Source organism: Triplophysa dalaica, chromosome 23 (genome assembly GCF_015846415.1).
Source record: "Triplophysa dalaica isolate WHDGS20190420 chromosome 23, ASM1584641v1, whole genome shotgun sequence".
Taxonomy (NCBI): Eukaryota; Metazoa; Chordata; class Actinopteri; order Cypriniformes; family Nemacheilidae; genus Triplophysa; species Triplophysa dalaica.
This window is the reverse complement of record NC_079564.1, coordinates 16420607-16528660: the sequence shown is the minus strand read 5'-3', so window position 1 is coordinate 16528660 and position 108054 is coordinate 16420607. Positions and strand designations below refer to the sequence as shown.

Here is a 108054-nt window from a genome sequence, read left to right as displayed (position 1 = left end):
CAACAAAACTAAATCACAGCTTCATTTCACACCCACGTGACTGCTTCACACATTGATTCAAAGGTTTAAAAATGGGTTGCTTTTGCTAAAATGTCAATATCAACAATACAAAATGTAATTTTTTATCCATTGTATTATATATGTATTGTATTGTTATTACAAGAGGTATGCAACGAAACAGAGTGTTGCCATGTATTTAATATACTGTTTTATTAATTAAATGATCTACCCATTTATTCATTATTGATTCTGAAATGAATTTTGCGACATAGTGCTTCCCCTCACTTTCACCAGCAGAGGCCATAGTCGAGCTCTGATTCGAAAAGCTTGGAGTAATGATCCTTTTTAAGATTCAAATTTGTTAACCAAAAGTTGTTCAGAAAGATTCACTTCGCCATATAGTCACAGTGACTGCGAAACAACCACAAATATATTTTTTGCATTTTCATTTACTCAACAATAGTGTTTTCACTAGTTTTCAAATTTACCGTGACTGCCATAGACACTGTATAAGAAACGCTGTATAAGAAACACCCTTGCATTACAGCGTTAAAGTCCCCGTGAACCGGAAGTTGCGATCGTTTATGCTTCCGTATTTTGACAAATTTGCAAATGAAATGGAATTTCTAATGAGGAAAAGAGTGGGGGTTGCTTTACTCTTTCGCTGCGATTTGATTGGATGATTAAAAACAGCGGTTGCATTTTAACATGGAACTGGCAGCAGACGGACGGTTGAAGGGGAGGAGAAAATTTGTCAGTTAAGATGGATAGTCATACTGGAAGGAAGTGCAATTTAACAAGTACTTACAAAACTGTTTACATTAAACGTGTGGTGAGGAAGGCGCATTCCGGTCCTGCATATCTCACGGAGGAAATCAGTAGTATAAGAGGAAGATCGACGGGACTGCTGACAAGAGAGGCCCGGCCCCGGACAAATGTGTTACATTTATATTTCTGTTCTTGTGGCCGGCAGTCGACTGTTAGGGGGCTGCCGGCATTTTACTTCCGTGTAATTGTTTGTTTATTTTGATTAATGTTTGTTAAATGTTCGCCGGTTCCCGCCTCCTTCCTTCCTTTTATTGAACCTTGTTACAAAATGCTACAATATTTATTGAAAAAATAGGCAATGTATTATTTTATTTCACTGGGACGTCAAGAGTTGTTTTTGTAATTTGATGCAAAATGAAAAAAAAACTCTTTGGAGGATTTACAAAGATGATGACCATTGAAAATCATCACAGTCTTGTGAACAAATTAGGTCGGTAACACTTATGAGTAATTAAATATCAAAAATCTAGTAACTACTGTCAAACTAGTAAGTAATAGCACACAGATGAATGTGATAGTTTACTAAAAGTATTCAATAATTACTATTTTTTTAAACTTCCCAGAGAACTACTGAGAAAGTTTCATAATTTTTGCTAAACTAAACAATAACTAATGTTGAACAAATAATTGGCACTACAATAACATTTGAACTGAAGTGAATTAAATTGAATCTTCAACAGATCACTGGATCTGTGCACAGTTCCTTCCTGTTTCAAGCGCTCCACCATAATCCCCATCCCAAAAAAACCCCAAATCACAGGACTGAATTACTACAGACTCTCACATCTGTGGTCATGAAGTCATTCAAGAGGATGGTATTGGCTTATCTGAAGGACATCACAGAACCCTTACTGGAACCCCTGCAGTTTGCCTACAGAGCAAACAGGTCTGTTGAGGATGCAGTTAACATGGGGCTGCATTTTGTCCTGAAACATCTCGATAAACCAGGGACCTATGTAAGGATCCGGTTTGTGGACTTCACCTCTGCTTTCAAGAGGTGAAAATCATCCCATCACTGCTCCAGACAAAGTTAACCCAGCTATCTGTTCCTGGCTCTATCTGTCAGTGGATCACCAACTTTCTGACTGACAGGCAACAGTAAGTGATGATAGATCTGGATAGAAACATACACTTGTTTCTTGTTTATTTCATTTTATTATTCTATTTCATTTATCTCATTTATTACAATATTCATCATATGTATTCATTCATTTATTTTATTATTCACTTCCAGTAATATTATTTGTTCCTTACTTTCCTATTGTTTAACCTCGTTGGGAACTTTATTGTGTCTTATGCTGATATGAGTATCCATTGGTCTCCATCTCAAGGTCCATAATAATGTCATGAGACAATATTTTGATACTGTAATCTTGAATGTTTAAAAACACACATTGAATCTGTTTCTAGTCAGACCAAGTTTGACAGAGCTTGACTGAGCATCAATGCACAACTGAGATTATTCAATAAATCATTTGTCTGTCTATTTAACATCACTTCGTCTCCTGCCTGCTGTTCTTCCCTTCAGCTCTATATCTCTCTGGTGGTTGGGTTAAAGGATTGACTCACAACGGAGTTGATATTTCCAGGTTTAATTTGTTCCTGACGGAGAGAGATCTAGTGAAACTGGACTCAAAGTTTAGATCTATAAGATCTACAAGCCATATCTCATAGTTGGATCTATCAGTGAGAATGGGGAAACTCACATCCAGCACACGGACAATCAGCACTGGCACCCCCCAGGGATGCGTTCTCTCCCCACTGCTCTTTACATCCAGAGTGAGGAAAAGGGCTCAGAAAATCACCCTGGACCTCTCACTTCCAAGCCATCATCTCTTCACAATGCTGCCGTCTGGTCGGCACTACAGAGCACTCAGCACCAAAACAACCACACAAAAAAATTGCTTCTTCCCTCAGGCCATTTACCTCTTGAACAGTTAAATGTTTTTTACATGCAATTAAGAATTTATGTGCAAAAAATGTACGTGAAATTAAGAACTCTGTGCAATAATAATAAAGTGCAATATTAAATATATCCTGTAGATAATACACTATCTATTTTTATACAACTTTTTCTGTAAATTATATTTCATACTTCTGTATATAACACATACCTTTTACTACAATAGTATATTCTTATTTTTTACTTGTACACATTTACATACACACATAGCTTTGCTCTCTATAGATTTACTCTTATGTTTATTGTATTATATTTCTTTTTTTTTATACCCACAGGCCCTTATTTAATCATCTGTGTACTGTTTTCTATTGTTTGCTGGGCCCTGTGTACTGTTGTTGCTGATTCTGTGTACTGGATGCTCCTGTCAGCAAAACAAATTCCTTGTATGTGCAAACATACTTGGCAATAAAGCTCTTTCTGATTCTGAACTACAAACTAATACACCAATATGCAGACTTGATCTCCCACTACTGTGTATCTACACAAGTTTGTTTCAATTTGTCGTGCTATGAACTACATACGCAGGAAATGTAATGTTTATGTAGGGTTAGTGGTGTGGAAAGGGACTTACTAAATGTAGGCAAAACTAGTTGCATATCATATGGACTCCAAAATTGTGTATTATGCCAAGCATGTGCGGACCATATGCACCTAAAAACACACAGGGTCAAACACTGGCTCACACATTATTACTACTTATGTAAATAAAAAAGAAGACCGTGTAGGTCCACGCTTCTCAGAATCACCATGGACAGACTACTGGAACATATCAAGTCATCACCCATCCAAATGCCAAAGATACGTTGTTTTTATTATTTAACCTACCTGTCAAATAATATTTTTTGTATGTCTCCTAGCCTAAATATGTGAATATCTTGTGAACAGCTCGAAGATTCTGCACTTTAAGACTACCTTTTCATAATCAACTTTACATGATCTACTATATGTATTATGGTAACCTACAAGTAATGATTAAAGTGTTACTAGACTCTTCTAAAGGAATTAAGTATTTTAAAGTGAACATCATGGTAACCCACTAGTAATGACTTAGTAATGAAATAGTTAGTGTTACTAGACTCTTCTAAAGATCCAATTCATTATTAATTCCTTTAGAAGAGTCTAGTAATACTTGAATCATTACTAGTGTTTTTTGTGAAATTAATTTCTGCGCATGTAGCTCATAGCACAACAAATTGATACAAACTTTTGTAGATATGCAGTAGTGGGAGATCAAGTCTGCATATTTTTGTATTTGTTGACAGTAGCATGTAAAAATGTATGGTATTGCCATTCATTTTTCCAACATTAGTTTAGCATAAATTATTAAACTTTCTCAGTAGTTCTCTGGGAAGTATGAAACAAATAGTAGATATTGATTAGTTACTAGTGAACAACCACGTTTATCTGTGTGATATTACTTACTAGTTTGTTAATCAGAGTTTCTTATTAATAAACAGTAGTTACTAGATTCTTGATATTTAATTACTCAGTTGTTCCTGTGTAGTTACTCATAGAGCTAGAGCAAAGCACTATGGGTAATGTAGTGCAGCATTACTCTATTTAGAAATGGCGTCAGTTTGATGCCGTCAAAATAATCTTTCGTGCAGCTGATGTAAAGTACTCTGTACTTTTTCCCGCAACGTTGAGAGTTATAGTGGATGGAAAGCATAAACTGTTTCGTTGTCCCGTTGAAGCTGAACACTTTTTCCGTGATAATTCATTCTCCACACCATGACTATGGATTACGGAACTGTGAGTAGGTTCTCAATTCTCTGCTTGGAAAAATTATTATTATTAGTTTGGATGAACTCTGAATGAAGTCTTCTCTTGTTTACACTCTTTTGTGAACTTATTGATGTATATTATGTCTTATCCTTATTATAGAGTGTGGTTATTTTTGGCCCTCTCCTTTTGTTTGCGTTAATATAATGAGTCACCTTTTGCCCTCGCGTTTTACCTCCTTTTGTTTGCATTAATATAATTAATGATTTGTATAGGCACTTATAATTTGGGTTTTTTCTTTGCTTATAAATTTGATTCGGCAATTGACTGAACATGTAGTAGTCTCTTCTTCTTCTTTTGAGTACTGATCTTTATGTTAATGTCTTTTTTTGTGTGTGTGTGTGTTTTATTGTATATGTTGTCGTGCAGCTCTCATCCCTTTGCCTACCAGATCAGTCTTATGAATCTATAGACTCAGCTAAAGGTTTAAAAATTGTTCATCTCAATATTAAAAGCCTGCCACGCAACATTGATCTGGGAGCCTTGGTTGCTTTTCACAAACCTCAAATTGCCACATCTCAGAAACGTGGTTACATGATCTAATAAGTGACAATGAAATTACCATTGGAAATTTTGCTCTATTTAGAGTGGAGAGACCTTCTAGAGAAGGTGGTGTAGTCATTTATGTTGATGCTCATCTGAACTCACTGCATGTAATTCTGACAATACTACCAGTTAATTTGGAATGTTTATTTGTTCGTATTACTCTTCATGATTGAAAGAATGTAAACTTCTTATGTCCCCTTGTCTAACAATATTCTACGGTTGAAGAGTCTAGTCGACGGAACACACAGAGTTTCAGGCCTGGAGACAAAGTTTGACACAGACACAAGTGCTTGTTCAATCAGAGTACAATGTTTATTGTTTTCGGACTAATATTTATATGTTTGAAAAGGAGGTGTCATATAAAACCACCAAAAAAGTGGAAAATCACCAGACTTTCTGTTTAGTCTTTCCTCCTGAACAATCAGATATGATTACATATTCAATATTACAATAACAGAACAATCGTCCATAGGCATCATTAGGAACCTTGATATGGAGAACAACAGATACTTATATCAACATAAGACAGCATGACATGATAGAACTTTCAACGAGGTTAAACAACAAGAATGAAAGGCACATCTAATATGAATAGAAGCTAATATTAATAGGAATGAATACGAATGAATACATATGATACATGAACTTTGTATTAAACACAGATGCAATATTTGTAGAGGACAGGACGAAATCCAGATTCTCACAATGGCCACTTTCAGACCAACGGTCTTACAAGCAGTTCTGTGTCCCTTTAAAGAACAAATATATATATATAGAGTAGTACAAAAGGTTAATCAACAGGTTAATACAAAATCTTTAATAAAAGGATAGTTGCATTTGCGTATTTTTATGTGGTTTTCTGGTTTGCAAGCTGCTCTTCGAGGTAAAAGATCAATCGGACTGATTTGTAATAAAAACATACAACACCAATCACCCTCAATAAAAACGAAAACATAAACATAATTATATCTACTCTTCATCATCTACCGTGCCAATCTCAATTACCGAATCGTCAAGCCCATTATCTCCTTCCATTACATTGTCACGTTCATCAACATTTCTTGGTTCTTCTATCACCGGTATTGGTTCTGGTTCTAACTCATGTGTTTGAACACAATCATTATCATCCTCGTCCGTATCGCTGTTATGATCAAATATGGATCCCCAAGTTTGATTCTGATCTTTCGGACGATAACCTTTAGATGTGCGTCTAACCAGCATAGCCTGGTTGACGTCAGTCGTTCTTTTTGCTAACATCATTCGATCGGTTCCTTTGGTTGTAAAGGAAGTAACAGATCTTTTAACACATCCCACCCCACACTGCAACATGCATGGCAAAAATAATATCAAGGCTAAAATGGTCATCACAACTGGAATTACTGTACCGGTTATCCAATATCCCCATCCCCCGGATAGGCTGTCCAACCATTGAAACCATGTTGCATCTACCGGTGTGGGTTCACGAACTGATTCTCTCATGTCCTTCACAACGTCGGTGACATTGTCTGCATAATCTGGAATTGAAAAACAACAAGATACTCCTAGCATTTTCTCACACTCCTCCTTTCTCTGCTGTTAATATATCCAAAGCAAGTCTATGTTGCACGACGGCAACTCTCATTTTCTTTAATTCGTTAGAGATTAAGTTTAAAGCTTGTGCTGTGTCATTTTCCAAAGAAAGAACTTGCCATGCCAGACCATTAATTTTATTCAGAGCAACAGTAGTACCGGTTCCTGTAAACAAACCTGCTAGGGACCATCCCACGTTTTCCCAAGGAGTAGTCCATGGATCACTAATCTTATGGCCTGCATAATAATTTGGCAGTTTTACTTCCCTTTTATGTCTATTCAAAGATGTGGCCAGATTTGTCTTTTCCATTATGCTAGTTCCTGTGGACAAAATAGCAGCATAACAACAACCTTTCCATTCCCCTGCATCTAAATGGTAATATGCAGTTTCACCACAAACCCACACCATTCCTGGTGAACTGTCTAAGTGTGAAAATGGACATTCAAATCCCTCAGTAGTTTTATTGAGATATTGTATGGTGCAATTATGATGTCCGTTATTTGATTGGGACAAAGTAATTTCATTTCTACAGTCGGACATTCCTACTATATGTCTGCCTGATTTGGAACACACACATAATTCTGCGGGATGAGCATTTACATAAAATGCAGGACCTTGAAAAGGTTCTCCTGTATACGAACAGTTATAGTCTCGCATTACGGATGTTGGTGGTCTTCCTTCTCGAATATTCAGAGTCATTTGTACTATTAGAGACATTTGTTTTGGCATCTCGTAGTTACCATCATCATTTAAAATCATGTCTGTTGTAAGCAGTTAATTTCTCTCTAATTTTACTTCTTAATTTAGGATTATACCAGTGATTATTATACTTATTAGGATTAGAATAATCGTTGTTCCACGCAGTCTACCTGGCTGCCTGAACGGTTGCCCTGGCCTGTTAGGTTCTATCATTTAAGAATTTAAGAATATCTGGGCCAAACACAATAAGGGCTTCTGTAAGTGTGCACGCAGTATAGGAATTGATATCTAAGAATTCCATGGGAAATTTGCTTAGGATAACAATTTTTCCCTTTTTCCTTTTAAGAATAGAATTTGGCCCTCAATGCACCTCAGGGGAAGCTACAGAGTCAGCACTGTTGGCTCAATGGGCCTCCTATCTTCTTGCTTTGGGTGGCCCCCACCTCACGAAAGGTAGTTCTTTCCTCAGCTTAGTCAGTGCTTTCTCCACCCTGAGGTGTAGTAAGATGAATCCCCTGTTGAGATTCTATGTTAAATTGGAGCTTGCCTGCTCTCCTGAAGAACACAACTTCAGTCTGGAAGCGTTTATCCACTGTGGCTGGTAGTCCGTCAGAACTCCTGTCCGTGTTACGGCAATCACAGTTGCTGGTCCGTGGTACTTTGGTTCTCCAACCTTTGTTGGCTTCAGATTCCTCACAAAGACCTTTTGTCCTGGAACAAAGTTATGAGTAGGCTGCTCTGAGGGAAGAGCAAGGCACAAAGAAACATCAGCACATATAGAATTTAACTTTTCGACCAGGGAAGTCACATAGTCCTCCTGGATCACCTTCAGATCACCTAAAGAAGAAATACCAGACCGGCCTTTGACCCACGGGGTCGGGAAAGGTCTACTCATTAGTATTTAGAACGGTTACAATTTTGTCGTGGAAGATGGGGTCATTCTTATTTCTGCCAAGACTGCGGGCAATAAATCAAGCCCCTTTCTTCCTGTATCGAGTACAGCTTTTGTTAGTCGTGTTTTCAGTGTTCGATTACATCTCTCCACGACTGCTGCACTTTGCGGATGATATGGAATATTAAAATGCCAATCAATAGACAATGTTTTTGCTAAGAGCTGTGTTACCTTTGACGTGAAACTCGTCCCGTTATCCGATTCCAATCTGGCCGGTACGCCCCACCTGGGCACAATCTCCTTCGTTAAGATTTTTACCATTGTTTTAGCATCTTCCTTTGCGCATGGAAATGCTTCAGGCCACTTTGAGAATCGATCAACAATAACCAAAAGATATTTTAAGTTACCTATTGGCGCATGTGCGTAAAATCTATTTGTAAATGTTGAAAAGGAGCTTCCGGATGTTTCAATGCATCGTGCTTAGCTGATTTGTGCGGATTTACCTGAGCACTTGTTAAGCATGCATCCAAAACAAGCTTTGCTGTTCTATGAACATCGGCTATACAGTACAATTGATTAATTGCTTGAACTACTTTTGCACAACTGGTGTGAGATAACCCATGGTAATGTTTTATTAGGATAATTAACCCTAATTTCGGTAGTGCTATTCTACCCTGTCCATCTCTTATAATCCCTTCCTTATCAGGAGTGCAAACATTTTTTCTCCAATGCTCTAAGTCTCCCTGTGTTGTTTGACTTTGCAGCAATTTGATATCAATGCCAGATACATTCGTTATGTGCACCGTCATTGCTACCTTTGATTCATTTTTGGGATGAAATGGTGATTTAATCTGAGTTTGGGCTGCTGCCTTTGCGGCTTCATCAGCCCTTCTGTTGCCTATAGTCTGTTCATCCTCCCCCGAAGCGTGACCCTTGACCTTTACTATGGCCACTTCGAGCGGAAGCTGAACTGCTTCAGTTACCTGTCCTATCAGATTTGCATGTGCAATTGGCTTTCCATCAGCAGTTTTAAAACTTCTCGCTTCCCACATTCTGGCATAATGGTGAAGAAAACTCCAGGCATACCGAGAATCGGTGTGAATTGTTACTCTCTTTCCTGTCATCAGCTCACAGGCCCGTATTAATGCTATCAACTCTGCAGCTGAATTGAAATCTAGAGCAAAAGCTTCTTTTACCTCTCCTGACTTGGAAACCACAGCATAGCCACAGAGGTAGATCCCGTCAGATGGCTTTGAACAAGAACCATCAACATAAATGTGTTCTCCCCCCTCTAGGGGCGATTCCAACAGATCGAACCTAGAAGAGTAAGAGGTGGTCAGTTCAAAGATGCAATCATGTTCAACATTAAAATCTGCCATGTCTACCATACCCAAAATACCCAGCAAAGCAGGATTAATGTTTGCTGTAGTTTGAATGCTAAGATTTTTTGTTGCCAGCAGAGTAGCCTCGTAACCTGAGCGTCGTTGCGCTGTCATGTGTTGTGTTTGCATGTTGTGTAAAATTACACCTACCTGATGGGATGCATATAATATTAAAGGGTGTGACAGCACAGTTTTCTCAGCCATCTGTACAATCAGAGCAGCTGCAACCACAGCACGAAGACATGCTGGCATACCTGTGACTATGTTATCTAACTTTTTAGACAGATATGCAACTGGCCTATATGTTGAGCCATGAAGTTGCAATAGGACCCCTAAGGCTTTGTTGTGTGTGTGTGTGCGAAACTTGTGCAACTCTCTTCACTCTCGTTTGTAATGGCCCCTCCTTCGCAATGAAAGCAGATTATTTCTGACTTCTTCCTTTGACTAGGATGCGGCAATTGCGGATTTACAGACGTTAGTTCAATGTTCCTTTTTCCTAGATAGCCTGTAAACATGGCATTCTCTAAAGTCATATCATGCAAGTTATTCTGATCAATTGCGCTTGTTTATGATTCATGTTTTTTAACAGAGTATTGACAAATAGAGGCTTTATGTCATTATTTAATGGCAATGTAGAATCTTCAACCCATGCTTTCTTAAAAAGTACAAAAAATTGAGCAGCTGAGTCTCTTGCTGCCTGTTTCAAAAGATAAGACCTGTTGACTCTCTAAAAATTTATCAAGAAACACTCTTATCTGTCTAAAAAAATATTTCAACATCTGTAAAAGTTTCCCAAACAACGCATGTGGGTTTGCCCCCGTATCGCTGTTTGTGATTTTATCATTTTCAATTGATATTGTGGGGAGGGCAAACTTTTCTCAACGGTCTATCATTTAGCGTGTTTCCAGCTCTTACCAAACCATTGAATTTTGAGGGTTTGTAGTTACATTAGGTTTATCAATTAATTTTTCCGGTTTCATCTCTATTGGTTTTATCGACAGTGATGGTGCAGAGGGAGAAGTCTGTGTTTGGCAAGGGGCAGTTTTGATTTGCATACGCAACAATTTCATGTCTTTCCATACTGCATAAGCTTTAAACATGTATTGATAATCCCATATTGGGTCTCATGCCCTTTGCCAATAACATACACTCATCAGAAAAGGACCTTTCCCTCGGATAGGGAATATAACATTTTCGGTTTTATTCCCTCCAACCATCCTGCAAGATTGCTAACATACTGGATCTGTATAAAATCCCTGATTATTTCTGTACATACAGGCGACTGGCGTTTCACCCGGCAGTGGCCTCGAAACAGAATTTTCCATCTTACACTTTCAAACCCGGCGGTGATAAGACAGTACAGTACAGACAAAACAAAGAAAAACCCTCGTGTTCAATCGACCAACAGTTTCAACAGTGCTGCATGTATTATATTGTGTTCAGAGGTGGATATTACATTCACCGTCCTTTTCTGACACCAATATTTCAATACATGCAGTAACAGTGATATCAATAATATTTTCAATTTTAACTGTAAGAATGTTATCTTTTAGAATAACCATTAAACAGATTTTATTTTTTCGTGAGTAACAAAGCCTCCTCAAAGCTAACACTTCGATCCCAAATTACAGTGTGATCAGGACTGCATATACCATTCATATTCGTGTGTTAATAATTATTTTATTAATTACTGTCGCCAGCCTCGCTGTCACAACAATGGGAAGTCGAATCCCACTAACATGAATTGAAACCTATTCATATTCGTTAATAATTATTTTATTAATTACTGTCGCCAGCCTCACTGGTACAACAATAGGAGAATCAACTCCCACTAACATGAATTTAAACACACAAGTATCCCACAGGGTAAGCGTTAGATTTCTGTAAGTCATAAAGAACTGTATAGAAAAACACTTACCCCTTTTAATGTAGGTCTGTGACCGAACGTCAGTGTGCCCCAGAGGTCTTTTGTTCTCTTTCGTTCAATGAGAGAAGAGTCTCCCCTCAGACGAGCCCCCAGCTGAAAGAATGTAAACTTCTTATGTCCCCTTGTCTAACAATATTCTAGGGTTGAAGAGTCTAGTCGACGGAACACACAGAGTTTCAGGCCTGGAGACAAAGTTTGACACAGACACAAGTGCTTGTTCAATCAGAGTACAATGTTTATTGTTTTCGGACTAATATTTATATGTTTGAAAAGGAGGTGTCATATAAAACCACCAAAACAGTGGAAAATCACCAGACTTTCTGTTTAGTCTTTCCTCCTGAACAATCAGATATGATTACATATTCAATAATACAATAACAGAACAATCGTCCATAGGCATCATTAGGAACCTTGATATGGGGAACAACAGATACTTATATCAACATAAGACAGCATGACATGATAGAACTTTCAACGAGGTTAAACAACAAGAATGAAAGGCACATCTAATATGAATAGAAGCTAATATTAATAGGAATGAATACGAATTAATACATATGATACATGAACTTTGTATTAAACACAGATGCAATATTTGTAGAGGACAGGACGAAATCCAGATTCTCACAATGATACAAACATTTAATTGTAGGTAGTCTTTATAGACATCCATCTGATTTTAACTGTAATTGTTTAGATCGATCTTCTTCCAATGATATAGTAGTAGTATCAATATTTCCCAACTAATCACTGAACCTACTAGAGTTAGTCTAAAATCATCTTCTCTGTTGGATTGGACTTTGGTTATCCTGAAATGCCGAAAGAATTATTAAATCAGGTGTGATGTCTGATTGTTTAAGTGACCATACTGTCATATTCTGTTTCTGGAAAATAAATAATAAAAAAAATAACTCCTCCTTCCTCCTAAATACATTTCTATTAGGCAATATAAAAAGCTTAATTCTGACCATTTTATTTATGATTTAGTTTCCAATAATTGGAATAGGGTTGAATTAACTCCCTCAGTTAATGATGCTTGGAAAAGTTTTTACTCTGAACTTTCGAATGTAATCCTTTACAGATATCTTTGCCTTCAACAAACATTTCACAAGTATTTGTGCTGACTCTACCGTTAATTTTTCTGACACCTCTCTACCTAGCCATTGTTTGAATCGGTCATTTTCCTTCAGTAAAATATTTCCCTCCTATGTTTTTGATGCAATTAATGAGTTAAAATAGCATATTTTCGCCTGGCCCGGATGATTTGGAAGTCAAATTTTGTAATGTTTATAAAAAACACTGAAATGTCCTTATTTAAGGCCTAGTCCTTGCTAAATCTACACCCTGTCTGGGAAACCGCCCTAAAATGTAATATAATGAGCCTGCAACAGTGTCAAAATATGACAATATGGTCAAGATTCGAATCATGTTTCAGATATAGATATATTATCTATATCATTCAGATAATCAGATATATTATCTAGAAAAATTAAAGTACGAAACAAACAGAAAATTAATAGCGAAAAATTTTCACTTCACAGATGGATTTCGATCTTTACCAACAGTTGCCACAAAGAGTCTTTTGATCATCAATGCAATCCTTGACTTTTGCCCTGAGAAAAAAAGAAAGTTTAGTACATACTTATACGAATGCATAATTCTAATAAAATCTTGAGAAGTAACTTACTGTTGAACTACTCTGCATTTGTAACTAACTGATTTGAGAGGACCAGAACTCAGTATAGATTGAAGATTCTCCAGTGACTCATCAGAACATGTTGTTCTGCAACCAAAATGGACCTGTTTACTGTTTTCCATGCCCATTCAACATTTATAGCAAATATTTATGATTCTCTTATACAATAACAACGTTGATGGGAATGACAAGGGCTACATACTGTACCTGTCTGTTTCCTTGTTGACAAGAAGAACAGTAAGGCTCTCTATTATGGCAGGATTGAAGTTCTTCACCTCAATACTTGCAAATGTACTGGAAGAATAGGACACAGGAAAATATTTCTAGTACAAATTATTTTGCTTTTTTTATAAAGGTGTACTCAGTTTTCCAACCTGGTATTATAGGAAACCGTACCTCTGTACACTTTGCAGCACAACAAAATATGTACCATCAGCACATATTATATTTTCTGTTTTATATTGTTTAATAAACAAACGGTTTAATAATAATAACACAAGTAAACAAAATATGACGTTTGATTAAATTCAAAATCATTTCACCCCAATATAATATAATATAATATGGTGTTTTTAACAGTGCTGTTGTTGGAAATTGTACCGGGTTGCAATATGTCCCTTATCGTAGGCATTTTGTGTTTATGCAAAAAGTGTAGAGAGGTTTGTACAGTATATCACAGAAATGAGTACACACCTTGGATTTTTCAAAATATTTTATTATATCTTTTAATGTGACAACACTGAAGAAATGAAACTTTGCTACAATATAAAGTAGTGAGTGTACAGCTTGTATAACAGTCTAAATTTGGTGTCTGCTCAAACAACTCAACAAACAGCCATTAATGTCGAAACTGCTGGCAACAAAAGTGAGTACACCCCAAAGTGAAAATGTCCAAATTGGGCCCATTTAGCCATTTTCCCTACCCAGTGTCATGTGATTTGTTAATGTTGCAAGGTCTCAGGTGTGAATTGGGAGCAGGTGTGTTAACTTTGGTGTTATCGCTCACACTCTCTCCTACTGGTCACTGGAAGTTCAACATGAGACCTCATGCCAAAGAACTCTCTGAGGATCTGAAAAAAATTAATTGTTGCTCTACATAAAGATGGCCTAGGCAGTAAGAAGATTGCCAAGACCCAGAAACTAAGCTGCAGCACGGTGGCCAACACCATACAGCGGTTTAACAGGACAGGTTCCAATCAGAACAGGCCACACCATGTCGACCAAAGAAGTTGAGTGCACATGCTCAGCGTCATATCCAGAGGTTGTCTTTGGGAAATAGACGTATGAGTACTGACAGCATTGCTGCAGAGGTTGAAGGGTTGGGGGGTCAGCCTCTCAGTGCTCACACCATACGCCGCACACTGCATCAAATTGGTCTGCATGGCTGTCGTCCCAAAAGGAAGCCTCTTCTAAAGATAATGCACAAGAAAGCCTGCAAACAGTTTGCTGAAGACAAACCCTATTGAGCATCTGTGAGGCATCCTCATTTTGAAGGTGGAGGATCACAAGGTCTCTAATATCCACCAGCTCTGTGATGTCGTCATGGAGGAGTGGAAGAGGACTCCAGTGGCAACCTCTGAAGCTCTGGTGAACTCCATGCCCAAGAGGGTTAAGGCAATATATTGGTGGCCACACAAAATATTGACACTTTGGGCCTTATTTGGACATTTTCAGTTAGGGGTGGACTACCTTTTGTTGCCAGCAGTTTAGACATTAATGGCTGTGTGTTAAATTATTTTGAGGGGACAGCAAATGTACACTGTTATACAAGCTGTACACTCACTACTTTACACTGTAACAAAGTGTAATTTCTTCAGTATTGTCATATGAAAAGATAAAATAAAACGTTTACAAAAATGTAAGGGGTGTACTCACATCTGTGAGACACTGTAATTCCTATGAGACCAGGTTGGTTTTCTATGTTTCTCTGGGCCTAGCAGTTCCCGAGGACTGGGACAGAGTGGCTATAACAATAATATTAAACCAGTATTCATTGACTGATATATGCCATTTACACTCAGCCATAATTAGCAGATCAGTGTCTGATGATAATGGCAATACTAAGGAGAGATGAGTACTTTATAAATATGACCCTGGACCACAAAACCAATCTTAAGTAGCACTGTTATATTTGTGGCAAAAGCCCATAAAACATTGTATGGGTCAATATAGTTTCTTTCTTTTGTGAAAAAAGGTCCAGCGAACGCCAGGTTCTGAAATGCACGGGAACAAGGCACGGGTCGACACTGTATTAGTGTAGTTTAAAATTAAAAAGCAGTGCTTAAAACCAATTTTAGGCCCCGTTTACGCTGCAGGTCTTGCCTATATCTGAATTTTTCGACCGTCCGTTTACATGTACTTTCAATTGTGTCACATATCAGATTAAAGTGCTTATACTTGCCCAAACCATTTGAAACATTGCACATGTTATTGAGCCAAGAATACTCTCTGGCCATGATGGACGAACAAGAAATGTGCTTGATGTTAGCCCTGCGATATATGTTAATTTCGCCAAACATTAAATTGATTTTGAGGAAAAGAGCCATCATTGCAGCCAGCGAATATGCTTTGATTGTTTAATCAAATTGTTTAATGTCTTTGATTTAGCCGCATCCACACTTCCTCCTCCTGATCATACGTCATAAAACTGAAGACAAGTACCAATTTGTCGCCATTTTAATTACGTACAGACTAGTATGCCTGAGAAAATCCGATCTGCCTGTTTATAGTCTAATTTATATCTATTTCTACATATGAATGAGGCCTGAAACTGATCTCGAAATATCCGAATGCATGCGTTTTTTTCCTGTTTACACTATGCTCATATCCGATCTGTGTCACATTGCAGGAAAAGATCTGAATTGGATCACATTTAACTGGCAGTGTAAACGGGGCCTTATGTGAGTAAAACACATTCATACAATGCGTCACTGTTGCTTTTTTAAAGATCGCTTGATGTGCCCTAAGCACTATTCGCACGAGATTAGTATTACCTGGGGACCTCTAGTCATTTGTATTACTTGCAAAGGCTCGGACTCAACCTGCTATCCAATCAAAGCGGTGGGCATTTACTTCCAAGTTTCTTAAATTTGGCACGCCCATTAAAACCGAGCATTTGCAGAGCTGGCCTCAAAACCTGGGTAGAAAATAGCCTATTATTTATTGATTTTGATGTTTTTGGATGTAAAAACTATGCGAACGTCATTAGGTCTACACCTCATATAAGAGTATAAAACATTAAACAAGCACGGTTCATCAGACCTTTAAAGGCGATTTTCTTATTATTTTGATTTTTTGCACCCTCAGATTCGAGAGTTTTATATAGTTGTATATATTTAAAAAAAAGTACCAAATAATGTCCTATCTTATCAAACCATACATCAATGTAAAGCTTATTTATTCAACTTTCAGATGTTTAAATCTCAATTTCAAAAAATTTTGCTGTCCAGGGTCACAAATGTCCACATGATCAACATCAATCCCCTTGGTATGACCTGTTGGTTATTATAAATAAAACAAACATTTACAGATAAAGAGGTAGGGATGTTCCTGCGGGTAACACAAGACTTTAAAGCTGCAAAAGTAAAACTTGACTCCCGCTCCGCTGCCAAACAATAAGTGCGAGTAATTAAATATCCGGTCTCTTAAATGCATTCTAAGACAAAAGGAATAGCAAAAGATGTGTTTTCAAACTAAATCGCATTAGTTTGGACATGACACTTTCCACATAATATATTTTTTATTTACTTTGAACTTCCCCTTATTTATAAATATATGAATTTAATTATAAAATACAGTATTCAATTATATACAAGGTTATTGAATATCAATATTTTTTTCTTTTCTTAAGAAACAGAACAACATACTGGAAATGAGGCATTGTATACATAATGTGACATATAATATAAGTGATACAGTACCTTCCTGGGTTGAAAGGAGTATCAATAGATCCGTTGAGCATTACAGACACATTTCCACAGGCAGTAGCAGCAAACTGGAAAATCATCATCACAAATCATACAACTATATAAGGCCATTTACATACATTATGCTCAGTGACATATTAGTAATTATTTACACATTACAGATCACAAAACATTCAAAATCATATTCATGTTATTATTCAAATGTTAAAATTAACTGTTGTGTATAACACAACATTATGAACAGTCAGCAACATAAATCATTTATTTTACTGTGTGTGAAAAAATATTATCACAATATAACAAACATAAATATTAAAAACAATTCTATTAAAATCCACAAATAATTAACCATAATTTGATATCACAGCAATACTGTTTTTTATATTTAAAGGCACAAACATGTAAACAAATACTAATTTGAAGGTCAATATGCATTTATGGTATTTTAAAGGTCAACTATTTATTCTACAGACATATTATCGAGCAAAGTGATCTCTAATGTCTGTCTTACTGTACTTAACAAAGGACTTTTGTTTTCACCAACTGCACACTGCAATGAATTTGACATTTATATTGATTTGCAAAAAAATAAAATAACTTGAGACTTTTTTTTAATAAACCGGCTAGTTTACAGCAGATTCACCCGTTGGATTCCGGTGTTTCCGTGTCTGAGATAACCACTGTGTCACGGGATAGTGACTGTGGTACATCTACAGAGGACATTAATTCTAGTGAATTATATCGGACTAGTTTTCGAGGTAAATCCACTTTTGTTCCTTCCAAAATAGAAATGCCTCGTTGGACACTTATTGTAGGCTTGTAGAAAGTGATGTTGTTTCTCTATTAAAATCATTAATGCTCATAATTTGACAAATGCACAATTTTTGGAATTGGAATCACTTAAAAAAGATTTGTCTATAGTGTTTCAAAGTGTTGATAAAGGAGGAGAAGTGGTGATTTAGTTTGAAAAGACTACGAATTTGAAATTCAGAGACAACTTTCTAATTCAGTTTTTTTACCAAAAATCGAGTATGAATCCATGAGCTCATTTTAAGACATCTGAACACAATTCTTTACAACTCTTTGTAGATTCAGGTCTGTTGACAAAAGGTGAATATGAATACATGCATGTTGAAAATCTGATTACACCAGTACTAAACCAAAAATTCACAAACCATATAGGGAAATCCCTCCTGGGAGACCTACAGTGGCAGCAATTGGGTCACATACAGAAAAAAAATCTTCTTTTGTCGACTTTCATCTACAACCTTTAGTTACATCTTTACCTTCCTAAATTAAAGACACGATGGAGTTTATCGAACTTATCAATAATGTGAAATTACCTAGTTTTTTACACAACAAATACTACAGTGTTTTGCCTTTTGGATCTTTACTAAGACACAAACCTTTGTGCATTACCTAAACTATGTATAAAACAAAGCCATAATTAAAACCTAACCTGTAATATGCTTGTCAATATGGTATAACTCCCTGAAACATTTCCGATGACATGATGAGCTGGAACAACTAAGGATCCCGCTTCAGTTGTTTAAACCACAGCACCGATGTTAGCTTATGCCAGCTGCCAGTTCTCCTGCTGCCATCTTAGTCACATTTTTCTTTAAACCTTTGTATTTAAAAAATGTGTGCTCCAGTGTACTTTCTTTCAGACATTTTCCCGCTATGCCATCAAGCAAGAGCAGTGATGTAAATGATTAGGCTTGTTCGACGTGATGCAGCGCCGCAAGATCCAACAGGCGGATGACATCAAAATACCACGAGAGCGATTCGAAAAACCATAAAAAGTTTGCTCTGGAATAGCTCTGGCAGTACTTTGATGTCATCTGCCTGTCGGATCTTGCGGCCCTGAATCAAGTCGAACAAGCCTATTGACATGATTTCATTAGCAGCTGATTGGACAGATGTGACACAAATGTAACAAATAACAAAAAATAAGCCGGTGATTGGGTATATTTCTTATGGGCCAATGACGGTCTATTTTTTATTCACACTGAAGACAATTCAAAATAAAGTATCCAATCAGAGGCCTCTTAATAGGTGGGGCCCTTAGGCAAGCCTGTGCGTTTCTCCGTGCTTACTTGTGGGGTTCCTCAAGGGTCCATTCTGGGGCCATTACTTTTCATTCTGAAAATGCTTCCACTTGGGAACATAATTAGGAAATATAAAATCTCTTTTCATTTCTACGCTGATGATTCTCAGTTATACGTTCCATTAAAATCTACACTGCAAAAAATGACGTTCTTAGTTAGTCTATTTTTCTTGTACTCCAGTAAAAATGTCTACAAAATCTTGAAACAAGGTGATTCTTGGTGAGCAAAGTGACATTTTTACTGGAAAACAAGAAAAAAAGACTAAGTAAGAACGTGGAAGACATTACAATCCGAAGGTGAATGTAAAAAGGTTCAATTAAAAGGAAGGAGACGGGAACCGGAAAACATTTAATAAACCAATTGAATAATATAGAGCAGGCAGCCCCTCACGGACGACTGCCGGCGACACACAAAAACAAACTAAAAGTCAGGCCTGATCCTCTCTCGTCAGCAGTCCTGTTGCTTATGCTCCCAATCTCCTCCGTGAGATATGCGGTCTCACGGACCGGTGTGCGCACAGCTGATTCCAACAATCAATCATGCCACTGGCCCCGCCTCACGGCTCCCGTCACGTCTTCATGACCACAGCGAATCATTTCCTCCAGCTAAATAATGAAAAAATTGAGGTGATCATTTTGATCCCTCTCAAACCAGAAACTCCATAGTTTCTATAGTTTAGACCAGGGGTTCCCAAAGTGGGGGTAGTTGATGAAAATGAAACATTAATTAATATCTAATTAATTAATATTGACAGAATCTTTTATTTAGAAAGAGCTTAAATATCCTAATTTTGCTAAGGCCTAGTCCTGATTTAAGATATTTCTTGTCCGGGAAACTACCCTTTAATGTTAAGAATGTTAGTGCAGAGATACTTTAGTGTGGCTCGCGAGATCCACATTCCTGCCGAGTTTAGCCGGACCCAAATAAACACACCTGAACTTCCTGACGACACTTCCTGTTTGGTGAGAGCGCGTGGTTTTAGATGGAGCTCCGTCAAACTTTTTCTTAATTTATTGTTTATTCCTGTTATATCTTAAGATTTATGTTCTAAATTAATAATTCCCCGAGGGTAAAACTTATCCTACAGTGTATCCCATTACAAAATCGTCATTTAACGCACAGACAATTAAATTTATCTGTGCGTTAAATGATCCAATTTATCTTTATAACCCTCAGGCTGTTCGCATTACCAGCCTTTACTTTCTGAATATTGCCTTTACTGCTTAACTCACTGCATTCATTATTACATCACTAATATCTAATGTTTCAGACATGTGTTTAACGTTACCTCTGAGTGCAGATGATGAATCTTTCTTAGCACTTCAGTCAGAACTGGAGACTTTGGAGAAGCAGACCCACGATCTACTCGAGAGGCAATCACATCTGCGAGAAAGTAAAACGGCGCTGGAAACATCCCCGGCTGACGCTAGCAAAGCTGAAGTAAGTTTCCAACCTGATTGTAATACTCCTACCACTTTTTCTCCACGTGTTTCTCTGCACAGAGCACAGGCTTCGAGAACACGACGGGCCCAAATAAATTTCACTCCTGGGAGCCGTAGTTTGCACGCGGGGTGAACTATGTGAGGATGCGGCAGTCAGAGATCCTGAAGAGGGACTTCAGGAGTCTGGTCGAAACTGTTCACAAAGCATCGCCCATGGCGAGGATCATCGTATCAGGGCCGCTTCCTACTTACTGACGAGGGAATGAAAAGTTTAGTAGACTATTTACGCTTAATAAATGGTTGTATTGAATGGTGTATTGAACAGAAGCTGCTCTTTGTAAATAATTTTGATCTGTTTTGGGAGCGACCAAGGCTTTTTCGCCCCGACGGCCAGCACCCCAGCAGCATTGGAGCGGAACTTCTGTCTGACAACATCTCAAAGACTCTACGCACCATTTGACTAGTAATTAAAAACTTTAACCATAGTCTGTGTTCCTCTCACTCAACTGTTAAAGATGTTACTGCTTCCAAATGCATAGAGAATGTGTCCGTCCACAGAATAATACAACTAAACAATAATTTATGTAAAAGTCAGAGAAAAAACCTTATTGTTATTAAACCAAAAGACAATATATTTAATGAGCAAAATCAACGTCTAAAGTTCCGGCACCGTAAGATTAGATCACTAAATCCAAAGGCAGTTTTTGTAAAGATAATGATCACAGACAACAGTTTTGATATACTATGCCTTACTGAAACCTGGCTTAAGCCAAATTATAATTTCGGTCTTAATGAGTCTACTCCACCAAGCTACCGTTATATGCATGAGCCACGTCCGATTGGTCGAGGTGGTGGTGTGGCAACAATCTTTAGAGACTTTCTTACCGTAACTCAGAGAATAGAGCATACATAGAGCATACATTTAAATCATTTGAAGTGCTTGCGTTGAAGACAATTGTTTCGAACAAAAGTAAAAAAACATTGGCTACTGTGTATAGACCCCCTGGGCCCTACACTCATTTTCTGAAAGAGTTTGTGACTTCTTATCGGACCTATTGGTTAACGTCGATAAAGTACTGATTGTCGGAGACTTTAATATCCACATAGATAGTGCTAACGATACATTAGCAGTGGCGTTTAAAGAGCTACTACACTCTTTTGGTGTAGCACAAAACATCAGTAGACCTACTCATCGATTTAATTATACACTAGACTTGATTATATCTCATTGGGGCCGACCTAACCAATATTGATATATACCTCAATGTGAAATCTTAAAATATGTACACTGCGCACTGCAGAAATCAGTCGTATAGCTCGTTAACGATAGGGTGGAACAATCACCTCAACTACTAAAGATAGTATCGTAAACAACTTGCCAGATCTGACTCCTTTAATAACCTTGCAAATAAATACAGAATCGCTCAATGACATGACCAGCAACATGGGCACTATTTTCTCTAATACATTAGAAGCGGACTACCTATGAAGTCAAAAAAGATTAATGAAAAGATCATAGCACCATGGTACAATAGCACCTCTCGTGACCTAAAAGGAGAAACGTGTAAACTGGAGAGCAAATAGAAACTAAGCCAATCAGAGGTCTTTAAAATTGCATGGAAAGAGAGTGCAAACTGTCATAAAAAAGCACTCAAAGCAGCAACGGCGCCACCAGGGGGTGGCCCCTGCCACCCCTGGCCGACTCCTGGCCACCCCACATGTTAGTAGCATCAGTTATGCATTTCATCCCTAATGCACAGGCAGGCAAGCCGCTCTAGACCTTCGATCGCACACAGAACTCCGCCCCCCCCGCCCCTCCATCCATGCCGCTGTAGCTCAGTGTGTGCCCGTCGGTCAACAATTTCAAAAGAAGTTAAGAAAGAAAACGAAGAAGACTACCGGTAAGTATATAAGTCAAAAATATTCTTTAGTAAAAGAAGACGGGGAATTATGTGTCGTGACGTACTTTTTAAGCGCCAAATAGTTACAGTATACTGTTACAGCAGCTTTTTGATGTGTCTTTGACACGTTTTGACAAGAGTTACCTAGCTAAGTTACACCATTAGCTGGTGCATGTATATGTTATGTCAATTTTCAGACAATGAAGAAAGTCCACAGACATCTCTTCTTATTTTAAGAAGAAAAGTACAGAAGGAGGAGTGAAAGAGATGGCAGGGGAGCAACAGAGGCTTGGTAATGTGAGGAGGAGGAGGATGGAGGAGAGGAACAGACAGAGCAGCATGACAAAGATACACAGCCAGCATTAGTGACAGAACACAATGACAGCAGCAGCCCAGGGACAGTCAGCACCATTGGTCACAGAAGTGTTGCAGGACACGGCAAAAGCAGTTGTTAGATGTGTTCCTGGACCAACAGGTGAAGTTACGATCACGTGGCCCTAATAATGAAATTTATGGCTAGCCTAGATAGTAACATCATCTGGAGAAATGTATGTTTTGTTTAGTGTGTTTCCATTAAATTACAAATCATGACATAATCACTTAAAGCTTTTTGATTCATGTTTATGGTAACACTTTAGAATTCTGTATCTTACTTACTGCATAACTAATAAGGAATTATTGAATTCTACTTGAATTATATCAGTAGAAGTTTCCTTAAGTCTTTCTGATAGTTTTCTACAGGCCGGTTTACTACAATAGTAGAATACAATTCTGAAATTAGCAGAGCACCTCCGTAACCTTATAGAAACTAACAAAAACAATCCAAGGATTTTATGTAGTACAATTGCTAAATTAACAAACAAACAGACTTCACCTGACCTTGCTATTCCGCCGCACCTTGGTAGCAATGAATTCATGCATTTTTTTACAGAGAAAATCAAAAAAATACGAGACTTTGAACATTGTTAGAACCCAACCTCCAAGTGTGTCTGATGAATTAATATCAACCATCACCCCAAAAGAAAAGCTACAGTGTTTTTCACCTATATAACAGGAAGATTGAATTAAACTTATTGAAACATCCAAACCGACAACATCCTTATTAAAAGAGTACATTTACATTTACATTTAGTCATTTGGCATACGCTTTTATTCAAAGCGACTTACAGTGCACTTATTACGGGGACAATCCCCCTGGAGCAATATGGAGTAAAGTGTCTTGCTCAAGGACACACTGGTGGTGGCTGCTGGGATCGAACCAGCAACCTTTGATTTATCAGTTCAGTGGTTTAACCCACTAGACCACCATCTCCACTAGAGTAACTACCTGTTGCGATTGAGCCCATTTATAACATTATCAACTCGTCAGTTAATCTAGGCCATGTCCCAGGACCTTTTAAGCTGGCTGTAATTAAGCCTCTTATCAAAAAAACAAACTTAGACCCCAATGAACTTGGAAGCTATAGACCGATTTCAAATCTCCCGTACTTGTCTAAAATACTAGAAAAAGTAGTGTCCACTCAGTTGTGCTCTTTCCTAAAAAATAATGATATACACAAAAAGTTTCAGTCTAGCTTTAGACCGCATCATAGCACTGAAACTGCGCTCGTTAAAAATTGTCCTCCTTGACCTTATTGCTGCTTTCGATACTGTAGACCATAAAATACTATTAGATTGTTTACACAATTATACCGGTATTCAGGGACAGGCACTACAATGGTTCAGATCTTACTTATCAGACAGATATCAATATGTCCATTTAAATGTGGAAACGTCAAATCTAACGCAAGTAAATTATAGATTACCTCAGGGGTCGGTTTTAGGACATTTGCTTTTCTCCAAATACATGAACCCCTTTCATGTCCCGGCTGATGGCGGACCTCTGCCACATGCTCCAGGTAAAACAGCTACGCACATCCGTGTACCACCCTCAGACGGACGGCCTGGTCGAAAAGGTTCAACCAGACACTGAAACGGATGATGCGCCGGGTGGTGGCAGAGGATGTGCGTGACTGGGACCTGATGCTGCCGTACGTGCTATTCGGGATTCGAGAGATACCACAGGCCTCCACTGGTTTCACGCCTTTCGAGCTCCTCTTCGGATGACAACCTAGGGGGCTCCTAGATATCGCTAAGGAAGCGTGGGAATAACAGCCCGCCCCTCATCGAGCACGTACGGCAGATGAAGGACCGCATCGACCGGGTGATGCCCCTGGTTAGGGAGCATCTCTCAGAGCCGAAGCGCACCCAAAAACGTTTGTATGATCGGCCTGCCCAACCTCGAGGGTTCCTGACCGGTCACCAAGTGATGGTACTCATCCCGACAACGACATCCAAGTTTCAGGCCTCCTTGAACGGCCCATATACCATCGTGGAAAGGGTAGGGCCGGTCAACTACCGGGTCCATTAGCTGGGACGACGTAAAGAAGAAAATTTTTACCACATCAATCTGCTGAAAAGGTGGATAGCCTCACCAGCCCAGATGGCCGCCTTCGCAGACATGGAACCAGCTGTAATTCCGATGAGCGACCAACTGCCGACAAGCCAGAAGCAGGATATCTGAGCCCTAGTCAGTCAGTTTAAGGACGCCTCTCCGAGCGGCCTGGGCAGATCCGAATCATTAAACACGAGATCTGGACCCCCCAGGAACCATTGTTACGCAGCGTCCTTACCGGGTCCCAGAGGCTCACCGACAGGCTATAGAGGAGGAAATCACCCGCATGAAGAAGTTGGGGGTGATAGAGCCGACCCGTAGCCCCTGGTCGAGCCCCATCATGATGGTCCCGAAACCGGATGGTACCCTCCACTTTTGTAAAGATTTTCAGCGCCTCAACCAAGTCTCCCTCTTTGATGGATATCCCATGCCCCAAATGGATGAGCTCCTAGACCGCCTGGGGAAGGCATCAGCACGTTAGACCTAACGAAGGGGTACTGGCAGGTACCGGATCCTCCCCTTTGGCCTGCATGGGGCCCTAGCTACTTTCCAGAGGATGATGGATGTCCTCTTACGGCCCCATCAGGCCTATGCGGCGGCCTATATTGATGACCTGGTCATCCACTCGGAGAGCTGTGAAGACCACCTCGATCGTTAGCGGAGTGTGCTAACCGACTTACGGAAGTCAGGACTGACAGCCAATCCACGTATATGCCACCTAGGGCTCGACCAAGCTCAGTACCTGGGATATTGTGTTGGACGAGGACTAATCCAACCTCAGAGCAGGAAGGTGGAGGCAGTGAGGGATGCCACCCAGCCACGGACCAAGACCCAGGGACGAGCTTTTATGGGGCTGGTGGGATATTACAGATGTTTCATCCCTAACTTCTCCTCTATAGCCAGTCCCCTGAATTACCTGACCAGAAAGGGGCAGCCAGAGAAGGTTATCTGGACCCAGGAGGCTGAGAGGGCGTTCCAAGCGTTGAAGACAGCACTGACATCATCCCCGGTGTTATACGCCCCCGACTATGGCTGCCCCTTTACACTCCAGACCGACGCCTCAGACAAGGGAGTAGGTGCGGTGTTGTCACAGACTCGGGAGGATGAGGAACATCCCATCGTTTACATCAGCAAGAGGCTCACCCCCGCCGAGTCTCGGTACGCAAACGTGGAGAAGGAGGCTTTTAGCCATAAAGTGGGCAGTCCTGGAGCTCAGATAATACCTGCTTACAGATCATGCCCCCTTGCTGTGGATGGCAAAGGCCAAGGAATCCAACGCCCGCATAACACGTTGGTTTCTGGTGCTCCAGGACTTTACCGTGGTACACAGGGCTGGAGTCTCCCATGGCAATGCAGACGGTCTGTCGAGATTCTGGTCAGGTTGGACATCCCAGTCAGGAATAGCCCCCTCCCCCCCACACCCACCTAGGTCATATGGTCTCGGAAGGTCCCGACGCCCCACGTCGACGCTTAGGGGGGTGTGTGGTGAGTCACCCCTCGCGCAATCAGCGTCGCCAGGGAAACAGACAAGACACAGCTGCCGATCGTCAAGGCACCAATTAAAGGAGCATAAAAGCCAGCAGAACAGAAGACAGGGGGCGCTAATACTCCCATGCAAGCCTCAGCTAACTTACATGTCTTCTGTTCTCCAGGCTCGGACGATTGACGATCGGCAGCTCTCAAAGGAACCCACATTGAAGGCACGACTGCACAGTGGACGGATTAGCACTTGGGCACGGAGATCATGCAGAACTGGAAGAAGCATTCCCAGAACTAGCACTCCCATGCCTGGCATCCACCAACAACCGGACCTTGCAGCGAGCACTCCACACACCACTTCTAATAAATTACCCTGCCTTGGCTAAGAAAACTGTCTGTTGTGTGTAGACTAATTAGAGATTACGCCAGCTACAGCTGCGGACTGACTGAATATCCCAGCTCCATCTAAGGCAATTCCACCACCACCCAAGAGAAATACGACCATCTGACCATCCCAGCTCAGACCATTCCATCCCCAACCAAGAGCAAAGACGGACTACTTGTCACATTAATGCTGAAGCTATAATACTTGGTATTTAATGCTAAACTTACATCACATGTCAGGAGTTTGAAGACATCTGATTGGAGGTTGCTGGGTGGGTGTTTGTGGGGAGTGGGGGGCTCTTTGGTTGTGGTTGGGGGGATTTTAATAGTCGGGGCTGTGTGGGTCTGGTTTGGTCTTATTTTGTAGTCGATGTTGGACAACAGAGGAGTAAAGTTACAACATGACATTACTATTTTACCTGGTTGTTCCTGTAAAGCTGCTTTGGAACAATGCACATTGTAAAAAGCGCTATATAAATAAACTTGAATTGAACAAGCGTAATTAGGGACTTAATGGAGCGCTGCGCAGATTGATCGTGTTAAGTAACCCGAGAGCGATTCAAATCCAGACCACTCCGTATGCTTTACAATCACTCTAGCGTAGGTTTATTGTCATATGCCGATTAATCTGCAATGTGCCGCATAAAGACCTTGGCTGCGTCCACATACCCCCACTTGTGTGCATGCGAAGCGAAGGAAGAGCGCAAGTCAGTCCAATGTCTTAAAAAGGCTGAAGGGCAGTGCACTTAACACACGCTAAACCCACACTAGCGTGAATACCCCTGTGGAGCGGTATTGAGGCTAAGCGTATCCCATCATGCATCATGTTCTGGATATAAATCATTAGACTTTTTGCTAAGGTCTCACGAGATGTTGTTGAAAGCTTTCCAGTGCATGTTATAATACTACTTTTTAAGGTTATATCTTTATTTCTTCAACGGGTTTTTTCTTTCGTTTTTGATACAATACAAATAAAGCGCCATAAAAAATAAATCTGACTTGACTATATGATTACATATTACATATAATTTCGTAGTAAAACGTAGTGTTACATATTTTATTGGTGAAAACTCCAAAGTTATGTATTTTGTACTTTTTATCTTTGACTATAAGCAAAACAACTAAAGTCATATACCTGTAAAAACCCAGAAAAAGGAGAAAACACAGAAGACAGACATACCCACATACAAACGCTCCACACACACAATATGCACACATATTTACTAGGGATGAGCGAGTACAGCTTTATCTGTATCTGTTAACCATATGAATTATCTGTATCCGTATCTGTACTCGGACTGGGCGGGGCCTAACCAGGAAGTGGGCGGGATTTAACCCGGAAATTGGGTCGGGTTGTCTTGAGATGGGCGGGGCTTTAACCGGTATGTTATTTTAAGCATGCAATTGATATGGATTGATCAGAAATTGTTATATTTAATGCTGATTAGAAAAATATTTACATGACAGCATCAGCATTGAGCTTCAGATCAATGGTTTTGATCACGATGACAAACGAACTATATACAGAATAAGTTTTGCAACAATGAATACAACACATGCGGTTGCAATTATGAAGTAAAATGTAATGAACAAGAGTTTTCACCTCAACATAACTTTATTTTTTAAACTTTTAATTAAAAACTGGTCAGAGCCAGCTGACGGTTTAAAAAAGACAGGCAGAGACGCAACGCGAGTCGCATTCTACCAAGCACCACGTCTGAACAAACCCCACGTTTACCAAACTCTACTGGTTAATAAGTAAGTACTACAAACCGAAATAAAAAACAAACCTGAAGCTGAAGATACCCTTAACGTTAACGGAAAAGACCCGCGAACCTGAGTGACTGAGGGAGAGACGGAGAGAGAGAGCTGCGAACACAGTCAGCAACACAATACATCTGTATATGTGTAGGGGAGGGGTGCTGTGACTATCACAGAATGCAGACACAGTCAGCTACCCAATGAGGATTTTTATTCAATCCGAGCACAGATATTGACTCTCGTATTACTCATATGATACTCGTACTCGTCAAAAGTGCTTTATGCGTACCGGATACTCGTTTCAGCCGAGTATCCGGCTCAACTCTAGTGTTTACACACATCAACATACAGACACGCACTAACTCACAGTGAAAGCACACATTTAAGATAAAGGAGAGAGAAACACAGGTCAAATACTGCGCTCGAACTGCGCTCGTTAGAATTACAAATGACCTTCTTATTGCTTCAGATAAAGGAAACATCTCACTCTTAGTCCTGCTTGACCTTAGTGCTGCTTTCGATACTGTAGACCATAAAATACTACTAGATCGTTTACACCATTATATCGGTATTCAGGGACAGGCACTGCAATGGTTCAGATCTTACTTAACAGACCGATATCAATACGTCCATTTAAATGGGAAATCGTCAAATCTTACGCAAGTCAATTATGGATTACCACAGGGATCGGTTTTAGGACCCTTGCTTTTCTCCATATACATGCTGCCCCTCGGCAACATTATTAGAAAACATGGAATTAGCTTCCACTGTTATGCAGATGATACTCAGCTATATATCTCATCAAGACCAGATGATTCCTTTAAGCTATCCAAACTGGCAGAGTGCATCGAGGACATAAAACATTGGATGACTAGTAATTTCCTCCTTTTAAACTCTAGCAAAACAGAAATATTACTTATAGCACCAAAATTAAGTAAACCGAATATCTCCGATTACAGCCTGCAAATTGAAAGCTGCACTGTTACTCCAACAAATACAGTTAAAGACCTAGGCGTTATATTAGACGGCAACCTGTCATTTAAAAATCACATCTCAAATATCACAAAAACAGCCTTCTTCCACCTTAGAAATGTTGCCAAATTACGAAATAGTTTATGTGTTGCAGACGCAGAAAAGCTTATTCATGCATTTGTGACCTCACGGCTTGACTATTGTAATGCTCTACTTAGTGGTTGTCCTGTATCATCGATAAACAAACTACAGTTAGTTCAGAATGCAGCTGCCAGAGTTCTTACTAGGTCAAGAAAATACGATCACATAACCCCAGTTTTATCATCGCTTCACTGGCTACCCATTAAGTATCGCATTGATTTTAAAATTATTTTAATTACTTACAAAGCCCTGAACGGTTTAGCACCTACTTACTTAACCGAGCTTTTATCACGTTACAACCCATCACGCTCGCTGAGATCTCAAAACTTAGGACTTTTGACAATACCTAGAATAACAAAATCCACCAAAGGTGGACGAGCTTTCTCATACGTAGCACCTAAACTCTGGAATAGCCTTCCTGATACTATTCGAGGGTCAGACACACTCTCCCAATTTAAATCTAGATTAAAGACACATCTTTTCAGCCAAGCTTTCACTTAATGCATAGTTAATGAACAGCAGCTACGCTAATTATTCTCTTTATTCTCTTTCCGCCTCTGCCTCGGGATGCCCATCCCGAGGTAGGAAGAAGTTCCACCATGTCCAGACGACCGACAGATGCCCATCCCGAGGTAGGAAGAAGTTCCACCATGTCCAGACGACTGACAGATGCCCATCCCCAATTTGAGATTACACCAGATACAGCTGCAGACTGACTGACCATCCCAGCTCCATCTAAGGCAATTCCACCAGCTGCCAAGAGAAATATGACCATCGGACCATCCCAGCTCAGACCACTACATCCCCAGCCAAGAGCAAAGACGGACTATTTGTCTTATTAATGCTGAAGTTACAATATTTGGTATTAAATGCTAAACTAAAATCACATGTCACCAGTCTGAGTGCAGCTATGACACGTCAGAGGGGATCTGGCCCTCCCGGTTGAGCCTGGATTCTCCCGAGGTTTTTGTCTCCATTAATCAATCATTGGAGTTTGGGTTCCTCGCCACAGCAGGGCAGTGTTGGCCTGCTCACCGGGAGACTGCATTCATTCATTTATTTATTTAGAAATTAGATGTTATTTATTAGAATGAACTTACTCGTTGTATAAATACCATGCACTGTGCTGTGTTTTAACTTTTCTGTTGTTCCTGTTTGCCCCTGTAAAGCTGCTTTGAAACAATACACATTGTGAAAAGCGCTATATAAATAAACTTGAATTGAATTGAATTGAAATATTAAACAGACTATACATTTCTAAATTCAATATTAATTATGTAAAACTTCTGAATTCTAAAGCATTTTTGATTATTTATCTCACAATTAGAAACACGTCATTAATTAACGTTATATGTTTGCACTTTCTAAGTGTGTCCCATCGGATTTGAAATACTTAATGCTCACCTGGGATCTGCACGCCCACTAGAACACAAGGGCCAAAAAACAAATGACAAATACCATATCTTATATGAACAAAGAATCTTCATATGAATATTTGGTATCATTTGAAATGTCTTGGTACAATGGTCTCATATCCACGGCAGTAGAGCAGATCATAACATAGGTTTGAGGCTTTAAAGATATTCTGCTCACTGTTGAGGTTGTGTCTTCATGCAAATGCCCACGTGTGGCCTGATCAGATCCAGGACAGAGTCCTTTACAATGTAAATTGTTGTTGTGTGGAGGAAGGGTATTTTTGTCTGAGTATTTAAGGGAAGCTGGCAAAATGTTTTGTTTTTGTATTCTCTGAATTGAATTGTAATTGGCAAAAAACATTTACCTTACTAATATATTGTCATGTTTGAATTTGTTCTGCATTATTCTGAGTTTATAAACTTTAGCAGATCATGCTATATATATTGTTACCGCAAATCTACGTTCAGGTTAGTGGCTATATCTTATGTCTACAGTAGAAAGATAGACAACATGTATAAGAATAAAGTATGAATATGTACAAACAACGTGTGGTGTCTTGCAAGACAGTTCAATAGCAGAAAGAACCGAGACATGCAGTGAAGATGCAGTGACATTGGAAGCATTCCAAGTTTTCCCATCACTGAGAAAATATGTACCATCCCGAGTTTTTTTTAACTGTGAGGGTATCTTTGAATTTCCTGTGACCCTTAGGAACATGCAGATGGTTACGGACTCACACTTTATCAACTTCCTGAAAGTAAGGAGTGCGTGCACTGCGCTTTGTATCAGTATACTGTTTCATTTTGCGTTGCAGCCGTGTAACTTTTGGCGAACCATCGCATCAGTAGGTCCGGCGGGCACAGCTGGGAATGGCAGAACAGAAAGTCTTGTGCAAATTTTCCTAGCGCAATGGAGCTGAAAAGGCACAGTACCAGTTGCAGCATGCGGAGTGGCATGGTGCACTTACAAAAAGTCAGTTACGACAGGTTTCCATGGCTGATGTTGTTGAATAGCCATTTGGCCAATTAAACCTTTCCACAGCACCATTAGCCACAGTGTAGTAGAGAGAGGAACGACAGTGACGAAGGTTCAGTTTTTTCCACAAAAGCAGTAAAGGAAGCAGATGTAAACTGAACAACGTTATCCGTCACTATGCTCAATGGATTGCCATGGCGACTAAATACAGATGACAGAAACGAAAACACAAAATCTGCAGTGACAGTATGAGTAAAGGAAACCTCAGGCCATTTGCTTTAATAATCAACCAATGTGATAGAAACCTGCAATCAGTGTCAAAGGGCCCGACTACATCCACAGCGACTTTCTGCCATGGTCCATCTGGCAGTGGTACCGGCTGAAGTGGAACAGGATGAGACTTTACAGTTTTGTCATTGAGTTGACAGACATTGCAGGAACAGACGAAATCGTGAACCGAAGTCTCCATCCCTGGCCACCAATAGACATCACAGAGACGTTGTTTCGTTCTCATCTCCCCTTGGTGTCCTTCATGTGCTAAAGCGACCGAAATAGGTCGATGAGCAACTGGCGCAATCAGTCGTGAGCCTCAGAAGACAAAGTTGTCCTTTACAGAAAGTTCCAGAGTCAGTATTCAGTGCGTTGGATGAAGGAGGCCAACAGAAATCTGTGCACGAAGATGGCTCTTTGCAGGACTAGCAGCACGACCAACATCAAAATCAGCAGCAGACAGAGAATTACAGGAGGCAGACAGAAAAGCAACATATTCCTCCATATCATCCTCATCATCTTCATGGGCTAAAGCATCAGTGTTGTCTGTTGAAGAAGCAGTTAGGGGCACACGTGACAAATAATAAGCAGGAGTATTGGGAACCTGGACGGTATTCCACATCATAATTAAATGACAATAGATGTGCAGACCATCTTGCTACACGACGTCCAGCACGGCCAACAACTTTAGTGGTAAATTGTCAGGGCCTGGTGATCCGTACGCAGAGTGAACTGGCGGCCCCAGAGGTAAGTACGGCAATTCTTAACGGCCCACACGCATGCAAGTGCTTCTTTTTCTACAGTGGGATATTTACGCTCAGCAGCAGACAGTGTTCCTGAAACAAAGGCTACAGTACGTTCAATGCCATCTGGACTAACCTTGGAGAGCATGGCGCCCAGACCATAATCGGAAGCATCTGTGGAGACAATGGTGTGCATGTAGGGGTCAAATAATCCCAAAGAAGGGCTGTTTGCAAGCAATTGTTTCATTTTGCTCAAGCTTTGTTCAGCTTCCTCTGACAGGCTGAATGTGATGCACATGAGACCGCTCCAACACTGGTTTCAGAGTCGAGTTCCGAGGAGAGCGTGGCACACCGGCAGCATGCGGATGGTGATAACGCCCTGCTTCCGACGCACCATAACCCCTAGTCTTCCATGACTTTTTCGACGGACTCAGGTCCCTCTGGGCAGGTTATGAGACAGGTCGTGGTGACGACTGACGTCTCCCTGCAGGGGTGCGGTACAGGGTGTTGGATCAGGCGGGGCGTTGGACGAACCCCTTGCTGCGCTGGCATATCAATTGACAAGAGTTGTGGGCTGTGCTACTTGCACTGAGCAGGCTACAGCCTCTCATGCGAGACAAGCACGTGCTGGTCCGAGGACAGCACTACAGCTGTAGCGTACACAGATCGTCAGGGTGGCGTTCGCTCACAGCAGCTAACTTCTAACACAACTTCCTCGACGCCTCCTCCGGTGGAGTCAACAGGTGACCCGTTCCCTGCGGGCCACACACACCCCGGGAAAACTGAACTAGACAGCCGACGTGCTTTCTCGCCAGTTTATGCCTCGTGGAGAGTGGCGACTCCACCCCCACGCAGTCCAGCTCATTTGGAGTCTGTTCGGGTAGGCCCAGCTAAACCTGTTCGCCTCCCGTAACACCACCATTTGCCCACTTGGTATTCCCTGCCCTCGGCACGGATATCCTGGCCCACAGCTGACCGCGGGATGAGCGGAAGCACACCTTCCCCCCCAGGAGCCTCCTTGCACAGACGCTGTGCAAGGTCAGGGAGCAGGAGCACCAAGTGTTATTGGTTACACCACAACGGTCTAACCGCATTTGATTTTCCGCATAAATTTATGAAGAAATCCAAGTAAGCCCAAAGGGTTCACATAATTTTTCTTTCAACTGTATTTGTAACATAAGGTAAAGTGATGAATGGCCCTTTTATCCTGACGCAAGCAGGCGCGTCTCATTTTCTTTACAGCTGCAGAATGCCGCTTAGCTGAATCACGTACCGCAGCACAATGCGGCATGGTGGAAGATCGTGTTCTCGCGCATTTTGAATGGCTGCTTGCGCGATGTAAACGCGTAAATCTGAGATTTCTTTTTTTTTAATGTGAAGCAGGTGGCGGGCAGGTGCTGATATCTTAATTTCTGACAATCGTGTAACAACTCCACCGCACGCAGCCACACCCCCCGCACCAGCACCTTCTCCCTGCAATTCCCGTTGCCATTTCACTAGACTTCTGACATTAAAGACTACACTCCCCATATTCCCTTGCACGTGATTAAATTAACATTTTTGGCCCAAATGTGGTGTGTGAATAAATTGCGATTGGTTAAATTAATTAATTATAACAACATGTAATGGATTAGGCTACAAATTGTAATCGCTTCACAGCCCTATAAAATATGAATATCAATTAAATCAAATATAAATGCAAATAGTTATACTATTAACAAATAGCCAGAATGATTAACAAACACAGACCAGAAGTTAACTTAGGGTCATGTGCATGTGTCCGATGAAAAAGTATATTAGTATTAGTATCAATAGGTTAATGCAAACAATTTTAAACCGGAACTGTGTTGCTAAAAACAATGAAACAAATATTATTCAGATATAGTTTTGATAAGGGTTGGATAATTTGGTTTAGTAGGCAATATATGTAAATGATGATAATGTAGACAGAGAAAATTAAAATGTTTAGGGGGAGTTACATGACATAGCATAGATGTGTTTTTAAGGACACATGATTACAGCCACTGGAAATAGGCTAGAAGTTCAGGATCAATATTTTTAGTGTTGTCCAATCTGAAGGGAATAATCTAGTAAAATGCTTGCTGATGAAACAAATGAGGCTAAGTGTTTTCCTGTTTTATTCCTCAATTTATTGAAGATGATGGGGTTGACGGAATTTATAATTTCTCTTAAAAGACAATTGCAGTTTCTTTGTTTTGAGAAAAATGTATTAATTCATTTGTTTAATATACAGGGAAGTAAACATCTACTTACGTTATCGGATACTCTACTCCAAAAAGAACGGACTGGATTGTTGGGACATTCTGTCCAACCAGGGCAATCTGTGGTGAATGTTTCTGGGAAAACAGTCAATTTATAACCTGAAAGAATGGCTAATCAGATGTTGTCTAAATAAAAAAAAGAAAATTTTGCATTGTCAATTTACAAAAAAATGTGCATTAAAATAACAGTTATAAGTGGTACCTTTGCTTCCCTTACTGCTGCACCATTTAAGTCCATCAAACATAAAGCCCACCAACGTATCTTCCAAAGTAATCAAACAATCCCTGTTTTTTGTAAATGCATGGGCCATGTCCTTTGTTCTGCTCCAGAATAGGTTCTGTACATAAATATAATGAATGTGGCCGCCATATTTGTTCAGGTGTATGTGTAAATGTGCGTCACTCACTTTATGACAAGGTATTTTTTGTTGAAATGAGTTTATCAAAGGATTGTAAGCTTCAGGAGGGACACTGCATGGGTCCTTACCTACATACGCTTGTTCAAATGCACTCCATATATCTTCACAGTAATGTACACTGAAAAGAGCAAACACACCTGTTAATCAAACAATCGTTGCCCTATTTAGAGAACATACTTGTGTAGTCTTTATTATGTCATTTGAAATGTGTTGAAACAGTTTAGAGGTGCTAACACATGTGGATTGCCTTCTTTGAACAGGCACAGAGAACATGTTGGTCACTTGCATTAATCAAAAGCTAATTGACGACCGTTGTTAAGAATGCAGACCAGTAATATACTTGCACTACATGCCTAGCAGACAACCCCTGACATCTTCCACAGGCAGAAGTAAATCAAGCAGGATGAATACGCATATTTTTTAATTGAATCTTTGAATTAATCTACTTAACCCTTGCACACTAAGCCTCTCACTGTCTAACAACAGTCACATTCGGACCCACACACCATGACCAGAAAGAACATGTCGGGGCATTTCCTTTAATTAAAAGGTAGTTTATGGCACATTGATAAGAAGGCAGACCCCCAAAGTCTCAAACACTTTCATCATTTGGCAGGTAAAAGTCTTGAACATTGAACCAACTCATTCTTTAATGAAAATGTCATAAACATAACATGCATAAACATATGCATTCACACTGTCTTTGGAGACAGGCAGGCTGGAACCACATTTTACCAACTGGAGTGGGGGTAGAAACTTAGTAGCGACAGTGGGGACACAACAACAGGTCATAAAAACCACAAACCTAAAGATTAATTACCAGGACATTAAAACAAACAAACATTAACTTTGTTTGGAACCCGTTGATAAGAAGACAAAACCCCAAAGTCTCCAACACTTTTCATCATTTTTCAGATAAGTGTCAAAACCAAATCACCCACAGCACATCCTGTCACCAGGTAAAAAGACAGCCAGGGTCAAAGCGAGGTCTTGGTTTGGGGGGTGGAGGGGTTTGTGTGGGTAGGAATGAGGGGGGCAGAGGATTCCCCCAACTTATGTAGAACTTCATTTACATTTTAACAACTGACTACATGCATCACACTTCAACACAGGCAAGTTCTTCTTAAACTTAAACGAAAGTTTGTGAAAGCGTTCGTACGCAGGTTTCACGCACAAATTTGTGCGTACGCATGCTTAGTGAATGAGACCCAATGTTTAAGTAAACCTTGTTGGTTTGCATCAGACTGGTCCATTTATTTTGGTATATTTGTTTCTATAGTATGAATTTAACTAAAAAAGGTTAACCGTGAACAGAGAGAGCTTACATATCAGTTATATTAAGCTTGAACATCGAAAATGGATCGTAATCGGCCCGATCAGATGACAAGAAATCGGTACTCAGTATCGCCTCCAAAAATCCTGATCGGAGCATCCCTAGAAGGTATTGTCATGGTTCTCCCATTTCTGTTCAGGGTTTTCCAGCCTTGGGGTAGAACCATGATAATATCACGTGTTTTGTGTGAGAAGGACATGGCAAGGTATTGCTATTTGATATTGGCTGTCATGCGCCTTCTCATGTCTCGTCTATGGCCCCGCCCCTCTCGTTCCTCGTCAGCTTTCCCTGAGTGCTTAATCCCCAGCACCTGTTACTTGTTAATTATCCTTTGTCTGTCTCCCTTTAAAACATCCTCGTGTTCATTGTCCTGTGCTCGTTCATTGTGGATATACCTGTATGTTCTCTCTTGGCTGTGTGATAGATTAGATTTGCTGTTCCTGAATGTTTATCCTTAGACCTTGTTCCTTGTTCCTGTTTCATTGTCAAGTAAGTGTTAGTTTAGTGTGTGTATCCAGTGTTTATTTTCTAGTCTAGTGAGTCAGTGTCCTTGTTTCTGTATTTAATATTATCCAGTCTTGTTTTGTTTTAACTCTTTTGTAGTGTTCTGTGTTACATTAAATACCTGTGTTAACCCCTCAACCATCTGTCTGCCTGCGTTTGGGTTCTCTCCTTGTCTAACCGTGACAGGTATAGCACATTGAAATACACAGGACCTGTTAAAAATTAAATAGTGAATTCGTTGACTGTATTCTGCATTAATGGAGAACAGCAGTATTTGCAGACAAGAGTTCACTAAGATTGGTAGCATATCACCTCAAGTGGTTAGAACAATGTGAAAAAAAATACCAGCCAAAATGTTTATATGTCACGACTGTAGTATGGTTGGACATTTGTCAATAATAGATTTGTGTGTATGTATGTCTGTATGCACACACAAAAGAGCCCCACCTCCACAACAGAAAACAGACACCGAGATTACAGAGGCAAAGGGATCGGCTAAAATGTTAATGACATTTATTTTAAAGTTAGTGAAGAAACATGCATATATAAACGACAATAGAGTACATCACCAAAATCACAGAGGTCATGTTTATATTTTGTGTGATAAGTCGATAAGTAAATCTCAAGCAGTGTTTGACAGAGAGCCAGTATATCTACATGCAACAGTAAAACTCACCTCCGGAATCTGGAGGGAATATAGGCACACACTTCTAAATATTGCTTAAGAGATCAAGTTTGTCAAAGGTCGTTGTATTCTTGGGCTGAAATTTTGATTACAGTAATCCTTGACTTTGCTGCACATAGATGACGCCATTCATATTAGGGATGCATCGAATGTTCGGCCGAAAATAGCAAAAAAAATGTTCTAAAAATCAATTTTTGACGTGTCATATGATCAAGCAGCGACCACAAAGAGAGAGAGAGAGAGAGAGAGAGAGGGAGAGAGACGCAGAAAACGTGTCAGCAGTCTGTGGAGCATGTACTAAGTGTCAGAGAAAGACGAAACATGGAATTTGCCATGCCGGAGTAAATTTCTGAATGAAAGCATCTTTACCGGTCGGTAATTGTAGACTATTGACCAACCACAATCTACTCATAAGCACAGCACTTTATCCCCCACTAGCATGCACAACCAATAAGAACTCTTACACAGTCACAGCAATACGTACCAATCACTGTACATTGTGTGTACATTTGCTGCTGTATAGTTGTGAAGCTGTATATTAAATCTGGTGTCATTCGTTATAATATAGTCTAGCACTTGTACAGAAATGTTAACTGTGTAAATGTGTACAAGAAATATCTACAGTAAAGTAATTTTTTGTTACTTGCAGTCTGTCATACTTGTCATACTGCCATGTTAGTCGGAACAGCACCCACATTTTTCACCTATGTTTGCACTTATTGTGTATATGGTTAAGTGACAATAAAGGGATTTGATACTTCAGACTGGACCGGACGGTCTGACAGTAGTCCCGCCGCTCAAGACATCCTTCGACATCATATAGTGGTCGCGTGCCATGCATACAGTTCCCTGTACTAAACAACTTGTCAAAGTCTTTTAATCCCGGCCACGAGTGCACCTTCTGAGAAAACAGTGACAGTCAGCTTTTGGAGGCGGAGTTTGGAGGAGAGGGGTGAACTGAAATGGTTGTCAGGTCGTTTATTTATCCAAAATACAATGATAGGGTTTGTATCTACATCTCAGACAGCATACAACACTGAATGATGATGATTACCAACTCACACATTTACATCTGTTCTCTTCTCCCCCACTCCTCTATCTCTCCAACCGAACTCAGAGCACTTCAAAGCTCACCCATGAACTGGATTAGACAAACACCATATCTTATATGAACAAAGAATCTTCATATGCATATTTTGTATCGTTTTAAAAATGTCTCAATTGGTACAATTGTCTCATTTCCACGGCAGGGGAGCAGATCATAACATAGGTTTGAGGCTTTAAGATATTCTGCTCGCTGTTGAGGGTGTGTCTTCATGTAAATGCCCATTTGTGGCCTAATCAGATCCAGGACAGAGTCCTTTACAATGTAAATTGTTGTTGTTTGGAGGAAGGGTATTTTGGTCTGGGTATTTTAAGGGCTGCTGGCAAAATGTTCTGGGGAATTCTTACTAAGATGAACCCATGTTGCTGTGTGTGCCTTCAGTGTATGCCTTGTGTTTTTTCCAATCGCACCTTTTTCTACTGTCAGGAATGCATCTTAAACTCATAGACTAATCTTTGAGGATTTGATGTTTTGTTTTCATATTCTATGAATTGGATTCGAATTATGCTTTCTATTCCTCACTGATAAATTGTTATTTTTGAAATTGTTACGTGGTTTTCTGAATTTTCCGAATTTACTGAACCGGACTATACTTTTTTTTCCCCCTCCCTCATCCCTGTCGCTCCTGGTGCTCCCGTCTCTGTTCTCTTGTCGGTACATACCCCCAGGGGCTGCGGACGCCGAGACTGGCTCCCCGTGGGGTAGGTACAGTCTCGGTAGTACCCCCCGGCCTGTAAGGGGCGATGGCGGTATGTGGTCAGGAAGACGTGACGGGAGCCGTGAGGCGTGGCTGGTGGCTTGATTGATAGTTGGAATCAGCTGTGCGCACACTGGTCCCGCATATCTCACGGAGGAGATTGGGAGCATAAGAGGACAAGCGTCGGGACTGCTGACGAGAGAGGACCAGGCCTGGGTTTTAGTTGTGGTTTGTGTTCATGTATTGTGTTATTCGCCGGCAGTCGTCCGTGAGGGGCTGCCGGCTGTCTTTTTACTTTCTTGTTATTTTATTAAATGTTGATATGTTTGCCGGTTCGCGTCTCCTTCCTTCCTTTTAATTGAACCTTATTACAATTATCTTAAAAGAAAAATTCTGCTTTAACAGAAACAACTTCAAACAAAGCTGGTTAATTTTTGGAACCAACTGTACTTCCTATAAAAGCCCATCTCAGCCATAGGTGCTGGCAACTTTTATGTAAAATCCTAAACTTGAGATAGTAAATTAAATAGAGGTGCACCGATTGACCGGCCAGAGACCGGAATCAGCCGGTTTTCGCACGTCTTGCCGATTTTCAGTTGCCCGCGACGCAGGCAATAACGTCACAGCCGTCAGTACACTCAAAGCCGCAAGCAAACATGTAAACGTGCGTGCACACATCCAGTCTTTCACGACTTGTTTATACTCGTATGTGAGTCCACCGTACCGTGAGTCTCTGCTGACTGACACACATCTCTCATATCGGCTAACTGCACGCCTATGCAATCATCATGTACGGTACATTAAAATTGTGCACTGTAGTTCATCTCTCGTTGCTCCGTCTACTTGGGGTCTGTATGAATAACAGTGATGCTAAAAAACTCTGACACATGCTAAGCTAAACTAATGTTCAAGTCATGACATAAATTCAAGTGCTTGTCTTATGTTAAAGGTAAAAATTAGGTAAATTACATTCAACTGTTATATAAAACTGTTAAAAATATATAATGTGATTCTCTGATTCAGTTCTTTACTAACACAAGAAATGTGATAATACATTTGGTCCGTGAACCTTAGAATAATTAATTTATTAATTATTGTTTTCAAAACAGTAAAAGTAAAAAAACATTCACAATACATTCTATTACATAGCAATAGAACTCCGCCCAAAACACTACAGAAAATGTAATGGTTTCCTTGTTAAAAACATTCACAATACATTCTATTACATAGCAATAGAACACCGCCCAAAACACTACAGAAAATGTAATGGTTTCCTTGTTAATACCATTTTAAACCTTTAGGTTTTTATTTTATTTTATTTATAATAAAATGTAGTGAGTGGTGTGTAATATGAGACATTACATGTTGATCAAGCAGACTGTATATTATAAAAACTACTTTTTCACTACTTCCTTTATCATTGGTCACTATGACCGGTTAACTTTTACATTCGCATACCTGAATATGAATGAATGAAAAGCTTCTATTGTCAATGCAGGCAAAGCAAACAACGCAATTCTTAGAGCACCTCTAACACAAAACACAAGACATAAATAAATATTTTTAATATAATTCGACAAAAATGCCCTCTGGCCGGCGCTTCAGAGCACCAAACACCAGGACTTCCAGACACAGAACAGCTCCTTAAGAGCAATATTCCACTTTCACTACTCCTATAGTGTGCACTATATACATACATACATTCTATAAATATGTAAATTCCTCTGTATACTACCCTGTACAATGTCTATTATAAGTTATTTTCCCCCATTTTCTGTGCAATAGTCTTTTATTTTATACATGCATATTTTAGAATCTTTTAGACTGTAAATCTTATTATATTTGAATTGTCATTGGTGTTGGAAGCTTCTACAGACATTCAACACAAAGAAAATTCCTTGTGTGTGCAGGCATACTTGGCAATAAAGCTCTTCTGATTCTGAAATCCAAATCAGCATGATGACTAATCACTGTAAAATGACAAAAAAGGTAATAGACCACATAAGGGAGATCTTAAACTGCAGAGAGAAGGCAGAGTCACATTTGTATTAGTAACAGTAATTAGTAACAGTTAAAACAAACCGTGAACAGAGTGGGAGCAGTCTCTCATGATTCTTCTAAATCTTATACATAACATTAAACCTTTATCTATGACACTCACTTTGCTTATTTGTACAATCTCCTAGTAGTTTTAACTTTTCATCAAACTTTGCTAGCCTATAATGTACTGTAATATGCAATTATAAGGACATGTTTTGATTTAACAGCTATCACATGGCTCTAGAGTGCAGTGGCGGCTGCTGATCTCTTAAAGAGGGGAAGCTCATTTTCGGCCTAAATCATAAAAATTGTCAATTTATTTATATGTAAATTCTGCCCTACGTTCCTTTTCAAGAAAATGCTCTGTAACCCATGTCAAGAGACATGGCCAGCAGTACATTTTCTTTTTCACAGCACTTCCAGTCAGCCAGCTAACTTTGTCATACCAGGAGAGCTGAAAAGACCTGTTACTTTTCCCTATCTTTTGCACTAAATCAATCTTAGGTGTTGATCTGCCCTGCTGTTTAATTCTAAGTTTCTCCTCGTAAGGAAGACTTTCTAATGGCTTTGCCAAAATCAGGTCGACAATATTAGCACTGTCTGCCATCGTGTGCAGTTTGCTAGATGGCTAGTTCAGACTATATGAATTAATGAACAAACGATCTAATATATATATATATTTAACTCAACGGGAGGAAATGTGGGAATTATGTTAAACTGAAACAATGAATGTGGTGTGAAATTGTGTGAAATATACGATGAAGGTTGCAGCAGTTTGTCTTTCAACTACACATGCAAAATCTGCGATGGGACTGAGTTGGAAATGGAGACACAGAGTGATACGCGTCATAATCTGAAGACCACGCCCACGCCCAGACCAACCGTCTCTTTGCATTGCGAGAAGCTGCCGCCTCCTTGTCATTTATGATTTATAAAAAAAAAAAAAATGTCTAAAAGCTGATACGTGACAATGTGTATAGCAAACAAGCTAAAAAAAAACAAGAAATACGTTTTTATAAGATGTCGACCCCAAAAAAACGAGCGTTTTAGGACATAAAAGTGGATTAAAAAGAGACAGACCCTCCAATCATCACGCAGACGCTCGGAGTCCGGGCCAGCCCACTCCTCCATTCATCCCAGAGACGCTGAGCGTCCGTGGGCGGGACATAATCGCAGCATTATCCAATGACCGTATTGTTTCTAAGCACTGAAAAAAACTGTTTAAAGCAGCCCCATTGAAGTCAATGGACGCTGGGCTTCAACAGAGTAATGCACTGTACGCTACGGGAATGAATGAGAAGGACTTACCGACCTAAGTAGCTGATTCTGAACGAAATTGTTTTCGTTCGAGATGAACGTGTTTAACGCATTTTTAGTCATAATGCCGTCAGTTAATGTAGCAGGGGATGATGAGGGAAGATGAAAAGATCAATTGACAACTTTTTCGTGAATAACGTAATTTAAGGCCTGATCCTTTCGAAAATCATAATCAATGCTCTGACACGGAGCCTTCAAGCCCTGGTCCATTTATCTTGATATTTTTTAAGTTTAAATTTCAGCTCAGTGAAACACTTTAAGCAACAACACTTTTTCAATAAGTTATCTTTCATGTAGATTTGTGCTTCAAATAAAGATCTTTGTGTTGACCAGATTGTTAGTTAATCATTTACAAATACATTTTGCCTATATGGACATTTAACAAAACGTGAACTGGTAAACCAGTTAATGGTAAATGCGTTAAATGCGATGCGGTCAAAAATGTGGGTGCACCTAACTTTTGTGCTGGTGCACCTAAGAAAAAAAGTTAGGCGCACCAGTGCAACCAGTGCAAAAAGTTAGTCTAGAGCCCTGTATCATGCATGTAGAAATATTTAGTCTTTTATTGAACATTTTCAAAAACTTAACATTTAACAACCATCCCATTTTTAGTGCAAAAAAAGGTTCAAAATTGTATCAGAAGTGCAAAACAAGCTGCTCTCACTATGAATTTAAATGGGGGCTATGGATAAACCTTCTTGCTGTCAGCTTTCCACGCACAAACACACACACATTCTTTGTTTCAGTAACAGTACATACTGCTACATTGCACAGAGTGTAAACCTACATATTTAGATATTGTTGTTTAAGTTTTTAGTGGTACGCACCACTTAACAGATATGTATGATTCAAGAGAGTGGTCTTGTGCTACCACCACTCGTCGCCAGAGGCTGCAGTTACTTAATGTTTCGTTTTGGTTTTGTTGTATATTAATTTGATGGACTTAAAGAAATATTGAGGAAAACAAACCAAAAATTTGTCTCGTATACAGTGTACATGTAAAAAATGAACGGTTAATTTGTTTTTCCGTTTTGAAAACAAAAACAAATAAATGAATTATCTGTAGGTAAATGGACCATATTTAAATCTTAAGAGTAGAATTCGTTTATGTTTTTTAGCTTTTTATTGAAGTTAAAGCTAAAATGAACCAACCCACTTCTTTTAATACTACAGACCCAAGATAAAGACAATTTATTTTACATTTCAGAAAATAAGGCAATGTTAGTTTAATGATCAGGAACATACAAGAATAGAGTTAAAGTACCTTATTTATTCATAGGCTTAATCTTTTACAACTTCAGTCAGAGAGTTCTTAAATTGCAGAGTTGTTTAGGTGAGAGAAGATCCTGTAATTTAATGAAGGTGTGAGGACTACATTTAGGGAAATTGTAATGTTCAAAAATGTATCTTAATAAAAAAAAAAATCTGTTATAATGAAAAAAATTGCATTAAAGAAAAGTAAATATGGTTTTATAAATACTGTCAATTATAGGTTGTGGATGAAATCGGCAGGATATGCTTCTAATAAAGTCGGAAACAGGAATCCGCCAAGAAAATTGCAATCGGTGCATCTATAAAATTAAATATTAATTTAATTTCTGAAAGTGTAACACAAATGTTTTTCTTAGCAACCATGCAATTTTTACAGACTTGACAGATGTCTTACTGAGACATTTTCCTCTAATGTCTTGGACCTGACTGGCTAGGAATGTACAGTAGTCTGTTTATCAAGGCTTACCAGAGCTCGACATTAAAGCAGTGCACTGAGTCGATGTTACTAGATACGGAAACGGAATCCTGTTATTTAAAGGGGTCATATGGCATGAATACGTGTTTTTCGGTGTCTTTGGTGTGTTATAAATTGCCAATTAGACAAAAAAATTGAAAAAATTCAAGTCTTAAAAACAAATGATGAATTCTATCTAAAAGCGATTGCTCAACCAGAACTGCCTGAAACTCCTTGTGTAACCACATCCCCACGAATGTACATCATTTTGTGGTATGACTTGACTAAGACCACCCAAATGGAAACGTAAGTTAGGTGGGCGTATTTGTAAATCTCATTGTATCGTCGCTGCCACAGACATGTCGTGGAGACGCTGTTTGTTTCGTTGTGAAAAGAAAGCCTCTTTGTTTGACCTTCTAAAAGAGGAGACAACTAAAAATGAATGGTTACACTTTATTTACAACAATGTTCCAGAAAAGTACAATCCGAATATTCAAATTTGTGCAGCGCATTGAACCGAAGTTTGCATCACGAACCTGGAAGAAATCAAGACCGGCATGCACGAAAGTTTTGGTAAAAAGTGGGGCAATTCCAACCATTACAACTTCGCATGACAGGCGCTTCAGATTCACAGCCTGTAAGTATATTGTCATTGTAAAAGACTTTGCTACAGACTAATTCGGTTGAGTTTGTCGTGTGCAAATGCAGACATGCCCGCAACGTGAAAAGTCCTCATAATCATTAATTATGTTCCAACTAGAAGCAACAAAGGTAATGTTTATAGTGGGATTTATTGTCTTTGCTGTGTCGTGACGAGACGTGGCGTAACACTGGTTGATCAAGAAGGGCCAATGCATTTGTGTTATTTATTATGTTACTATTCCCTGCTGTAATGCGAGCTTGTCTCTATTTTAAACAAACTCTGTATGATGTATATGGTTGATTGTTAATAGCCGTTATAACGTCTTATATAAAAGGTAAAACCGTAAGCTATAGTATTTAGCTATTTAACATATTTTTTTTATAAAACCTTACCAATCCTTTACATCCTGTTCAAGTCGTGCTGGCAAAGTTAATGTATCGGCTTGATCATCTTCATTTTCCGTATCAGATTCGGGCTTGTATTGATACAAGGATGTACCCATGACATTTTATCACATGTAAGTACAATTGCTTTGGAACCTGATCTTCCGAATATGGTAAGAGGCGTTACATTTCCACGCTCTAGTATTCGACCAATCACTACGCACTAATCAACTGGCCAATCATAGCACACGACGCTTTTCAGAGCGATGAGCTTTGTCAAAAAATAAGAGTGTTTCAGAGAAGCGGGGCAAAGCCAGGTGAACGCTTCCAAAACATCAACACTAAAAACAAGCGATAGAAATCTACGATGCTACAAATGGCATAAGATGTATGCAGGTGTCACAGGATTAGCTCAGATACAATAAACATACTGCTCTCTGTGCTATGCTCGATTACTTCCAGATTAACGGTCACATGACATGACTCATTGCTGAAACCTAGGATTCTTAAAGGGGCCATGGCCAATAAAACAAAGGATCACATAAATAATGCAAATAAATATTTATATATAAACATATTTATGTGATAACGGAACAACGTGTATACACATTACATAACATCTTAAACAAACCATAATATTTGTTTTAGACATGTCATTTGACCCAGTACTCGAGTTGTAAAAAAAATCAGAGGGGATGGTAAATTGGATTTAACGTTTAGGGACAGATCATTTGTGCTGATAATAGCGCATATGCTGGGAGACCAACGGTGTACCATTGTGATATTGATTCACTTCCAGAACAAAAATTTACAGATAATTCCCCTTTATCCCCTTGTCATCCAAGAGGTTCATGTCTTTCTTTCTTCAGTTGTAATGAATTTATGCTTTTTGAGGAAACCATTTCAGAAATTTTCTCCATATAGCGGACTTCTATGATTCCCGCGAGTTGGAACTTCCTAAATGCAGTTTAAATGCAGCTTCAAATGGCTCTAAACAATCCCAGCCTAGGAATAGGTTCTTATCTAGCGAAACAATCAGTTATTATTAAAAATATCAACGACTGCTTCTCTAGCCCCACCCTCTGGTTCGCGCATGAGAGAACTGAAGTAACACAAGTGGTGTGGAACCAGATAGAGTGAGCAAGCAATAAACAAACGATTCACGAGTACAACACAGAATTTAAGCATCTGTCACTGTTACTCAGGGGCGCAGATGGGATTTTTTAACTTGGGGGATCAAGCTGTTAGCAAATGATTTCCTTTTAGTTATTTATTTTGCATACTTTGGGCTTTAACTAGTGCTCAAGCAGTTACAATGGTAACTGGTTTGCACTCAAATGAACTGTGTTAATTCAAAATTTGCCTTGATCTGTCCAATCACTTAATAGTAATGCTCTCCACGTTTTGCTTTGTTTGCTAAGTGCAAGACTAGCTATACAAATAAATAGCAAAACTGATCCGCCACATCTGGGAAAAGTCAACAGGCATAGGATCCTTAAATTGTTTGGTTTTTGAAAAAAAGAGTTGATTGTTTTCTATTTAATGCCTTGTGTGACAGTTATGCAGACCATTTATTTCAGTTCACCAACACATCAAAAATACCAGCTCAGCCATAGACGATGGCATTTGATCACAATGGTTATCGCTACTACAGGCACATTTGAGGCCGCTAATAGCTAGACATATAGGACCCCGGGGGCGGGATCAGGAGTCGTAGCAGGCTAGCAGAAGCACACACAAAAGCTGTGTCCCAATTGAGCGGCTGCAGCCTTAAAGGTCCGGAACTTGAAAACTAGGACTTTGTCTTTAAAGCACACAGCCTCAAAGGTCCAAGAACCGAACTGAAATTAGACAGATTTCCTAATTGTGTGGCGACACAGCAAAGATATTTCTGACTTTTTTAACCAAATACAGAGCCAACAAAATGTTATTTTATTTTAGAGAATATTACACGTTAATGTAGATTAAAACAGCCCAACAGTATAATCAATTAAGCAACCTTTCTAATTTAAAACACATTAATGCACCAATAATGTTAAGGAACAACATCATATATAATATTAAATCACAAAAATGAACTGTTTTTGTGAATAACATACTTTTATTTAAGTTTTTCAATGATTATTAAAAAAATTTAAGCCATAACAGGCACGCAATGAATGTCAGGATAACCAAAGCTGTGAAGGATACATTCATTCTATCCTTAAAACCCAGCGGATATAAGGTCACATTTTGGGGCTGCTTTTGAAGCAACCTTTGAATCCGGAAAGCCTTACAAGCCTTCAGTCGTGCTGCTGTGACACAATTGGTCTTAAATGCCTTCGCAACACCCGAATTGGGACACAGCTACAGAGAGCACAGAGAACGTAAACGTTGGTGGCAGCGACATAGTGTGTGTTTATTTACAACAGAACAGCGTGTATTGAGAATGTGGAAACAAAGTAATGATGACCAGTAGATTATTATTAAGCGTCATACCCGACCCGATTCTGAAGGCAAAATAAGAGGCTCATTGATAATTTGTAGTATCATGGGTATCGTGTTGTTATACTTATTTCATGTCTTGACAACATGTACAAAAAAGAAATGGAAATGGAAACAGCTTTATTAGGTTTTCACTTGTATAACAGTATGTGACAGTTCAATTCATAATATGACTGCAAGTCTGGATGATAAACCTATGAACCATAACACATAGTGTTGCTTTGTGTCGTAGTGAGTAAAATTTTGACTGTATTATTTGTGTCCCATTCAAAAAATTGCTCTTGAGGAATTTTATGTTCATTGTCCCCCCCCCTTACTGTTAAATGAGATTAACACCCATGGTTCTGACCAACATGGAGAAATATATTTGGAATAATGCTTATAACCAAACCAAACTCAACACCCATTGACTCCCATAATAGGAAAAAAAATAATGGTAGTCAAAAATGCCACAGAACTGTATGCTGTCCTACATTCTTTAAAATGTCTTTTGTGTTCAACAGAACACACAAAAAAACACGATGGGTGTCAGTGGGTGTTGATATTTGATTAGAAGCATTATTATAAATAAATTTCCCTTTGTTTTCCAGAACAAAGACATTTATACACATTTGGAACACTTCGAAAGTGAGTAAATGATGACAGAATTTTCATTTTTGGGTGAAGTATACCTTTAATCTTCCCGACCTCGGCTGGTAAGGAGGGTTCGTTTACCGGACCTCAAGGTCTTTTAGTTATAATACCTTTAGACAGAATAAAATAAAAAAGCACTGTGTTCTCTCGTACATTTGAAAACTATTCGAACACAGCACGTCTCTTGTCATTGTGCTAAATAGTTAAAGAACAATTGATTTTTTCCGAGGCTAAATCTCTGACAAATGTCAAACATCGAACCAGCTTTACATCGGCAGACTTGTCACTGTTTTGACTTAAGACACAAAACTTTATAAAGTATTCTGAACCGCAGCCGTACATATTTCAATACCTTTGAGTTCCTAAATGTAAACGTGCTTTGTTGTGTTTAACAGAATAGAGTACAGAAATGGCTGTATAATATTAGGTTTGTAGGCTACTTGATAAATATGGATAAATTGCTCACCTCGAGGCGGATGTGTAGGGGTCCACATAGCTCTGGCATCTGCTCATAACAGTTTCCTTCAGGTCATGTTCTGTTTTAATAGTACAAATTAAGACAACCACAAAAATAATCGCAAACGCGAGAATCGTAACTGTACCGGCTATCACATAAAGATTCCTTTTCGATTTTCCATGTGCAGTATTTACACCTGCCTCGTATTCCATGTTTTACCAGGGCTTCTGCACTAACATTAGCTTCTGTTGAGCGCAACTGACGTCATTTAAAAGTCGCCAAGGGTAATGTTGTGTTCAGACCAAACGCGAATGGCGCGTCAAGCGCGAGTGATTTACATGTTAAGTCAATGCAAAGACGCGATAGACCTACTTGCGGCGCGAATCGCGCGAATGAGGCGGCGCGAATGGCGCGAATTGCGCGAATGGCGCGAATTGCGCGAACGACGCGAATGACGCGAATCGCGCGAACTGAGCGTTTAGCGTGATTCGCGAGAGTTGAAAAATCTGAACTTTGGCGAAAATTCGCGCCGCGTTAACCAATCAGGAGCTTGCTCTGTCAGTCAGGTGACTATGATGTTGCGAGGGGAGGCAGAAATCCCAAACAACAATGGAGGACAAAATCATCGTTGCTGTATGTGGATATCTGGAGCTGTATACATCTTACTTTTATCGAAACAGAAATAAAAAAGATCTTGCTTGGAAGAAAGTGAGTGAGGAGGTCGGACAATCTGGCAAGTTGTCAAAAACGATCTTTACACAATTTAAGCAATATATATATATGGGACTGGATCCGGCTGGCAGAACCCCCTCCCATGACGCGAATTCGCGTCTGCAATGAAGAGAATTTGACGCGCGAATGAAGCGAGTAAACTAAAATGTTCAAGCGTCCAACTACGCGCGAATAGCGCGATTTATTCGCGTCATTCGCGTTTGGTCTGAACACAACATAAAGCCTACAGTACAAAGTTTAAAGACATGTGCAAAGAGCGTTTTAGCTTGACAAGCCCTTATTTTGAGTGTCACATTTCATAAAATGGCGATGGCGATCAGTGTATATCTTGCTTAAATTTTCTTTATTAATAACGCTGGTTTACAAAATATTTAATTACATAACTGTGCTATTTCAGTGTGTTATTGTTTGTCATTAACAACACAGGTTGATGATTTTTAATCCTACCATTACGAAAATAAACCATGTTTTGTGTAGTAAAAGTGTAGCCAACCATGTTTTCGGTGTATTGATTACAAATAGAAAAACTATGGTAGTCTTTATTTTAAAACAAAATAACCATTGTTTTAAAAAATGTTGTAAACCCCAATTTAATCAATACAAACCCATGGATACTACACTTCCAACAAAAAAACACAGTTCATTTTCGTAAGGGGTTGAATAAAGTTTTAAACTGCAAAATAAATAAATGACGTCACGTTTTACCCAGAGCTGTTGAAAACAGAGTTATGACAGAAAAAAGAGTGCAGAATGCGGAAGTATCTCATGGAGCGACCAATAGTTCCCAAACACCCTTCACGTTAGAATTAAAGGGTCATTTGGCGCGAATGTGTTTTTCTGTGTCTTTGGTATGTTATGATTTGCCCATGCATGTATTACACACGTAAAATTACTGCAGCCATGTTGCGGAGACGCTGCGTGGTTCGTTGAGAAAAGATAGACTCTTTGTTTGCCCTGCCTAAAGATAAGACAACTAAAAACTAATGATTTAATTTTATTTACAACACTTCCAGAAAAGTACACTCGAATTTTGTCAAGTTTGTGCAACGCATTTCATCGACGATTGATTCACGTATGGAAGCATATTGGTTGCTATATTCAATTTGAAATGCAATATGCAAAATGGCAATGCAGTATGTAAAATGAAAATGCAATTATTAATCTGAACTGTGGGCCACGCCCCTCCAGCCTGGATACACCAGGATGATTGCACCAGGTGAAGGTGATTTACTAATCAATTTGGGGTTGTAGTCACACGCAAGCACGCACGCACGCACACACGCACATACACACACACACACACACACAATCTCTAACGAGCAGCAGTGGGAGCAAGCTGCATGAGAGGTCAATGAGATCTGGGGCCCGTTTCAATAAGGATTTTCAACCAACACCGAGTTTAAATCTGAACTCTGAGTTGATTTACTCAGAAAATCGCTACTCTGAGTTTTCAGTTTCAGACCAGCTGATTTGAGTTAGTTCATTCCACTCTGAGAAAGTTCACCCTAGGTTACGCGCATGCACCATGGCTATAAAAAGCATCTTCAATTGAGTGCACGATTCACCATGCCAACGGCACGTGACAAAAAGCGCTCTGTTTATTTCTCACCAATCGAATTGGATTTTCCTGTTACAAGCGTATGGTGAATATGAGCACCTATTTAGAAAAAAAGAGCAACACAGCCGCATAAAGCAAAAGAAAGAGAGTTGGCGTGGGAGAAAATTGCTTCACGTGTTAATGCGCAAGTTTATATGTCAATCACTTTTATATTTATTTAGTTGAATCTGTGAAAATGGGAATTATATTTAACTCTCTCTCTCTCGCTCTCTCTCTCGCTCTCATGTAGGTGCAATCCTTCTGCAATAAAAAGATCTAGGCAGCAGCTGAATATGAAATACAATAACATCATTCATTCAGGAAAGTTTAAAGAAATAAAATGCTCTTTCTAGTAGGATGCCTGATTGGGAAATGTTAAATATACTATTTAAACTGGCCTTAAAAGTTTAGATAAAACGTCCAAACCATGCATCACAATTCTCTACCGACATAAATGTAACTCTCTGCGAATTAATGCAGCTTCCTCAACTACGGGTTCCTGAATAAACGGACATGCCATTTTAAAGTCTGTGTGACTAAATAGAACGCAATTAGGAACACGAATCAATAAACAAATGGCGTATGCAATTTCAACACCGCTCGCGCTTCGAAAAGGGGTGGAGATTGTAACAAACCCTGGGTTTTGCGGAATAAAACCTACTCCCGACCAGGATAGGTTCACGGAGTATGTTACTCTGGTTACTCAGTGAGTATAAGATACCTCAATTTCTGAAATGGGCTTGATTACCCCGCGGTCGCGGGTTTGACATACCTCGCGTTCTTAAACCAAAATCCCTGAGTATTCCGTTTTCTGGGGTTGACTAACTCCGAGTTTGCTCTTACCCTGCTTTCTGAAACGGGCCCCTGTCAGTTTAGACTGAAACACCAAGACTGTTTGTGCAAAACAAAGCTTTCAAGGAAGACGCAGCCGGTGAGCTCTTTGCTATTCTTGTATGTAACTGGGCCTTGTTGTTGCATTGTTGTAGTCCATTGTTTGTAAGTCATTTAAATGATTTGATTGTGAGCTATACAAGTTAATGGCTAAAACCATGTTGGATAAATATATCTAAAAATTATTTCATGGTAGTTAAATGCAGTTAAAACTAATCCCTTTTAAAATCATGTGAGCTGATTGCAATTCAAATGTTATGTACTTAGATGTATCTTAAAAGCTGTTAATTTATTGCATAGTTAAAATCATGAGGTCAAGTCAAATTCCATACTGAGAGAATATTGCAGGTGTTTTCTGCATTTAAATTAAGAGATTGTGAGATTATTTGCTACCTATTAACAAGGCTTATTTCTGGGTATTGAGAACTTAATTTGTTTCATTGAATGTATTTATTTTGTTTCATTTTTTAAAATGGTATTTTGTTTGTGTTTAAAGGTTTTTTCACCTGGCTATTCACATTGCATCAATCTTCTTAATAAAGGAAAGAAAAAGAAAGAAAGAAAAAGTGTGATGAGTGGAATCCTGTAAAGTCGTCCTGAGATTAGCTGCCTTATCAAGTGGGGAGTTATGACCTTGAAACTTGACCTTGAAAAACCGGTGCGTGACGCGACCGGCCAGGCCTGGAAACCCAGAAGCCTGGTGAAATACTGAACGTCACCTTACTCCATGCTTGACTCAAAATCACTAGAGCAGCTTAAAGCCAACAGAACAACGGCGAAGCGTCAATTCTCCCGGCTGGCCAACAAGGTTGTGAGGATGCATGCAATATTGCCTGAAGAGGAGCTTAGAGACAGTTTCAAAAGGCTTACAATTCAGGCCAACAGAGTCATGGAGGCAAATGATGATGTGGAGGCCCAGTGTATTGTAGAAGTGGAGTTGTATAAAGGTGCTACAGTTCCTGTGCTGAGTGAGCAACAAAATGCTGATGTTGAAAAAACGGCAAGTGAGTGTGAAACAAAACTGAAAGATGTGGAAAACCTTGTCCAAAAGGCACTCTGGGCTAACTTTGGAGAAGAGGAACTGACTATGGCGGTAAAAGCTGCAGAGGGTAACGTACAGTTGTGTTCAAAATTATTCAACCCCCAATGCTGTAAATGGTTTTAGGGAATTTAGTGTACATTTGTAATTGTATTCAGAATGAAATCCTACAAGGACTTCTTAATAAAGAACCATATGCAACTAAAATGACATCAATTAGTTTTGTAATACAGTAGTAAATGTTTCTTTTGTGAATTCTTCATTGACATAATTATTCAACCCCTTAAAGACTACCACTCTGAAGAACAGAGGTTCAATGAAGTGTTTTCAATCAGGTATTGATTGAAAACCTGATTGCCTGGTCGTGGCAGAAAGAAGATGCTGACTTTGACTGCTGTGCGCTACCTGAAGCGTAGAGTGGAGAAAAGTCCCCGTGTGACTGCTGAGGAACTGAGAAAAGATTTGTCAGATGTGGGTACTGAAGTTTCTGCTCAGACAATACGGCGCACCCTGCGTAATGAAGGCCTCCATGCCAGAACTCCCAGGCGCACCCCCTTGCTGTCCCCAAAGAATAAGAAGTGTCGACTGCAGTATGCCAAAAGTCATGTGGACAAACCACAGAAGTTTTGGGATAGTGTTCTGTGGACTTATGAAACAAAATTAGAACTGTTTGGGCCCATGGATCAAAGCTATGTTTGGAGGAGGCCTATGAAGAAAAGAACACCTTGCCTACTGTGAAGCATGGCGGGGGGTCAATCATGCTTTGGGGCTGTTTTGCTTCTGCAGGGACTGGGAAGCTTCAGCGTGTGCCAGGTACCATGAATTCTCTTCAGTACCAGGAGATATTGGATTTGATGCAGTCCGTCACAAACCTGAGGCTTGGAAGACGTTGGACCTTTCAACGGGACAATGATCCCAAGCATACCTCCAAGTCCACTAGAGCATGGTTGGAGATTAAAGGCTGGAATTTTTGAAGTGGCCATGGCAGTCACCAGACTTAAATCCGATTGAGAACCTCTGGTGGGACTTAAAGAAAGCAGTTGCAGTGCGCAAGCCTAAGAATGTGACTGAACTGGAGGCTTTTGCCCATGATGAATGGGCGAAGATACCCGTAGATCGCTGCAAGACACTTGTGTCAAGCTATGCTTCACGTTTAAAAGCTGTTATAACTGTAAAAGGATGTTGTACTAAGTACTAAGATTGAATGTCACTTGGGGGTTGAATAAAACTGATAATGATGTGAGCTCAGAAAAGACATTTGTGGTTATTTCATTATAAATGTTATGTTATATTTGTCTGACCTACACGTGCCTCTTTGATTTAATTGTAAGCAGGATGACTGAATGATCATAATCAATGTCAAACCGACCAAAACAATCAATTTCAGTGGGGGTTGAATAATTCTGAACACAATTGTAGAGTGTCTGGCGTCCTTCAAGCTCAGCAGAGGCAAAGAGGCTTTCGACTTCATGTTCGACTACCTGGAAAGACTGGTTGAAAAGGCAAAAGAGCTACACAAGCAGTGGAAGTGTTGGGACCCTCCTGCTGAGCAGAAAGACTTCCAGTGGCGCATATGACAGCTTGACCAGGCTATTCCCAAGTTAATGTCAAGAAAAGCACAATTTATTGAAATTATTTAAAACAGCAGACGACATCTTTCGTGTGCTGGAGAATTGGTTCGGATGCCAAACTGTGATCGCCATTGAAATAGTCGAGGAACTGCAGAAGCTTCAAGCTGTCAAAAGCTACCAGCCAAAGGAAATTGTTGAGCTCATTCAAGCTGTTGATAAAGCTCTTGAAGACCTAAGTGACCTTGGAAAACACTGGTGCTTTGACAAGTCCATTGAAAGCAAACTCCCTGATGTACTGAAGAAAGAGTGGCTTCTTTATGTATCTGAAAACGGCAGTGCTGATCCAGACAAGCACTTTGATGGTCTTCTAGCTTTCCTTAAGAGTCATGAAAGCATCTATGAGCAGCTGGACCAATTGAGGGATGAAGACCCACCAAGAAATGAAATTCGGCCTGAGCAAAGGCAAGCCAGAACCAGGGCCTTAAACCAGTCAAGCAGCCATCTTTACGGATGTGTCGTTTGTGGCAACATCAAGCATGAGAGAAAACACTACTTCTTCAAAAAGTTGCGCACGCTCAGACTCACAGAAAAGAAGGATGCAGTAAGGAAACTGGGAGCCTGCGGGAAATGTTTGGAGGTTCATGATGATAAGGACCACTGTAAAACGTCCTTCTTGTGTAGAAATCCTGAATGTGAAGGTAGGCGGGCCGCAGAACACCACTTCTACCTATGTCCCAGTGCTGAAGCATTCAGAGGCAGCACAACCTGGAGGAAAAGCAAAGGCAGCATGGTGGGAGGTGGAACCACAAGGAACTACACTGAGGTGCAAGAAGAATTCTTCAGCAAACTTCGCCTGAGTTAGCCCAGCAATGCCAAGATGTATTGTGCAACAGAGTGTCCAGAACCTGCCATGCTGCAAAGAGTCACTGAAGTCTTCTGAAAGGAGGTGACTTAGTAGAGTGGCCTGTCATCATGATGCTACTGGAGGTTAAGGCCAATGCTGGACAAATGATTGGTACCTTGGATTGACCTAGCTTCAGACACCAATTACATCACCCACGAGGCAGCAGGTCGACTCAATCTAAGAAGTGAAGGAATCACACTCGTGGTCCATGGTGTAGGAGGAATGAAAGTCTTCAGTGAGAGCCCACACTGGCATGCCAATTACCCCTGGGTGGAAGATCCAGCTGTGTTGCCAAGCAACAGGAATGCAGTCGAGGCCACCTTCCTAAGGACAGAGAGGCAGCTGGCGAAGGAACCAGAATGGAAGGCTGCCAACGTTGCTCGAGTTCACGATATAGTTAACCGCCGGGCCGCAATGAAGATTTCTAAGGACGCCTTACATTCGTGGACCGGACCAGTTTGGTACATCAGCCATCTCATCGCACCCAATCCACACTCGGTTACGACTCCTGTAAGACTTGTCTGGAACAGCAGTCAGAAGTATGAGTCTTAATGATCTCCTGCTAAAAGGCCCATATTCCTGTATCCAATCCGTGCTGTACTTCTGAGGTTCCGGAGGGGAGCCTTTGCTGCTTTGGGAGACATTAAGAAAATGTACAATTCAGTATGGCTTGAAGACTGAGAAGCACATTTGCATAGGTTTCTATGGCGTGACTCAGAAGAAGAGGACCTGGGCGAATACGTAGTAACAAGAGTCAACATTCGAGACAAACCTGCGGGCTGTATTGCTCAACTCGCCATGAGAGAGACAGCTAATCTTCCACGGTTTAGCCATCTTGAGGAAGAGTGCCGAGTAGTGCAAGAAGAAAGCTATGTCGATGACCTCCTGACCTCCCATGACAAATTGGACAAGCTCAAAATCATTACAGAAAATGTGGAGCAGATTCTGAAAGAAAGGAGTTTCGAGTTGAAGCCATGGGTTTTCTCTGGCCAAAGGAGGGAGGAGTCGGCTGGAAGACAGCAACAGGAGACAACTACAAAGATGGTGGTCCTGCCAAACCAGCTCAAAGACGAGGACAATAAAGCTCTTGGCCTTGGCTACACATTGGAGGATGACAAGCTTCACATCGTGGTTGAGATAAACTTCTCAAAAAGAAAGAGAAAAATGAGACTTGGAAAAAATCTTGTTCTGAGAGACCAGACACCAGACCCACTGACACGACGGGAGTTGCTCAGTCAAGTTTCTGGGCTGTATGACCCAATTGGTCTGATGACGCCTGCAAAGCAGAAAGGGGCCATCTTGGTTCAAAGAGCATTCCAAGAGGCCAAACCTAAAGGTAGCACCACCAAAGACACAATGGATCTTGCGCTGTCAGACAAGCTCAGAGAATATGCCATCAGCCTCTTTGAGGAATACGTTCAGCTAAGAAAGGTCAAGTTTCCTAGGGCCTTGACCCCTAAGGGTACTTCTACCATACCTGATGCAATCACCTTCTCTGATGGCAGTGAACATGCCTAAGACCACAAGGGGGAAGCAGTGAAGGCGGAGCTTTGTGGAGTAGTCTTCGCTACCCGCTTAAAGAAGTACTTTGAGAAACATGGCCGCATCCAAGTCAAGCAGTTGTACCACTTTGTTGACAGTCAAACAGTGCTTGCTGCAATCCAGTGCAAGAGTTATGGTTTCCAGACTTTCTTTGCCAACAGAATTGGAGAGATCCAAGGCAGCACAGGACTTGAAGACTGCAGGTGGATCCCTGGACCTCTGAACATTGCTGACATCATCACTCGAGGGGCTGGTCCGAAAGACTTGGAAAAAGAGTCAGCGTGGCAGCAGGGGCCAAAGTTCCTGTGTCTACCAGCTGATGAGTGGCCAATCAAGTCTGCAAAGGATGTGTTGGCAATTGCCCGAGAGAGCATTGGTAAGATGCAGAAGAAATCATTCGTTGCTGCACTTACAAGAGCTCAGGTAAAGAAAGAGCCGCCAGATCAAGACCTCAGGGATCGGTTTTAGGACCCTTGCTTTTCTCCATATGTAACAAAGTCAAGCCAGTGAAGTGCTGAGCAAGTATGTAAACCTCACTCCTCTGCCTCAAGGACTCTCTAGCGACAGACACTAGAGACTGCGGTCTTTAGTCTCCTCGCTAGAGCGCCCGACTCCCATGCGAAGCCCGCCTGGAGCAGGTGTGGTTCGTTCCATCACATTGGTGCCGTGACCCGGATTGGGAGTGAGGTTTAGAGGGGTGAATGTAAAGAAAGAGCCGCCAGATCAAGACCTCAGGGATCGGTTTTAGGACCCTTGCTTTTCTCCATATGTAACAAAGTCAAGCCAGTGAAGTGCTGAGCAAGTATGTAAGCCTCACTCCTCTGCCTCAAAATTATTCAACCCCCACTGAAATTGATTGTTTTGGTCGGTTTGACATTGATTATGATCATTCAGTCATCCTGCTTACAATTAAATCAAAGAGGCACGTGTAGGTCAGACAAATATAACATAACATTTATAATGAAATAACCACAAATGTCTTTTCTGAGCTCACATCATTATCAGTTTTATTCAACCCCCAAGTGACATTCAATCTTAGTACTTAGTACAACATCCTTTTACAGTTATAACCGCTTTTAAACGTGAAGCATAGCTTGACACAAGTGTCTTGCAGCTATCTACGGGTATCTTCGCCCATTCATCATGGGCAAAAGCCTCCAGTTCAGTCACATTCTTAGGCTTGCGCACTGCAACTGCTTTCTTTAAGTCCCACCAGAGGTTCTCAATCGCATTTAAGTCTGGCGATGGCCACTTCAAAATGTTCCAGCCTTTAATCTGCAACCATGCTCTAGTGGACTTGGAGGTATGCTTGGGATCATTGTCCTGTTGAAAGGTCCAACATCTTCCAAGCCTCAGGTTTGTGACGGACTGCATCACATTGTCATCCAATATCTCCTGGTACTGAAGAGAATTCATGGTACCTTGCACACGCTGAAGCTTCCCAGTACCTGCAGAAGCAAAACAGCCCCAAAGCATGATTGACCCCCCGCCATGCTTCACAGTAGGCAAGGTGTTCTTTTCTTCATAGGCCTTGTTCAAACATAGCGTTGATCCATGGGCCCAAACAGTTCTAATTTTGTTTCATCAGTCCACAGAACACTATCCCAAAACTTCTGTGGTTTGTCCACATGACTTTTGGCATACTGCAGTCGACTCTTCTTATTCTTTGGGGACAGCAAGGGGGTGCGCGTGGGAGTTCTGGCATGGAGGCCTTCATTACGCAGGGTGCGCCGTATTGTCTGAGCAGAAACTTCAGTACCCACATCTGACAAATCTTTTCTCAGTTCCTCAGCAGTCACACGGGGACTTTTCTCCACTCTACGCTTCAGGTAGCGCACAGGAGTCGAAGTCAGCATCTTCTTTCTGCCACGACCAGGTAGCGTTTCAACAGTGCCCTTTGCCTTGAATTTGCGAATGATGCTTCCTATGGTGTCTCTTGGTATGTTTAACATCTTTGCAATCTTCTTATAGCCATTGCCCTTCCTGTGAAGAGTAATCACCTGTTCTCTTGTCTTCCTGGACCATTCTCTTGACCTCACCATGTTTGCAACCACACCAGTAAATGTCTAGAAGGAGCTGAGTATCACAGTCATTTTAAAGCTGCCTAATTGGTGCTTATTAGGCTTTATTGCTGCTCCCTGATATCCACAGGTGTTTTCAATACCTGATTGAAAACACTTCATTGAACCTCTGTTCTTCAGAGTGGTAGTCTTTAAGGGGTTGAATAATTATGTCAATGAAGAATTCACAGAAGAAACATTTACTACTGTATTACAAAACTAATTGATGTCATTTTAGTTGCATATGGTTCTTTAAGAAGTCCTTGTAGGATTTCATTCTGAATTCAATTACAAATGTACACTAAATTCCCTAAAACCATTTACAGCATTGGGGATTGAATAATTTTGAACACAACTGTATATGAACGGTGTTAAAATGTTTGTCAACTTTGGACTGCCAAAATTCTTTCATGCATCTCTTTTTTAAGGAGATACATGTTCCCTCTGTAACATTTTGTATGACCAATGAAATCACGATTAAAAGACAAAACAAACAGTTTTCAATTGTCTTCCTTTTTGATAACATTGAAAATGCGTTATGAGTTATGAAAATACAAAAGATGACTTATTTTGTATCAGGCTATTTAACAGACCATTCTGGAATATGTAAACGACACTGGCCCAGACGCCTTCTCTATTTCGATTCAAGTCTAAATATTCTATTCAATGTATGTTTTTCCAACCTTTGTGTAGTGTTAAAAAGCTGGAACAAGAAGCACTTCATTTATTTGAAAGATATACTGCAGGTATGTTTCCAATAGATCTTTGGTTGGTGGCCTCATAACCATAAAAGAGGTCATTTCATGAAAAACAGACTTTTTCCATGTTTAAATGCTAAAATCGGGTCTCTTGTGCACCTGCCAACTCAGAAAACGTGAAAAAATTAACTTTTTTATGTGAGCTTATCACAGCAAGCCTTTGAGAAAACGAGCGCTTCAGAAATCGCGCTCTTACTGACGTAAGTAGTCGATCTTATTATAATAGTTCCGCCCTTTGTCTGAATGTGTCTGTCGCTACCCGATGCGTCCCAGCAACACGATTTGTTCCGCGCATGCGCAAAAGTGCGTCTACTTCCGGACGAAATAATTTACGGCAAACACGATTTGTTCCGCGCATGCGTGAAACTCCGTCAACTTCTGTTCGAAACAATTTACGGCAGTTTTTATAAAAAAGCTGTTTGTCCATACCAGAAATATTTTTTTAAAATAAACTCTGTAAAAAAAAAGAGCGATTAACATCAAAAGACATTAAACATATTACAAATTATAATGGTTTGGTGAAACGTACGGAGGGATACACAAAGAATCCTGTAAAGAGTGGAAAGTAGTTTTTCTCTAATAATCCTTATGTTGCTTTTTATTATATTTTTCATTCCAAGAAAATACAATATGACAAAATATTATATGTCAGGAGTGAGAAACTGATTTTTATATACAAATACTTCTTTATTTATAGAAAAACTATAAAACTTAAAATTAATGTTTATTAGTGATTCTCTTAAAACCTTTTTTTGGCAAAATATGTCAAGGTTAATATGTGGCACAAATTGATAACCTAATTAAATAATTGAAATCCTTACATGGTTACCCTTGACAAGCAGGACTTTCAGAATTTATCCAATTTATTTTTACATTTGTTCCTTTATTTTCTTTAGTCATTCACTAAATCTCAACCTCCCACCCAGCTACTTAAATTGCTGATTGAGGAACAGGGCATTGACCTAACTTTTCTAATATTTAAAAAAATGTCTGCATTTAAGAAACACACAGAAAAATTTATTTATGTATTTATTATATTTATTAACACGTTTGGTTATTCCAAACAACCACCCACTCACTCAACCTAACGACGCTCCGAAGGACAGTCAGGAATCCCAGATAGCAAAAATCATCTGGGCCAGATCTGGCTCAGACCCTTCATAAGTTCTGGGCCAGATGTGTAAAATGGACCTGGGCCGGTGTCTTTTAGCACAACGGGCCAATAGCGGCACAGGTCCGTTTTCCTCATCTGGGCCAGCACTGGGCCAACTCTGGAACAGCTCTGGTTTTTCTATAGTATTTCGGTCCAAATGCGGGAAAGATCTGGTCCAGATGCGGAACAGAGCTGGTCTGGAGCTGGCCCAGTGCTGGTTCAGATGAGGAAAACGGACCTGTGCCGCTATTGGCCCGTTGTGCTAAAAGACACCGGCCCAGGTGCGTTTTACACATCTGGCCCAGAACTTATGAATTGTATTGAATTGAAAATGATTGTACTTAAAAATATTCACAGTAAAACACCACATCATAATTCAGTGTTATCCATTACTTTAATGTAAACATACATTCATAATAAAATTGCACAATACAGTAAATTGATTTATTCAAGGGCTTTGTCTGTTGATCCTTCTTTCATTTATTTAGCATATTTAAACAATTACATTAATACACAAAACAATACACAAAACAGTGGTATTGTCCATCTTGTCTTTCATTTGGATAGTTTCTGCACAAATAACTTAAACAGTCATGTCTTACTATTTACTAAGCTTACATGAGAACATTTGGAAACTGTTTTAGCAATGTTTCAAGGATATGCTATTGTCAGTATATTTCATTCTAATAAAACAATATTTAAAGTACCATTTACCCAAATCTTGCCGTTCAAACTGTAAATTAAAAACAAATGAAAGGACTTGCAAACTATTCAAATACCATATAAACATACATACACACTGTCCGTGTGGTCCAGTTTAAATTTACTTTGCAGAATCTGGAAACTGTTAAAGATTGAATCTATTGAAGAAAATGGGCCTGGTTATTTCAGATAACAAATGTTTACAAAAAGTATTTTATAATGAATTATAACTACATTCATAAAAGTAAGCCAGTTTAAACGTTTACATACACCTGATTCTTAATACAGTTTGATGTCATCTTAATTAATGACACCTTTTGTGATAGCTGTTGAAGAGTTGTTTGATCTGAGCTAATCAATTGTCCACTGGTCTTCTGAGAAATCCTCCAGATCCTCCACAACCTTTGTTTTTCAGTGTCTTCTACATATTTGATCTCTGTCCACTAATGATTGTATGATGTTTGGATTAATCTTTTCACACAGGAATATTAAGAGACTAATACACAACTATTACAAAATATACAAACATTCCCTGACGCTCAAGAAGTCCACACAATATATTTAAAGTTAGGTGGGTGTAAATCTCTGAAAATGATAATTTGTCAAACTTTTTTTGTCAATTGGATTTTGTCCTTCCGAAACATTTTATAGCTTTTGGAAGGCGTTACTAAATATATATATATATATATTTTAAATGATTTCAACAAAATAAAACAATTGAAACTGGTCACCCTACCTAAAGGTTTACATGCACCCGACTTTTGAATGTAGTGTTGACTTCTTGAGTATCATGGAATGTTTGTATATTTTGTAACAGTTGTGTATGAGTCTCTCAATTCTCCTTAGAATAAAAAGATGAATCTCATCATTCAGTCACTGATGAAAAAGGGTCAATAATGCAGAAGATGCTGAAAAAGCAGGAGTGACACCATTAAACTGTCCACAGGTGTTCAGAAAAATCCTTAAGACAACAGTTTGATCAACAACTATTACAAGACATAAAAAATTTCACTGATGGTTCAGGTAACATTGTAAAGTATTAGGAACCAGTCGTGCAGGTATGTTTAGTCTTGAACTGGCTTACTTTTATAAATGTAGATAATTATGTGTTAAAAACTTTATGAAAATGTCTGTTACGTGAAATAACAGGGCAGTAATAATTCAAAAACGAACTTACTTTTCATAAATTTCCAACGTTTTCTCTGCAGGGGGTTTGAAAGTTTTGACAACAACTCTACAGTATATAGGATTTTAAACTTATTTAATTTTGATTCCAGCAACATTTAAAAAATATAGGGGACATATTTCTCAAAAAGAAAAACAGTTCTCAGAACAATCAGTACCAGTCGAAAGTTTGGAAACACATGACTGAAATGATTTTAAATATCTTAAAAATGTTTGAAACAACTTTTCCAGATAAAAATATAATTGTACCAACATCAATTTCTTTAGAAAACAAAAACTGTATTTATATACATATACACATACACACATAGAGGCTAAAATATAAGGTAGTGTTGATTTATATTAGATGCTTTTAGTCACAACATAATTGATAGTTACAAATGTGTAGTTCCATGGTTTTAATGAGTTAACTATTACTATAAAAGGTGATAAAACATAAGCGTTTGCAAATTTGAATCAGTACTGTGTATTTAAAAGAATTATGAAACAAAGATTGATCAACAAGGCCCAAAACTGATTGGCAGCTAAAATCCTATACAGAAAACAGCAGCTAGAGGTCTGGGCATCTCTACTGTCCCGGTCAATACTATGACCCTGATGGACTTACTAGTTTGAAGAATGGATGTTAATACAGGTGTTGGCCTCCTCAGCTCCAAATCACTCAAAGTGCTTACGTCAACCATCATTGCTGCTTCATTGGTGATGGAAAATGTGTAAACTTTGTTGGCTTAAGTTGGTTCTGGGTCTTTTGAAAATTCAAGTAGTTGTTTTCCAAGTACAATGCAAACCCTCCGTCTGACTCCAGAAATCAGTATAGGTAATTCCTCGTCTCTAAAAAAAAATTGTGAGAAAAAAATCCTTACAGTATTTTATATTTTTTTGACAATCACCAAAACAAACTGTTTTTGGCTTTAAATTGTTTAATATACAGTAGAGAAAGCACTATTGTGTCCCCTGTAAATATTGGGTAAAGTTATTACACACTCAAATGCCACAAATATAAAAAATAAGAGACCCAATTTGAAGAAATCCCTCTAGTTCTAAACCAAAGTGTGAAAGCAAAACATTATTAGATTAGAGACTAAACTTGCTAGATAAAATACTAATAATTTAATACAAGTACATTCATATTGCCTATGTTTAATGAAAATCTTTTGTAATGAAGAGGGGCATGTACAGAAGAGTGGTCCTGCAATTACACAACCAGCAACAGAGACCATAACAGTAAATTCAGTGGAGTTCATGTCATCCATACATAGTTGTCATAACTTATTATGAACTAGTGTTATTTGAATTTGACATTTTAAATGATAGAAAACTGATTCAAGGTCTATATGAAATGACATGAAACTACAGTGATGTTCATAAATGTCACGAAGACAACCAGAAATATCACCTTCTAACAACATTAAAGAAAGAAACGACACAAATCGAAGTTGGTGGCGTGTGAATGCACAAACTATATGGTTACATTACACCCATATATTATGTATGTATTTGTTTTAGTGTTTAGGGTACACACATAAGAGGCATACTACTCAAAAGTGTGAAAATGTTTGAATATCCATTTCTCTAGAAACCTACAAGCCACAATTAGCCCTAACAAAAAGAGAACAATAAAACAACTACATCAAAGAAACTCACCCTTTGCCGGCGCTCTTGTGGAACCTGAAGTGAAGACAGATATTCATGTTATATAATGTTCCTAGACAATTTCTCAAGTCATTTATTCAATTAACTTTAAGTAGTGGTCAGGAGAACAGACATTTGTGTGTTTGTATTTTAATAATAATGAAACTAAATCAAACATAACAATGTAATTTGGGAATAAAATTAAGTTTTCTATGAAAGGACAAAAATTTGCGATTGGAAGTGATTTCCAGCAACATGTATTATTTTCATAAGGGCAATATGTTAATAACCTTATTAAATGTAAATGGACATCTGTATTTTATGTCAAATACATATATTTAATCAATTAATTCAGCAAAAAGAATAATGAAGTAGTATAGACAGTAATATATTATCAACATCAAAAAAGCCATCTTTACAATGCAGAAGTTGAATCTGTTTTGGCTCATTTCAAAGACTTTTTATCCCATTATAAGAAACGAGTCATGCTTACATCTGTCTGGACTCTGTTGTTAAACTTCTGATTGGTCATTAGCTCAAGCACTGTCTCTCACGTGTTATAATACTCAACGCTGCAATCAAAACACGGAAAATAAATCTATTTTCATTAACGTTACTTTGAATGATCAACATTCCATTTTCTACCTCTTATCCGAACTACCTCGGGTCACGGGGAGCCTGCGCCTATCTCAGGAGTCATCGGGCATCAAGGCAGGATACACCCTGGATGGAGTGCCAACCCATCGCAGGGCACACACACTCATTCATTCACTCACGCACTCACACCCTACGGACAATTTTTCCAGAGATCCCAATCAACCTACCATGCATGTCTTTGGACCAGGAGAGGAAACCGGAGTACCCGGAGGAAACCCCCGAGGCACGGAGTGTGCAAACTCCACACACACAAGTCGGAAGCGGGAATCTCAACTTTAGCAGAGAAATTTGATAGAAGTTGTTCAAATTTTCCAATAATATTCTTACAGACCTGGGCCATCTTCATGTTAGCATGCTCTGATAACATACGAGTTAGCACCCGAGTTATACCGGACTAACGCAGGAAAACTCACAACAATTTTAAGTTAAGCAGTAACGTTATACAACGTAATAAATGAAGAATTAATTCATTAATAGAACAGTTTGACAACACGCTGTGTGACTTACCTTACTGCCCACCCAGCAAAAAGTCGTCGAAAACAACGTCGAAATGTGGTTGAAAAGTGAAAGGTGAAACGACGTCTTTTTCGCGTCGTGATAAGACGTCTTTTTCCGGTCTTTGAGAAGACGTCTTTTTCGGGTTGTTGAAAGACGTCTATAAAATGTTTTGTCTTTTTCCAGACTTGAATTTAACTTAATTTTAAGCATAAAATCATTTATATGTATTCAATATATATCTCAAAATAAGACAACTGACTAAAAGTACTACGAAACATTTATTGTCAGTTACATAACATACAAATGATCGAAACATTTGAATAACAAAATGTAATAAGAACACTTTAGTTTGCACGGTGCCCGGTATCGCCAGATCGCCCAGGCGCCGTGTCGTCTCCCATGGCTTTGACTATGATGTGATCGGTGGCCTTGCTGTTTCACATTTTGACTGCATCTGCAATGACAAAGAAAAACACATTTGTTCTCAGTTTGTTACTCAAAAGGAATAATTAATTTGTTGTAAAGATGGTTCAGTTCGCATATAGCCTAAATGAAATGCCTCGATTCACAGTTTAGGAATATAGATTTACGTCGCCTTCCGTACAATAACATTGGACCCGAAAAAGGTATTTTACATTATACGACAGCGGCCTTTAACATTATACGGTTCAGATGTAAACAGCACATAAAAGACAGTAAACCATGTGTGAGCAGTTAATGCAGTAGCATACATTTAACGGAAAAGACGGTCCATCAACTGTTGTGTGAAAGCGTGAAAGCAACTCCCCTCACTGTCTGTGTCCTTATTCGATGATTATTACTATGATTATTATTACTTTCTTCATAATATGTAATTTTCTTTTGTTGTAAGCTTATGCTTTAGGTTGAGTTTAAATAAAACGGCTAAGTAAAAAGCTTTTACCTCAGAAAAACGGCTGTAGTGTGGTCCACTCAGAAGTGAGTCGGGTGCACTGCGCGTGACGGTCACAGACCAGTTTATATTCCAGGTTCCGCGGGGTTGGCACGAGCAAGCAGCCAAGAAGTACTAATATATATTTTTATATATGACATTTTTAATGTGTATCTATGGAAACATAACTTGCGTTATACTACCTTATGACAAAAAAGTAGATAGATTAGAAAAAATTTGCAGTGCGGCTCCGTAAGCCTAGGCTAACTATAGTGGTGTGTGTGGCTCTTTGCTAAAAAGTACACTTTCAAAATATACTTAAATTGCTCTTTTCCGCACACTAAATTTATAGTTGTATTCTAAAAAATAGCCTTTAGTATTTAAGCCTCCTCAGAGACAAACTCTTAAGTTGAAATCGTTGCTATAGTAATAGTTCCGCTCTATCTAGTCATAGTTGATGTAGCGGAGCTATCCTGCTCCGGGAGAAGTTATAGTTCACACTTCCTGTTTATTGATTTATGTGCTTTTAACATACTATTTATGTAGGCATATTTAAAATGTATTTAATTACCACCTGTAACTAAGTGCTAACTAAATAAAATTTGATCACATTTCATATTCGTGGTGTCTTAAAACAGGGCCGGCCCAGCCTGTGTTTGTGCCCTAGACATTTTAGATTGGCTGAGTACACTTATGTTTTTAAGATTATCTTAAGTAGTAATACATTTAATACAAATTGTATAATTACTAAAAAGTATAAAATAGTGTACAAAAGGAGAGCACTATAAGTACATAATGTAAGTGTACTTTTTATCATCTGACTAGGCTAGATATAAATTTAATTAATACATTTTAAATTATGTTTTTTTTTAGCATTCAGTAAATAATGTTTAGTTTTTATCACATACATTTCTTGATATTGTGGTATCGTAAATACTCAATGAGTCCTTTGCCCGGCTGTATAATTGTCTTATGTTCATTTTATAGATATGACCTTAAATAAAAATTGATTTCCTTAAGATGACGAAAACATTTATAATTATTAAATATGAGATTAAAAATCTTACCTTTTTTTCAATGAGATGTGCAGTGAAGAACCTTCTCACCCAATGATCTTTTTCTTCAATGGCATCAAAATTTACTTGTTGCAGAATGAAGTCATTGTTTATGAAATTTGAAATGAATATTGTTTAAGATCAAGTTTTCATTTTCTCAAATCCACTGCAATCGTGGCCATGTCACAAACCTTATTCAAAATTTCTCCCCTTGTGTTCAGCAGAACAAAGACATTAACACAGGTTTTGGACAATTAGTAAATTATGACAGAATCATAATTTTTGGATTAACCATTCTGAATTTGCCTCAAAGAAGCTTATTTTGTAGTTTCATCTAAACATAGAACCCAGTTTATTGTTAAGTTCCATTAATGTGCAGCAACTAAAGATTCAGGAGATGGCTTTTGGATGAGAAAATATCATTTTTGTGCTTTGGTCAACTTTGTCAATATTGATTGACAATGATGATCAGGCATAACATTAATGCTTGTTTTTGGCGCTGTAAAAGCTGTAATTTTGTATAACAAAAACCGGAAAAAACTAATGCACGCTGTAAATTGCAGAGAACGGTGGCGTGATAAATAAGGGAAACTCTCACGAATGCAACATTATGAGCAACTATTAACAACAAATCGACCAACCTTAAGAATCGTCTGAAAGGTGTGTGCATCATGAAGAAGCGGGGAAAACACTTTATAAAATTGAATTAGCAGTCACAACGTTATTTTTATGGATATTTTATATTGAATGTATTACGGCTTCCGTTATAAGCACGGCTCAATATATAAACATTTGAGTGCTTTAGCCACATTGTTGAACTAGTTAAATTATATCTTAAGAAATAGTCGCAACACACGTTTTTATCAAGAAACTACTGCAATGTGATTTTCTTTTCATGTCAATATTAGTAAAATACGTCAATTTTTGGGGCTAATTTCGAACAAATTTCGACGGACCAAAAAAAGACCAAATTTCGACGTAGATTTTTGGGCTAATTTCGACCCAATTTCGACGGACCAAAAAAAGACTACATTTCGACGTCGATTTTTGGGCTAATTTCGACCAAATTTCGACGGACCAAAAAAAGACCAAATTTCGACGTCGATTTTTGGGCTAAAAGACGGCCAGGACGGGCCGACTTGATTTAGCCCCAAAAAAGACGTCCAAATGACGTCTAGTGCTGGGTGGGTGAAGTTTATGAGGAATAACGTTACCGCTGTGGGCTGCCGCCACTTCACTTCAGAAAACTTCGCGCGTTCGGTTACACACATACGGGCCGCATCTGCTGAACGACTGTCGTTCTCCCCACTGAAACCGGACTCAGTCTGGATCTGTACTAATGCAGTGAAACGGATGCGACTGTAACGCGGATTTGCCGGTTTGAAAACGGATCCGGCTCGGAGTCCCCTGCTATCTGGGATCTCTCCTTTTCAGATAAATTTCTGAAGTCGTTCATAAAACACAAACGAATCCATAGCGCTGTCAACCATTTTTGTACTTTCCAATATCGCCACTAACAGACTGTCGTAAAACATCTGCGATAACAGGAAGTGGCGAAATTAGAACGCATCGAGTCGACTGTCGTAAAAACGCGAATTACCGGAAGTAGACGCACTTTCGCGCATGCGCGGAACAAATCATGTTTCCGGGACGGATCTGGTAGCGACAGTGTCCACACGTTGCGCCGCCGCCATTTTGTTTTCACATGTGTGAAGTTCCAACACCATGGCAAAATTAGCAAAGCTTACGAACTGTTGTGTTGTTGGCTGCACAGAACAATGTTCACAGACTCACAGGAGACAATAGAGCAATGGATTTATTTAGTTTTCAATGGAAATCATCAACACTGAACGAGGCAAAGCTGCAAATAAAGATATTGTAAGTAACGGTATTTTTTAAGTAAACCCCAGGGACTTGCAGCAACTTAAAAGTAGATAAAATGTCACTGTGACACATTTGTCCGTTCACTATTAGATAGCAGTGTGTGTGGCTTGTAAACATGCGACGGGATTGTTCTGTGTAACGTTCATTTGATTTAGAGAAATAGCGATGCCTTTGTCTTGAGTATCTTCACTTCAGAAAACGTCTCCGGTTACTTTCGTAACCTCGGTTCCCTGAGAAGCGGGAACGAGACATTGCGGAGCACCGCATATGAAACTCCTTCCCTTTTTCACTTTTCCTGAAGTCTTATTTGATAACGCCTGTAAAAAAACTGGCCAATTGTCGCAAGAATGCAACAGTATGCAAATACTGACGAATCCAGACAGTATAAATACAGTGCAAGTGACGACAATCCTCAGAATCTACGAGAGAATAGCCGATAGCCCTAGTCGAATGAGCTCTGATACCGAAGGGGCAGTTCTGTCCCTGACTCTCATACGCTAAGGTAATATCGTCCACCACCCAGTAAGAGAGGCTCTGCTTTGATACAGCCCGACCTTTAGTTCCCCCACCAAAACAGACGAAGAGCTGTTCAGACTGCCGAAAGCCGGCCGTGCGATCGATGTAAGCCCGTAAAACCCTTACCGGGCAGACCGCTCTCTGAGCGTTACCATTCTGCAAGTCTGGCGAGTTGGAAAACAAAGCGGGCAAAGAAATGACCTGTGCTCTAAATGGGGTAGACATAAACTTTGGTACATAACCCGATTTCGGCCGGAGAGTGACGTTGCAGTCGCCGGTTCCAAAACGAATGAAATCAGCGCCGACTGAGAGCGCTTGTAGATCCCCTATGCGCTTAGCCGAAGCAAGGGCAAGAAGGAGAACAGTTTTTAGAGTGAGCTCTCTTATGGAAGCCGTGTCCAAAGGCTCAAATGGGGGAGAAGAGAGAGCCTTCAACACCAGCGCTAAGTCCCAAGGCGGCACCGAAGGGGATCGCGTGGGAAAAAGTCTCCTCGCTCCTCTTAGGAATCTGACCACCTGCATGTGCCGTCCAATCGATTGCCCATCAACCGGGGAACGAAACGAGGCGATAGCAACCACATAAACCTTCAGTGTTGACGGGAGTCCGCCGTTGTCCAGCCTGTGCTGCAGGAAGCATAAAATATCCGACACTGGGCAGGACATCGGGTCGATATTGTTACTACTGCACCATGTTACAAACACCCCCCATTTGAGAGCGTATAAACGCCTGGTGGAAGGCGCACGACACTCCGAAATAGTGTCAAGTACACGCTTTAAAACCCCCGAAGAGGCCAGGCATGAAGGCTCCACAGCTGCGGGCTGGGGTGAAATATCGTGCCGTTCGCTTGGGACAACAGGTCTCTCCTGAGGGGAATCCTCCACGGCGGTGCCGTTAACAATTCGCTCAGGTCCGGAAACCACGGTTGATTCGGCCAAAACAGAGCGACGAGGATCACTGTCGCCGTCTCCTCTCTGATTTTGCACAGCACCAGGGGCAAGATCTTCTCCGGAGGAAACGCGTAAAGCCGAACGTCCGGCCAACGCACCGTCAGAGCGTCGCTCCCCATGGGGGAGTGGGTCAGCGAGAAATACAGCGGGCAGTGCGCGTTCTCCCTCGTCGTGAATAGATCCACTTCCGCCTTCCCAAAGCGCTCCCAAAGTGACCGCACTGAGTCGGGATGAAGCCTCCATTCCCCGTGCGGAAGACCTTCCCTCGAAAGCATGTCCGCTCCGCAGTTCAGAAGACCGGGGATATGCGCTGCCCTGACAGAGAGTAGATGCCGATCTGCCCACAGTAGGAGACTCGCAGCCTGTTTGAAAAGAGTTCCTGAGTGGAGTCCTCCCTGGCAATTTATGTACGAAACCACGGACATGTTGTCGGTGCGAATCAGGACATGTTTCTTCTCCAGCCTCGACTGGAAAGTATGGAGAGCTAGAGACACCGCCTTCAGCTCCAAACGTTTTTTATTTTCCCTTTTCTCAGTGACTGTGTCCAAAGGCCGGATGCCGGCATGCCCTCGCACACCGCGTCCCATCCGGAGGATGACGCATCCGTCGTAACGACTATGCGTCTCGTAACCAGCCCCAAGGGAACTCCCCGACTGAACATGCCCGGGTCGCGCCACGGGCTCAGTGCACTGAGGCAACTGAGTGTAACCGGGACTCGCACTCGATCCGAGGACCATGCTTTCCATGGAACCCGAGCCTTCAGCCAAAACTGTAGCGGTCGCATGTGCAGAAGACCCAGGTGGCAGACCGCCGAGGCTGACGCCATGAGACCCAAAAGCCTCTGAAACACTCTCAGGGGAACAGACCGACCCGGCCTGAGCAAATGTAGAGCTGAAGAGATGGACTCCGTCCGCTCTAGAGAGAGGCGAGCGCGCATTTCCACTGAGTCGAAACATACCCCCAGATACGTTATTGACTGACTCGGAGTGAGCTTGCTCTTCTGCATGTTCACGCGCAGCCCCAGGGATGTCAAGTGACGAAGCAGCATCTGCGTATGACCGGATAGCGCCTCCCGTGAATTGGCTAAAATCAACCAATCGTCCAGATAATTCAGAATGCGCATACCGCTCGCTCTGAGAGGGGAAAGCGGCGCGTCCACGCACTTCGAGAATGTGCGCGGAGCTAATGCCAGTCCGAACGGGAGTACAGCAAATTGGTATGCTGAACCCGCGAAAGCGAATCGCAGGAACTTTCGGTGACGCTTGTCTATCTGAACATGAAAATACGCATCCTTCAGATCCACGGATGCAAACCAGTCCCCGGGACGCACTTGTGCCAGGATCTGTTTTAGAGTTGTCATTCTGAACGCTCGCTTGTTAAGGGCTCGGTTGACGGGTCTCAAGTCCAGAATCGGACGCAGACCACCATCTCTCTTGGGGACTACAAAATACCGGCTCTAAAACCGCTTTCTCGCTCGTTCGGAGGGACGCGCTCGATCGCTCCTTTCGTGAGTAGGCTGCAAATTTCCTGTCTCAACACAGGCGCATTTTGCGCTGACGTAAGCGATGGAACCACACCGCTGAAGCGGGGAGGTCTGCGTCTGAACTGCAGGGTGTACCCGTGTTCTACCACATTTACTAGCCAATGAGAAATGCCCAGAATGGCTTTCCACGCGTCCGTGGAAATGGCTCGTGCGTGAGACTCCAGCCGTCTCTCGCCCACGGGAAAGACCGTGGACGAGGGAAGGCTGGTTATGGCCGGGATTAACTGCGGCTTCGTGCTGCACCGTGGCAGGGCAAGGAACGCAGTATTGGCTGGGTGAGGGGGAAAGAGCTCCTTTTGTGAACAGGTATGTGTTTTTATTGCATTTACACAAACATTTACAACATTGCAATGTTCGCCCGCAACCGCGGGAGAAGACTGATGCAAACAGCGGCGTTTGGGGGCCGCCGGGACGCTCACGAACTCTCCCCTCCTCTTTATAGGTCCGTCAGGACGACGGCTTGGCAGAAGATGACGCTCCGCCGTCGTGGCGTGGCGTCCTCTCTCCGGCCCGTACCTCTTCTTAGGTGGGCCCGACCATTGTTTAGGCCAAGCATCCGGCTCACGACCTCGAGAAGCCGGAGCGGAAGCAGCGTGCTGTTTGGCCGGCCTCTGCGTGGAGTGTGGCGCGGATGAAGAACGGGCTCTCGGAGACGGTTGATAAGGGCGTCGCGGGAGCACGCGACTCATGGCCTTGGCGCGCTTTTGCGCCTCCCCGAAGCACTCAACCACTGACTCCACGACGTCACCAAAGAGGCCGGAGGGAGTGATCGGGGCGTTGAGAAGAGACTTACGATCAGCGTCTTTTAGGTCCGCCAACGTAAGCCACAGATGACGGTGGAGGACGACCATAAATCCCATGGATCGGCCGATAGCTTGTGCGGTCCGCTTCGTAGCCAGCAGAGCGAAGTCGGTCGCTGCCCTCAGATCCCTCGTGGCGTCCGCCTCCAGGCTGCCGCTATCCAGCGACTGAAGGATCTTAGCCTGCAGCACCGCCATTGCGTGCAAAGCGGAAGCGGCTTCCCCTGTGGATGCGTAAGCCTTACCGGCGAGATGGGCGGTAAACCTGCACGGCTTCAACGGCAGGCCTGGGTCCGAGCCCAACGAGGTGGTTGAAGGGCACAAATGAGCGGCGAGGGTCTCCTCGACGGTTGGCATGTGCACGTAACCGTGGGCCTCCGCTCCGACCACGTGCGCGAACATGGACTGCGAAGCAGCGTGAACGCGCGCCGACTGAGGAGCAGACCACGATTTCACCACGTGCTCGTGGACATCTGGGAAAAATGCCGCACTCCTCTTTGATGTGGCCTGACGGCGGCCCGCCTGAAGGTACCACGAGTCGAGCTTACTTTTTGCCGGCTCCTCAGGTGAACTCCAGGTGATGTTGAGCTCGCTGACGGCCTTCTCGAGGACCCTTATGAACTCCTCGTGGAGGTCCGGGGTGCTCTCTAGGTCGGTGCGATCCCGCTCCGATCCTGCCCAGTCCTTGTCCGAAGCTGAGATGGACATGGAGTCATCGTCCTCCTCATCGCCGAAGGAAATGGCGCCCGCGACGGAAGGCGGGGGACGAAGACTCTCGTCGACGTAGAGGACTGGGGAATGGGATGACGGCAGAGGACGGCGGCCCGGAGCCGTGTCGTCGCCGCTCCCCCTTGGAATGGGTAGACTCACCAGCGACTCGTTGGTGGCAGTGAGCCTCGACCCTATTATTCCACAAGCGATGTTCCTGCGAGTTCTCAAGACACGCGCCGGCAGGTCCGCACAGTGCGCGCAATCGGACTCGCAGAAAGCAGCCTCCGCATGAGCCAGGCCCAGGCAGGCAATGCAGTGCTCGTGCGTATCCTGCGGGTCAATGGGACCCGCGCAAAGACAACAGAAGGAGGCCATCGGATGCGGTGAAGAAGTATCCAGTTGCGTCTTCAACGATGGCAGCGTGAAAAAGAAGATTCTGAGGATTGTCGTCACATGCACTGTATTTATACTGTCTGGATTCGTCAGTATTTGCATACTGTTGCATTCTTGCGACAATTGGCCATTTTTTTTACTGGTGTTATACAATAAGACTTCAGGAAAAGTGAAAAAGGGGAGGAGTTTCATATGCGGTTCTCCGCAATGTCGAAGTGACCGCTCTCGAAAGGGAACTGTGTGATTGGTTTGTAAACACGCATTGTTCTCTCTCCCAACAGGGACCGGAGGGCCTTCGCGAATGGCCCCCGGGGGTAACAGGTGTGCTTATCGAAAACAATGTTTTTGGTGTTCAAGGACGAGAAGTTGTTTCTCATTCGCTTTATCTGACCATACTTTATTGTTTTGTAGCTGGAAGCACAGGCTCACACAGCACGTTTTCTGCTGAAAAGGGGGCGGAGACTAGCAGCTCTCTTGCATTTAAAGAGACACACACACCAAAAGCACAAAAGACTCCTGGATGTGGCCATCTGTCCTCACTTGTAAGATCAGCGCCAAAGACTCCTAATCGTCGCTGTCTGTCCTCACATGTAAAATCAGCGCCAAAGACTCGTCTCCAAATCTCTCCTGCCTCTAATGTCAGCTTAGCTCCAAAGACTCCAGTATCCAGTATTAACATAGAAACATTTATGTATTTTATACATCGGACACACAGTACCAGATCTTTCCATTTTTTTATATGGCATCGCAATTAATTCAATTTTTTGAACTGTTTGGTGTTTCCTTGCATAATAGGCATGTAACTTCAGTTTCTTTTCTCTCTTACCCCATTATTTAATTATGGAAATAAACCTATTATAAGACATACAGTACCTTTATTTTACCTGCATCATATCAGTCATTTTTTCACAGGTGTGAGAGAGGTCTGGAAGGAGAAAAACGTAAATGTTCTCCATGCAAAAATAGGCCCATTCAAATTGTTCTATGCTGATATACATCGGACTGTACCCACAATGGAACTGAAAAGTGAGGTAGACTTGGTACAACTTAAAGGATGTTATTAATAATTTATTCACAAATCTTTACTTTGAAAATTCATGTACCAGTATTACTGTTGTATTGCTTAAAAGTGATTATGAGCTTGTATTCTATACAGTATGTGAGGTCTGAAAAAATACAGATTATCTTTTCTGTTATTTTGATATTTTTCTCCAGTATTAATTTTCTACTGATGAATGCAAATAGAAATAATGTTTTTGTTTGTTACAAGTTCACAGAAAAAAAAACATAATTTTACCTAAACACAGATAGAATTCAGATAGACTGAAAATGGCCTTAGAAATAATATATGTATATATATATATATATATATATATTATAATATTATCTATATATCAGGTCATGAATGCTTTTATCTACATCTTGGTAAAAAAATTAATGAGTTCACAGGATAGAGCTGCCAGCATTGACAGTTATGAGATGAGTAATATCTGGATACACAAGCGGCAAAAGTTAAGGTTGGTGAATAGCATGTCTTCTTTTACATTTTATTCAAGCAGAAACATTAAAAACATGAATTAGAGAAATGTAATCATTGATTGGTTGATGGATGGCGGGAGGACCTAAAGATCCAAGGTGTGAAAGATCTAAGGATGCAAATTGCACCTTGCATCCTGGAGAAAACAGGCAAGCACTCTGGCCTCGCATCTAGCTTCTAATTATGTATTGACTGTAATGTATTAAAAGTAAATGTTGTGCATCTTACACTCTTATCTACCCTGATGCTATTGTTCATCAGATAACTTAAAAGACTTATGTTACTTCTGTGGGGAACAGAATACTTGAAGTGACTGGGTAAGTATAGACGTTCTTCCGTTTCAAACATACAGTTGAAAGAAAAAGTATGTGAACCCTTTGGGCTTACTTGGATTTCTTCATAAATTGGTCAAAAATTGTGTTATGATCTTCATCTAAGTCACAACAATAGAGAAACACAGTCTGCTTAAACTAATATCACACAAACATTATACGTTTTCATGTTTTTATTCAACACAACATGTAAACACTCATAGTGCAGGGTGGAAAAAGTATGTGAAACCCTAGGCTAATGACTTCTCCAAGAGCTAATTGGAGCCAGGAGTCAGCCAACCTGGGGTCCAATCAATGTGATGAGATTGGATGCGTTGATTAAAGCTGGCCTGTCCAATAAAAAACACACACCAGTTTTGAGTTTGCTGTTCTGAAGAAGCGTTGTCTAATGTGAACCATGCCTCGCACAAAAGAGCTCTCAGAAGACCTACGATCAAGAATTGTTGACTTACATAAAGCTGGAAAGGGCTACAAAAGTATATCTAAAAGCCTTGATGTCCATTTGTCCACGGTAAGACAGATTTTCTACAAATGGAGAAAGTTCAGCACTGTTGCTACACTCCCTAGGCGTGGTCGTCCTGTAAAGATGACTGCAAGAGCACAGCGCAGAATGCTCATTGAGGTGAAGAAGAATCCTTGAGTGTCAGCTAAACACTTACAGAAATCTCTGGCACATGCTAACATTTTTGTTGACAAATCTACAATAAGGAAAACATTAAACAAAAATGGACTTCATTGGAGGACACCACGGAGGAAGCCGCTGCTGTCCAAAAAAAACATTGCAGCACGTTTGAAGTTTGCAAAAGAGCACCTGGATGTTCCACAGCACTACTGGCAAAACATTCTGTGGACAGATGAAACCAAAATTGAGTTGTTTGGAAAGAACACACAACGCTATGTGTGGAGAACAAAAGGCACAGCACACCAACATCAAAACCTCATCCCAACTGTTAAACCCAAAGGTTCACATACTTTTTCCACCCTGCACTATGAATGTTTACATGTTGTGTTGAATAAAAACATGAAAATGTATAATGTTTGTGCGGTATTAGTTTAAGCAGACTGTGTTTCTCTATTGTTGTGACTTAGATGAAGATCAGAACACATTTTATGACCAATTTATGAAGAAATCCAAGTAAGCCCAAAGGGTTCACATACTTTTTCTTTCAACTGTAATTAAAAATTTTCTTCTGTATCAAACTAATTTTTTAATAGCAAAAATTGCTTTTAGAGTAATGAATAATTTGTAATGTAAGCTTGTTTACATTTTAAAATTGATTTAATTGCCAATATGTTTAGATTGGATGTGATGTGTGGCCACGGTGGTTCCACATTGTATGTGTAAAAACATCAATGAAGGTGTCAAGCTTCATCTGCCCAACTTGTTGGAAGTAACTTGTAAAAGCATTATGATAATATTTTTCTACATTTAAATAAGTCTAAAATGTTTTCAAGACCCTGAGTAATATACAGTAAGTGGTGTTTATTGTCTCAAATTTAGATTTTTTGGAAATGCATTTGTTAATAAATGATTATTGTTACACTACAAAAGAGACAACAATTATTCAGCTATCAATAAAGAGTTGTCTTGAAAGCCAACGGAAACAATGTGTTCAGAATCCATCAGTTCAAGTGGCCCCTTACGAAACAAAAAATATGTTGGAATACAGTTAAAAATCCTGTATAATTCTATTTATATTTGAATTTCACATTTGCATATATTGAAATTATACTATGCTTATATTTTTCAATGAATGAAAAATAGAAATAGTTAATGAAAATTCTAATTTAGTAATATTTTGTTGTTATATTATTATATTTTCAAATATATATAGTAAGACACGATGAGATATATATTGAAGATACAGTCAAAGGCTTTTAAAGACACAACCTCTTCATAAAGATGTGTCGGGATCTTATATGTGACGTGCCTGTGATAGTATTAAAGTGAGATTAAAAGAGGAGTACATTTTTAGCGGGTATATTGGTTATTGTTGTGGAAATTATACTCCCTATAATAAACCCACTGTGTTAAAGCTACAGTCAAATGCTTTTTAAGACACAACCTCTATATAAAGATGTGTCGGTATCTTATATGTGACGTGCCTGTGATAATATTAAAGTGAGATTTAGAGGGGAGTACATTTTTAAGCGGGTATATTGGTTATTGTTGTGGAAATTATACTCCACATAATAAACCTACTGTGTTGAAGGTACAGTCAAATGTTTTTTAAGACACAACCTCTACACTCACCTAAAGGATTATTAGGAACACCATACTAATACTGTGTTTGACCCCCTTTCGCCTTCAGAACTGCCTTAATTCTACGTGGCATTGATTCAACAAGGTGCTGAAAGCATTCTTTAGAAATGTTGGCCCATATTGATAGGATAGCATCTTGCAGTTGATGGAGATTTGTGGGATGCACAAAGCTCCCGTTCCACCACATCCCAAAGATGCTCTATTGGGTTGAGATCTGGTGACTGTGGGGGCCATTTTAGTACATTGACTCATTGTCATGTTCAAGAAACCAATTTGAAATGATTCAAGCTTTGTGACATCGTGCATTATCCTGCTGGAAGTAGCCATCAGAGGATGGGTACATGGTGGTCATAAAGGGATGAACATGGTCAGAAACAATGCTCAGGTAGGCTGTGGTATTTAAACGATACCCAGTGGCACTAAGGGGCCATAAGTGTGCCAAGAAAACATCCCTCACACCATTACACCACCACCATAATTGCATTTATGAGAAATTGAACAGGTGTTCCTAATAATCCTTTAGGTGAGTGTAAAGATGTGTCAGTCTCTTATATGTGACGTGCCTGTGATAATATTAAAGTGAGAGTCAGAGGGGAGTACATTTTTAGCGGGTATATTGGTTATTGTTGTGGAAATTATACTCCCCATAAAAAACCCACTGTGTTGAAGAGGTGTGAAAGATGTTGCCACGGAATTTGAACTTGCTGAGCTACAGGCACCTATGCACAAAAAACACAGGCTTTTATGAAATTATGCAAGATAAACTCTAAAGCCATCTGTTTTTCCACACTGTGAAAATTAGGGGGTTGAGTTAGTTAATGTTTAATGTAAATAAACAGAAGATACACTAGGTGATGTCAGTCAGAGTTGAAAGAGCCTCACATACTTACTTCCTGTTACGGTCTTTCAGTAAATTATGGCTTGTACAACAGTACGTGAACATTATCTGTTAGCAAGGTGGGTAGTCCTATATCATTTAAAAACACCAAACAAACAAGTTCAGGTATGGTGAATGAATTGTTCTTCCTACGCTTCTTTAAATAACAATGCCATAGTAATTGTATCATAAAATACTACATGTAGATTTAAAATAGTGCTAAATGTCCCTTTAAAGACATTTAGTACACAATGGACTCACCAGAAAGAGACATTTCAACAGGACTGTCACAGGCTGTATTTGAGGACTGGTGGTTGCTTGAAGGGGTATCAGACACATCACTTTGACCTTAATAAAGAACATACAGTAATACTAGTCTTGTGTTGTGACATATTTTGAAAAAGTAACACAAATCCAGTAAAATCATATTCATGTAGAATACATGAAAATACTTAGTTAAGTGGTAGTTAATACAAAACGTAATAAATTCTGTCATTGATTACTCACCCTCATGTCATTTTTTTAATCATACAAAACAAATATAAATAGGAACGTTTTCTTCGCACACATCTTTTGAAGTATGAATGTTTGCTTTCAAACAGCATCGTCCACAAACGCATTAGAGGGCAACATTTCAGTATTAATGCAGGGTAGTGAGTAAGGAAATAATGCTTTAGTTTCAGTTTGTGTGCAGGAAACATGTCTTTCCTTGTCTCTAGATAGTCTTGGATCAGAGGTACTGATATTTTAGGGGCACAGATCACCTCCACTACCTCTTTCATCTGAACAGCAAGTTGCCAAACTGGGTCCTCTGTATCTGTGATCTTCTCACAAATTATAACTGGAAGAAGCCTCAGCAAACACCAGTTTTCTGTTGCCTGGCCACCTAGTTTTGTACCCTTTTCAGAAACTTCGGAGGGTGTAGAATTACTTTCAGATCTTTTGTAGGTAAACTGCCTTATCCTACGATTAAGCTCTGAATATGTGAAGAACTTCTTCACCTTGACAAAATAGTTTAGGTAAATGGCAAGGTCAGAAGCTGCTACACCCTCAAACAAATCATGGCCAATACAAGATTGCAGGCCTGGCTGACAGACGTGAAAAAAATTGAAGACGGAGTTAAATTTTAAACCTTTGACTTCACTTACATCATAATTCTGCAGCTCTGCAACAGCGAAGAAAGTCTGAAATGACTGTACAAATGGACCACTTCTTCAACAAAATAATGAATTCTAGGGACGTTCCTAACAAAAAGACAAACATTTGTTATTAGGGCCACTGTGCATTAAAAGCACCTTATAATAATTTGAATAATAGATAAAAAGGTTTTCCTCATCTTCATGTAAAAATAGGGGTATTTCAATTGCATCTGCTTCGTCCGCGATAAAAAACGTGAATGCGATATCTTCCATTCCTCACGTTTACAAGAACACAAAAAAGCGAGATTTGGGAAGTGGCCGCTTTACAAGCTGTTTTTGACTCCTCCCCTTACTGCAGCCACCTACTCTCGTCTTTATTTCAGGCAAGCAAATGCGCATCTCAAACTAGCCTAATAAAACACCTTTTATACAGACACGCAGTTTACAGAGTTGTGCGTACCCATGCTTCGTGAATGAGACCCATTCCCAAATAGAAAACGTCATCTGGCCCAGTTGCGAGCCACATCTCCGAAATTCTTCTGGCTAACATACCGCACGGAATGACGGCGATGACTCAGTCTGAGTGTGGCAGGCAGAAGTCAGCCATAACAGGGCCAGATATGGGCCACTTCTCAAAAAGGGCATGGAACAGGTCCTGTCACTTTCACAACTGTCTGGGCCAGACATGGCCAATGCCCTTTCTGAGAAGTCATCACCGTCATTCTATGTGGAAGTGTGTCTGACATCAATTAATTAACCTAAAATAAGAAAATACTCAAATAGGTGAAATTTATTAAATATCAAAATCTGACAATGACGATCATTTATATTATATAAGAATTTATCATATAAATAACAAATTATACAAAATATCTAGTTATGTATCATAGGTTAGTTCTTATATTATATAGACAAATTATATATAAATACTTCCAGTACAGTTACAATAGAACACAGTAAAATCATACATACAGTATATATTTTTTTTGGACTGATAAAAATCTAATAGAAATCAGTCCAACAACCAGAACAGGAGACGGGAAAAGATAGGGATAGTTCTCTCTTTGTTTTGCTGAACAAAAATCTGAATATTTTCAATTATTTATGTAAATGAACAGTCAGTAAGTTAACAAAAACATTTGGAAGGGTCCAGAAACCCTTTAGGGTGAGTAAAGGGTGACAGTTATTTGGGTGAGCTGTCCCTTTAAATCTTCTCTCTTGCTCGACGACCTCCATCTTTGTCTGTGGCAAGCTGCAGCCATCTCTTGCCCCAATGCTCAACCTCTTGGTCTGTAGCAGTTGCCGTTAGTCTATTTCGTCTGACTGCAGCTACGACACATGTGAACAGTGATTATTATTTATTTAAAATCTAACATTAATAGGGTAAACATTTTAGATCACACCAAACAACATTGATAAATCATAGAACCTATTTTCATAAAGACTTACCATTGATTACAGTTTTTAAAGTGGTGTCCTGGAATGCCGCCTTGCCATTAATACCCCTCCAGTTTGTCTGACGGGCTATATCGTTTGTTAGCAGGAAGCTCATGATTCTCCAGATGCTGTCTTTGATTGTGGTGCCACCTCTCATGGCTAGGGTTTTTATCTGTAAAATCAAAAGGTATGGACAAATGAGGAAACAAGTCAAATCTTTGTTAGCTTTTTCCTGTTGAAATGACAGGAGTTCAATGTGAATGGATTAAAGTATCAGTAATTTTTTTTATTTGATTTGGAATTTGTTTTAAAATTGACATTTTCCATTTCAAAATTCCTTACTTTTCCAGACTCAAACATGCAGACTTCCCTGAATATTTTTCAGACCATATTTAACGTCTTAAAAAAGTAGTGGTTTTAAAAATCAAACTGTTCACATGTATATTATTATAATATTTTGCCAAATAATCAGTGGACTGTTGTTTGCCTCATGCAAATGAACACCAAACCAAGACATGTTTAATGCACAACATTTCGTGGAATTTAGTGGAATGTTAAAAATGTGTCAAACTAAATATCGGCAAAACTTCAACCCACAGCAACAGAAGGATTGGCGAATTATATTTAATTAATTAATGAACATGAAAAGAGAACAAAAGTCCATTAACTTGACTTATTTCAAAATGTGTTTCATTCAATCTGGGCCGTCACAGGATTTTAAAAATTCCGAGGTCGAAAAACTGACTTTGTCCCAAACAAGAAAAATATTTTCTTGAGCTTCATATGTGTATTTTAGCAAATTAGATAACAATAGTTAAAACCATGCCTTTTTATGTTTATCAGTGATCAGTCACATGGTAAATTGTTATTTTTATACAAATATTACCAGACTGAATTACAATCAATCTTCAAGAGCATTTGCGTTTGGAATGACAAATGTAAGAGCAATTCCATTTACTTTTTGTGTAGCTACAGACATAGATATCAAATTACAAAGATACATATAGAAAGACAATTAAAATTTTATTAATTAGTTTATTAATAGGTTTGAAATATTTGCAAATAATATTGTTCTTTTAATAGGCTAATGCCCCTGATTTAATGCCATGCAGTTTAGGATGAACTAGTGAAGGTCTGGTCATGTTTTTGTCTCCTTTCAGCATTTTTTAGTTTACATAATAGGATATTACAATTGGCCATTAAGTCATGTTCATTATTTAATCGTTGACATGCGTCAAGCACGCTCAAATTGGGAGTGCAAACTCCCGAGTGCTCTGGAAAGCAATATTTGTGCATATCCGATTAAAATCTAATTTAAATAATTGATTGACCACAATATGTACAACAACTGTACAGATCCAATGTGTTTGTCCCGTAGCGCTCTCTGGTTTATGCAATATCTGATTTGGTTTCTATGGCAATGACATTGCATTGATAGGAAGTGTTGAACGTCATTCGTCGCTGTGCAGACATCGCAGTACCAAAAGACTGATCCACAGCACACTTCTCTGTGACTGATATCATACTGCTTCATAGGTGATGTCATATGGTGATGTCATACGCTGAGCAGTCTGGACAGTATCAACAATATGATGATGTGTAATGGATTACTGTGAATGAACCTGCTGCTGAATCGTATGAGGCAGTATGGTTATGAGAAACCAAACAAATTTACTGTTACCTTACGTAAAAAACACAGTAGGGCCTTGCAAAGTTTTTCAATAAGTGCATAGCAATTATCATTGATTGTCTTATCTTAAATCATAGGTCCACACTGCTGTTGGAAGAGTGGTTGAGTGTCTGGAGCTTACCCTAAGGGAACAGTTTCCTCCAGCTAAAACAGTGCTCCACGCCTATCTCCATTTTGAGGCACTCACAAAACACGAGTATGAATACTCTTGTGTGACACGTGGGGATCATCCAGCCATTGTAATCATGGATCTCCACAGAAAAGGAGCATTCAACATCTCATGTAAATTAATGTCAAATTTATTTATACAGCACTATTTAACTCAACCGAGGTTGACCAATATGCACAATAAAACAGATTCAAGGTAAGTGTGCTACCATGGACCAAATTGATTTGCTTGGGGCAAATAATGCTTTCAGGTCATTTGACACAGCATATGCATGTGTTTCCACAGCAGTCTTTAATTATAGATAATATTACTAATATTTTGGCTTTCTTTGTTATGAGTGAGTGACATCAAACCACCGGCAAAGAATTTTAACGGCTACGTGGATATGGAAGACTTTTGGGAGACACTAGCCCTGCAAATGATTGGTCGTGGCTTTGTAAAAAGTAAGTCTCTTCTTTGATATGCCTCCTATTGACATGTGTTATGCTGTTTGCTGTTAACATTTTTTTCCTGTTGTTATTTAAGGACAGAGCGACAACCCATTCACTGTTCACCCCAATTACCAATTCTGGGCACCATGGATTGGAAGACATACACTCAAGTCAAATCAGTGTCTCAACACAGAGTTTGAGAAGATCTACCAACCCAAAGAAGCTGAGATCACTAGCGCCATGTTTATCTTTGTCAGGTAGTATTGTAAGATTATTTTTTTTGCCACTGCATTTTGATTTTTAGGTATCAGTGATAAGAAAGCTGTGCAAGGAATGCGGCATTGATTCCATTGGCTCAAAAACAGACCTCCTTGAAAGACTTTCATTGGAAATGAAAACGAGACAGACTTATGACAAAGTGTTTGAAAAGATTTGGGGTGCCTCTGGTGAGAAACAAACAATTGTGCTTTGTATGTTTGTGACTGCCACATTTGGGGTGTTAAACTTCTGTAACTGCTGGCTTACATTGATTTAATAATAAAATATTATTCCTGAAATAGATGTTATAATATAATTATTATCAATAATAATAATAATCTTTGTTTCAGGAGGATGGGCTGTGGTAATGTGCCCTTGTGGCATTGTGTACAGCATAAAATGCTGTTTGCGTGCAGAGAGTCCGAGAGACTTTGCAGATATCCTCCTCTCATGGAAGCACATACCAAATGTTGTAATCTATGATTTTGCACGTGGACTGGCCACACACACCAATCTTCGCTCCCCAGAGGTGCTAACCTTCACACCACACGAAGGTCGTCTAGCTGACCCAACAGAAAGCAACATAAAGATGGCAAAGGAGGGAAAGTTCAAGATCTCCCTACCATGGCGTGATATAAAAAAACAAGTCCCCGACAGCCATGGCCATCCAATTACAGGCTCAGCAGAGCACTATGTCCTTAATGACAAATTTCATGAAGACCATTCGAAAGATCAACAAGATGCTCTCCGCAAGATTAGTCTTGTAGCCCAACTTGCTGGTAAAGTAAACAGCCAGGTTGTGGAGCAGTTTTTTAGCAAATTAAAGAAAAACAACTACTTCCTGAATATGACCCTTCCATCAACACACATCTTCCTCATGAGAAGTATCATCCACCACCGACAACAGTCGGAAGAATTTGAAAAGGACTAGATGCCTTCAAGAGAGTCTTTGGCACAGAAGTTGTGCTGAACATCAATCACCAGGCTGTTCTTGGTAATGTTTGGATGACTTCCATATGACTTTAGTATTGGTTATAAACATAACTTGTACCGATATTGTCAAGTACCAATACTTTGTGTTTATGCAATCAAGCTACTTTAGATATGTCACCTCCACTTCCACTCAGCCTCATGTTTCAGAAGACCAATTGACCAGTAAGTAATCAAACCACTTTTTGGCAATTAGTATGTCAATATTAAAGGGTTAGTTCTCCCCAACTTAAAAAAAAATGTAATTTTTTACTTGCCCACATGATGTTCTACACGTTTTGAGACCTCTCGGTGTCTTCGGAACACAAATAAAGATATTTTCGATGACTTCTGTGAGCTTTTCAGTTCTCCTCATGGACATATTGGTAATACTTCCTGTAAAGGCCCAGAAAAGTCCTAGGGACATTGTTAAGATGCTCGAGACAAAATTTGGATTTTGGGGTGAACTAACCCTTTTAGCATTGCAAAGTACAATGTAACATTTCCTTATTTGCATGTGGCCCATTCTTTTCTAATATCAACCTTGTTAACCCTAGCCATATTTTTTTTTTATCAAACACATCCACTTGATTTTGCAGACATCTGCTTTTTCATTATCGTATTGTATTTATCATATTGCATGTGTATTATACTTGATCTAGTTTTACATGACTTACAGATGTTTCTGGCTCAGAGGCAACGGTAGATGTGCCACCTTTACCAGAGTCTGTTCCCCCTTTAACAGGAAAAGGTATAAATAAAGCCTTTGCACTAACTAACCAAACATTTTCCATTGCAGTTCATTAGGCGTGACAGGGTTTGTTTCATTGTATTCCCTTAATAGTGAAGGATTTAATCATTTAATTAGTTATGTAATTACATTTAATCATTTAATTAGTTTTGTCTTATATAGAGGTGAAGTCATAATATTGTGAGTGTTTTAATACATACATTTGATACCCAAGCTATGCTGAAAATGAAGTGCTTGCCGCAAAGGAATGTGAGTTTGTGGGGGAGAAGGGGCATCTTCGGCTGCAGTTGTTTAGGGGGTTGGGGGAGGTTTTTGGAATGTTGTTTCAGAAGTGTTTTGCAGGAACGAGATAAGGCAGAAGTTGGTGATTGGTGGAACGAAGGAAGATCCTGGCCCCCAGCAGAAGAAAGATCGGCGTGAAATAACAATAAATGCTGTGAATATGTGCTGTGGCGGTTGTTGTTCCTGGGAAGGACAGAGGAGTGTTGTCCAGCAACCCAGCGCGCTGTATTTTTGTTAATCTGATTAATAAACCTCAGTTTGATTAGAAATCGCCTCTCTCCAATTTTTGGACATGCAGGACATTTTTTAAAGTCCAACAGTAGCCTCTGCAAATGGGATCATGGAGGATCTTATGATTTTAGAGGATGCAGATGAAAATTCAACCCAACCTTGGAAGCTGCCTCATAATCCTCTACAAGACAAATTGGTAGATGTTCATGTCTTCACTTACAATTTTAAAATACTGTCCATAATAGCCTGTTTTATTTAACATTTACAATTTGTACAAAAACGGAAACATCCTTTTATCAGGTCAAGTTGCCTTTCTAAACAATTTACGAAGCATTTCTGTTAATGCCTTGCTTTCTTTTGACCTTTGCAGCTCAGATACATACTGGACACGAGGCGGCTGGCTGATGAGGTCATTGTGAAGGAGGGAGCGACATGCCTCACAAGAGCAGATTTTTGGACTTTAGGTTTGAGATGGGACATGTAGTCAGATGTTAGTAAAGTTTGCATTTGGATAGTTTTAATGAAGCAAAAAGTAAAACATTGGGTGCAATGTATGCTTTTGGTTTTATTTGTGCATGTATATTTTTCATATTTTCAACAGATTGGAAATGCCTGCATGAAAATCATCTATGAAGATGCTCGAGCACATGTATACATCTTTTTCTAGTGAAATCTTTATGGCACTCTCACAGGGCAAAGACATATACATTGCCGACCTGTATCTTGTTCCAACATGGAAAAATGATAAAGATCCCCAAGCGTACTTACCTGTGAGTATCGGATGCAAAAATCATACTACTTGACACAGTAAGTCTGAAGTAATATAACATGTTCTGTATTGGTGTTGTGTGTTTTTTATGAGTGATGCTGACATGAAGGATGCCCTTGTGGCACGTTCCTATGGCATATAATGTAGTCATGCGGTTGCATTGTTCCAGTGTTCAGATTGTTAATGGCAGGTTGTCCGATTTCCGAATTACACTTGTTTGGACCGACTCAGGCCGAGGGCCGAAACAACCTTGTAGCAAATCAGCAGAAAGGTGCACAGTTCACAGGACGGACATTAGTCGAAAGATTGGGGTAGGGTTTGTCTGTTTTTGTGATTTGAACTTGACCAACGGCTAAGATAAAATATAACAACAGGCAAAGCCTGACAGAACCTCCTCCCCATCCAAAAACCTACCCACGAGAGTGGAGGGACTGATCAATGAGAGAGCGATCCAAAATGTCCCGAGCAGGGATCCAGCATCTCTCCTCCGGACTGTAACCCTCCCAGTCTACCAGGTATTGGTGACCTCTACCCCGCCGTCTCACATCGAGAAGTCGACGCACCGTATAGGTCGGCGACCCCTCGATGAGTCTAGGAGGCGGAGGAGCAGAGGTCGAGGGCTGAAGGGGGGAACGAACAACAGGCTTGATCTTGGCCACATGAAATGTAGGGTGAACACGATTAAGAGAGGGAGGCAATTTGAGGCGAACTGACACAGGATTAACAATCTTTGTGATGGGGAAAGGGCCGATAAACTTGGGGCCCAGCTTACGTGCGGGGACATTAAGGGGAAGGTCAGCTGTAGACAACCAAACCCTTTGACCGCACACGTAAGAGGGCGCCTTGGAGCGATGGCGATTAGCTGATGTTTGGTAGCGTCTACGAGCGAGAATGAGAGCCCGTCTAGCAATCCTCCAGGTGCCAATGCACCGATTAACAAAGCCCTGAGCAGATGGAACGGAGGCGTCAGCCTCTTGGGATGGAAATAACGGGGGTTGGTAACCTAGGCAGCACTGGAAGGGCGACAAACCCATATACGAAATCGGAAGGGAGTTGTGAGCATACTCGACCATTGTCAACATAGAACTCCAAGACAATGGCTCAGAAGAAGCAACGCAACGCAGGACCCTCTCGAGATCTTGATTCGCCCGTTCGGACTGGCCATTAGACTTTGGATGGTAACCAGAGGATAAACTGGCAGTGGCCCCCAGGAGACGACAAAACTCTGCCCAAAACTTAGAAACAAACATGGGGCCCCTGTCAGAAACCACATACACGGGAAGGCCATGGATACGGAAAACGTCCTTAAGGACGATGCTAGCAGTTACTTTAGCAGACGGAAGTTTTGGGAGGGGAATAAAATGTACCGCCTTCGAGAACCTGTCCACCACAGTGAGGACCACGGAATTGCCGCAGGACGGAGGAAGTCCCGTGACGAAGTCCAAGGCAATGTGGGACCAGGGTCTCGAAGGGGTGGGTAACGGATGCAGGAGTCCCGCTGGGGGACGATTGGAAGATTTTTTAGTCGCACAGACTGGGCATGCCGAGACGAACTCGTGAGCGTCCTGCGCCATGGAAGACCACCAAAACCGTTGCTTAATAAGAGACAAGGTGCGAGCACCTCCTGGGTGACAAGCTAGTTTGGTGGAATGACCCCACTGGAGAACACCATCCGGGGGAGTAACACCGACAAGAGCTTTGTGAACCAAGGATTCCACCACCGATCGGGGGAAACAACGGACACCGGGAAGGAGGAAGAAGCCTCGACCTTGAACTGACGCGAAAGTGCGTCCGGCTTGCCATTTTTACTCCCTTTTACTCCATTTTAAAAAAAAAGAGCCCAGCGAGCCTGCCGAGAGTTCAGACGCTTAACCGAACGGACGTATTCAAGGTTCTTATGGTCGGTCCAAACCAACGTGGAGGTGAGCTCTATCAAGGGAAGAGCGACCTGACCAAACCCCCGGTTGAACCGTCTGTAAAAATTGGCAAACCCTTGCGATTTTCCGGGGTAGGCCAATCAGCAACTGCTTTTACCTTACTAGGGTCCATCCGAATACCCTCGGGCGACAGGATAAAACCCAGAAACGCAACCGACCGTGCGTGCGTGAAACACACACTTCTCCATCTTAGCGAACAGGCGATTCTCAAGTAACCGACTTAAGACCCGCCGGACGTGCTGGACATGGTCCTGTTCATTCTGCGAGAAAATGAAATGTCGTCGAGGTAGACGAAAACGAACCGGTCGACCATGTCCCTCAGCACGTCATTGACGAGTCTCTGGAAAACCGCCGGAGCGTTTCGACAGGCCAAAAGGCATCACACGATACTCAAAGTGGCCTGTGGGAGTGTTAAAGGCGGTCTTCCACTCGTCCCCCTCCCTTATCTTGACCAGGTGATAAGCATTGCGTAAGTCTAACTTCGTAAAGATGGTAGCACCCTGCAAGAGACCGAAAGCTGACGACATCAACGGCAAAGGATGGGATACACGATAGGAGCGGAGGGAGATTGAATCAGGAGAAACTGAAGCTTCTCCGTGTGATTTCTGGACGTGGTGAGCGAAACAGGTTCAGTAGTAGAAGAAATGTTGGTGAGAGGCGTGCCGCAGAGCGTCTCAGGCGCAATGGACTGAGCGAGAGGTACTATGGGAATCCTCAACCTCTTAGCCAGCTCAATGTCAATAAAATCACCCTCCGCTGCAGAGTCAATGAGGGCAATAACCGAGTGGCTAACTCCCCTCCACTGAATTCAATTCAATTCAATTCAAGTTTATTTATATAGCGCTTTTCACAATGTGTATTGTTTCAAAGCAGCTTTACAGGGGCAAACAGGAAAAACAGAAAAGTTAAAACACAGCGCAGTGCATGGTATTTATACAACGAGTAAGTTCATTCTAATAAATAACATCTAATTTCTAAATAAATAAATAAATAAATGAATGAATACAGTCTCCCGGTGAGCAGGCCAACACTGCCCTGCTGTGGCGAGGAACCCAAACTCCAATGATTGATTAATGGAGAAAAAAACCTCGGGAGAAACCAGGCTCAACCGGGAGGGCCAGATCCCCTCTGACGTGTCATAGCTGCACTCAGACTGCTGACGTGTGGTTTAGGTTTAGCATTTAATACCAAATATTGTAACTTCAGCATTAATAAGACAAATAGTCCGTCTTTGCTCTTGGTTGGGGATGTAGTGGTCTGAGCTGGGATGGTCCGATGGTCATATTTCTCTTGGCAGCTGGTGGAATTGCCTTAGATGGAGCTGGGATGGTCAGTCAGTCTGCAGCTGTATCTGGTGTAATCTCAATTTGGGGATGGGCATCTGTCGGTCGTCTGGACATGGTGGAACTTCTTCCTACCTCGGGATGGGCATTCCGAGGCAGAGGCGGAAAGAGAATAAAGAGAATAATTAGCGTAGCTGCTGTTCATTAACTATGCATTAAGTGAAAGCTTGGCTGAAAAGATGTGTCTTTAATCTAGATTTAAATTGGGAGAGTGTGTCTGACCCTCGAATAGTATCAGGAAGGCTATTCCAGAGTTTAGGTGCTACGTATGAGAAAGCTCGTCCACCTTTGGTGGATTTTGTTATTCTAGGTATTGTCAAAAGTCCTAAGTTTTGAGATCTCAGCGAGCGTGATGGGTTGTAACGTGATAAAAGCTTGGTTAAGTAAGTAGGTGCTAATCCGTTCAGGGCTTTGTAAGTAATTAAAATAATTTTTAAATCAATGCGATACTTAATGGGTAGCCAGTAAAGCGATGATAAAACTGGGGTTATGTGATCGTATTTTCTTGACCTAGTAAGAACTCTGGCAGCTGCATTCTGAACTAACTGTAGTTTGTTTATCGATGATACAGGACAACCACTAAGTAGAGCATTACAATAGTCAAGCCGTTAGGTCACAAATGCATGAATAAGCTTTTCTGCGTCTGCAACACATAAACTATTTCGTAATTTGGCAACATTTCTAAGGTGGAAGAAGGCTGTTTTTGTGATATTTGAGATGTGATTTTTAAATGACAGGTTGCCGTCTAATATAACGACTAGGTCTTTAACTGTATTTGTTGGAGTAACAGTGCAGCTTTCAATTTGCAGGCTGTAATCGGAGATATTCGGTTTACTTAATTTTGGTGCTATAAGTAATATTTCTGTTTTGCTAGAGTTTAAAAGGAGGAAATTACTAGTCATCCAATGTTTTATGTCCTCGATGCACTCTGCCAGTTTGGATAGCTTAAAGGAATCATCTGGTCTTGATGAGATATATAGCTGAGTATCATCTGCATAACAGTGGAAGCTAATTCCATGTTTTCTAATAATGTTGCCGAGGGGCAGCATGTATATGGAGAAAAGCAAGGGTCCTAAAACCGATCCCTGAGGTAATCCATAATTGACTTGCGTAAGATTTGACGATTTCCCATTTAAATGGACGTATTGATATCGGTCTGTTAAGTAAGATCTGAACCATTGCAGTGCCTGTCCCTGAATACCGATATAATGGTGTAACAATCTAGTAGTATTTTATGGTCTACAGTATCGAAAGCAGCACTAAGGTCAAGCAGGACTAAGAGTGAGATGTTTCCTTTATCTGAAGCAATAAGAAGGTCATTTGTAATTCTTACGAGCGCAGTTTCAGTGCTGTGATGCGGTCTAAAGCCAGACTGAAACTTTTCGTGCATGTCATTATTTTGTAGGAAGGTACACAGTTGAGTTGACACTACTTTTTCTAGTATTTTAGACAAGTACGGGAGATTTGAAATCGGTCTATAGCTTCCAAGTTCATTTGGGTCTAAATTTGGTTTTTTGATAAGAGGCTTAATTACAGCCAGTTTAAAGGGTCCTGGGACATGTCCTAGATTAATAGACGAGTTGATTATGTTACAAATGGGCTCAATTACAGCAGGTAGTAACTCTTTTAATAAAGTAGTCGGAATGGGGTCTAATAAGCATGTCGTCGGTTTGGATGTTGCAATAATTTTAATTAAATCTTCCTGATTTATAGGAGAAAAACACTCCTTCAAAGAAACAAATCATTCTTCCTGAATGACTGCAGGAAGAACAGTCCGGCTGTGAGAAAGGGGACCTGTAGAGCAAACGCTTACCCCCCGAGAAGACAAGCTGACTGGACGATTCTTAATAAGTGGACAACCAGCCACTAATTGCTCAGGATCACCACAATAGAGGCAGAAATTGTTGGCCCGGCGTCGACGACGTTCCTGATTGGAGAGCCGGGCACGGCTGATCTGCATAGGCTCCTCCTGGGGCGGAGAAAGTGAAGGCATCCCTGAACGCGCTAGAGGACTCCCCGTCCACTGTTTCCCTCCCGCGTCGTTGAGTACGGAGTCCCAGCCGAAAATCGACCTGAAGGGCGAGCTGTATCAGTCCGTCGAGCGTCGGAGGAAGCTCCATAGAATGGATCTCGTCCAGCACACGATCCGCTAATCTGTGCAAGAACCGATCCCAAAGAGCCTTGTCATTCCAGCCGCAAGATGAAGCCAACATACGGAACTCAATGGAGTAATCAGAGACCGTCCTGCAACCCTGTTGTAAGAGGGACAACGACCGAGCTGCCTCGCTGTTAAGTGCAGACCGGTCGAACACCTTCCTAAGCTCCTGGGAGAACAACTCAAAAGAAGCACAGCAGGCATGCTTATTGTCCAAGAGCGCCGTACCCCATTCCCTGGCGACACCCTTCAGCTGCATGACCACGAATGGAGAAGGTCAGAGAACATTGTGAGAGAAATGAGCGACAGGAAGTGGGCTCACCGGCGTAGGGAACTGGAGGATTGAGACAAGGCTCCGATCGGCGGGAAGAGACTGCATCTGTCTCGACCGGTGACAGCTGAAGGCACTAGCTGAAGCTGCCGCTTGTATAGACTGGGTCTGGTCAAGGTGATGAGCGATAGCAGCGAGTTGTTGGGAGAGAGTAGAGATGCCCACACGAATCTCCGCTACCTCCTGTTGCTGATGTCCTAAAAGCACTCCCTGGCTGGCGACGGCATGGCGAACATCAGCCTCTTCTGCGGAGTCCATCTTTGGTGGCAATGTACTGTCACGGTACGCTAAAGGACTCAGATGCAGGTGAGTCACAACCAGTTTATTTGCACAACGTTAACAAGTTCAAACAATAAATCGGCAGGGCACTCCTGACGGGAACAAAGTAGACACGGCCGGCAGTAACCTCCGTGAGAGAGAAGACACGCAGGGAAATCCAAACCGAAACACAAGTACTCCATAATATAAGACTCCGTGAGTGAATAATCCAACTGAAATCCAAATAAGGAACACGAGAACCAAAAGAGAGCCGTAAGGGAAAAATAAGTCCAAACCGGCTCACAGGCTGCCTCGATCCTATGTAGGAATAGAAGAACAGGTAAACTCCAGGTACAAACAGCAAAACACGGTACAAACAATTTACATCGCCACACGGAGAGAATGGCAAAACGAGCTGAAATAGAGGGAACACAAATGAGGAGCAGGTGAGGGAAATCAACAACACTAAGAGCCTAAATGGGGTACCAGACGTGAGACAAAGGCAAAAGACAAAACACAGCAAACTGGATAAGAATAAACCCAAAATAAATAAACAACAGGCAAAGCCTGACACTTTCTGCTTTTCATAGCAATGAGCATAATGTCAACTTGTCATGTCAAATGACAACTTGTTTGATAATTTTAAGTTTGGTCTTGATATATTAAACCAACAAAGCAAAATCATGACTCTGTGAATGAGGTTCTTTGGGAGAGCGTTTCAATTTATGGCCATATACAGTAGTCAACATTTGGATGCAAAAAGTGAATCAAAGTTTTCTGAAGACTAGAACGTTCTTGTTTTCGGACAACTTTGATTCACTTTTTTCATCCAAATGTTGACTACTGTATTACACTATTACATAAGCCTTTTTTTTAAAATACCCCCATTTTTCTTTTTTTTACATACCCCCATGGCTTTTTATGTTAATTTGTGTGTTTTACCTAAATCTTAGGAGTATTGCACATCGTCTCGATCCTGGACAGTGGACAGAAGTCACAGGATTGGATATTGTTTCAGCTCCGTAAATAAATTTCTTATTTCTGTTTTCAAATTGTTTTATTTTTATCCTAGGGCTTTCCTCAACAGAGCAGCATCCATGATTGTGGGATTTTTATGCTCATGGTAAGCTATATTAATAAAGTTCTTTTCACTTTTTTTTGGGAAATAAATTTTTTCAATTTTTCAGTATGCCCTCTACACTGTGCTGAACACTCGATTTAGTTTCACTCAGGTGAGATTTTGTATTTCATTGCTAAAAAGTCATACTTTATTGCTTGTCATTGAATATTAATAATAGAGACACAAATACTAATCCAGTCATATTTCGCATTCTTTTAGCTTGACGTGCCTGTAATCAGAGAGTGGTGGTGTCTACATCTCATTGAGCGGTTTGAGACAGAGGGGTGCGTGTACTATTTTCTGTACTATTAGTCTTGTATTTTATTTTCAATGGAAATTCCTTGCCGATAGAAATAACTGACCAAACTGAGGTATTACTGCACAAAAAACAAAAGCTCCAATTGTGTAGGATGCCTTACACACAGGGGCGTAGTTTATGGGGGGGATGGGGGGGAGGTAACCCCCCCAATATTCAAATTCATCAGTTACAACCCCTCCAATAATTCAACATGAAAATCACAGTAGATCAAATGAAAAATTTGTAGAATTACTTTATTTTGTGACAATAATTTTGTTCCTAATCAAATATGAGTTTGTCATAATAAATTAGACAAAAAATACTCCCCCTCCATTGAACCGATTGGTAACGCCCAACCACTTTCACCCAAACAACTCGAGTGGTGTTTGAATGGGAGAGCACACGGGTAACTTAACGTGCGCCAAAAATGAAGAGAAGCGCTGCACAGCGGAATATATTTAACTGCTGGTCAGAGAGGGATGCAAAAAAAAATTAAGCATGTACTGAGAATGAGGTGTGAGAATATTGTGTAATAATAGCTAAGTACACACCATATATGTTAGCTAGCTAATCCATTGAAATGTATTTAGCTATAAACATCAGTATAACAAGTTACCAAAGCAGCCATCTGTTTTGCTAGTTCATTTTTCAATAGTGTCTGTAATTGTCAATGACAAAAGCATTCACATTGATGTTTGTTTTCTTCCTAAAATAATCTGATTTTTGAACGAATTGGATTAATGAATAATTTAAGTGGCTCACTCATTAAAACAGGGAATCGCTGCTGCCTACTGGCGCTTTCAATACTTCATTTCTTCCTTTTTATAATCTCTTCTGTTAGAATTTTACACGGATTAGAGGATTATACACGAATTTCACAACGTTATGAGGTGTATAATCTCTTAACAAGTTTTTTTAAACAGATTCGAGGTAAATATAGCAGAAGGGTAAAAAAGTCAGCAGAGGGAGAGGAGGAGCAGGTGATCAGGTAAGGAAGATGCAATTCAATCAATAAAATAAAATAGGAAACGGTATAGAAAAACAGCAGCTTTGTAAAGTTAGACTAAACATTAATGTCTTTAATGTTTTAAATACTCCAGTAAACAGCTTTATACTTAATCAAGTTTATCATTCCGGCTTTTCTCTATCACAGTGAGGAACAGAAGAGAAGACAACAGACAGGCAGCTCTTTCAGACAAAAGGGTAAGAAAACAGGGAGGGGTACAGAAATGTTCAAAAATGTTTGATCATCAGATTATTATACATTTTTAAAAGTATGCTGTGATTTTTATGATTTTTATTTAATGAGGATTACTTGGTCAATTAAAAATATTCAAATGTATTTTTTTTAAATAGATATTTAGAATAGATGGTATACAGTGTGGTTTAATAATTTGTTAGTTTTTGGTGTTTTAGTTTTAGGTCTTAGTGGTTTTGTTCTTATATCAGATCCAATGTGAAAGTAGCAGCAGATTAAATACGTCTTCCAGATGTAAACACACACATCAAATAGACGTCTCCGTGATGTTCGTGTGCTATCTGGGACGTTCTTGCTTACACAAGACGCTAAAGGTGTTAAAAGAGTGTGTTTGTGTGTGTGTGTGTGTGTGTGTCATTACTGTGTGATGACCTAATGTCCCATACCAGTAGATTTTGATCTTTTGGGGACAATTTGAAAGTCCCCATGAGGAAAAACTGATTATGAATCATACAGAATGATATTTATTGAAAACGTAAAAATGCAGAAAGGTTTGTGTGATTGTTAGGTTTAGGTGTTGGAGTAGGGTTAGGGGATAGAATATATCATAAGCCTGATCTAAAAACAATGGATGTATATGGAATGTCCCCATAAAACATTAGACCAGTGTGTGTGTGTGTCAGACGACACTTCCCTTTTCTTCGAGGCATTCACTAAGGAATTAACAATATAACATAACCAAAATAGATCATGCAATAAGAAAATGGATGTAGGATGTACATCACCTGGTTAATTGAACAATTTTGTGAGTATATATAAATGCAGCCTGTATATCAGTATTGTCAAGAGTTTTCCTACTTATTTTAATTATGTATTATTTACTTATTTTTATGTAAAGCACTTTGAATTACCATTGTGTATGAAATGTGCTATATACAGTTGAAAGAAAAAGTATGTGAACCCTTTGGGCTTACTTGGATTTCTTCATAAATTGGTCATAAAATGTGTTCTGATCTTCATCTAAGTCACAACAATAGTGAAACACAGTCTGCTTAAACTAATACCGCACAAAAATTATACGTTTTCATGTTTTTATTGAACACAACATGTAAACATTCTTAGTTCAGGGTGGAAAAAGTATGTGAACCTTTGGGTTTAATAACTGGTTGACCCTCCTTTGGCAGCAATAACCTAAACCAAACGTTTCCTATAGTTGCAGATCAGACCTGCACAACCGTCAGGAGAAATTTTGTACCATTCCTCTTTACAAAAGTGTTTCAGTTCAGCAATATTCTTGGGATGTCTGGTGTGAATCGGTCTCTTGAGGTCATGCCGCAGCATCTCAATCGGGTTGAGGTCAGGACTCTGACTGGGCCACTCCAGAAGGCGTATTTTCTTCTGTTGAAGCCATTCTGTTGTTGATTTACTTCTATGCTTTGGGTCGTTGTCCTGTTGCATCGTCCATCCTCTGTTAAGCTTCAGTTGGCGGACAGATGGTCTTAAGTTTTCCTGCAAAATGTCTTGATAAACTTTGGAATTCATTTTTCCATCGATGACAGTAATCCGTCCAGGGCCTGAGGCAGCAAAGCAGCCCCAAACCATGATGCCCCCTCCACCATATTTCACAGTTGGGATGAGGTTTTGATGTTGGTGTGCTGTGCCTTTTGTTCTCCACACATAGCGTTGTGTGTTCTTTCCAAACAACTCAATTTTTGTTTCATCTGTCCACAGAATGTTTTGTATGTTTTCAGTAGTGCTGTGGAACATCCAGGTGCTCTTTTGCAAACTTCAAACGTGCTGCAATGTTTTTTTTGGACAGCAGTGGCTTCCTCCGTGGTGTCCTCCCATGAATTAATGTTTTCCTTATTGTAGATTTGTCAACAAAAATGTTAGCATGTGCCAGAGATTTCTGTAAGTTTTTAGCTGACACTCTAGGATTCTTCTTCACCTCATTGAGCATTCTACGCTGTGCTCTTGCAGTCATCTTTACAGGACGACCACGAGTGTAGCAACAGTGCTGAACTTTCTCCATTTGTAGACAATCTGTCTTACCGTGGACACATGGACATCAAGGCTTTTAGATATACTTTTGTAGCCCTTTCCAGCTTTATCTAAGTCAACAATTCTTGATCGTAGGTCTTCTGAGAGCTCTTTTGTGCGAGGCATGGTTCACATCAGACAACGCTTCTTCAGAACAGCAAACTCAAAACTGGTTTGTGTTTTTTATTGGACAGGCCAGCTTTAATCAACACATCCAATCTCATCACATTGATTGGACCCCAGGTTGGCTGACTCCTGGCTCCAATAAGCTCTTGGAGAAGTCATTAGCCTAGGGTTTCACATACTTTTTCCACCCTGCACTATGAATGTTTACATGTTGTGTTCAATAAAAACATGAAAACGTATAATGTTTGTGCGGTATTAGTTTAAGCAGACTGTGTTTCTCTATTGTTGAGACTTAGATGAAGATCACAACACATTTTATGACCAATTTATGAAGAAATCCAAGTAAGCCAATAGGGTTCACATACTTTTTCTTTCAACTGTATATACACTTGCCTTCCCTTACCTTACTGGGGTAAAAATCAGATTTTTTTTAGGTATGGGAAAAGGTTTGCCCACTGGAACGAGGGTGCAAGGTGGCTGACTGAAGGGACATTAAAACCTCTTTACCGGGATTTTCCAGGGCTAACTTATGACCTGCCACAACATGTTGTTGTTGAGAGGAACCGCAAGTCATGCAACCAACCGTTGGTGGACTTCATTGTAGCAACCAGAGGAACAGATAACCACATTCAGGTACATGGTTCACGAATGCATTTAACATATTTACTCAACATAAATGACTTACAGTGACAATGTTTTAATGACATTCTCAATTTTCTCTACACAGTCCATCATAAATGGCCAAAAGAAGTCAAAGTGGCTCAAAATGTTTTCCAATCCTTCTGCCAAGACCATGCTTGTACCGGTATACCTTGAAGATCAGGACCAAATAGATGACGTCTACATTCACCTCACTTCAGTTCTAGACAGGAGACCCACACACACTCACAGTGACGCAGTCAAGTTTGTTATGGATGTCCTTTTTCCAGAGGTGGGTCCTATGTTAGCTTGGTAACCCTAACTCTAACCTTAACTTGGTTGGGGTGTGATCCATCTTAACTAGTCCATCATCTGTGCTCTTGCTGCTTTGGAAAATCTCACCATGCTGGGGGCTGAGAATAAATTTTTACGAGGGCCTGTCATTGACATAATGTATGTGTAACACATCTCCATAAAAGGGAAGGAAGGAGGCGGGAACCGGCAAACATTTAACATTTAATAAAGTAATATAACAGCCGGCGGCCCCTCACGGACGACCGCCGGCGAACAAAACATAATATAAATACAAACATAACACAAGTTCGGGCCCAGTCCTCTCTCTTCGACGGTCCGGTCGCTCGTTCCTTTTATATGCTCCCATCTCCTACGTGATTCGAGGCCGATGTGCGCACAGCTGGCGCTAATTCACAATTACTCACCGGACTCGAACCACGGTCTCGCCCCGCCTACTCTACTACAGTATGTTATGATGCTATGAAGGAGAAATTGTTAAGCATGACATCCTGCCATTATTTCCAATAACAATTTTGTCTACAACTTTACATGTTCATTTGTCAGTGAGCGGGAGGAGTTTGACAGGAGGATTGGACATTTTTTAAAGAAGAGTGGCAACACATGGGAATCGTTATCGTTTTTGACCATGGTATCAATAAATATTGTTCACAAGAACCTTGTCATTTCTTTCTTTTATGAAGCGGTAAATTGAGCTTTTTTTCATTAAATAGTATGCAGTACACACATATAAAAATTGTATTGATGGCAGACATGGTTTATATGATCACACTTAATGTCTGATGAGCTAAATATGGTTAGTATTTGAATGTAACTTTATAACATGCCTATGCATTCACAACAAACACTCAAGTCTTATGTATATATATTTGTATTTAACTAGGCCACAGTATATTATATATTATTTTTGTACTCTACATCTGAACCAACTGTGTGTATTATTAATTTTTCAATTCACAAAAACACTTAAACTGCAGTTGCAATTACAAATCAATTGTCTCCTGTAAGGTATGTATTAAGACCATTAGTAGATATAGCAGTTTGATTCATATTTTATTTTGTCAATCAACTCCCCCTATTGGAGAAATAAGGAACAGCAGGGGCGTAAAACTGCCTGGGGCGCAAAACTGCCTGGGGCGTAAAACTGCATGCTCCAGGTCTGCAGACTCCCCATATAGGATCAGTCTGCGCAGCACTATGTAGAGTCGAACACGGTCTATTTTTCTTACAATATGACAACGTGTAGCCGCTGCACTAGATTACTATGTCTAATGAACCTGCTGCTGAAGCATATGAGGCTGGTATGCACAGCTTTTTACTAGGGTTGCAAGGTGTACAAGTGCTACGGCATCATCGCAATGCTAAAGCTTCAAAATACCTGCGATGCATCTCAATTTTTTATTGGTAGTATCGTAGTATCGCAAGTACTGTTGCACATGCGCACACTGTAAAAAGTGCTTCACTCACGCCCACTTGCGGGGCGGTCACTTGCTGCCATGCTGGCCTCTAAGGGTGGGGATGTCTGCTGCTGCAGGACATAGATGAAGGCACGGGCCCTTATGGGGCGGTCGCTTGCTGCTATGCTGGCCTCTAAGGGAGTGAAGTCTGCTGCTGCAGAACGTGGATGGAGATACAGGCCGGTGTGGGGCGGTTGCTGCCGCTATGCTGTGGTAGGTTGATGCTAGATGATCTGGTCCGTCCGAATGTAGCTTTTGAAAGCCTCTGATGTCCAGCGACCAAGAGCTTGGATTTGCGGCTGGGAGAGACCTTTCTGGGCGGCTGTGGTAGCTGCGCCGATGCGAAAGGAATGGCTCGAGAAATGTTCTTTGGGGATGCCGGATTAGCGCAATACTGATTTAAGATGATTTTGGAACCAGAAACGTGAGTCTGGATGACGGGAGTCATCTATGAAGAGAGGGTCCGATGGGAATTTTGCCTGTGATCTCCTGAAATGTAGGTAGGCAAGGAGGGTTTGGTAAGGCTGGATGGGTGATTGAAGGTTGAATATGAAGATGACATGGCCTCTTTTGAATTGATCCGTCTTACTTTGCTTGATGTGGAAGGAGATTGTTTCTGCATCGAGCACTGCCAAGTCGGAGATGGTGGGGTGGACTGAAGGGTTGAAGCTGGATGTTGTGGTCATTTCGGAGCATCTGAGAAATCCGAAAAAAGCCAGAGTGAACATGGCGTCGAGTGTGCGGGCGGTGTGCGTGGAGTGGTAACCTCTGCGGAGGGTAGAAATGCATTTGGTTAATATATCCAAAGTTATGGGTTGTCTTTTGTCTGGTGAGGCGGGTTGAGCTCTTTGAATTCCTTTGATGAGCATGGAGGTTTGAGGACTGGATATAGCTGGGCAGGTTGAGTTAAAAATAAGTTTGTGGAAGAATTGAATTCCGCTTAGGTACACTTTAATTGGGCAGGCTTGCAGGTTTTTGTTGATATTTAGGATGGATATGAAAGAGGTGATGGTTAGCAGAGAGAATAGAAGGGAAAACTATTCGAGCGGAATGAGGCTGTTAATGCTTGGGAACGGGAAATTGTGGGGGGGACAGGTCGAATATGAGTCGTTTTTTGCCTGAGAATTTTCTTGTAGCTACACCGATGGGGCTGATGCGGAAGGTTTTAAAGGGGGGAGCGGAGAAGGGGCCGATCATGAAGTTTGAGTCAATTTCATTTTTGATTAGAAGATCGACCGTTTCGGGTTCGGCAAGCGCGGACTGCAGGTTGGGGCAGACTAGGCTTACGGAAGGTAGACTCTCGATACCGGGGTTGAAGCCGTTTGAGAGACCGGACAGAACGTAATCAGTAAAGCGTCCGTCGGGGTGAAGAGACAGTTCAATGGACAAACTTAAAACATTCACTGGAGTCGATAAATACTGTTTACGATTTTTATTTGAAGCTTTGGAGACTTGGCACACGATGTAGGCGTGCGCGCCACCGCAGAAGCTGCAAATGTGCAGGAAGCGGCGACGCTGGCGTGAGCAGGCGCCGATGTTAAATTTCCTGCATGGTTCGCTTCCTGATGCCTGTCGGCGATCGGAATCGGGCAGAGGTGGGTTGGCAGGATATGATGGAAAGCGTGGGACGTAGCCTGTGGATTTGATGCGAGGTGAGTCCGGGCATGGGGGGGAGGATGAGTGAACCAACGGGCAAGAAGTGGTGTTGTGGGCGACAGATCTGCAGACCGCACATGAAAAATTCGTGCAACCGAGAAAAACTCGGTTTTGAAGCTCAGTGTCCAGTGCCCCCCAGTAAGACCACTGGTTCCACTGAGCTACGCGGATGGCACATTTGGCAGAAAATAAACGATGATAAGTATAAAAATGGGTTCCAAGAAAGCGCGAGCTCCGCGACTATTGCGAGGTAGTCGGTGAGCTTGCGCCTCCTATGAGGGAATGCCGTGCTGATTATTTCGAGATAGCGAGAAAAGGCTACAGTGAATTCTGGGATACACGTAATTTATAATTTATACACATAAACAGTGCAGTGCCAATACATAACAAGATTTGCCTGTTTACTCAATGTAGGCTAACGTCAGCCACAGCCACCACCAGTGTTTTAATGTTAAGCTAACTTTGAAATTCTTAAGCTATTTATCTGGTCGTGATACTCAAAAGATTACCTCAAATGCAAATAGCCTGTTTACATATAATAAAGGGCTAATATAATACAGCTAGGTTACTCCATAGTACGGCCAGCCATGTACGAATCCAGTTGTGTGTTACGAGATAGAGACTCTGACAATTCATAGTATATTTTCTTTTGAAGCCAAATCACGTTACAAACACCAGGTTAAGTAAATTATTATTTCTCTTTTGATGCCAGGTTAGGGTTACACCTAGAGATGCGCAGATAAGCTAAATTGTCAGCCGCATCCGCTGCTTCAAATAAATTATCCACCCGCCACCCGCCCGCATGTATCATTTTCTCTGATACAGATTTTCGCACCTGACCCGGACCCGATCGTCACTTTAATTACTCAGTACATTTTCTAACACTGTCTTTGTCTGCAAATGCTTAAATATAATCTTTGGATTTAGCACACACATGATTGGATTGGATTGGATTGGATTCAATTTATCGTCATTACACATGTACAAGTGCAATGCAACGAAATGTATCAAGAAGGAAATACAGCATAACATGAGGAAGGTGGGGAGAAAAACAAGCACACAGTACACATAGACAAGACTTGCAACAGGGTAAGTAATCCAGATCCAGGGCCAAGCTGGCGGGTCAAAGCTACGGAGGTTTGGAATCGGTCAGAGTCTGTGTTTGTGTGTGTGTCTGTATGAGGGATAAGGTCCAAAAGTCTGTGTGTGTGTGTATGATGGGGGAGGGAACGCAAGAGCGTCTCGCCACATTGCCCTTCAGGGTTGTTTCTCCAGTATCGGCCTCGACCAATGCCAATCCTGGTACAGGGGGGCCGAAAAGATAAGATTGCAGTTGTTTCGTCTTGAGGCGAGTAAACCGCATTCCAATTCCATGGCTACTCTCTTTGTCCATTTTGGTCTCTAGCATCATCAATTTTCCTTTCCATACCCGTGAGCTTTTCAAGATATAATCCATATTGCGATTAATAGTCTCAGTCTCAGTGCTGACTGCTCTTCCCACGGCCTCCGTCAAAACAGCTGTTCCCGTTTTAAGAATTTTTCGATAACCCAGGGCAAAGCATAATTCAATCAGCATAATACCTGTTATCATGGTTCCGAAAAGGTAGATATCTTCAATGTCCTCCACGGAAAGAGCCGCCAGACACACGATCCGCCATCTCTCCCACACGTCCATCGTGTAGCCAGCTGCGAACGTTCCATCAGGGCATTCAGGTTCACCCGAATTTTTGTTTCTCGTCGAGAAAATGGTGTCAATTGCGCTAATGGACCAGATCCATAATTTCCAAGTTTCGAGAGCAGTGCAGAGAGAGTCTCTCAATAGATGAGACGAGACAAGACAGGAGACAAAGCAGGGAAGATATGGCAAGGACGGGGAGAGAGAAAATGCGACCGCCTCCGATGAGAGCCAAACGAGAAGGTGAGAATGATGTACCATATAAGAGGTACCAGTCTTATGGCTTTCATATACATTCAGTGCCTCACAGTCGTTGCATATTACATACCAAGCACTTGATTCATCCTCGAAACCACTTCGCTAAAACGCTCCCACACGGTAATTTTCTTTCCTGACCTTGTTTTGTTTTTAATTCTCCCTTTATAAATTTCTCTTGGGTCTGTTTTTACAATTAATCAGAATGTATTTTTTATTACCCGACCCACCCTACCCGCTGATCATCCGCAGCGCCCGCGGATTTAACCACCATCCCCGCATCATTATTACACACTGACTTTCTATCATGGTCTATGGATCCCCTGAAGTTGCCTCGGCCACCCCCAGGACACCCCATGTGAAAAACTGTAGCTCCGCCACGTCTTCCCAGAAAAGATTCTGAATTTGTCTTTTGCACAGAACAGAAAAGTGCATTCAAAGCCCTGAAACAAGAACTTGCAAAAGCAGGGACTTTAGCTTATTTCGACAAAGATACTCCAACCCGGGTTGTAGCTGACGCCAGCCCTGTGGGATTGGGTGCTGTACTGATACAGAGTCAAAAAGCACAAATGGTGCCAATTTGTTGGGTTGGAGACCAAGTTCTGTTGAGGCAGGACAAGATTGACAAGTTTACCACACCGTTTAATGCAACACCCCACACAGTGGTCAGCAAAGCTGGGAACCAAGTAGGGGTGTGCGATATGACGATATTAGATTGCGAACGATTAAAATGACTGCACGATCCACTTTTTCGGGAAAATCGTTAAATCGTCCTATATAGTAGTGTTCTATAGAATTCGTCAACATACTTGCGATAGATTGCTCCATGTAAACAAGCTCGTATACGTTGCTTGTGAATTCAGTAAGATTAAGTGACGCGGTCGCATTTTACCTGGCCAAAGACATGATTCCCATAAAGACTGTGGAAAATGAGGGCTTTAAAAAACTGCTCAAAGTCGTAGATCCACGTTACGAAATGACCAGCCAAAAATATTTATCCTCCACGCCCATTCCACAGCTTTACTCCGAGTGCCGCAACAAGATGAAAAACAAAATTCAAAATGTAAAGTTTTTTGCTAACAGCTGATTTATGGTCTTGCACTTGCATTAAATATTAACTTGATTAAAATATTCTTCAAAATATAAATGGTAAAGAGTATATTTTTATATGGGGACTTAGTTTGTCTGTATTGAAGCCCCTTTAATTTGAAAAATAGTCTTAAAACCAACTTGAAGAAGAACCGCGATAAAATCGTGAATCGTGATCTATCTGGAAAAAATCGTGATTTGAATTTTTTTTCTAGATCGCCCACCCCTAGAACCAAGTAATTGTTAAATCGCCTACGGGAGCTCAATACACTCGCAACACAGTGTTTGTGAAGAAATATGTAGATCGAGAGACGGAAAGCAACCAGGATAGCAAGAACGTGGGTAGTGGTTACTGCGCTATGAATGCAGAACAACAGACATTACCTGAGGACACAGAGAGACATGTGCCTAATGTGGTGTTTAACCAAAACACTAGAGTTGAGCCGGATACTCGGCTGAAACGAGTATCCGGTACGCATAAACCACTTTTGACGAGTACGAGTATCATATGAGTAATACGAGAGTCAATATCTGTGCTCGGATTGAATAAAATCCTCATTGGGTAGCTGACTGTGTCTGCGTTCTGTGATAGGCTAGTCACAGCCCCCCTCCCCTACACACATACAGATGTATTTAGTTGCTGACTGTGTCCGCAGCTCTCTCTCTCTGTCTCTCCCTCAGTCACTCAGGTTTGCGCGTCTTTTCCGTTAACGTTTAGGTCTCTTCAGCTTCAGGTTTGTTTTTAACTTCGGTTTGTAGTACTTACTTATTAACCAGTAGAGTTTTGATAAACGTGGGGTTTGTTCAGACGTGGTGCTGGTAGAATGAACTCTTGTTAATTACATTTTACTTCATAATTGCAACCGCATGTGTTGTATTCATTGTTGCAAAACTTATTCTGTATATAGTTCGTTTGTTATCGTGATCAAAACCATTGATCTGAAGCTCAATGCTGATGCTGTCATGTAAATATTTTTCTAATCAGCATTAAATATAACAATTTCTGATCAACCCATATTAATTGCATGCTTAAAATAACATATCGGTTAAAGCCCCGCCCATATCGAGACAACCCGACACAATTTCCGGGTTAAATCACGCCCACTTTCGGGTTAGGCCCCGCCCATCGAGTACAGATACGGATACAGATAATTCATATGGTTAACAGATACAGATACAGATAATGCTGTACTCGCTCATCCCTACAAAACACTATATGTGTCAAGCCCCAAAGGGAAAAGAAATTGCCTCAAAGATTTGCTGACTTTGTAATTGGTTGATATACAACACTGTTATTGACCTGTTAATTGTTAAGAAACTATGTTAGAAATGTGACAATTCTAAGTTAAAGGAGTATGTTATTTGTTCTACCAAATGCAGCAAACACTTTATCTAAAGGAG

General features: G+C 40.5%; 2 protein-coding genes and 1 long non-coding RNA gene across 4 annotated transcripts; all 3 read right to left on the bottom strand.

The window, feature by feature from the left end:
• Positions 1–5408: 5408 nt before the first annotated feature.
• LOC130412935 (uncharacterized) lies at positions 5409–7448 on the bottom strand. Its single transcript, XM_056737749.1, has 2 exons — positions 6866–7448; positions 5409–6633 (listed from the first exon to the last, which is right to left on the bottom strand). The coding sequence occupies exons 1-2, from the start codon at positions 7446–7448 to the stop codon at positions 6089–6091; spliced, it is 1128 nt and encodes a 375-aa protein (XP_056593727.1). The 3' UTR covers positions 5409–6088.
• LOC130412937 (ADP-ribosyl cyclase/cyclic ADP-ribose hydrolase 1-like) lies at positions 5409–50908 on the bottom strand. Of its 2 annotated transcripts, none has more exons than XM_056737751.1 (10): positions 49958–50908; positions 35930–36059; positions 35725–35860; positions 35515–35597; positions 17206–17279; positions 13493–13579; positions 13277–13372; positions 13149–13202; positions 11581–11771; positions 5409–9597 (listed from the first exon to the last, which is right to left on the bottom strand). In XM_056737751.1, the coding sequence occupies exons 1-9, from the start codon at positions 50158–50160 to the stop codon at positions 11702–11704; spliced, it is 933 nt and encodes a 310-aa protein (XP_056593729.1). In that variant the 5' UTR covers positions 50161–50908; the 3' UTR covers positions 5409–9597; positions 11581–11701. The 2 variants fall into 2 exon arrangements, with proteins under 2 accessions (XP_056593729.1, XP_056593730.1); XM_056737752.1 differs by lacking the exon at positions 5409–9597 and adding an exon at positions 11273–11413 and having other exon boundaries at positions 11511–11771.
• Positions 50909–67128: 16220 nt separating this feature from the next.
• LOC130413551 (uncharacterized) lies at positions 67129–68418 on the bottom strand. The gene is made up of 2 exons (XR_008905507.1): positions 67792–68418; positions 67129–67323 (listed from the first exon to the last, which is right to left on the bottom strand). It is a non-coding gene; the product is annotated as an uncharacterized LOC130413551 (long non-coding RNA).
• Between the last annotated feature and the right edge of the window lie 39636 nt (positions 68419–108054).

Bases quoted from the DNA above. Each gene is read 5' to 3' on its own strand.
- LOC130412937 (XM_056737751.1), bottom strand. From the start codon at position 50,160: ATGGAATACGAGGCAGGTGTAAATACTGCACATGGAAAATCGAAAAGG. The intron at 13,373-13,492 runs GTACAGTATGTA...TTTTGGTTGCAG, and splicing joins GTCAACAAGGAAACAGACAG to AACAACATGTTCTGATGAGT. The intron at 11,772-13,148 runs GTAAAGATCGAA...CTTTGTCTCCAG, and splicing joins ACTCTTTGTGGCAACTGTTG to GCCTGAAACTCTGTGTGTTC.
- LOC130412935 (XM_056737749.1), bottom strand. From the start codon at position 7,448: ATGATTTTAAATGATGATGGTAACTACGAGATGCCAAAACAAATGTCT. The intron at 6,634-6,865 runs GTTTGTTTACAG...TTTCAATTCCAG, and splicing joins CGTGGGATGGTCCCTAGCAG to ATTATGCAGACAATGTCACC.